This window comes from Musca vetustissima, unplaced genomic scaffold (genome assembly GCF_032173495.1).
Source record: "Musca vetustissima isolate MV318-11 ecotype Yass unplaced genomic scaffold, APGP_CSIRO_Mvet_v1 utg14495, whole genome shotgun sequence".
In the NCBI taxonomy this organism is placed as follows: Eukaryota; Metazoa; Arthropoda; class Insecta; order Diptera; family Muscidae; genus Musca; species Musca vetustissima.
Window position 1 is genome coordinate 158,267 of NW_026879362.1, and position 107,976 is coordinate 266,242.

Below are 107,976 nucleotides of genomic sequence, written 5' to 3' on the forward strand. Positions count from 1 at the left end.
CTGTTACGTGTTGGCAAAATATTCTTCAAAAAATGCAAGCTTGAACATACAAGAAAAAACATTTTTTTAATCAATGCTTGTCTTTAAAAATATCCTTTACAAAATTCAATCTCGACCTGCACTGCGTATACACATGGACCGTAGTCATACGCACCGTGGTACGTCAGGAATTTTATTCGGTAAATAATACACTCTTTTGTGAGGTGTTGAAAAAATTTATATTGATGGTTTGCAAATTGGAATACCTTTCGTCTATAAAAAATGGATTTTCAAAACCCAACATAAGGATTTGTTAAAGAAAAAAAATAAGAATGGGTGGATTTAATTTTTTTTTTTTAAATCCCAACAGAAGAGTGGATTTGTAAAATAATGATTTTTTGAAGGATATTTTTAAAGTGGCTAACATAAGGGTGTATTTCTTAAGCAATAATTTTATAGAGACTAAACCAAACATTGATTTTTTTAAAATATATGTTTAGGAAGTTGACAGAAGTGCGTTAATTTGTAAAGAACTTGTCCTCAATAGAAATATTGAAATTCTGTCTTAAATTCACTTCAACATCTGCTCTTAATGTCACTACCACCAGAGCGTATACATATTGTCGCTACGTATACGTCTACAGGATCTCATAATATTTTGAATGGTGTATTGTGCGCCAATATTTTATAATACCGAGTATGATTTTACCGCGTTATTTTTTTCACAATATCGATTAACAAGTCCATCCAAATTCAAGTGATTTTTCCCACCAAAATAATCTAATATTTACATTGCATCTCTCTGTTGTTTATACAGATCTCGATTTTTATGATCTTTGCAAAAATTTTTAATAGCCAAGTATAGAAATGCAATAAATCGCCGAACGTTTTCTTTTTCACACAATGGCCTTGCCGTAGTCTCGAGAAAACATAAATAAGCTGCCACTATAAAACATGGACTAGTAGTAGCGCTCACATAAAATATGTCCGATTGACTGAAGGCAAAGAAGAAAAGCCATAAAAAAATCCGCCAAGTGCTTTATTCCATTTGTGCTATTAATAAAATAGCACAACAATTTAAGAATAGAATAAAACACAAACAAGAAATAAATAAAACATAATAAAGACGAAATAGTCAAGAGTCAGAACGAAAAAAAAAACAATAATTAATGAGCCGCATATATTCAAAAGATTTCTTTATTCCGATTTTTTTGTTTTTTGCTAATTTTGTGGTGTCTGTCCTTTTTTTCTTTATGGTTTTATGTAGCAGCCGGTGTTGAGTGAAATTTGTGTGTTCTTTTGCGGCAATTAGCTATTTTTGGGGATTCAAAATCCTACTTCTATTTATCAACAAATGAACCCTGATAGAAAAACTACACAGCAGATTTTTAATTAGGGAAAACATTATGAATTGGTACAATGCTGCGTATAACTACTGTCGTCACGTATACGATACCATAACCCTTTAGAAAATAGAGAATAATTTACTACTGCTTTAACATTTTTAATTTTTGAATTCATAAAAATATTTATTTTAATTTTTATCAACAAATGTCCCCACGAGAAATTAAAAAAACAAAAATATTCTCATCCGATTTTCCACGCACTTATTTTCGATTTCAGCTGACTACGATTTTTGTTTGCATATGAGGTGAGAAGCTCATCATCATCTGTTTGTTTGGGGGGGAGGGTTTATATTATTTTTTATTTTAGTTTTTGCGTCTTTACTGTCCTCTTTGTTTCACGATCGTTGACAATAACAAAAATTTCAAAACCACGCATAAAGAAAAACATTCAAACGACAAATACGAATTTTCAACAACGAAATATGTATTTCCTTTTTTTCTCGATTTTGTTTTTGCTACTTAGTCAGTCATTAGCACAAAAACAAAAATAACAACAACCAAACGACACGACATCTTGGCGTTGTCATGATTTGGAACAGTGGTTTCGTTAATAAAGAAATTATTATTTTTAATTAGAATGCACAGAAAATGCGGATTTATTCGTTGGGACATTTGTGCGTATAACTGATGTCGTCAAGTATACGTCACCATAACCCTTGAGCTATTAACACTTCAAGGGACTAACAGAACGTAAGTTTTTTAATGAATATTTTTTTCTGGACTCATAGATAAAAAACATATTTTTTATGGACTAACACAAGGTGTAGATTTTTTACAGACAATTTTTTAGAAACTACAGTAGGCATGAATTAAAAATTAATTAGGCCGGAACTATCACACTTCGAACAATGGTTTCTATAAACACAAATACATTTCCTTTATTAGTAGGCTCAAGATAATGTGTTTTTTCTTATAGGTACATTGATGCGTATATACTTACTAAGGAAAACATTTCAAGGGGCAAGAAAATCGTGGTTATTTTTAAAGGACTATCAGAAGGTCGAATAATGTGAATAATATTTATGCTGAGACCATTTTTAATAATTTTTTTGCCTTTCGGATTTTGGTTTGTTAAAGACTGCCAAAAGGCATCGATATCTACAAAATATTTGTTAAGAAGACGTGGATTTTTAAACGATGTTTTTTCGAAACGATTTCTAGCCTGGACAGAAGACAAAATTCAGGAACAACAATTTTAGCGAATATTGTTCTCTGAGACCAGCACAGGCATATATATTTTTTAAAGAATACATTTTTCCATTCCTGCTCAACGGGAAGATTTTTAAAGATAAGCACAAGGTGTCGATTTTGAAAGAATATTTTTAGGGCTTTACAGAAAGCGCAGATTTTTTTATGAATATTTTGTAGAGACTAAGAGAAGGCGTAGGTTTTTATACCCTATGTTGTCAGGGTATTATAGCTTTGTGCAGCCCCAAGAGTTTGTAACGCCATGAAATATTGGTCCTAGACCCACTTTTAAGTATACCTATTGTCATATCTCGACTAGCTGTATCGATTTAGACATGTGTGTCCGTCCGTCTGTCCATTATTATTTGTAAACACGATACAGGCCACAGTTGTGGACCAATCTTCACGAAATTTTGCATGTAGGATGGGTTCTGGCACAATGAAGACCCCTATTGTTTGTTGTTAAAGATCGGTTAATATATAGGGCATGAAATGGACCAAATACTTAATTTTTGTCCGTTTTTCTGGTCGCTCTGGAGGCCACAATTATGGTCCGAACATCGTGAAAGAATGATTATGCCTTTTTTGATAAAGATCGGTCAATATTTAACAGGTCAAATGCACCCTGACTTTTGTGTGAAAATTTTTAAAATTTGTATTCTATATTTACCTCTGAAGGACAGTGGTTGGCCTTTAAATTGATACCAATGATATGATCTTATGTACTCAGATGTGGGCGTTAAACTTAAATATTTACAGGTGCTTACGTACTGAGATATTATTTAGTAACCCATTACCACACTAGATAGCGGAAATATAGCGCTGATCGCTGTCAAATTTTCCATGTGGTTCCAGTTATGGTCATGGGCAACGCCTATAATTTCGATAATGATCACATACAAAAATTGGGATGAAGTGGACCGAAAACCTATTTTTTGTTTTTTTTTCGATCGATCTAAAGGCCACAAGCCGAACATCACAACCCACGGTGAAGGGAATCTCGATAAGTAATTAGCAGGGCTGTAATGAATATTGGGAATATTCGGAAAATATGTCAGTGTAAGGAAGAGGTGCTGTTGATCTCTAATCGGTCAAGAGGGTACAAACATTACGAAATATTGCCCAGGCTCGAAATAAACATCCGCATAAAGTAAGAGTTCCGTGGTAGTTGTGTAGGGTATCGTATGGTCGGCCCCGTCCGACTATACGGCTCGGCTTACTGGGTTTTAAATACTTCTTGTTGTTACTGGAGAATCCACACATGATCTTCAAATGAAAAAAAAAAATTCTTTAAAAAATTGATATTCGCACATTGGTGGGTATACGTATTGTCGAAACGTATTCGTCATAGTTTCCACATATTACATCCATACCCCTGTAATGACCCCCAAATATTATATTTTAATATAAAAATCAAAAAAAAAATTATATTGTATCGTATTAGTCCCCGAAAAAATTTAATTTAAAAATTCAAGTCGGTCCAATCGTTTTCCAAAAAAAGTATATAAAAACACACGACTAGGGCAAATAAGCTTTAAAAAATCTACGTTTCGATAACCCTCAGAACCGTTTTCCTTGAAAATCCTCAAATCTGGAAATCACTGATAAAAAATTACTTCGGTAAATTAATGAAAAAATATATTTTTTAATGTATTGGACCCTGAAAATTGTTCATTAAAAATCCTCGCTTCTGTTAGATCCTCAATGCGTATACATATGGACCGTAGTCATACGCAGCGTGGTACATTAGGAATTTTATTCTGTAAACATAAATCCACACTTCTGTTAGGTGTTGAAAAATTATCCTTTAAAAAATTGACGTCTTTTGTTACACCCTTCAATATTCATTAAAAATAAATTCACCAACATGACGATATTGTCTTATTACACATTGGTGCATGTAATTGTTGTCGAAACGTTCACGCCACAATGGTCACAAAATATAAATCCAAACCTGCAATGACCCCTGAAAATATTTCTTAAAAATCAAGACTTTTGATAGCTGGAGAATAGTATGCTTCAAAAAAATCCCCCTCCAACATTGCTCGCCATGTTGGACCCATAAAAATATTTAAAAAAAATCACTACGCCCAAAATTGTCCCTGATAAATATTCTCTAAAATAGCCAGAATTATGAAAATTCCTAAAAAATATTCCTTAGAAAATCCACGTCCACGAATTGATACATTAATCGAATCCATAGTAGTCATACGCATCACGTGGTACCTGAGCCTTTAAATACTAAATCAAGCTTCTGTTAAGTGTTGGAAAAAAATTATGAAAAAAATCTACTCCTTGTTTTGGTCCTTTGAAAAATCTACATCCACGTATTGATAAATTTTCGAATACACTTGTGGCTTTCAAAAAATAGTTATTAAAAAATCCACCAGACATCGTTATATTGCCATGGTTGGCCCATAAAAATATATTTTTTAAAAAAGCATCACGCCTATAATTGTCTCTGTTACATATTTTTAAAATATTCGATATTGTTTATTTTACAAAATTTCATTTGTTTGTTTTGTTGATATATTTACTATAACAAAAAAAAATTTACGTATTGACGGTAATATCGAATGTTGACAACTTTAAATCTTTAAATACTAATTCACGCTTCTGTTAAGTGCTGCAAAAAGTATTTAGTAAAAAATCTACGCCTCGTTTTGGTCCTTTGAAAAATCCACGTCCACGTATTGATATATTAATTTAACCTAGACTTCCAAAGCGTATACGTATTGCCAGTAGTCATACGCACCGCGTGTTACCCGAGAACTTTAAGTCTTTAAATACTAATCTGTTAAATGTTGGAATAAGTGTGTAGTAAAAAATCGACGCCTTTTTTTGGTCCTTTGAAAAAATAGTTATTAAAAAAATCCACCAGACAGCGGTGTCATCTTTTGGCACATTGGTGCGTATACGTGTTGTCGACATGTATACGTCACAAGGGCCACAAAAATTTATTTTAAATAATAAATTGTCCACTTGTGTTGGTCCTTTTGAAAAGCGTTGTCATTAAAAAATCCAGCAGATATCGTGTCATATTTTTTGCACATTGGTGCGTATACGTATTGTCGACATGTATACGTCACAAGGGCCACAGAGATTAATTTTAATTCTAAATAATATATTGTCCACTTTTTCAACACATTAAAACACTGTGTTCTCTGATGCTTATTTTGCGGGCGACTGTTTTTCACATTTTTTTTATTTATAAAAAATCGTGTATTTTTCACATTTGTTAACACAAAATGTTTATTATGCAATAAATACAGAGGCACAAAACCACACACACACACACACAATATAAAATTTTTAAATCTGTTCACATTACAATATGATTAAAGATTTATTTATTTTTATATTGAATATTTTTTTCAAAAACTTTTTTTTTATTTTTTAATTTTTTTTTTTTTTGGGAATTTCGGGTTTATTACTATAGCAATCAGTCAGACAGCCAGATCACAAACATATGTTCACTTTCAAAAAAAAAAAAAAAAAATAATGCACTCAAATGTGTATTTCAAAAAATTTCACATAATGCAGACACAACAAAAAAAGATATTTCAATTTTCACTTATTATTTCAAAATTCAAAACTGAAAGGCCTTTTAGTAATGTGGTGCTATATATACATTCTATGTATATTTTTAAATATATATAATTTTTGGTTTGTTGTATAAACAAATTGCACTTTCATAAGAAAACATTATTTTCACTTTTCAATATTTTTTTTTTTTCGAATAATATTTTTTGGTAGATTGCAGATTTTTGGGATACCTTTCGCTGCTTTCTTTTTCAAAACCTCAATATTTCGTAATTTCTATTTATTTTTTTATTTAATAAATTTTCATTATTATTATATTATTAAATTCGCCCGTTAGATTTCGAAATATATTTTTCTTTGCTTTTTTTTCAAATATTTAAGAACAAAAATATTTTTTTCCGATTTTTCTTTTGTTGTTGCAAAATTTGTTTCTTTATAAATATTTTTCTTTTTTCAAATTATGCCGCAACGGACAACGGTTGTTAAATTTTATTTTCTTTTCTTCAGATTTTTCTTTCGTTCTTCTTAAGGCGATCGTCAAAGTTGGACTGGCTAATTCGCATTGCTGCGTGAATATCAAACAAGATTGGGGGTGCTCAAAAGAACTTTGCTGCTGAGGATCAGCGAGTTCAACTGCTCTACTACACTCTCATGGCGCAGCCAAATTTCATAACAAAAGTTCTGCGCGATTTTCAGACAGGTTTCTCAAAAAAAAAAAAAAATTCTCTGCATAATTTTTTGAGAATTTTATTTTCATGATTTAATAGAATGAGAATTTTGAATAAACTATGTGTATGTGTTAGTTGGCGAGACAAGTGTTATGTTTTGAAAATTTCCTAATATTTTTCTGTCCGTTAAGGGCTGCTACGCTAACCCTAAATTAGTTAATTAATTTATATTGTCAGCACATTGAATATTTTCAATTTTTCTAAAAAGAGATTTTTTTAAATAATTTTTTTGAGCAAAAAAATCCTTGACATAAGCTGTAGAAGATTTATGGCATAACATTTATCAATGTCGGAAATTTGTCGCATGGCCGAATTTTTTCGTTAGTTCTTTCGAAGTTTTTTTTTATGGAGAAGAAAAAAGATTTTTTTTATTTTTTTTTAAAATAATGAAGAACATCGGTGCGTATGATTATGGTCCATACGCGTATACGCATTGAAGGACTAGATTAATTATTTAAAGGAATTAAAATAAGATGAAAATTGTGAAGAACCTCGGTGCGTATGATTATGGCCCATATGTATACGCATTGAAGGACTAGATTCATTTTTTTAAAGGAATTAAAACAACACTAAAATTCTAAAGGACCTCGGTGTGTATGATTATGGTCCATACGTATACGCATTGAAGGGCTAGATTAATTTTCTAAAGGTAATTTCCTTTCAAGTGTAGATTTTTTAAAGCATATTTTTTTCTGAAACCATCTGAAACGTAAAAACAGTCGTGGATTTCCTAAAGAAACATTTTTGGCAACTAAATGAAGAAGAAGGTGTGAATTTTTTTCGGTGAGCATTTCAAGATTTTTTTAAGAATATTCTTTATTTGAAGTCTGACGAATTAAAATGCAACAGGACAACTATGCGTATTAATACCGTCAATACGTATACGCATTGAAGGCTAGATTCATTTTTTAAAGGAATTAAAATTGTGAAGAACCTCAGTGCGTATGATTACGATCCATACGTATACGCACTGAAGGGCTAGATTCATTTTTTAAAGGAATTAAAAAAAATATATATATTTTTCTGGAACCGTTCCAGTATGGAGTTCCTAAAGAATATTTTTTCTGAGACCATCTGAAACGTGAATTTATAGAGAATATATTTTTATTACTAACACCTCCGTCTAATTTTCTAAAGAAATGTTTTTGGCAACTAAAATTAGGTGGCGATTTTTTAAATTTTTTTTTTCGTTGAGTATTTTAAGCTTGGATTTCTAGTTTTAATAACAAAAATATATTTTTTAATATTAATTTCAAATATGACGAATTAAAAAGCTAAAGAACAACTATGCGTATGACTATCGTCAATATGTATACGCATTGAAGGCCAAGGTTGATTTCTTTTAATGAATGTTTAAACAACAATTTCAAGAGAAAATTTCAATCCTGGGTCTTTAGAACATATTTTTCTTCGTGGACTATTTGAAACGACTATCTTTAGGAAACATTATTTAACTCTAAGCCCGGAAAATTATTCTTTAAAAAACCCCACCTGGTGTTGATCTCCGCAAAAAATGACAATTAAAAATCGAAGCACTTGAACAAATAATTTAACAAAATTCACGCCTTGTGTTGGACCCTCGGAAAAATAAATAAATAAAAAATATAAGATAGTTCCTGAAAAATATTCCTTTTAAAATGCACAGGTCTGAAATTTAATGAAAACATTTTTTTCTGATTCGTTTTTCGTTTTGGCCCCTGAAAAGTACTCATTAAAAAATCCAAGCTACTATTAGGTATTCTTTAAAAATCCACTTTCGATCATCCCAGAAAAAAAAAACAATGTAATCCATGCTTGTAATGGTCCTTTAAAAATTACCTTCACAAAATCCAATCTAGATCTTCATTGCGTATACATAAGGACATTAGTCATACGCACCGTGGTACATTAGAAAATTAACGTGGTCCAATAAAAAACATTCTTCACAAAATCCAATCTTGGCTTTGAGTCCGTATATAGACATATAGACCGTGGTATCTTTAGAAAATATTATTTAATTCTAAGCCATGGGTTTTCATAACACTATTTTTTCAGCGATCATTACAGGTGTGAATTTCTAAAAGAATATTTTTTCAGAAAGCATTTTCAGTGTGGATAAAACCATATTTTTAATAGAACAGCTTAAGTGTGGATTTTTTAAAGAATATTTTTTTTTTTTTTTGTACGTAACTGAAATGTGAATGAATGTTTAAAGTATTAAAATGCTGAAGAACCACAGGGCGTATGATTGCCGTCAATACGTATACGCATTGAAGGGTCATTTAAAATTTGGATTTTTTTGAGGTTTTCGGCTTTTAATGAACATTTTGGGTTAATTAAAAAAATATACTTGGGTTAATTAATAAAGACTTTTTTGACTAGGCGTGGATTTTTTAAGAATATTGTTCAGATTTTTTTAAAGAATATTTTTCAGTGACTATTTCAAGGCGTGGATTTTTTAAAGAATACTTTTCAGTGACTATTTCAAGGCGTGGATTTTTTAAAGAATACTTTTCAGTGACTATTTCAAGGCGTGGATTTTTTAAAGAATACTTTTCAGTGACTATTTGAAGGCGTGGATTTTTTAAAGAATACTTTTCAGTGACTATTTCAAGGCGTGGATTTTTTAAAGAATACTTTTCAGTGACTATTTCAAGGCGTGGATTTTTTAAAGAATACTTTTCAGTGACTATTTCAAGGCGTGGATTTTTTAAAGAATACTTTTCAGCGACTATTTCAAGGCGTGGATTTTTTAAAGAATACTTTTCAGCGACTATTTCAAGGCGTGGATTTTTTAAAGAATACTTTTCAGTGACTATTTCAAGGCGTGGATTTTTTAAAGTATAATGAAATTTTTAACAAGAAATTATTTTCTAAGGACCTAAAAGGCCTGGATTTTGAAAGAATATTTTGTCGTCATTAAAATAAAACAGAAATATTCAAATACCACGGTGCGTATGACTATGGGCCATACGTATACGCATCGAAGGCCAAAATTTGATATTATAAAGAATATTTTATTAAGGGATCAACACAAAGCTTGGGTATGCTTTTTACAGAACATCTTTTCAAGTGATCAACAAAAGAATTGGATTTTTTAAAGGATATTTCTCAAGGATCAATAGAAGGGGTAGATTTTGTAAAGATTTTGTATAAGAAGGCGTAGATTTGTTAAAGAATATTTTCCTGAAACTATCAGAAGGCGTAGTTTTTTAAAGAATATTTTTCGGAAACTATCAAAAGGTGTAGATTTTTTAAAGGTCAATAGAAGGCGTACATTTGTTATGAAATGTTAAAATACCACGGTGCGTATGAATATTGACCATACTTATACGCATCGAAGGCCCAAATTTGATATTATATAGAATATATTATTAAGAGATCAATACAAAGCTTGGGTAGGTTTTTACAGGACATTTCTTTCAAGTGATCAACACAAGAATTGGATTTTTTAAATTATATTGTTCAGGGATCAATTTAGATGTGTATTTTCTAAAGACAATTTTTTTATGGCACCAGCACAGGACCCCGAACACATAATTCTTCAGAGTCAAATTAAAAGCCAGGGATAGTTTTTATACCCTACACAACTATGTTGGCAGGGTATTAAAGCTTTATGCAGCCCCAAGAGTTTGTAACGCCGAGAAATATTGGTCCTAGACCCACCTTAAAGTATACCGAACGTCATATCTCGACTAGCTGAGTCGATTAAGACATGTGTGTCCGTCCTTCCGTCTGCCCATTATAATTTGTAAACACGATAGAGGCCACAGTTATGGACGAATCTTCACGAAATTTTGCATGTAGGATGGGTTCTGGCCAATGAAGACCCCATTGTTGTTTTTGGTAAAGATCGGTTAATATTTAGGGTATGAAATGGACCAAAAAATTTATTTTTGTCTGATTTTCTGGTCGTTCCAGAGGCCGCAATTATGGTCCAAACATCGTGAATTTGTACATGGAGAAGGGGGTCGGGCCAAAGAATAAGCATGCCTGTTTTGATAAAGATCGGTCAATATTTAGCGGGTCAAATGGACCCTGACTTTTATGTGAAAAATTACAAAATTTGTATTCTATAGCGTATATATTTTCCCCTGATGGACGTAGACCCGAGAAGTTGATAGTATATCCAAGAGGAGTGGTTAACTTTTAAATTGATACCAATTATATTGTCGTACGTACTCGGATGTGGCAGTTACACTTAAATATTTACAGGTGCTTACGTATTCATATATTATTTAGTAACCTATTACCACACTAGAGACCGGAAATATAGCGCTGATAGCTTTGAAATTTTTCATGAGGATCGAGATATGCTCAAGGGCAATGCCTATAATTTTTGGTGATGATCAGATAATAATATTGGCATGAAGTGGACCGACAACTTATTTTTTGTGTATTTTTCGAGTCGATCTATAGGCCACAATTGAAAGCCGACCATCACAACACAACCCACGGTGAACAAGTAATTAGCCTGTACTGGATATTAGTAATATTTATTGACCTCTAGGTGTCAAGAGGGTGCAAATATCGCAAATTATTTTCCATGTTCAGAATATAGAACCATAGAAAGTTAGATTTTCGTGGGAGTTATGTAGGTTATCATATGGTCGGCCCCGTCTGACTATACTGCTCCGCTCATTGGTTATACCCTTCACCACACTGTGGTACAGGGTATTATGTCTTTGTGCATATGTTTGTAACAAGCAAAAATAATCGAGATAAACCCATGGTTCCTTTTAAGAATATTCATAGAATCACTTTCTGAGTCGATTTATGCATGTCCGTCCATCTGTCCATGTTAAATGGTAAACAAAGTACACGTCGCATTTATGATCGGAATTGGATGAAATTTGGCACAGCTCATTTGTTTGGCCCAAGGACGAACCCTATTGAAATTGGGAAAAATCGGTTCAGATTTTGATATAGCTCCCATATATATTTTCGTTCGATTTAAGGTAAATGGTGTACCAAAGTCCCTATATATCTTTCGATTTGCACGAAATTTGGCACAACGTACTGAATTATGTCTAGAATGATGTGTGCTAAGTTTCGTGAAAATCGGTTCAGATTTAGATATAGCTCCCATATATAGTTTTGTCCGATTTTTGGTAAATGGTGCACCAAAACCCTTATATATATTTCGATTTGCTCCAAATTTGGCATAACGTACTGAATTGAGGCTAGAATTATGTCTGCCAAGTTTCGTGAAAATCGGTCCTGATTTAGATATAGCCCCCATATATAGTTTCGTCCGATTTCATGTAAATGGTGCACCAAAGTCGCTATATATCTTTCGATTTGCACGAAATTTGGCACAGCCTAATGATTTAGGTCTAGAATGATGTGTGTTAAGTTTCCTAAAAATCGGTTCAGATTTAGATATAGCTCCCATATATATTTTCGTCCGATTTAATGTTAGTGGTTCACCAAAGTCCACATATATCTTTCGATTTGCACGAAATTTGGCATAACGTACTGAATTAAGTCCAGAATGATGTGAGCAAAGTTTCGTGAATATTGATTCAGACTTAGATATAGCTCCCATATATAGTTTCGCCCGATTTTGGGTAAATAGTCCATTAAAGTCCCTGGAAATCTTTTGATTTGCACACATTTTTGAATAGCGTACTAAATGAGGTCTAGAATGAAGTGTGCAATGTTTCGTGAAAATCGGTTCAGATTTAGATACAGCTCCCATATATAATTTCCTCCGATTTTATGTAAGTGCACCAAAGTCCCTATATATCTTTCGATTTGCACGAATTTTGGTATATAGTACTGAATTCTAGAAAAATGTTTCTAAGCTTCATAAAAAGATCCATAGCTAGGCCGATTGATACATCGTACTGAAGTAATATAAATTAGTCTCTGGCAAGTTTCTCTAAAATCGGTTCAGATATAGATATATAACAAAAACGCTGTTAGGATACATATGTAAAATATACCCAAAGTGGTGGTGGTCATAAGGTCGGCCCAGTCCGAATTTACTACTTTCCTTCCTTTGACAATTTCAAACTTGTAATTTTTTTTACTTATTTTTATCGAAGTCCATTCTCTTCAGGGGGTTAAAAGTTAAGTCATCGTCACACTCCTTGAAGGCAAATAGCTACATATGCATCATTATATTAAAACTTATGATGATTTTTGTTTTAATTTTTTTTTATTCAAATTTAACTGAGTCAATATTTTTTCCTTGGCATTTTTTCAAAACATAAATTCGAATAGGATATGTATTTTTGCATAAGTGTGTGTGTGTGTATTAACACACATCCGTTATGTATTTAAATATTTGTTGTTCATTTAGAAAATGCTTTGTTGTTGTTTTTCACAACAAAAGTTAATTTTGGGACTAACAACGACAAATGAAAAAAAATCAGCAACAACAACGAAAACATATTCATCTACTCAACAAAGAATTTCTTGTTAGGCGGGCGACTCCGTCATCAATCTTAAAATAATACCAACTATAAGGTCTTTTTCGAAAATGAAACAAAAAAAAACTAACAACAACAAAAACACTATTTTAAAAGTCATCAAAATTATTTAATAAAATATTTATGAAACCAAACAAAAAACATTCGGTGATCACAGCCATAAATAAACAAACAATAATACACTTCATCTATCCCATCAGAGGCCATCGCGAGATTGATTTGCACGCCAAAATTAATTATCGTAAAAAAGACATGTCAAATGTCATTCTGTTGACATTTTTATAAACATGTGGTCGTTAATATGTTCACGGGTATTAAATTGGTAGATTCAGTCCCCCACATTCTCTCTCACTCCCTCCCTCTTCACTTACCATTCGAATTGCAGCGGCAGTATGTCCACCTCATTTTCATCGGCATCGATTTTCACAAAAAATGTCGCTCTTTCGTTCGGCAAACATCGCACCAATGAACTGGAATTTTCACTGAACGATATATTCGGTGGATTCTTGCTGGAGCTGGAACTATGCGAATTTTCATCCAGATTCGGATCCTTGTTACTTGTTGGGGGAAAACTTCGGGATTCTGGAAGAAACGACAAGAAATCAAATAAATTAATTAGAATATTTTTTCATTAATGCCTGGTTTTTTAAAGAATATGTTTTTCGAGGCGTGGAATTTTTAAAGAATATTTTTTTCAAGGCGTGGATTTTTTAAAGATTATTTTTTTCAAGGTATAGATTTTTTAAAGAATATTTTTTTAAGGCATGGTTTTTTTTAAAGAATATGTTTTTCGAGACGTGGATTTTTTAAAGAAAATTTTTTTCAAGGCGTGAATTTTTTAAAGAATATTTTTTTGAAGGCGTGGATGTTTTAAAAAATATTTTTTTCAAGGCTTGGATTTTTTAAAAAATATTTTTTTCAAGGAGCATTAAGGCGTGGATTTTTTAAAAAATATTTTTTTCAAGGAGCATTAAGGCGAGGATTGTTTTTGTGCATATGTTTGTAACAGGCAAAAGGAATCGAGATAGACACATGGACACCTTTTGAGAATATGCATAGAATCACTTTTTGAGTCGATTTATGGATGTACGTTCGTCCGGCCGTCCGTCTGTCTGTCCATGTTAAATTGTAAACACAGTACAGGTCGAATTTTTGATTCCAATTGGATGAAATTTGGCACAGCTCATTCATTTGGCCCAAGGACGAACCCTATTGAAATTGGGAAAAATCGGTTCAGATTTAGATATAGCTCCCATATATATTTTCGTCCGATGTAAGGTAAATGGTGTACCGAAGTACCTATATATCATTCGATTTCCATGAAATTCAGCATAGCGTACTAAACTAAGCCCAGAACGATGTGTGCTAAGTTTCGTGAAAATCGGTCCAGATTTAGATATAGCTCTCATATATAGTTTCGTCCGATTTAAGGCAAATGGTGCACCAAAGTCCCTATATATCTTTCGATTGGCATGAAATTTGGCACAGCGTACTGAATTAAGTCTACAGCGATGTGTGTTAAATTTCATGAAAATCGGTTCGGATTCAGATATATAGGTACTTTGGTACACCATTTACCGATTTAAGGTAAATGGTGTACCAAAGTACCTATATATCTTTCGATTTGCACGAAATTTGGCATAGCATACCAAATTAAGTTTAAAGTGATGTGTGTTAAGTTTCGTAAAAATCGGTTCAGATTTAGATATAGCTCCCATATATATTTTCGTCCGATTTAAGGTAAATGGTGCACCAAAGTACCTATATATCTTTAGATTTGCACGAAATTTTGCATAGCGTAATGAATTGAGTCTAGAATGATGAGTGGTAAGTTTCGGGAAAATCGGTTCAGATATAGATATAGCTCCCATATATATTTTCGTCCGATTTAAGGTAAATGGTGCACCAATGTACCTATATATTCGAATTGCACGAAATTTGGCACATCATGGGACGCAGGCGACTCTAAATCTGCCCGAATGAAATTAAATTTATCATAGGTTACAAAAAGACATGAGTATGTTCCTTCGAGGGAACATTGACATGTAATCGTAAGGATACCTATGTACAATATACCCAAAGTGGTGAAGGGTATCATATAGTCGACCCAGTCCGACTTTACTACTTGCCTTACTGGTTTTTAAATACAATTACTATTTTTTATAAATTATTCAAAATTTAATAATCGGCCACACTTTTGTTGTTGCTCACACATGTCACTACGCATTAATGGATACACATGTCGTTTAAAAATATATTTATTTTTAGCACATTCAGCCTAATTTCAGTTCCCACAAAAAATATGTTTTAGTCTCATACATGTATACTAACATGACAATAATGATCATAAGGAAATATATTTTGTACAGTGCATTCTTGCTAAATTGCAATTTGTTTATGCTTAAAAATTGATGTCTTTTAAATTAGTTTCTTTTACGGATATTCCACGCCTGTGTTGAAAAAATATTTTAAAAAATATTCTTTTGGTAGGCCTTGAAAAAATATTCTTTAAAAAATCCACGCCTTTGGTAGGCCTTGAAAAACTTGCTACACGTTATGTTATAGTAACTTTACTACGTAGTGCAAAATTTTGTGCCTATTGGACCCACTTTGATGCAGCATTTATATCCAAATTCTAGGTTATACTAACTTCAGTACGTTGTGCAAAATTTGTGTCAATTTTGTGTAAAATCGGAAGAAATTGTATATGTAGAAGCTATATCAAAATCGGAACCGATATCAATGAGACTTGCCAAAATTGTGTGGCAATCGGACAAACCTTGGGTCTTTGGTGCACAATTTACATAAAATCAGAAATATATAGGAGTTATATCTAAATCCGAACAGATTTTCTCGAAACTTAACACACATCATTCTAGTCCTAATTCATTACGCTGTGCCAAATTTCATGCAAATCAACAGATATATATTGACTTTGGTGCACAATTTACATTAAATCGGACGAAAATATATATAGGAGCTATATATAAATCTTGACCGAATTTCGGGAAACTTAACACACATCATTCTAGACCTAATTCATTACGCTGTGCCAAATTTCGTGAAATTCGACAGATATATAGGGACTTTGGTGCACCATTTACATTAAATCGGACGAAAATATATATGGGAGCTTTATATAAAAATCTGTATCGATTTTCGGAAAACATAACACACATCATTCTAGATCTAGTTCATTGCGCTATGCCAAATTTCCTGCAAATCGAATGATATATAGGGACTTTGATGCCACATTTACATTAAATCGGACGAAAATATATCCGGAAGCTATATCTAAATCTGAACCGATTTTTCCCAATTTCAATAAGGTTCGTCCTTGGGCCAAATAAGTGAGCTGTGTCAAATTTCATGCAATTCGGATCATAAATGCGACCTGTACTTTGTTTACAATGGACAGACGGACGGACGGACATGTATAAATTGACATAAAAAGTGATGTCTATCTCGATTCCTTTTGCCTGTTACAAACATCTGCACAAAGACATAATACCCTGTACCACAGTGTGTTGAAGGGTATAAAAATCCACAGCTTTGGTAGGCCTTGAAAAAATATTCTTTATATTCTTTGAAAAAAAAATATTTAAAAAAATACGCCTTAATTTTTTTTTTTTTTTTTTTTGAAAAAATGTTTTTTTAATATTTTCAAAAAATATTTTTTTTAAATCCAGAACACGATGTTCTTTGAAAAAAATATTTATAATTTTTATAATGTGGATAATTATAATTTTCAAAACCAAATATTTTTTTTCGAATATTCATCCACATTCGAAATGCATTATTAATATTATGGAATGTGTCGTTTTGATGACACGAGCTGTTTAGTTCTATAATAACGACGACGACAACCACACACAATAAATTAATGCGGAATGAATATGGATGTGTATGTGTGTATACATATGTGTCCGTTTTGTTTAGAAAACAAATATATATGTATGTACATATACCTATATATGTTTTTGGAATTAAAAATACTATTAGTCCAAATCATCCATTATAGAATGCTATGACAACTTCGTGATAAATGGTTGCAGGGGCTTAGAGAAAACTCGTGACCCATAGCGTAACGATGAGGGAAAGATGGGATAAAAATAAAACCTTAGAACAACCGACTTAAATCGATTTCCTACTACCCCTCAACAATAATATTGAAAATCTCCTTAAAAATCCAATCCACTTCATTCAATTGCAGGTATGTTTTGTTTAATTATACATACATAATTACATATTGCTCTATATATAGGTACACCACAAAATGTAAAGTACTCGAAGCAAATACATAAATAGCTACTTATGTATGTATGTATTATAGTACATGTCTGTACGCACAACGAAAATATGCCCCTTTTCATTTATTACCAAAAACCAAAAAATATGCCATCTTCCATCCATCCATAAAACCGAATAGAATTTTTAGAAGACAACATCGTCGACGACATCGGTAATAAGAGGAACTTTTTTGTGGTGTGGTTGTTGTCTATTTCATTTATTTTTAAACTCTACAAAAAAGTTCATTACACTTTTGAACTAAAAAGACAAGAAAATTAATTTCCTAAAATGTATTTTTGGGGGAAAACTTTTTTGTTGTCTCCACTACACCAAACAACAACAACAGTGATGGCGGTGGCATAGGGAACGCAGTGTGTTTATGTTGCCAGATGATGAAAAACAAACAAACATGCATATATATGGAATGTACATATGTATGGAAAATTCAAATGGAATATTTTTTTGAAGGCGTGGATTTTTTTAAAGAATGTTTTTTCAAGGCGTGGATTTTTTTAAAGAAGATTTTTTCAAGGCGTGAATTTTTTTAAAGAAGATTTTTTCAAGGCGTGGATTTTTTTAAAGAAGATTTTTTCAAGGCGTGGATTTTTTAAAGAAGATTTTTTCAAGGCGTAGATTTTTTTAAAAAATATTTTTTCAAGGCTTGGAATTTTTTAAAGAAAATTTTTTCAAGGCGTGGAATTTTTTAAAGAAGATTTTTTACAAGGCGTGGATTTTTTTAAAGAAGATTTTTTCAAGGCCTATCAAGGGGTGGATTTTTTTAAAGAATATTTTTTCAAGGCCTATCAAGGCGTGGATTTTTTTAAAGAATATTTTTTCAAGGCCTATCAAGGCGTGGATTTTTTTAAAGAATATTTTTTCAAGGCCTATCAAGGCGTGGATTTTTTTAAAGAATATTTTTTCAAGGCCTATCAAAGCGTGGATTTTTTTAAAGAATATTTTTTCAAGGCCTATTCAAGGCGTGGATTTTTTTAAACAATATTTTTTCGAGGCCTATTCAAGGCGTGGATTTTTTTAAACAATATTTTTTCGAGGCCTATTCAAGGCGTGGATTTTTTTAAACAATATTTTTTCGAGGCCTATTCAAGGCGTGGATTTTTTTAAAAAATATTTTTTCGAGGCCTATGCTAGGCCTTTTTTTAAAGAATATTTTTTCAAGGCCTACCAAAGGCGTGGATTTTTTAAAGAATATTTTTTAAGGCCTACCAAAGGCGTGGATTTTTTAAAGAATATTTTTTCAGGGCCTACCAAAGGCGTGGATTTTTTAAAGAATATTTTTTCAAGGCCTACCAAAGGCGTGGAATTTTTAAAGAATATTTTTTCAAGGCCTACCAAAGGCGTGGATTTTTTAAAGAATATTTTTTCAAGGCCTACCAAAGGCGTGGATTTTTTCAAGGCCTATTCTTTTAAATAAAGGTGTAAATATTTCGACGTAGATTTGATGAATTTCCAAAAATAAAATTGCATTTCAAATTCAATTACATAACAATAAATACAAAACCAAAAACCTGGCAGGTAAACATTTTCAAAAACAAAACAAAAAATAATGACAACTTACCTGATGCTGCTGCTGCATTGCCATTGGAGGTGGTGGTGGATGTGAATGTGGATTCACCACCATCAACAGCCACAATCTTTGTTAGCGTTTCTTCCGAGTGACGGAGATGCTGCTGATATTGCTGCTCCTGATGCAGATGGTGATTATTGAATATCGTTGAGGTTGTTTCAATGCCATTGCTGGTCGTCGTAAAGGTTCTCGAGGTGGATGTGGTCGTTATTTGATGGTTGCTATTGAAGTTGGTATCCGTGATGATGGCGGTGGTTGTCGACGAAGTCGTCGACGTGTTGTTGTTGTTCGACGAGGGCGATATTAAAGGATTTAAATTTGAGTTCTCCATGGATATGGACGTTTAACATGAACGGGACTTCAGACAAGGTGCGTAACAGTAACAATAACAATAATACTTGAGACGGTTTCAATACACGAATGAACGAAACGCACACAGAGATAAATATTTTTTATTTTTACTTAATTTCGTTTTTTTTTTACTTTTAGTTTCGTTAGATTTTTCTTTCTTTTAATATTTTATTTTCAATTTTTTTTAATTAAAATTGTTTCGTTTTCTTCTGCTTCTTCTTGGCACAGCAAATTTCGAAATAAGGAATAGATTTTAATTAGAAACAGCCCAAATGCTTTCTAATCGTCATATTTTTTTATAATATGTAGTTTAGTATTTAAAACGAGTACAACAACATCATAATTTCAAAATTATTATTATTTTTTTTTTTTTGTTTATTTTGTTTTTGTGCCGAAAATAATTTTAAAATAAATATTAAAGAGTTGAGTGGAAACCTCAAACGAAATGTATAAATTGTACATAGGGCAACAGATATTTGGAAAAAAAATATTTTTTAAATAAACAAAATCCAAATATTATCACGGACTATTATAAGAGTGGATAAAAAAAAATATATTTTTCAAAAAGCAAATCTTGCTTGGATTCTTTAAAAAGTATTTTTTCAAAGATCTATATTAATATATATATATATATATATATATATATATACTAGCAAAGTGTCCGCTATTTCGTATGCGGAAAAGGAATACAAAAAACCAGTAAGGAAAGTAGTAAATTAGGACTGGGTCGAACTTTACCACTTTGAATATATTCTACATAGTCTCCTAACAGACTTCGCCTTTTCGAAAGAACATTAACATGAAATTGAGTTATATATGGGAGCTATATCCAAATCTGAACCGGTGCAAATCGAAATATATATAGGGACTTTGGTTCACTATTTATCATAAATCGGACGAAAATATATATGAGAGCTATATCTAAATCTGAACCGATTTTCACCTCAATCCTGTACTCCAATAGTAGTCCTAATTCCTCTTTTCAGGATTCCATCTCTATACACTCAACTAAATGCAAATAGTACCAAATTTATTACCATTTTGTACTTTTATACAATTAGAACTAAATTTAGTAAATTTTAAGACTTTTCGTACACTTGTAGGCCGATTTTCCAAAAACTCTTTTGCACATATTTCTAACATTCCATCAGTCACCCACATTCCAGAATTCTAGCTCTTTCCTTTCGCCTAATACATAGGGTACCATATTTCGTACATTTTAGTACTTTTCGTACCAGCCGTATCTCACGCCTACACATCACCCACAACAACCCACATTCAAAATTTCTCGGGGTCACATTCGGCAGCATGTTCAATTCGTCCGCGCAAACCACAGCTATCTGCGATAAGCTGAAAAGTAGGAACAAGGTCCTCAAGTCGCTTGCCAGTGGCACTTAGGGCGCAGATAAGGAAACCTTTTTGACCACTTACAAAGCGATAGGTCGGTCTGTGGCTAGCTATGCGGTTCCAGTGTGGTCTGTGAATTCCAGTGAAACGCAATGGAGAAGTATTCAGACCTGTCAGAATGCCGCCCTGAGGACGGCGACAGGGTGCCTCCTCATGACACCAGTGGACCATCTTCATGAGGAGACGAAAATCCTTCGCGTACGACAGCATAGCAAAATGCTTTCGTTGCAGTACCTGCTCGGGTGTTTCAGGGACGATCATCCCAACCATCATATGGTGGATAGGACTCCCCCTCCCAGGCGTGTCCGGAAGGATCTGCATGATCTCGAGAGAGAGAGGTCCAACGATACAAAAGGGAGCCTCTAGATCAAGTTGCCTATCGAGCAGGTCTGAGTGACATTCATACAGATACAGTAGCCGCAGCGCTGAACGGATACAAAGTGAATGCCGTACTCGGAGCTCACCCCCCACCCATAGCAGCTGAAGAACGTCAGCTGTCCAGACAAACCAGTGTAGTCTTGGTCCAGTTACGTTCTGAATGGTGCAGTCGGCTCAATTCGTATTGGGCACGGATTGATGACCAGGTGCAGGATGTCTGCCCAGCATGTGGTACAGGCCCTCATACCACACTGCAATTATTCAATTGCCCAGCAAAATCTACTCACCTCACTCCGGAAGATCTAGGGATACAGCCAGTGGAGGTAGCTGCATTTCTAAATCTGGAGACAGAACTGGAGGAAACTTAAACAGAATATATACAATTCATATAAACTGCTACAACAACAACACTCAAAATTTCAAGTTTCTAGCTTTAGCCGTTTCTTCTGGACGATGATCTGTCAGTCACTCACTTAACACTAAGCTCTTTTATATATAAAGATTTAATTTTTTTATACCTTCCATACTATGGTATATTAATTTTGTTTTTTCGTTTGTAACTCATCGAAATATTCATTTCCGACTCTATAAAGTATATATATTCTTGATCAGGATAAAATTTTAAGACGATCTAGCCATGTCCGTCTGTTTTAATCAATCTAGCCTCTAAATGAATTGAGATAGATCGCCAAAATTTTGCATAGACACGTCATTTGTCTGCAGGCAGGTTAAGTTCGAAGATGGGCTTTATCAGTCCACGTTTAGGCATAGCTCCCATATAAGAGTAACCCCCTACCCCCCCCCCCCCCAAATTTCGGTATTTTGAGGATCTTGAGCGCGTTTTTCAACCGAATTCGCTGAAATTTGGTACATTGGCTTCTTATTGGGTACCAAATATCTCCACTAAAAATTATAAATATAAGTCCATTTTTTCTGGCAGCTGTCATATAAGGGCACCCCCAAATTTCGGTATTTTGAGGTTCTTGAGCGCGTTTTCCAATCGAATTCGCTGAAATTTGGTATATTGGGTTCTTATTGGGTACCAAATATCTCCACTAAAAATTATAAATATAAGTCCTTTGTGCATATGTTTGTAACAGGCAAAAGGAAACGAGATAGACACATGGTTCCTTTTGAGAATATGCATAGAATCACTTTCTGAGTCGATTTACGCATGTCCGTCTGTCTGACGATGTTAAATTGTAAACAAAGTACAGACCGCATTTATGATCCGATTTGAATGAAATTTGGCATAGGTCACTTATTTGGCTCAAGGACGAACCCTATTGAAATTGGGAAAAATCGATTCAGATTTAGGTATAGCTCCCATATATATTTTCGTCCGATTTAATGTATATGATGCACCAAAGTCCCTATATATCTTTCGATTTGCACGAAATTTGGCACAGCGTAATGAATTACGCATAGAATAATGTGTGTTAAGTTTCCGGAAAATCGGTTCAGATTTAGATATAGCTCTCATATATATTTTCATCCGATTTTAGGTAAATAGTGCACTAAAGTCCCTATATGTCCTTCGATTTGCACGAAATTTGGCACAGCGTAATGAATTAGGCATAGAATGATGTGTGTTAAGTTTCCCGAAAATCGGTTCAGATTTAGATATAACTCCCATATATATTTTCGTCCGATTTAATGTAAATGGTCCACCAATGTCCCTATATATCTTTCGATTTGCACGAAATTTGGCACAGCGTAATGAATTAGGCATAGAATGATGTGTGTTAAGTTTCCTGAAATTCGGTTCAGATTTAGATATAGCTCCCATATATATCTTCGTCCGATTTTATGTACATGGTGCACCAAAGTACCCATACATGATTCGATTTGCACGAAATCATAGCGAACTAAGATAAATCTGGAGTGATGTGTGTTAAGTTTCCTGAAAATCGGTTCAGATTTAGATATAGCTCCCATATATATTTTCGTCCGATTTAATGTAAATGGTGTACCAAAGTCCCTATATATCTTTCGATTTGCACGAAATTTGGCACAGTGTAATGCATTAGGCCTAGAATGATGTGTGTTGAGTTTCCTGAAAATCGGTTCTGATTTAGATATAGCTTCTATATCTGACAAAATGAAAAATTTAGTATCGGTTGCAGAATGACATATTTATGGATCCAATTTCATTTTACTGGTCCTTTACGTCTGCTAGGATTCATCTGTTGAATATACCCAAAGTGGTGAAGGGTATCATATAATCGACCCCGTCCGACTTTACAACTTTCCTTACTGGTTTAGTATTTAAAATTTGTTTGTTGTTTTTTTTTTTTTTTTTTTGATTATTTGTTGCCCTGTGTACAATTGTTATGAGAAAAAGTCAAAATTCATTTTAATATAGTCAGACGAGTAGTACTACAGCAGAAGAATATATTGAGTATTTATATTTAGATTCATAGAACGTAGAACATCAAAACAGATATAAATGAGAGTGTTCTGATGATCATTACGAAGATGCTGACGTTGATGTACAAGAGGAGATTAGGATGACGACGACGACGATGGTGATCAACCTCATCATCCTAATAATGATGAAGATGTATTTGAAAATTTTAGAAGAAATCACTGCAAGACACTCCAATAAACACACGCGAACGCACACACACACACTCATATATGATACGAAGAATACACGGAGCGGGTTAATGCTTTTAATAATTATATTTTTTTTTTTGTAAAGGAAGACGTCGTCGCTGGGTCTCTGGCCCCCTTTTGCCGGCTATAGTACATACAATTGCCAGATAAAGAAGAAGAAGAATGGTCTGACTAATTTGTCTTAGCACAAAACACTGCAGCACACACACACACGCACATACACTAATGTAATTGAATTTTCAAAATTTTCTTTTTTTTTTTCGAACAAACATACATACGTATGAATGTATGTCCGTATTTATATTTTTCCGCTGCAGCCCAAAAAAAGCTGCTGCCGTTGCTGTCAAATTGGTACTGTATCTTCTTCTTCTCCTCCTGCTGCTGCTGGTTGGCTTTGCTGTTGTTGCCGTTGTTCTAATATTAATATTTCCAATTTGTTCCTGTATTTATTTATTTATCTATTTTTTTTTTTTGACGTTCGTTTTGTCTTGCAGTTGTTTCTAGTATTCTTTTGTTAAAATTTGTATTTTCAAAAAAAAAAAAAACTTAGAAATACTGCAGTTTTTATTGTTGTTGTATTCGACTTTTTGGCCAGTATTTATTTTTGTTATGAAATCGACTGACCAGGCAAAAAATTTCAAAAATATACCTCGTTTATTTTTTCAATATTTTTTTTTTTAATTTTTTGCCTAGTGTATTTTTCCATACACACTTTGACAATTTATTTTTTTATGAATATTGAAAATGAAATTTTTTTAAAAAACGCACACACTTTTTTGTGAATCACAGGAGACCCACTCACACCAAATAACAATAACAACAACAATTCATTCACTCACTAATGGTTATTAATTATTTGCTAATTATTCATTTTTATTTTATTTTTTCAATACATATATAATTTATTTTTATTTTCCATATATATAAAATATATACATATATTTATAAATTTTTATTTTTACCGTATTTAAATAATTCTTGTTTTCTATTATTTTTAGTTTAATTTTTATTATATTTGGCTTTGGCCTTTTCCTTTTCAAAAAGAATTTTCCTTTTTTTCAAAACTTATTTTTTATTCGTTTTCTAAGTCGTCAGTTTTTCGCACGCGCTCATCCAGCCCAAAACAGTACCTGGATCTCCGATAGTTTTCCTCAGACTGAGCAGCCAGCCGCTCGCTTATCATTTGGGGCCGGTGAAAAAAAACGCGAGCATATTTTAACGGCTGCTGGGGATGCTGCGGCGGCAGATCACCACCCTCCCTTGCGTAAACTTTCTTCTGGCCGGTGCTTCGGCCGCCGCTTTCTTCGTTCATTTCACTTTTCTTCTTGGGTTCCTGCTGTGTGTCTGCTTTTTTTGGTGGGGGCACAGTGATTGGAAAATAGAAGAAATTTTAATTTGGGCCTTAAAAATATTCTTTACAAAATTCAAGCCTTGAAAAAAAATTCTTTAAAAATCCAAGCCTCAAGAAAATATTCTTTAAAAATCCAAGCCTTAAAAAAAATATTCTTTTAAAAAATCCAGGCCTTGAAAAAATATTATTTTAAAAAATCAACGCCTTGAAAAAATATTCTTTTAAAAAATCCAGGCCTTAAAAAAATATTCTTTTAAAAAACAGGCCTTGAAAAATATTCTTTAAAAAACCCACGCCCTGAAAAAATATTCTTTAAAAAATCCACGCCTTGAAAAAATATTCTTTAAAAAATCCACGCCTTGAAAAAAGTATTCTTTAAAAAATCCAGGCCTTGGAAAAATATTCTTTAAAAAATCCAGGCCTTGTGAAGGTCTTTAAAAAATCCACGCCTTGAAAAAATATTCTTTAAAAAATCCAGGCCTTGAAAAAATATTCTTTAAAAAATCCAGGCCTTGGAAAAATATTCTTTAAAAAATCCAGGCCTTGTGAAGGTCTTTAAAAAATCCACGCCTTGAAAAAATATTCTTTAAAAAAAGTCACGCCTTGAAAAAATATTCTTTAAAAAATCCAGGCCTTGGAAAAATATTCTTTAAAAAATCCAGGCCTTGTGAAGGTCTTTAAAAAATCCACGCCTTGAAAAAATATTCTTTAAAAAATCCAGGCCTTGAAAAAATATTCTTTAAAAAAAGTCACGCCTTGAAAAAATATTCTTTAAAAAATCCAGGCCTTGTGAAGGTCTTTAAAAAATCCACGCCTTGAAAAAATATTCTTTAAAAAAAGTCACGCCTTGAAAAAATATTCTTTAAAAAATTAACGCATTGAATACTTATTTAGCTGGCTTGTGACAGAACTTTCTAAGCCGAGCTTTCAAGGCGCGTCGGTCTTTTGCGCAGTGTTTTCAATTTGAAAGACCATTTTCGACGATGTTGTTATCGACTTCAAGGCGCGTCGGTCATTTGCGCAGTGTTTCCAATTTGAAAGACCATTTTCGGCGATGTTGTCATCGACTTGATATTTCCATCGTATTTTTGGACTTCCGCTTCTGCGTGAACCATCAGCTGGTTCGCTTTTATATGCCTTCTGGGCTGGGACATCTTCATCCATTCTCACAACATGACCTAGCCAACGTAGTCGCTGCAGCACAATAGTCTAACAATGCCAATGTCCGAGAATAGCTGGTATAACTCATGGTTCATTCGACGGCGATATTCACCGTCAACGCAGATCGCAGGCCCATAGATCTTTCGTAGAAGTTTTCTATCAATCACCCTAATCACTCTGCTTGCGTAAGTACCCATGCTTCAGATCCATATAACAGCACGGATAGTATCAGCGTCTTGTAAAGTGTGAGTTTGGTCTGGCGGGAGATGGCCTTGCTTTTGGGTTGTATTGCTCAGAGCATACTAGCATCTGTTGGTCATCACTATCCATCTCCGAATTTCAAAACTGATGTCATTCGTTTTATTTATGGCGGTACCAAGGTAAATAAAATCTATCACAACCTCTAAGCTGTAGTTCTCAAGTTCCACAGTTGGTCCGAGTCTACTGGACGTCTTGCGCGTTGATAACATCAGCTTGGTTTTCTCGTCGTTTATTGCCAGACCCACTTTGGCAGACTCCTTTTCAATTTGTTCAAAGGTAGCTGTTACCGCTCGCAATGTTCGACCCATTATATCGATGTCATCGGCGTAGGCAAGTAACATGTGTTGTTTGATGTACAGAGTGCCATTTCTGTTCACTTGTGCCTCTCGTATGACCTTTTCCAGCGGGTTGTTAAAAAGGTCACACGACAAACCATCACCTTATCTGAATCCTCATTCGGCATTGAAGGGATCCGATAGGTCCTTTCCGATTTTAACTGCTGACCTTGTGCCACTTAAAGTTATCCTGCATAGCCGTATTAATTTTGCAGGAATGCCGAACGTAGACATGGTATTTAACACCTCTGAAGGGATAGGGCTGTCGAATGCGGCTTTATAGTCAACGAATAGGTGATATGTGTCGATGTGTTTTTCGTGGGTCTTTTCCAGGATTTGGTCGCAGAGTGAAAATCTGGTCAATGGTAGATTTGCCAGGTCTGAATCCGCATTGGTATGGTCCAATAATGTCATTTACCATTGGCTTCAGTCGTTCACACATCTTTTTCTTCTATCGGAGTATGGGCGCAAATAAGACTGATGTAGAAGAACTTCGCTTTTATACGGATTATAGCAATTCGCTCATCTAATGGAGTGAATCTAGAGACGAGGTCTTTGATTTTACTGTTAACCATAAATCCGCACCATACTCATGTCTAGTTTCATGGCAGCTTTGATACGGGGCGTAAGTAAATCAGATGATTACGCCCTGTATTAAAGCTGCCATGAAACGAGACTTGAGTTTGGTTTTCCATCGCCTTTCCTGTAAGGCAATGATATCGGCTTTGTATTTCTCGAGTACATCCACCAGAGCGAAAACTGCGCCTGTTCTGTACAACGTGCGCACATTCCAAGTGCAGATTCGCAGATCGTGGTCCTTTATACGTTTGCGGGGGTCGTCAACATTAGGGGGGCTTTCTTTTTCTTTGCCTTTTCATAGTAGGAGGGATTTTCCGAATGTGGGCAACTAACCCGACACCTCAATATTAGGCCTTAAAAATTATTTAAAAAATCCACGACTTTTTCAATCCTTGAAAAAATTAGGCCTTAAAATTATTTAAAAAATCCACGCCTTTTTTAAACCTTGAAAAAATTAGGCCTTAAAAAATTATCTTTAAAAAATCCACGCCTTTTTTAAACCTTGAAAAAAATTAGGCCTTACAAAATTATTTAAAAAATCCACGTCTTTGGTAGGCCTTAAAAAATCAGTCTTTGGCAGGCCTTAAAAAATATATTTTTATTTACTACTTAAAAAAATCTCTTTTTTAATCCATATTTATTTTTTAAAAATCCATTTTAGCTCTTGAAAAAATATATTTTTTTAATCCTTGCCTTTTATGGGTTTTGAAAAATCATTTTTTAATCCAATTTTTTTATTGTCTGTAACACTGTGCTGCCTGTCCATCTAAACAACAACAATGTTGTTGTTGTTGCCTTTGTTTTGGTTATAATTTTCTCTAGGAATCTAAAATAGAATTTGTATGTTAGGTTCACTTCTTGATCGACGATGGCGACGACGACACCGCCACCACCATCATCATCGTCACTCCTGATGTTTGGACCAGCAAGTGTGTGTGCGCGCCGAACGAATTGCGTCTCTTCTGGCTGTCTTAAAAATATTCGAAAAATTGTTATAAACAGCCGCATTTGTTTCTGTCGTCGGCTGACAGACGATGCATGCATATATACACACACGTACGTACGAATATATAATTATCTGCGCCCTCTTGCATTTATCTAGCCCATTTTTATTTTGTATTTTTTGGTGGGCCGAATGACAGACAGACACGCAGCAATGCGTGCATCTTGCTTGTATGCAGGCCGGCAGGCAGACAGACACATGTCTGTTTCATTTGCTTGCTCGGTGTTCTCTCTAGAGTGGGTATTTTGCTTATTTCCGGGATTTATGAACTGGTCGAACATTTTGTTGTGGCAAAACAAAAAAATACGAAAACGAAAATATATCGAATTTGCCGGCAATGAATATTTCTGAGAATGAAAAATTGCACACGCACACACTCACTCAGAAATTACATTCATTCAATTCAAAATTAGATGCAAAACAAAAAAATAAATATATCGAAAAGATAAATGTGTGACATGAAATCAAAAATTCTGTTCAGGAGGATCGGGCGTAAATTGCATGCAGGAGAAAACGAAATAAAAAAGGCGTGACGTTTGAAAAACATGTCTGAAATTCACATAATTTTGAAATCTGGGAGGTTATATTGGGTATAAATTTTAACATTTGGATCAATGTTGATAAATTTTGATCTGGAGAGGTCATATTCAAAATTTTTAATTAATTAGGTTTGGGCCGCATAGAAACCACTTAAGGGGTTCCCGCATTTTATGTTTCATTTTTCCACTGACCCCAAATAAACATTCAATTTGTTTTTTAAATTGCATTGATGATTGAAATACAGATGGGGAGAGAGATTTTCATTGTTTCGATTTTTTTTTATTTTGTAAACAATCTCTAGTTTGTTTTTTTTTTCATTATTTTTAAATTAACTTTAATTTAAGGAAATAAAGAAGAAGTTGAAATAACTAATAAAAATATACATACACACATATACACATTATTAATAAATATACTATTAAGTATAACCTCTTCAAAGTTCCGTGTTTCTTCTTAGGGTTTTTTTATTGATTAGCTATAGTCATTATCCATATCCTTTAATATTAAAAAATAAAAATTAAGCGTAACCTCGAGTGGAATTTAAATACAATATCCCTCATCTACCAAGTGTAACTTCTCGAATGTAATCAATACAAAATAAAAAATGTAACTAGTCTTTTTGAATTCCGGATATTTTTTTGTTTTTCTTTTAGTTTCATTTCATTTGTTCTTAATTACGAATGTTAGTTTTGACCGTGATGATGGTGTGGCTAGGCGGTCGGCTGTTTGTTCAAAAGGCACCGGATTGGCGGTTTCTCCTTAAACCGAATAAAAGTGTGAATTGAATCTTGGCCTTCCCGTAGGTTTTGTAAACGGCGAAAACCATGCCAACGAAAAACGACCAAAAACCGATTGTATACTTTTTAGTCGGGACTTTTTTGCCCAGCGGGCCTCCTCTTTTTTTAATTGTTCGATACCCTGCAAGAACAGAAAAGATATTAATTTTTCGTTTGTAGTTATTGGGGTTTATTAACTTACCGTCTGATCATTGAGTATGGCCGTCAGTTGTGTTGCCAACATTATAATGGTGAATATGGCAAACATTAATGCCTCAAACGTTAGGAATAGTAAAAGGAATATTGTAGCTGGCGGTGAGTACGGTGAACACTGGCGCCATTCATTGCGCACACATTCGGCAAAGGAGGTTAAGACCAGAAATATTGCATGTACCGATATTGAGGCGATGTAGAACTGGAAAGGAAAAATACTAATAGAGATTAGAAGTTGATAAAATTTATAGAAAATGGAAGTGTGGAAAAAATTGATAAAACTGGAAGTGGGTGGAATTGAAAGATATGGAAGATACATCTAAAAATTGTATACTAAGGATAGATTTATTATTTTATTCAAAAGAAAACATTTGCTCCTAAAAAATTCTAAGGAAATTGGGCACAGCTCATTTATTTGGTCCAAGGACGAACCCTTTGAAATTGAGAAAAATCGGTTCAGATTTAGCTCCCATATATATTTTCGTCGATTTAAGGTAAATGGTGCACCAAAGTGCCTATATATCTTTCGATTTGCACGAAATTTGGCACAGCGTACTGAATTAAGTCCAGAATGATGTGTGTTAAATTTCGTGCAAATCGGTTTAGATTTAGATATAGCTCCCACATATATTTTCGTCCGATTTGAGGTAAATAGTGTACTAAAGACCCTATATATCTTTCGATTTGTACAAAATTTGGCACAGTGTACTGAAATTAGGGTTGAATGGTGTTTGCCAAGTTTCGTGAAATTCGGTTCAAAGTTAGATATAGCTCCCATATATTTTCGTCCGATTTAAGGTAAATGGTGCACCAAAGTACCTATATATCACTCGATTTGCACGAAATTTGACACAGGGTACTGAAATGAGTCTTGAATGATGTGTGCTTAGTTTCGAATTGGATGTAATTAGGTATTTTAGGTCTCATTGGTTAACAAACCTTCCTACCAAAAATTGAAAATCGATTCAAGATGGATGTAATTAGGTACTTCTAACAAATTCTTGCCAAAAACTATCAGCTCCCATATATATTTCTGCCCGATTTTTGGCACGATTTACAATCGAATTGGCTGTAATTTTAAATTTTAGGATCTCATTGGTTAACAAACCTTCGAAGCTAAAATTATTAATATTGTTCCACCCTTTAGGATAGCCCCCATATAAGGGTACCTCCCAAATTTCGGGATTTTAGGAATTTCGGACATGATTTCCAATTGAATTGGCTGTAATTTGTTTATTTGGGGTCTCATTGGGTAACAAATCTCCTTGCCAAAAGCTATCAATATTGGTCCAAGTTTCGTGGTAACCTCCACATAACGCTAACCTAAAATTTCGGAATTTTTGGCACGTTTTACAACCGAATTGGCTGTAATTTCATCTCCATAATAAAAACTATGAATATCACTTGAAGTTTCAGGGTAGCTCCCTTCCCATACATTCCAAATTTCGGTATTTTGGGGAATTTGGTGACATATCCATATACCGCGATACCATCCAATTTTAAAGATTTTGGAAAAGTTTTTCAATCGAATAGCCTGTAATTTGATATTTTGGATTATCATTGGGTAACAAATCTCCTGACCAAAACTAAGGTATAGCACCCCACAGAAAGTAACCGTCATTTTTAGATATTTTTGACACATTTTCCAACCGAATCGGCTGTATATTTATATTTTGGGATTTTCATTGGATAGAAAAGAAAAACAATATCGGTCCATATTTTGTTATAGCCCTTCATATAATGTCAACTTCAATTATTCGGGATTTTAGGCAATTTTTCATTCAAATTGATTGTAATTTTATATTTATGGTTCTCATATGCTATTTTCTATAGTGTATAGACCTTAATCTGTCAATTTTTAGGTATAGTCCCAAATAAAGATGCAGCACCTATAGGTATTTTCATGGTCCTAGGTGCATATTCTAAACAAAGTCTCTGTAATTTGGTTTTCCGAACCTTCGTAGGGAAAAAAATTCTTCACAGAACTTTTTCAATATAAGTCCATGTCTCTGCAAAGCCCCCATGCTAAGCTTACGTGTCATTTTTTGTAGGCTACAGGTCCTAATTCAATTTTTTAACCTGAGTATCTGCTTTTTGATATTTTATTTTTTGGCCTGCACCAATTTTCCAGACTTCATATAAAAGTCTCAATTGATTTTTATATTTTGAATGTCTATAAATAAAAAAATTCAGTTAGGTTTCCTATAAGATTACCAGTTGATATTACATGAGAATATTTTTATATGAAGACAGCTTGGTTTAATATGAAGCCTGCTGATCTGGAATATGATTTTTTTTAATTTTATAAGAAGTTATCTTGATCCATTATGAAGAAGACCTGTAGCCTTCTATGATTTATATTTTTTTTCTTATCTGAAAATTCCGTTTGGAATTTAAATTTGAAGACGTATTGATCTTCGATGACAAGTCTATCTTTGTATCTTATATGCAGACTCATTGATGGCCTCGATAGCAACACCTTTGACTATCTCTATATAGGATTTCTGTAAAACAAATCAATTAAACCGTTAAATTCTGATATTTTTACAGTATTATTCCGTATTCGAAAATAACCTACATTAACTGTTTGTGCCTTGCTTCTTGATAGTGCGGTCAAAGTCTTGTCGTTTGGAATCGATTACAACAATAACAACAAATAGTTTCCTTATCTCTATCATTGACAACAGAACATGACTAACTACATTCGAATTATCAGAAGTGGTTTTGAAAACTAACTTTGTTTTTAGGAAGTAATTTCCCACAAAACAATATATTTATATTCCGCATTCCGCCTCAAGACAACTGTTGATACTAAGCAACATTTTCATTTTTTGTTTCCATTTCTTTTCGCACTTTAAGGGATGTTTACCCTAGTCATAATATGTGACTAAACGACGAATATGATGATGACGATGATGTCACATTCCCCTTCCCATTCCACCTCCTCACCTACTAAATATAGCAACAATGTATTCAGTGCCTTGCGATACTTACCGTAAATAATACAAAATATTTTTGATTATTTTCACCCACACAATTGTTCACCCATGGACAATGATGATCCATTTTTCGTATACACCGCTGGCAGACGGAACAGTGGTGGGCACGATCCGGTTTAATACTGCAACATTTTGGGCATTTGAATATCATTTGACCCTCACGATAGCCCATTTGTTCGATCATTTCTTTGGTGGCATTGCCGCGAGGAACGGCACCCTATAACAAAAAACATATAATTCAATTAGTCCATCCACAGCAAGGGGAATATATAAATTCTTACCGGATCCGATAACATGGTCCTGATATGTGAGGCAAATGCCAAAAATGCCAATGCCTGAAATATAATGGTATTCACGGTACTGAAGACTGGATGTGGACTGGGCAGGAGTATGACACGCATCACAACAAACTCGGCAAACAAGATGAGCAGCCATGTCAGGACGGCACAAAATATGCCACAAATATCTTTGACACACCAAAAACGTCCACCACAGGAGCGATTGTGGGGATCGTTGGCACCGCTGCCACCCAAAGGGGTATACATTATGCGCCGTGGAGATCCCAGAAATTGTTTTTTATGAAGCTATCGCCAAATTGTTGGTCGTTTGGTCGCACTTTCGAAGGTGAAAATCTGAAATCGTATGTAGTTCCAATGTTTTTCTGTTTTTATTCTCGTCTATTTTGATGTCTGGCTGGTTATAGCACAAAGCCAGGTGTTTTATTTCCCTGACGCCGTTATAAACAACAATATGGGGAACGAAAGAAAATCAACCCAAAAAAGATGAAGAATCAAAACAAAAGGTGGGTAGAGATTAATAAATCGAAATATGTCATTTTAAACAAACAGCTGATTTGTAGGGTTACCAAGGCAGAAGAAAAGTCATGGCACAAGTCGCGGAACAACTCTAGTTTAGTAAAAACGATCAGATTTTTCGGAGGTATGTAATTTTACTCTAATTATGGGGATATCCTTTTTTTCTTGGGCGACGTACCCGGTTACCCAGGTATTTTACCCGGAAGTTCGGTTACGGGTATCCGGTTATACCCGGTTCTACGGATCCGGTCAATAAAAATTGGGCATCATTTTAAAGGTTATAAAAATACCTTTCTATTGAGAGAGATATGGGCTTCCGAACGTATGTTGGGACCCTTGTATTTTGGCCTTGATTTTAAAATTAAAAAAATATGCTCCCGCATTTTAAGAATCTCCTAGTTTTAACTACGATAACAAATTCCCCTTTATGATATAAACAACATTTTAAAAAATAGTAGATTCTTGCAATTCGGGGACAGACCAATTATGGGTTCTATTACAATAATATAGGTTTAAAATAATATAGGTTTAAAATAAAAACCTAACTAACTAATTTCCAAAATATCAAATTAGAGCTAATTTGGGGGAAAACATACCTAATATTCCCAAAATTTCAAATTCGGGGAGGTACCTTTATTATGGGGGCTAACCTAAAAAATAAACCGATATAATTGATATTTGACAAATCTTGGCCAAAATCCTTGAAATTACGAATATATGGGGACAATACCAAAACGTGGACCGGTGTTGATAGTTTTTGTTAGGAAGATGTAAGACCCAATGAGAAACAAAATATATAACTAAAATGAAATCGGTTGAAAAACGTACCAAAAAGCCCTAATAATAGAGTTACTGTTATAAAGGGGGATAACCTGAAAAGTGGGCCAATATAGGTTATTTTTGGTATTTTCTATCCAATGAGAACATAAACTATGAAATTGCGGGCAATTCATTTGGACAACGTGTACGAAATTCTTAAAAAAAAAAAAAAAATCGGAAGGTTCCCTTGTATGAGGATTATACTTAAACGTGAACCAGACATAGATAAGATGAACCAGTTGGAAGATTTTCTACTCAATCAAAATCCATAATATAAAATTACAGTAAACCCATTTGGAAATCATGCGCAAAATCTTTTAAATAACCAAGTTCCAAAGGTACCCTAGTATGGGGACTATACCTAAATGTAAATCAATATATATTGGTAGCGAAATTACATTCAAATTCCTCTTTGTCTATCAAGAAGGACTCTTCGCCATCCTTAAGAAAGTATAAATAACCGAGTTCGGAAGGTAACCTAACATAGGGTCAATATCTAAATGTGAATCAATATATATTGGTAGCGAAAATACATTCACATTCGGTTGGAAAAGCCCCAGTTCGCCTTCTTTGAGAAGCCCTCTTTGTCTATCAAGAAGACCTAGTTCACCTTTCTTAAATACAACCTCTTCGTCTTCCTCAAAAAGTCCGCCTTCGCTTTTCTTAAAACGACCTCTTAGCCTCCTTTCCTACTTTTAGAAGGTCTCTTCGGCTTTCTAAAACAAGTCTTCATCTCTTTAAGAAGGCCTTGTCGGCTTCTTTTCGTCTTGAAGTATATTGATATTATTTGTTCCCTATATATAACTTCTAAACGGCCCCGTACAAACAAGATTAAAATTCACCCAATAATATTCTACAAGACCTCTTATTCTTCGCTAGGCGACCTTTAGACTATTATTTAATAATACTTTTCATTTTTTTAAAACAGTTTTAAATTTTTATTGATTTTTTTGGGAATGTTTTTTTCTTGTATTTTTGTAAAAAAATAATTTAAATTATGGTCCAATAAAACATAAATATTCAAACACATTTTCTCTTCTAAAATTAAAAACACTTTTTTACAATGTTTTCTCTACAACAACAACAGCATTTAAGCCGGTGTCAACTTAGCTGTCGGTTCAATCATTGCAATTAACCCAGCCAGCGATGATATCGCACCAAGCACACCAATTGTGCGAGGTGTCAACTTCGTATAACCCAATGCTGTCAGCGGTATAAAGAAATCACAGACATTCTTCACAGTGTCCACAAAGACATCTTTATGGCCCAAAACCAATGCGTACGACTGCAATGCTAAACGGCTTAGATCTTTCCTGGATCTAATTGTGCACGGAATACTGCGTGAAATGCCACTACGCACAGAGGCCTTATGCAAATCCAACAGACGTACGATTTCATAAAAATCTCTACATAAATTCATAATAATCGCCAACAGCCAATATTTATTGGCATATTTGCCCCATTTCTTGGCATCGATACTCTTAAAGAAACCGGTACGGCCCAGCCATAGGAAATGATCGGCAAACAAAAACAGGGCCTGTGATAGTTTACCGGCTGTCAAGGTAACACGTATGGCCAAATCGGGATAGTGGATGGTTCGCAAACTGGCATAGAAGACATCCAGGCATTTGCCAAAGCGTAGCACTGCAACAGGGACAACAACATCGGATTAAAATTAATTTCATTTCCAATTTGGTTTTCAATATATAAACTCACATTTCCGGAAAGTACTCAGTATGTATTCCAAAGATTTGAAATCTTCCACCATGGCTGGACTTTTATCGGCAGCCTCCAGAGAATCCCAAAGGGCACGCGATGCATATTGTATCAATCTAATCAACAAAAATAGAAATAGAATTAAGATTAACTATTTGTCTTATCATGAAGTTTCACCACACCGCTGACGAGGCGTACCGCACCATCAAAACACAATAATTACCGTGCTATTTTATCTCTGCCAGCGGCCTGATTATTCAGTTGCACCCATTTGTCCATGTTCATGATTGTTGGCCGTTCTGTAGTTCCAGATTGTGTTTAACAAAACCAATGATCAGCTACCAACTAATCGTCAGGTTGTACTACTGCTGCTACCGAAACTAATGCGTTTTCAAAAAAGGGTTTATCTCGACTGACTTTCTAATGACACCCCCGTCCGCCGCCACTAGTCATCACGGAGTACAAGGTTCAAATGATAAACAAACAAAATCTTTAGAATCGCCAGTGATGGAAAAATGGGAGCAGAAACGCAAAATAGTAACCGGATAAATGGTTTACTCTTTTTTATAGGTTTTGAACAAAATATAAATAGGGGAATTTTTATTAATGGGAAATTATTTAAAAAATAGTTGTATATATGTATATTATTTGTTATAATATGTAAAATTGTATTTCAAACAATTTTTGACCAAGTACTTAGTTCCATTGTAATTTGAAGTCCCAACACTGCCAATAAACATTTACAGCTGTTTCAAGGGTTGCCACTGCAAATCATTGTTATTAGAACTACTTTGGCAGGGCAATTAATGTTTTTATACAGAATAGAGGTTATATTAATTTTCTCATACCGATATATTAATTTCCGACCTATAAAAGTATTTATGTATAAATTCTGGGATGAGGGTTAAATTCTAAGACGTTCTATCCGTGTTTTAAATTCACATTCTTCATTGAAATAGGGTGATGAAATTTTGCATAAAATTACCTTTAGACATAAGACATTTTTAGCCAAATTTTTTGTAGTCTGAGGATTTCGGACACTTTTTAGCCGAATTTCCTGTAATTTAATCATTGGGGTTCAATACACTGCATACAACATTACCTCCCAAATGTTGCGGAATTTTTTCAATATCATTGGTTATATTTTCATATTTTGCTTTCAGAACAACCTTATTTTTTCAGTTTTAATATAACCCACATATAATAGTTCCTCCCGATTTCCGTACTTAGAGGATTTTGTGCACGTCTGGTAGAGAAATGTATATTCTCGCAAGATATATGTTGAATAAAATGGGAAATAGGTAATAGATTCCAATTTTCGATATCTGTATTTTTGTCCACGTAACAACTCAGAGAAGGCTCACCGAACATTCAGTACTCCAACCAGTGTTCAGAGAGTTCGCCGCTGAATAAAACCAAACGCAATTATAGACCTTAATTCTTGCAAAGCTTTCCAGTAACCTCTATGTTGGTGGGTAGCAAGACCGAAATCCTTGTTCAAGGACGGCAGCAACATCGATTCAGTGAAATTCCGCCCGAATCAAAGGAATTAAATGGCTAATAGTACGTTTACATTTAACCGGATTTCGTTAACCCAGTGGGTTTCAATTGTCAATTCCTTTGCGTATATGTCAAATAACTTATAAAATAGGTTAACCCGGTAAAAAGTTATGATGTATATGCCTTTTGAGCTTTGGAATATATATCTCTACTTCACTGGATGTGCATGATATGGAATTCGGGTATAATTTCAGTTTTTTGCAACTCTCGCAAGAGGCCCAGGAGAATAGTTCCGGCTCATTCGAAGAATTCTGGAAGAAGCGAAATGTTCTAAACCACAACTGAAACACAAGAAAAATATTCATTATCAAAAAAAAAAAATTGGGTCTGGTTTCTCTGAGTCTAAATTCTGGATGATGCTTTCAAGTGGTATACGGTGTAGTTGTGAATTTAGACGTCTTGATAAGGCTGTCGAACGTTACAATCCATACCTTGGGATAATTGTTGGTTAAAATTTGGTTTCCATCGACAATTATGTGAAGTGGGACGTCCAAGTGGTGTATATTTTTAAAAATCCGCGCCTATGGCTAGTCCTAAAAAGCATTTTAAAATTATCCACGACTTAGATGGACTCTAAAATATTTTTTTTTTCAAAAATTCAGACCTTACAATTTTTTTTCAAATGTTCAGGCCTTAAAAATATTTTTTTTTTTTTTCAAAAATTCAGGCCTATTCATCAATCTTAAAATCTTTTATATCTACGCCTAAAGGTTTGATTGATTTTTGGATTGGGGTTTTAAATTAAAAAAAAAAACATTTTTTAAAGGTCCCTTAAAAATATTTTTAAAAATTGGATTAAAAATATTTCTAAAAATCCACCCCAATAACTGGTCCCCCATGGACTAGACTTAAAACTTGTTTTAATTCACTCTCACCTATTGAAGGCCTTAAAAGAGTTTTTTTTTTTAATTTCACGTCCAGACATGAATTTGGATTTTTCAATTTTTATACAACCACACGCATTTGTGGTAGGTATACTAATGTTATTAAAACATAGTCAACACCATGGCAACCCTGATCCAACATGACAACCCCTGTCATTCCACTTCGTTTCGTTTTTTGACGCGTGTCAAAAACTCATTCGTAAACATTGCCAATCAAACCTTGGAAAAAATTTAAGTGGAAAGTTGTCAGGCCTCTGTGGTATTGAAGAATTTTCGATTTTGTTTATAACTTTTAATATAAGAATTACATAAAAAAATGGCGGTAAATATTAAATAATAACAAATTAAGAAATTTGTGTCACAGAAAATGTTTCCAATTTTAGCCCCAACCAAAGGGTAAACAAGGCACCAAAGGAGCCAAACAAATTGTCGAGGAGAACAAATCCACTTTGGTATTCTACAGGAATATGGCATTGGGCAGTGCTGCAGCCTCGATTTTGGTGAATTTCATATTCTTTGAAATTGGCAAGGTGACAGTGGTATGTTTGAACGTGATGGGGAGGTTAGGAAGATGCCATTTCATTGATGATTTTTCTGTACATTGTTGTAGATAATGAGCATTTTATCTTTGCTAACACTGGGAGCAGCATATCAATTTATGGCATTTATGTCAAAGGCCAAATATTCGGAAACTGGAGCTTTGCTGGATTCCGGTAATGATTTGAATATGGAGGGTGGCATTGCAGAGTAAGTGAAGGAATATTGAATGAATTTTTGGTATTCAATTTATTTGTTATTTCTGTTTTTTTAGAAATGTTAAGGATTTGATTATCCTCACCTCGGGCACAATGTTATTGTCAATGGTATCCAACTATTTCTGGTTCCTACTGCTGTTGGCCCCCCTTCGAGCCTTGTATATGTTGTGGGGCAGTGTTATCAAGCCATGGTTGGCCCAAAAGAACGAAGCCCAAGAACCCGAAATCAATGAAAAGAAACAACGCAAATTGGAACGTAGAATGCGTCGCCAAAGATGAAAACTCCTCTTTATCTAAAAATTTGGTGTTTTTTCGTCATGGCTTTAGATATAGTTATATGTTTTCCTATATACACATACACACATTGTTGTAATTAAGATTGAAGAGATTTTTTACCAGTTGCCATTTTTTAATGTCGATGCTATATGGTTGTACAAACATAAATCGGTCCTTGTTTTGTGCACTCACTCATCTTTTGGCAAGGAGTCCATTCTAATCTCGTAAGTCATTAGTGTAAAAAAAATATGAAAGGCATAAGGTTATTTTTATGTTAAACATAATTTTAGAATTTATTTCATGTTTAAATGATTTTTTGTTTTATTTTGTATTACCTTTTTCCATTTTTTTAAATACAATAAATACAAATATTTTGTATTTTTTATGAAAAAAACTTAATTCTTGTGCTTTTAATTTTTTTAGATTTTTCAAAAAAAAAATTGGGTTCTGACATAGGCGAGGATATTAAAAAAAATTCACGTAAAGACCATCCTTAGGCGGGGACATTTTAAAAATATTTTTTAACGACCACGGACATTTATTTTTTTTTTTTAAATATTTTTGAATGCGGATTTTTAATTTTTTTAACCTTCACCACACTGTGGTACAAGGTATCACATAGAATCACATTCTTAGTTGATTTATGAATGTCCGTCCGTCCGTCTGTTGGTGTTAAACAAAGTACAGGTCGCATTTATAATCCGATTTGGATGAAATTTGGTACAGTTCATTTGTTTGGCCCAAGAATAAACCCTATTGAAATTGGGGAAAATCGGTTCAGATTTAGATATAGCACCCATGTATATTTTCGTCCGATGTTATGTAAATGGTGAAACAAAGTCCCTATATATCTTTCGATTTGCATCAAATTTGGCATAGTGTACCGAATTAAGCCTAAAGTAATGTGTGCAAAGTTTTGTGAATATCGGTTCAGATTTAGATAATAACTCCCGTATATGGTTTCGTCCGATTTTATGTAAATGCTGTACAAAAGATATATAGGGATATCTTTCGATTTGCACGAAATTTAGCACAGGGTACTAAATATTTTTAAGGTCCAGTCATAGGCGTGGATTTTTGTCAAATATTTTTATTATGCGGAGATATAAAAAATATATTTTTTAGGTACATCCATAGAATTGGAATTTAGAAATATTTTTGTTAGGTCCACCCATAAGTTTTTTCTGAGGCCTAAATGTAGGCCTAGATTTTTTAGGCTTTGTCTTTTTTAAATAGCTTTTAAGGTCCGAGAATGGGCTTAGAATTAAAAAAAACATATTTTAATGTCCATCCATAGTCGTGCTTTTTTATTTTATCCTTTATAAATACAAATATTTTGTATTTTTTAATTTTAAAAAAAATTTTGCTTATTTTCATTGCATTTAAGCTTTGGGAGTCTCTTCCGGGTTGAGACCAGATTTTTTCATTTCCACTGCCAACTGGAACAAATAATCATAACATTCAGCCCTATAATTGAAAAGAAAATCGATAAGAGTAGGAATAAATATTGAAGTCATCTTTTACACTCACATTGTCTTTGCCTTCTCCCATGTCTGACCCCAAACATAGACACCATGACGACGCACAAGTACCGCCGAACAACCAGGATATTTCATCATTGCAGCATACATCGAATCTGCCAAATCCCTTTCAAAGGGTGTATTTTCAATGATGGGCACAACCAACTTCTCATCGTAACGTAAATAACGCTTCATATCATCATCATAAATGCCCTTGATCATTTCCAAATGGGTACAGGTGAAAACTTCACCGGGCCACAATAGTGTAGCCATTACGGCATGTTGTGAATGTGTGTGTATAACGGCGCCGGCATTACGATGACGATATGCCAACATAAAGAGGGGAGTACATTGACTTTTCGATAAACTACAAGGGGGTAAAGGAGAATATATAAAGGGAGAAATGATTTTATTAATATACGTAGAAAAGGGGAGAGGAGAATAAAAAGGTAATAATTCATTTAAAATAAATTCATAAAATCTAAGTTCTTTTTAACTATTTCAAAAAGCACCTAAGTTGGAAAAATGTATACTTCAAAATAATTTGTTCAAATAGGATTTAAGGTTCTCTTCTGCGTTATAGAGAGGTTCGATCGTTCATCGATATGGAATGTAATGATAAAGCTAATTTTCAGTGTACGTGTATGCTAGTAATATTTATTGGACTTACTGCTTATAATCAGGTGGCAGTTGCAGATCTTGGCCTTCAATATTTTGCACAAATAAATCTTCGGGTTGTATGCGCTCTTTCTGGACACCAGATGGGGCTATATAGATTTCATCGCTGTAGAAAATAGTTTAAATATTAGATTATTAATTCCATGTTAATACTTCTAATACTATTCATACTTTAGCTTCATGGAGATACCACCACCAGTTCCAGTTACCCATCCCAAATGGTAAAATTGCTGACACAAAGCCGGTATTAGTTTACGAGGATGTTCCTATGAAGACAACAAATCAAATATGTATGTTAAAATAATTTTGAAATCGAACAGGTTATATTTTAAAATTGTACCACGTTCTTAAACAAACTATTTATTTAATCTTGTAATTTATAATATTTTTAATCCGGTCGTAGTACTTATCACGCAAAAGGTCATCAAGTTCATCGACAAATTTTATAAATTCCAATTAGTTTTGAAAAAAAAATATTCTATGGGAAGACAATTTTTTCAAAAATCGACCGAATATATAATTTAGGTCATAGACCACCCGTCAAACATACCTCTGGTAGATCTTTATAAATGGAGTTGGACATTTTGCAATTACTAACTTAACAACAGATAGAAATGGGGCTATAAACTAATTACACTGCCTCCCGGATGATAAGATTGATAAGAATACTTTTTTTTGTAAAATGCTGATTCAAAACAAACAGAATCCAGAATCATATGTTAGATAAACAACAACAAATCATTCTAACCTCATATGGGCGAAAGCGTATAAAAAACGAAATGTCATACGCTTAACGTAGGCGTACGTTATAATGGCGCCTGTGCATTTTTTTGTCATAATGGTGATATGGCAATATGTCAAACTGATATTAAATGAAGTATTCCAGACATACAAAATACGGTTGCTGGATCAGCACAGTTAAGGGGGAAACACATAAAAGGACTTCAGTTTTCGCATGTTATGTTGGCTTTGTATGAAATCTCAATTTATAAAGGAATATCAGAGTCAAACTTAATTTTGGATGCCGTTCTCCTTTATTCTTTTACCATAAAATAAGTCAACTTCCTTTTCCTGGTGGTAAATTTCTAATGCTCTTCACTAGGAAACGTAAGATTCTTAATTTCTGCATGCCATCTTTGAGAGGAGTGACTTAACCGCAAATTAACGTGGAATAGAAATGTTGAGGAACGCTCTAAGTAAGGACTGATAGCAATATACTCATGCAAGAACTCCATAGATAAGAGCTGGAGACTAAGACGGAGATTATACACTGCCTGTATGTGACGGTTGGTTGTTATGTTCCCTTTTTGTTGTCTTCATACTTGTTTTGCCTGTGTATTTTTATTAACAAAATTGAAGTTAGCAGACTGGCAGACATTCTCATTGGTTTCCACTTATTGGTGCAGATGCAGAACATTCGGAGGAAACAAAGAAATATTCGAATATTTCCTATGTCACTATGATGACTTGCCTGAGTTTGTGTCCAACCTGCTAGGCATTTGGTGGCTTTTTAGCCATCAACCTGACCTTGCTTTTGTTCTGATATCGCGTAGCTAACGTACAATCTCAAACGTCAATTCCTTGGCGTATAAGTCACGTAAATCCAGTTCACAAATGGAATATGAAATTGACATTTGAGATCGAGTTGATTTCGTAAATCTAAACGTACCTTATCGATTTCTATCGATCCAAGTGTCCTTGTGACAATAGTAACTTGCTCTTGGTCTACTGTCGATCCTGGTAAGGCAATTTACAGCGTAGAAAAGTTGTCATCCATCTGTACAATACATAACAGTTGAGATTTAGTAACAGTTTCTCCGGAAGCATATCCCCACATTGCTCTTCCGGTACAATTCTGTCTAAATGACCGAAGATTTCCCTACTCTGCTCCTCTAAACTTTCGCGGATAGCGTTAAAGGGCTAAGCAGAATGCTCGCGTTGAGCCAAGCGTCGCGTTATATGTTAACAAAAAATACAACAACCACAAGGAAACGATAACACAAACGCATATCGTTTCCTTGTGGTTGTTGTACTTTCGATAACATATAACGCGACGGATGGCTCAACACGAGCATTCTGCTTAGTTCTCAACGCTTGAAGTTGATGTGCGCTGTGCTTCGGAGTTTTAACTTTTTGCGTGCGTTCAATCGCAATAACAAAAAACGCCCAACGCCAACATTGTGCTTAGCCCTTTAGCGACTTTTCAATACAAAAAGTCGATTGGTCGAAAGCCGATTTACTTATCCCTAAAATATTTGCAAAAATAAAAAAATATTTAGTTCGACAAATACACAAAAAAATTGACGGCTCTTTTTAATAAAAAGAATGTTAGTATACCAATTAGTTATAAATTAAAATATTAATAATTGTGCAGACTTATGAATTAAATTCGAGATTTGTGTGTAACTTTTATATGTTTTCCAATTAAAATTGTGCAAAAAGAAAACTCAATGGTGAAATTGATATCCAAAAGAAAATTGGATATATACTTTTCAAAAAAATGTAAAAACGAATAAAACGAGAAAAAATTAAATTGGAAGGAAGATATTTACAAAAGTTTATTTAGTTATACAAAAACAAAAGAATTTTTTGTTAATTTCCATAGAAAAAGTGCATGATTTAATTTCTTCTTTCATAATTGTTGGTAATCGTTAATATAATTGGATTTCTGAAAATCCATCCACTGTGTGTATGTGTGTGCCGTTGTTAAGTTCGGCTTATGCAAACGATGACTTTCACTTTTTTCACTACTCGGCCTGTCAAAAGAAATGTTGTAATATATCGAAAAAAAGTTAAATGATATTTTACACGTTTTAAACTGCGTGTTGTATCATTATTGTATATATGTACGATATGAGGGTATGTGTGAGTGCGACAGTCGGCATTTTTTTTTGTTGTTGTTAATTTTTGCTTATATTTTTTGCACTATGTTGTGCCATGACGTGTGTACACAATTTGTCTTCATGCCCACTCACAGTATTTCTCTTTTCTCCCCTCTTTCACTCGCTCTCTCTGTCGCTCCCCTTGTGTTTGTGCAAATAGTTCTCTCCCGCTGTGTCCATCATAGTTGTGTTGTTATTGTGTTATAATGAGTACTGCCTGCCTTATCAGCTGCTGCTGCTGCCGCCGTTGACATAGCGCACCCTATGTTTTTGATTGATTTTTGCAAAATAATGTTAAAAATCAATAGGTGATTTCTTTTTAAGACTTTTATGAGCTATTAATAGCTTATAAATTAAAAGGGGTACTGATATATTGATAAATATGTTTTTTTCTAATATTATTTAATGTAGAGTTTATGTTAAAAGTTTATAGTCAAGAAATCGAAACATAGACCCAATATTGATAATTTTTTGTAGAAAGGTCTTCTGTTCAATAACAAGAATCCAATTTTTAAGACAAAAGTCCTAAAAATATCGAAATTTGGGAGTAACATTTGTAATATTTGTATGGTTTGGTTGGTAGATTTGCTACCCAATGAGCACAATAATGGAGTCAATTCGTTTGAAAGACGTGCCCAAAATTTATCATGTATTTTTTTTGGCTTGGTGTTTTTTTATTACAGAATGGAATAAATTAATAATAATATACGAATATTGAAGACTTCCTTTATATGGGGACAATTCCTAAATTTGGACCAATATATGCGACTTCTATACCAAACACTATAGGAGTATCAGCATTGTATGTTCCATAATCCAAATCTCTATTTTAAATAGGAAAAATATATCGTGATATCGTATTAAATTCCGATCAAAAATTATATACTTTATGAATGACAAATTTAATATACACTACAGCTTATTGAAATCATTATCATATCTAATACTATTAAATTCAAGTGAGTAGAGTTCATCTCCGTGGGAGTCCACAATAAATATATTCAAATCTTCTTGAAGAAAAATTTTGTCTCGGACTCCCCAAAACTCTTGTTTTTATTATTTGTTTGCGTTTGTTTTGTTTGAATATTTCATCAGTCCCCTCGTCTCTCTAGAAGATCTACTTTTTCATTTAAGAGAGGGAAAGAGAAATGTTTATGCCAAACATAAATTTCATTTATTTAATTTTTCCTTACGCTTTTGGAAAACATTTCATAATTAGTCATGCCATGTTTGGATAGTAAAAAGTGTGGCAAAAATTAGTCATCCATTATAATTCAGAGTCAAATTTCACTTGAAATAATTAGTTCATTCGCACTTTTTTATTTATTAAATGTCATCTTCTAGAGACCATGACTACAAAATATCAAAATAGAGCATGCAACGAAACACGTAAATTCCACCTGTTAAACATTTTTTGTTTATATTTCACATTTACACCGGTTTCTTTTTTTGTTTTTGCTTTTGTTTGATCTTTCTCCGGTACATCACAACAAATATCATACGATTTGTTTGACAGCCTGTCAGCAGTAACATGAACATGGTTTGTTGTTGGTACGTTATGAGAGTTATTTCTCTGCTCTCATTATTTTAATGCAATTCTCCAACTTTTTTAGATTCTAATGAAAATTAAATACAAAAATGTAATAATTATTTTAATCATGGCAATTATATATCAAAAATTGACTACTTTTAGCCTTCCAGGAAGTTATTAAAGTTTAATAAAGATAGAGAGGGAGAGAGTGAGCAACAACTATCGAAAGACAAATATCGTACGACATGAAAACAACAATAATACTAATAACAATAACAACGGTAGTAAATTATTAAATAGGCAGAGGTATGCATGCATGAATAATGTGCGTTCGTTGTTTACTAATACATTTACACACACAAACATGATGATAATAATCAACTTGATGTAAACAACACCATTGGGGGGGCAAATTTTAATGTTGCCACTGAGACACTGGTGGTTGGACGGATTATCTTTGTGGGGGAAAATGCGTAGTTATTATAAACAAAATGTGTCATAATAATTGTAAAAAAGGTTTATAATAACAATGCGTTGTAGTCATCCAACTTATATGAGTTCATGCCCCAGACTTCGACGTGCAGATACCTATTTTCAAAGGATAATCAGAAATAAAAATTGAGTCTTCTATTCAGTTTTGAGAAAAAGGTTGTTAATTTAAAAATTCTATGTGGCCGATGCTTTATATTATAATTAAGAATATGGTTGCATTATACCCTCAAAGGCCAATGAAAAGTATTCATCCTACCATAGCGAACACACCTTTTTCACCAAAATAACTTATGAAGCAAAAAATCATACTTAAAATAATTGGATTAGACATAAATCGATTCTGCTATATGGCAATTAAATATTGCCTTTGCCTGATCTATTGATGAGTGATGAATATATAGAATATTCTGGCTCAACACAATAAGTAACGTAAAACTATGGGACCTAAAGAAACAGGTCACACCTTAAACCACTTCGACCCTCTGTCCGATTAAAAAAAAAAAATCCCTAAAAAATATCCATAGCATAACCAGAATGGCGCTTTATGTGGGGGCTATGAACATAACACCGTTTGCATGAAGTTTATGAAAAAACATGGACTTAGATTATTCAATTTCAAGTACAAAAACAACTGTGCATATAATAACACAAATTTTTTAAATTTGGTGAAAATTCAAAATATAAAATTAAATTATAATAAACGTAATTCTAATGTGCTGGAAAAAGTCTACAAAATTTAAAAAAAGTGTCATTATATGCACAGTTGCCTTTATACAGTCACTAAAAAATGATTGTATATTTGAAAAGTTACTTGGGTAGATACAAACTATAAATCAAATGCCTAGTCACTTATGTATAGAAAATTAGATGTATAACAGTTTGAAAAAAAATCCGAAAATATTTGTTATAAAAATATCATATAGCATAACCAGAATGGCGCTTTATGGTGGGAGCTATGAACATAACACTGTTTGCATGAAGTTTATGAAAAAACATGGGCTTAGATTGAAAGTGTTCTGTGAAGAAGTTGCCTTATAACAGCGAATTCGGAATACAAAAATATAGTCTCTTCGGTTGAAAATGTCTATATTGTGTTACAAAAAAATTACCTCCGTTTTATCATCTGTATTTCCAATATTGAAATTAATATATATTTTTCAGAAAACACATTTCTATTCGATTTTTGCTTTTAATATTGAAAATTCAAAATATAAAATCCAATACAGGTGAAAATCCTAAACTAATAAATGTAAGGGGGTACCATTATATATATATATATATATCCAAACGTTGACGGGATATTCAAAATGTTTTTAATGAAAAGATTTGCCGGACAATGGAACCCAAAAATTACCCCAAAATGTATGTTAAGTTACGTGCGAAAATAATATCGATATTTAAGAGTTATCGTTATAAGGAAATCGCTATCCTAAAAAGAGAACCGATATTGATTATTTTTGTAAAAAATAATTTTGTTACCCAATGATAAACAAAATAAATCAAATTACTGCCAAATCGGATGAAATAGGTTCCCAAAATAACCAAATTTGCGAGGCGCCTTAACATGAGGACAACCCTAAAACGATTAATTTTTTTATACCCAATGGTATAAAATATTTTGATACCAAAATATCAAACAGTCAATTCGGACGAAAAACTTGCCCAAATTTCCAAAATATTGAAATTTTTAAATTTTAAAATTGATCGTTTTTTTAAAGAAGAGTTGCTGCTAGCCAATTGGAATCAAAAATATAAATTTATAACAAACACAGATGAAAAACTTTCTTAAAATCCCAAAAAAGAGCACCAATATAGATAAATATTGCCACCCAATGAAAACCCCTTATATAAAATTACAACCGATTCGAATGAAATACGCGCCCATAATAAAAATAATATACCGAATATTAGGTGTAACGTTATATAGGCGCTGTATCAAAAGTTGTGCCGATATATTCAATTTTAAATATAAAACATCTTAAAAATAATGGGCTAATCGGTATAGCCCATGGTATAAAACGGTATAGAATTTTATTCCGATCACGAAAATATTCTTCATTATATCTCTGGTATATATATTTCAAAGAGCTACAAACGGAATAAACAATTTATAAACTCCACCATCTATAAAAAAAAACATTATTTGACAAGATCTGAACGCCCTTAATATTTCATTTTAAATTTGTTTTTATTACGATCTTCTGCCCATAAATAGGTACACACGATTATTGACTAGTTGTCTACTTGGCTACTAAGAAGACAGCAACAGGTATAGACACTTAATATCCCTTACTAAGCAAATAAATTTGCATTGTGTCCTACTTTTGGGATTAGCCAGCGAACAACATCTGGTAACCTTGCACTTGAATGACCGAATAATGACGTTACTACAACATGACAACAACAACAACGAGATTAATATAAAACCTGTCTCAGAGTACGTACCTGTTGTGTGTTGTCAGCAAATCAACAATAAATGAAATCTCAGCTGTTCTCTCACTCTCTGTCATAGCAACGTCAATAGCAACAACAAACTCGTTGTTAAACTCGCGCCACCATCATCGGCAACACCGGTGTCGTCGTTGCAATCAATTTTTCAGAGTTTTTGACCAAAGTCAGGCAAACAACACCATTCAGTTTTAATTTAACTCGTGAAAGGTGTGGATCATTGTGTGGTGTCACCTGCCGGGAGATCGTTTCAAGAAACGGAAAAAAGAAAAAATTAAACAACGGTTGGTGTTTTTTTTTGCTAAGTACGCTTTAAGCGAGGAGTGTTACAAAGATGTTGTTGTTTTGGTGTATGTTGCGTGTGAACTTTGTTTTAAAATAATGTGAAGACGACAACGAAAATGAAAACGAAGAATTAGGGAAATAAAAGAAAAATAAAACACAATTTTTTTAAACTTTGCCCAGTGACACGAAGAAATGTTTAACCAAAAAATATGCATGTTTATTCAGAAGGATGGAGAAAGAAGTACAATGGGTGAAAAAGAAGAAGAGGCGTGAGCCGAAGGGGTATTCATGTTAAAATGTTGTTATTTCTTGGAGTTTGCTTTGACAAGTTTTTGGTGTGTTTGTGTTTGTCTTTTTTTCGGGTGAAGTGAGTTGTGTTAATTTAAACAAAAACGGCAACAACAAACAAAAATGCGCTTGCTTGACAGTCCGTTCGTTTGTTCGTTTTGTGTGTCGTAAGCCGCCAAAAATTAAATGACTTGAAGATGAAGGAAAATAAAAAGAGAAATTTTTTACCGTTGCATTTGTGTAACGTCGGTGGTGTGATGTGATGTGGGACTGTGTGTGATGGGATGATATGAAATGATGAAAAAGAAGATGATCTTTGTGTGTGCGACGATAGTCTGCTGTTGTGTTGTTGATAACACAACTAAGTATTTGTTTGTGTTTTTTTTTTTTGCTGCCTGTCGTATTGCCTGATCGATCTTGCCACTATTGTCGTAACGATTGCATTCATTAACAATAATCTATAATTTTCTAAAACGTTTTTCTATTTATATTTTAAATATGAATTTAAAATCATTGACTGCCAAAGGTCATTGGAATAATTTAAAAATTGCACAGTGGAGAGAGTTTTAAAATGAAATACATTTAAATTATCTAATTAAAATATATTAATGGTATTTCTCCGTTTTTTTTCATTCCAGCACACTTTAAAATAATTATAACAGAAAAAAATCCCCTTCACCTCTAATCGCGCACTATCTTCAAACAATTTTGAATTAACAGACCACACACAAAATGTCAGCAAAGGCTATTTGTGAAGCCACCGGCAAGGATATTTTGAATCGCCATCTGAATGCCAATGGTGCCGGTTTCCAGACATGCCGCTTTGCCACAGTCAACATGAAAACCGATTGGTCTCAATTGGCTGTTGAACAGCCATGGTTATTGAATACGGTAAGTACGATTTTGGTTATATTTTTGGAATAGAATTAATAAAATAAGGCTTAAATAATCTTTAAGGTCATCTCTTCTATGGGAAGATGATGAGAAGGCTCCTACACGTAGCCTCAATTGATACTGATATATAATTTTTCGGGAATTTTATACCCCATATCTCGCGAGGAATGCATTTAAGGACACAAAGAGAGCTACCTATGGTTAAATTAGATAAGCTTTTAAATCATTCTGATGAAAGGTGACCAAAAAATCTAATTTTTTTAAAAAAAGTCCACATTTGAGGGTTTGGGAATTTGGAACCTAATATATCCAGAAGTATATAATTGCTCTCAAAAAGTTATGTTGCTTAAATCAAGCTACCTATGTAAACATTTTCAGATTTTTTCTGAGAGGTAGCCCTAAAGGAAAATTGTTCACAAAATTCATTGGTTGTCAAATGCGGCTAAAATCTTCAAAATACGAAATTTTGAATGTAGAATGGGTCCTGGTCAATGAAGATCCCTATTGTTTTTGTTAAGATCGGTTAATATTTAGTGGATGAGATAGACCAAAAACTTTATTTTTGTCTGATTTTCTGGTCGCTCAGAGGCGAAATGGACATAGACCCGAGAGGTTGATATTATATCCTAGAGGAGTGGTTGAATTTTAAATTGGTACCATTTATATTGTCGTATGTACTCGGATGTGGGAGTTACACTTAAATATTTACAGGTGCTTACGCATTCAGACATTATTTAGTAACCCATTACCACACTAGAGGGCGGAAATAAAAATGTTGGGATAAAGTGGACCGAAAACATAATTTGTCGTACTTTTTCGAGTCGATCTATAGGCCACAATTGAAAGCCGAACATCACAACAAAACCCATGGTGAAGGGAATCTGGACAAGTAATTATGGGGGATGTACTGAATATTGGAAATAGTCGGAAAATAGGTCTAAGGAAGAGGTGCTGTTTACCTCTAATCGGTAAAGAGGGTGCAAATATCACGAAATATTGCCCAGGCTCGAAAGTAAGAGTTCCGTGGTAGTTGTGTAGGGTATCGTATGGTCGGTCCCGTCCGACTATACTGCTCCGCTCACTGGTTTTTAAATATCGTTAATAATAATGCTATGGAAAATATAATGAAAAATGTATTGAATTTCTAATAAAATACTCCTGAAGAAACGTTGAGTAAAAAATGAAATACTTTTTAAAAGTATTGACCAAACACATTAAAATAAAAATTACCTCATTGGAAATTTTCATCAAGAAAATGGTTGAAAAACTTGGACCTTCAAAATACCCATGTTCATTAAGCCCTGCCAACCGTAAGATCATTATGATCTATGACCAGTAATAAATGTGGAATTCATTTATAGCCTCAATGTATCCATGTCCACTGATCAGACTTTGATGCAAACGCGATATAATTTGCCGATTATATTAGATCGAGGGAATTTCTAAATTCACTTTTCCTTCCAGATTCCTTTTTTAATTCCTTTTATTCCTTATTTCACACTAAAATGGGTCACTTCCAATGAAAATATTATAGCTGATGGGGACAAAAAACCCATAACGCTTTCTTAATAAATCACATAAACAATAGAAATATGCCATATATAAATATTAAATGACCTGGCATTCATTCAAATCCATTGATTAATAAATATTTATAATATGCTAAGCTATTCATGGATGGTGTTTATGTTAGAAATAAAAAATCAACAACAACAGCAATTATTTCATACGAAACTTGTTGAGGCATAACATTTGGTGTGCCACCACTATCTTGCATAATAACCAATCAATCGTATCGAAAAGGTAAAACTAAACTCATAAATTCGATATTATGAATGGTGGTCATAACAAAAGAAAGAGAAAAATAAACTATCATTAATCAAGTGAAAGTAATATTGTGTGTTTAGCCATGGTTGAACTTTATCCAAATTGCTAGAAAAATATTAATAGACCAAATTATCGTACCAAAACGAGGACTTGGATTTTTTAAACCAAAATTTCCTATAATTTGAATGTACACTTCATGGTGAGGGGTATAAATAGTTCGACCCAATCCACTTGTTTTACTTATTATATCATTTACAGGAATTGAAAAGTATGTTTCTCATAATAAAAAGTAAAATATCATTTCGAACTCTCCTCGATTTGATCAGTTCCCGCTCTAACTCTTTCATGACTCATTTTTGTGTCTTTCAAACATGATGATATTATTTTTCCAATAATTTTTTTCTTTTATTTCATTGCTATAGAGATAAGAATTTGCTATGCATTTCGTCGGTCTTCAACAATTGTTTAAAGAGGTTCTACTACCAGTAATCACAACCTATCATTGCTGTTATGGGGCCATAATAAATAAATATACATTTCATTGCAGATTTGTGATAAGTTTTTTCAGCATGAAAAATCTGAAAAATAGCGTTCACGTTGCAATACAATGATTATGTTTACTTGAGAGATTAAATATGAGGAATTACCATATGTATGGGCATTGGGGTCTTCAGGCTATCAGTCAGTCATTCAGTTCACACGTGCATAAGAAAAAAAAGAACAACTGGAGCTTTTGTTTTCGGATAGAAATTTAATAATACCTTAGGTGTTATTGTACTCTATCTCAAATGTTAATAGATGCGCGACCCCCCACCAAAGATTTAATCTAACATATTTTTTTCTTTAGTCTCTAAGTGGACTCAACATTCTCGCCTGATCTGAAGGTGCATTTTTTTGTTGTTTGATTACTTTGTCGTGATCGTAGGGTGTGTGAGGAGGCCGTATGCTTCATATTTCTCAGACCATTCTCCTCCGTACACATGCTGCAATCGCATGGCATGCTACTGAGGGGAATGCCTGTGCTGTTGTGCTGCTAGTGTGTGGTGGTGTGCCGGCTCTTTGCCATTTTAAGTTTTGTTTTGAATTTCAGAATATTGCTTTGCTTTATCTCGGCATAATTTTATGGTTTAATAATGTAATCAAAAGGTATACCACGCCATAGCCAGCCATCAACCACGAACACGACCTGAATTAAACAGATGTTCGTCTTCGTCGTCAACTATCACCAAGTAGCAGTCGAGTCTTAAATGGCACACGTTTTTTATTGCATAAAAAAATAATTATTATTTGTCTGAGTATCAGCTATGCTCAGATTTTTAGGTGGTCGCTTTATTCGGATACCAAACGACCACTGTGATTATCCTTAACAAAGCAAGAGACCTTAATAAGTACTCAAAATGAAGACCTTAATAAGTACTAATGATGGATATACTGGAGGATTCTACTGCAAGATGCCTTAATAAGTACTCAAGGATTAATCTTCCCACTTGATCGAAGATGAAGGATATCGGTCCACTCCTTCTGGTACCTCCTGAATAAAATTGTCAAAATTTTGGTGATATTTTTTTTTTATAATATTACGTAAACGGAATACTCGGTTTAAACTAAAATTTGCAAAACTTAATATTAGAACCATGAATGTGTACCGTTCGATGATGGGATTTATCGGCCCACTCCTACTGGTACCTCCCGTACAAAGTGTAAAATTCCAGGCTGGAAGATGTACACTGAGGCTCCAGATGGCTAAAAGTCACTGAACTTTGGACATGCTACTATCCTAAACACAAAGCCACTTTGTGACCTTCTAGAGAGGAGTGGACCGGCGACTGCATAAGTCTATAGTCTTGAGGCGTCAATTAAGTCGTGTACTATTAACTCAGAAGCGGTTCGTGACTCCAAGGAAGCTCTGCTTGATATTCGCCAGATATTTAACTTATGTTGGGTTTCAGGACGCAATGAGGAAATGAGATAGCCGATGACCTGCCCGAGGAGGTTCACTGTCGTCCAATCTACCTATTAAGGAATCTGTACAACCTCATATTGGCTACTTTATTGGCAAAATCCGTATGAGCTACTGTGAGGTAGTCTGCAAGAGATGGTCAACGGAACCTGGATGCCGGATTTCAAAAACCATTTGACCAGAATTCTCTCGCCGTAGAACTTCTTCGCTTCTGTTTAATAGTTACAGGGAGATAAAAATCATTGTGGGGATCATAACAGGTCACTGCAGGATTATATCATTCACTTCCACAATAAACGGAGTGGATTGTTGCCGTCTATGTGAGGATGAGGAAGACCTGGAAACAATTGAACATTTACTCTGTAGGTGTCCATCGCTAATTAGCAGAAGACACCGGCAGTTTGGTAAATATGAAATAATAGAATAGATTCCAAGCTGATCCCTAGCTTTGTTAAAACTCGAACATGTTAAAATTGTTTTTATACACATCGTCTATCTTACCCCCACACTTTTCTAACCGGGAAGAACACAATGGGCATATGTCAGTGAGTGAACGTCCCTTAACCTAACCTAGATTATGCCCGCAGATTGAACCTATTGGTCTACTCCTCTGGTACCTCTCACCCAGTGTCAACATTTTTTTTATTTAATTTGTTAATTCTCAATATCAAGCCAAAATTGATTGTCCGATTTGATTCAAATTTTGAACATAGTAATATTTTAGCAAACCTAGATCAATGTCGGAGATGGGAACCTCTCTTTGTTACCCTCCAATAAAAATAATAAAACCTAGGCTGAGGTAAAACAGACCGATACTCTCTTTAAATGTTTTTTTACAGCTTCTAGGGACTCACTGGGAAACCCTAACAAGTATTTAGTTTAAAATCTACTTTTTTCAATTAAAAACAATATTTTCATTAAACACAACACAAATTTGGCCACGTAATATAGCGTTTTAATTTTTGTATTCCAAATTATTATTCCATTTGTTCTTCCTATGTGAGTGTGATGAACGAACGCATCACATTTCATAAGCGTTATAATTTATGTCTACTTAATTGGTTGTCATTAAATAATGTGTTTTTTCGCAAAAAAATGTTCTTTTGTTGTTGTTGTCTTCTTTTTCCATTATCAGTATTTTGTGACTGCGAAAAAGCCTCTCCCATCTCAACATTTTTTAAATGATAAGAATTATTTTACTGATTAATTGCTGCTTATGTTTTATTGTGTGTTAATAGCATAGCTGCTGGTGGCACCCTATAGCCCCCCAGCAACGATTTTTTTGTGTGTCAACCTAGTTTTATTATTTTGACACTGAAAAATTTAGTTTTTTTTTTTAAAGATAACAATAGTTTGTTTTTTCTTTTCTTATGGGAAGTAATCGTATCACGCCATAATGACAATGTCAATGTTAATTGTTTGATAATCATCGTTTTAACATCAGATGCTGCTTTGGGTATTTAGAATCTGATGATGGGTGGGATAGGTTAGGTTAGATAGAATTTAGAGTGGAATATAGGGATGTGAGAAAAGGATGAGATAGCGAAAAAAATTATATTGACCAATTAGTCCGATGATGAAAACACCTTAAAATAAAATTACTAAATATAGGGTGAAAACCCCACATACGATTTTTGGCAATGCTATGGGTTTTAGTAGTGGGATCTATGCCGAGGCAGAAGCGCTAGAGTACCAATATTTTTGGAATTTTATTTTATTTTTATATCTTAAATGATTTTTTACCACAAAACGCATTAATTAACGCCTATGAACTTGCTTTAACGGGGATTAGATGTTTATCAACTTATAAACAGGTATATTACCTACTTTGTAGATTAAAATATATATGTATATATATATATATATATATTTGAAATCTCATATAATATATGATTCATAGATGGGGGATCAACGACATTCTAATAAAAATAAATTATTTCAACTCTTTATTTGTACTCTTTCTTTTTTTAATACCAGCACCAAAATTGCGCATTTTTTCCCCTCACATTCTTATTCTTCTTATAACAGTTCTTTAAATGGCAAGCACAAATATCTAATTTCGCATTTGTTTTTGCCTAATCTAAAATGCACAATGTTGAATTAAATGAATTGAATATAATTGCGATTTTTAAAATAAAATAAAAAAATTCAAATTAAAATAATTCTAAGGCTACAAGAACCTGTTTTGTTAACAATGGACAGAATTTAAAGAAGAAGCAGAAAAAAACAAATGTGAAATTAGAACATTTTCGAATTACCAGCAGTTTAAATTTAATAATATCTGTAGATCTATAAAATCTACTAGATGTATAATTGCTCTGCAAGATAAGGTATTTGATTTATTGTTTGGCTCAGAAACTAAATACACTCTAATACGCCCAAAATATTTCTTTGGACTAAAATCGAAAATCTGATTCTCCTACATACCCTTTATTTTATCCTTATAATTATTTCTCTTGAATACTATCGTACACAGGAACATCATAAAGGAATAACCGAAAATTTCAATGAAAGCAATAACAAATATTTTTTCACGTTCTCAAATCAGGAACCAGTTATTAAAATATAATTTGTTTTACCTATAGTCTCAATAGATTAAATATTTAACCAAATGAAAACAAAATATTGCCCCTGCAATCCAAAACAATGTAATCCAATCCCAGTTTTTTAATAAGACAATTGAGAAATTTATTTAATTATTCCGTTAAGTAAATATAACTTGGGGAGAGGTGGCTCCGACAACTAATAATAATATTTGTTTTGAATTGAAAAATAAAAAAAAAAACTATTGACTTAAATCAGGTGATGTGTATGCATGCAGTTTTTACAAAAGCACCTAGCTGTGTGATAGTGTGTGTGTATGCGTACGACGGGCATATGGGTCACACTTGTGTAGTGTCGTTGTTGTCGTCTTACCAGATTTCTGTTGTTGTTGTCACTTAGATTATTTAATGAAATGCATACGCGACCATAGAATATTTGACGCAAAACTTGAACTTATAAACGATTTATTTTAATTTCCTTTGCTTCTATTTGATTTTTCAGCCATTGGTTGTAAAACCCGATCAACTTATCAAAAGACGTGGTAAATTGGGTTTGATTGGTGTCAAAAAATCATTTGACGAAGTTAAACAATGGATTGGCGAACGCATGGACAAAGATCAACAGATTGGCAATGCCGTTGGCAAGCTGAGGAATTTCATTATCGAACCATTTGTGCCACACACAGATGTAAGTCTCACAAAAAATCCTAACTGTAACATTTTAATGAAATCTCTCCCTATTGCTTTTTAGGCCGAAGAAATGTATGTCTGCATCTACTCTCACCGTACGGCTGACACCATTCTATTCTATCACCAAGGTGGTGTTGATATTGGAGATGTTGATGCCAAGGCCTTGAAATTGGAAGTGCCCGTAAACACTGACCTCTCGTTGAATGACATCAACGAGAAACTCTTGACTCATGTGCCTGCTGCCAAAAAGGAGCGTGTTGCTAATTTTGTTAATGCCCTGTACAAGACCTATGTTGAGTTGTATTTTACATATTTGGAAATTAATCCCTTGGTGGTTACCGATACCGATTTGTATATATTGGATTTGGCGGCTAAGCTGGACTCAACCGCTGATTTCATTTGCCGTCCTAAATGGGGTGATATTGAATATCCCCCACCATTTGGTCGTGATGCCTTCCCCGAGGAAGCCTATATTGCTGATTTGGATGCCAAGAGTGGTGCTTCATTGAAGGTAATGCGAATTTGAAATGTTCATTTAAATTCCCACTTACTCATTTCTCTCTTCTCTCCTGTAGTTGACAATTTTAAACAGAAATGGCCGCATCTGGACCATGGTTGCCGGTGGCGGTGCCAGTGTTATTTATTCCGATACAATTTGTGATTTAGGTGGTGCCGCCGAATTGGCCAACTATGGCGAATACAGTGGCGCTCCCTCGGAACAACAAACCTATGAATATGCCAAAACCATTTTGAATCTAATGACCTCCTCACCCAAACATCCCGAGGGCAAGGTTTTGATCACCGGCGGTGGCATTGCCAATTTTACAAATGTTGCAGCCACTTTCCGTGGTATAATTACCGCCCTACGGGAATTCCAACCCAAATTGGTAGAACATAATGTTTCCATTTTCGTGCGTCGTGCTGGTCCCAACTACCAAGAGGGCTTACGCAAGATGCGCGAATTTGGCAGCACCTTGGGTATTCCATTGCATGTCTTTGGTCCCGAAACTCATATGACTGCCATTTGTGGTATGGCCTTGGGTAAGCGACCCATACCAACGGCAGCAAATGCTGAATTTTCAACAGCAAACTTTTTATTACCCGGCGGACAAAATGCCCAGCCCGAGCTGAGAACCCTAACCGGTGATTGCCCCAATGGTGGTAAGTGGTTTCTGCGAAATTTTCTTTTATTAAAAATTCAATTTTTTGGGTATTTAAATTTAGAATATTTTTGGTTGATATGAAGGTATATATGGAAAAGATTTCATAGTCATTGAGCTAGAATGAACAGGGAAAATGGGGTGACATTCACAGGCATCTCTTTATGAAATTGATGACTATGATAGATGGTTTTCTATAAATGGAATAGTAATTAAAAATTGAAAATGATTCTCGAAATCAATGAAAAGATCTCCGCTGGTCCTTGCCAAAAATCTTTAAAAATTGGAGATCAGCTTGATCTGGAAATCTGGTACCTCCCCCACAAAGTGTTAATATTTAGAAAATTTGCTTATTCAATATCAAACGAATGAAATGTCCGATATGACATTGAAAATTAGAGATCAGTTTGATCATAAAATTATTCTTTAGAATAACGACAAAAGTCTGCCTGAACTAAAGTAATATATGGTATTGAAAAAATTTATTTTTGAATTCCAAAGCTATGGTGGCTTGAGTATATAAAAAAGCTCTAAATATCTGATCTTAAAGAAACAATGAAAAATATTCTTTAAAAACTCCATTCTTAGAGCTCTCCAGAACCTTAAAAATAATTATTTTATACATTTACACTTAGATCTCTCCAAAATCCGCTCTTTGAGTTCTTCAGGTCCTTAAATAATTATTATTTTAAAAACTTTACACTACTTAGAGCTCTCCAGATCCCTAAAAATTATTTTTTAAAAAATTCACTCTTTGAGTTCTTCAGGTCCTTAAAAATTATTCTTTAAAAACTACATGCTTAGAGCTCTCCAGATTCTTAAAAAATACTATTTATATAATTTAGATTTAGAGATCTCCATACTCTTTAAAAAAGCCACGAATCAAACATCTGCGGAACTGCAAAATTATCCTTAAAACCCACATACGGACCCAGAAAAAATATTGTTTAAATAAAATAATGTCGAGTACAAAAATTAATTTTATTAACGATATTTTTTATAAAAATTCACTTTTCCGTATCTTTTTTTAAGACATTACTTTTAATCGGCTCCTTATTTTTATTGGCTTAGGTTTACTCTTTAAAAGTTCCGAAATACATATATGAAATCTTTTCATAAAAAATATCAACCCCACTTACAAAAATTATTTAATACGTATATATGTATATGCTCCTTTTATATAGTTATCATACAGAAAATATATCTTGTAACATTTCTTTACATCTTTTTCGTCTATTTCTCATTTGGTTCTTTTTCGAACGAATACGAAAAATAAAATTGATATATGTGTATCCTCCTTTTGTTTTATGTAATTGATTTATTTTTTTTATTTTTATGACCACTCTATGTAATCCGGCTTTTACTTACTTTATTGTGATAATGTTGAATTTAATATATTACACTAATCATTACAAATTATCATTCAAAAATCACAATTTCCCTAAACCCCTCCACATTCCCATTATTCCCCAAACATTCTTCACACACACTCTCACACAAATTCAAACTAATATCTCAACTAATCGTGTTTGTGTCTTATTGTCTATTCTGTTCTGTCTATTTTTATATTGTATTGTATCCCTATCTCCCCTTGATAATTTGTTTGATTGTTATTGTTATTATCATTTTGGTATCACCTTTTATATCCCCCATTCTTTGTTTGTGTATGTTTTCTCCTATTTCTCCCCACCACCGTTTGATGAATTGTCACCACCACCATCATCTCCTACGTCCGTCCTACGTAATGTGTGCGCGCGTATGTTGTATCTCTCGTATCCAAAAATCCTGTGCCGTTTCGTGATCGTCCACTGTGTGCCTGCGAAAAATAAAATGTGTTTACTGATCAAAATCCTTAAAAAAAATTAAAAAAAAAATTGCAACAAAAAATCATTCATTGTATGTGTCTGGTAATGTTGAAAAAAAAAATCATATCTCAAAATCAATCACAATCAAAAACACACCACCTACACCCAAAATCTCGAATAAAAATCGAACAAAAAAGGTTTAGGTTCACCCCAACAAACGATTAAACTCCCACCTATCTCGGCAGATGATACGAAAATCAACAATGACGTTGCTGATGGTGGCGTTAATCTAACCCGTAAATTCTTCACAAACAAGACCAAAGCCATCGTCTGGGGTATGCAGCAGAGAGCCGTACAATCTATGTTGGATTTCGATTTCATTTGCAGGTGAGTTAAAAAAATTGTTATAATAGATAGAATAGAAAAATATTCATTAAAAAAATCCTCAATTGGAGTTCTCCCGTACCTTAAAAATACTCTTTAAAAAATCCATGATTGTAGCTCTCCAGATCCTTAAAATAATATTCTTTTAAAAATCCACGATTAAAAAAAATTAAAATCTCCAGATCCTTGAAAAAATTATTCCTTAAAAATCCACAATTGGAGCTCTCCAGGTCCTTGAAAAAATAATTCTTTAAAAATCCACGATGGAGCGCTCCAGGTCCTTGAAAAAATAATTCTTTAAAAATCCACGATGGAGCTCTCCAGGTCCTTGAAAAAATAATTTTTTAAAAATCCACGATGGAGCTCTCCAGGTCCTTGAAAAAATAATTCTTTAAAAATCCACAATGGAGCTCTCCAGGTCCTTGAAAAAATAATTCTTTAAAAATCCACGATGGAGCTCTCCAGGTCCTTGAAAAAAGAATTCTTTAAAAATCCACGATGGAGCTCTCAAGATCCTTAAAAAATATATATTCTTTAAAAAATTAAAAAGATCCACACTTAGGAAACTCCAAGTCCTTGAAAAAATCCACGCTTAGAGAACTTCAGGTCCTTAAAAACTTATTCTTTAAAAAATCCACGCTTAGAGAACTTCAGGTCCTTGAAAATTTATTCTTTAAAAATCCACGCTTAGAGAACTTTAGGTCCTTGAAAAATCATTTTTTAAAAAATCCACGCTTAGAGAACTTCAGGTCCTCGAAAGAATATTCTTTAAAAAATCCACGCTTAGAGATCTTCAGGTCCTTAAAAAATTACTCTTTAAAAAATCCACGCATAGAGAACTTCAGGTCCTTGAAAAATTATTCTTTAAAAAATCCACCCTTAGAGAACTTCATGTCCTTGAAAAATTATTCTTTACAAAATCCACGATGGAGCGCTCCAGGTCCTTGAAAAAATAATTCTTTAAAAATCCACGATGGAGCTCTCCAGGTCCTTGAAAAAATAATTCTTTAAAAATCCAAGCAGAGCTCTCCAGGTCCTTGAAAAAATAATTCTTTAAAAATCCACGATGGAGCTCTCCAGGTCCTTGAAAAAATAATTCTTTAAAAATCCACGATGGAGCTCTCCAGGTCCTTGAAAAAATAATTCTTTAAAAATCCACGATGGAGCTCTCCAGGTCCTTGAACAAATAATTCTTTAAAAATCCACGATGGAGCTCTCCAGGTCCTTGAAAAAATAATTCTTTAAAAATCCACGATGGAGCTCTCCAGGTCCTTGAAAAAATAATTCTTTAAAAATTTACGATGGAGCTCTCCAGGTCCTTGAAAAAAATAATTCTTTAAAAATCCACGATGGAGCTCTCCAGGTCCTTGAAAAAATAATTCTTTAAAAATCCACGATGGAGCTCTCAAGTTCCTTAAAAATATATATTCTTTAAAAAATTAAAAAAATCCACACTTAGGAAACTCCAAGTCCTTGAAAAAATATTTTTTTAAAAAATTCACGCTTAGGAAACTCCAAGTCCTTGAAAAAAATATTTTTTTAAAAAATTCACGCTTAGAGAACTTCAGGTCCTTAAAAACTTATTCTTTAAAAAATCCACGCTTAGAGAACTTCAGGTCCTTGAAAAATTATTCTTTAAAAAATCCACGCTTAGTGAACTTTAGGTCCTTGAAAAATTATTTTTTAAAAAATCCACGCTTAGAGAACTTCAGGTCCTCGAAAGAATATTCTTTAAAAAATCCACGCTTAGAGAACTTCAGGTCCTTGAAAAATTATTCTTTAAAAAATCCACGCTTCGAGAACTTCAGGTCCTTGAAGAATTATTCTTTAAAAAATCCACGCTGAGAGATCTTCAGGTCCTTAAAAAATTCCTCTTTAAAAAATCCACGCTTAGAGAACTTCAGGTCCTTGAAAAATTATTCTTTAAAAAATCCACCCTTAGAGAACTTCATGTCCTTGAAAAATTATTCTTTACAAAATCCACGCTCGGAGATCTCCAGGTCCTTGAAAGAATATTCTTTAAAAATCCAAGCTCGAAGATCTCCAGGTCCTTGAAAGAATATTCTATAAAAAATCAACGCTTAGAGAACTTCAGGTCCTTTAAAAATTATTCTTTAAAAAATCCACGCTTAGAAAACTTCAGGTCCTTGAAAAAATTATTCTTTTTTTCTTAGTGAACTTCCAGATTATTTAAAAATCTTCTCTAAAAAATCCAAAAAATAACTCTTGCAAGTCTTAAAAAAATTCCGGCTTAGATCTGAGCTTGTCCTTAAAAAATCTCTAAGAAATCAATGCCTTTAGCTGATCCTTGAAAATATTTTCTTCTCTTCTTTTCCCTCTACAGACGCGATGAACCATCTGTTGTTGCCATGGTCTACCCGTTCACCGGTGATCACAAACAAAAATTCTACTGGGGTCATACGGAAATTCTGATTCCCGTCTACAAGAAAATGTCCGATGCCATTAATAAACACAAAGAAGTTGATGTTATGGTGAATTTTGCCTCCTTACGTTCGGCCTACGAATCGACATTGGAAGTTTTGGAATATCCACAAATACGCACCGTGGCCATTATCGCTGAAGGTATTCCCGAAAATATGACACGCAAAATGATATTGGCTGCAAATAAGAAAGGTGTGGCGATCATTGGACCCGCCACTGTTGGTGGTGTTAAGCCAGGTTGCTTTAAGATTGGCAACACTGGTGGTATGCTGGACAATATTTTGCATTCGAAACTCTACCGCCCCGGCAGTGTTGCATATGTCTCGCGATCTGGTGGTATGTCGAATGAATTGAATAACATCATTTCAAAGGCCACTGATGGTGTTTTGGAGGGCATTGCCATTGGCGGAGATCGTTACCCCGGCACCACATTTATGGATCACATTATGCGCTATCAAAATGATCCCGATGCCAAGTTAATTGTTCTACTTGGCGAGGTAGGTGGCACCGAGGAATATGAGGTGTGTGCTGCCCTTAAGGATGGCCGCATTACCAAACCCTTGGTTGCCTGGTGTATTGGTACCTGTGCCTCAATGTTCACATCCGAGGTACAATTTGGTCATGCTGGTTCATGTGCCAATTCGGATCGGGAAACTGCCACGGCAAAGAATAAGGCGCTGCGTGAAGCCGGTGCCTATGTACCCGATTCGTTTGATTCATTGGGTGATTTGGTGCAACAAGTCTATGCGGAATTGGTGAAATCGGGACGTATAGTGCCACGCGAAGAAGTTCCACCACCCACTGTGCCCATGGATTATGCCTGGGCTCGTGAATTGGGCTTGATTCGCAAACCGGCGAGTTTTATGACCTCCATTTGTGATGAAAGAGGACAGGAGTTGATTTATGCCGGTATGCCGATTAGTGAAGTTTTGAATAAGGATGTTGGTATTGGTGGTGTTATTTCGCTGTTGTGGTTCCAACGTTGTTTGCCACCCTACGTCTGTAAATTCTTTGAAATGTGTTTGATGGTCACGGCAGATCACGGGCCAGCTGTATCTGGTGCTCACAACACAATTGTGTGTGCTCGTGCCGGCAAGGATTTGGTGTCCTCGGTTGTCAGTGGCCTTTTGACAATTGTAAGTAAAATTTAAAAAAAGTTCAGATTCAGATCAGAAAATATATATTTTTTTTAAATCCTAAATAAAAATCTTCTTTAAACTTGTTATTAATATTCTTTATATTTTATTGTTTTTCAGGGTGATCGTTTTGGTGGTGCTCTTGATGGTGCTGCTCGCCAATTCTCCGAGGCCTATGACTCCAACTTACATCCCATGGATTTCGTAAATCAAATGCGCAAGAAGGGTCAATTGATTATGGGTATTGGACATCGTGTCAAATCCATTAACAATCCCGATGTGCGTGTCAAGATCATCAAAGAATTTGTTATGGATAACTTCCCCGCCTGCCCCTTATTGAAATATGCCTTGGAAGTCGAAAAGATTACCACCAGCAAAAAACCCAATTTGATTCTCAATGTTGATGGTGTCATTGCCACCTGTTTCGTTGATATGTTGCGGAACTGTGGATCATTTACCAGGTAATGGGGGGAATGTTTTTCGAATATTTCAGGTTTTAATAACGGAGTTTTTTTTTTTTTTTGAAATTCCAGTGAGGAAGCCCAAGAGTACATTAATATTGGCGCCATCAATTCCTTGTTTGTGCTCGGTCGCAGCATAGGTTTCATTGGCCATTACATGGATCAGAAACGTTTGAAACAAGGACTTTACCGCCATCCTTGGGATGATATCTCCTATGTGATGCCCGAACAATTTAATTAAGTTGTTTAAAAAAGATGAGTACGGATGGATGGATGGATCCTCCCCTCCTTCCCTCCAAGGCTAAAAGCATCATCAAGCATCACATTGTGCGTGAGAGCAAGAAAAAAATATGTGTTTCCTTACCCTGCTACTACTTCTTCATTCATTCTGGGAAATGTGTATATCCTCTGCATAAAACCACAACATCCAACAACCATGTCGTCGTTTTTCATTCCCTTAATTTTTGTAAACTTTCATTTTCCTTATTGTGGTCCACCACAATTTACATTATTTTTTTACATACCTACATGGCATTTATTATTACGAAAAAAAAAAAATTCACTCATAATTTTATTCGTCGTCGGTTTTTCTTTCCAATTATTTTTCTCTCTCTCTCAAATAGTTTTTAAAAAATGGTTTTCTAATATTTGCTGCTAATTGCTACTTAAATTGTTCTCAATTATGGTTATCAATTTATGTACACAATTGAATGTGTATTATATATACATGCATGTATTGATATTAAAGAGAATTTATTAATAATATATCTATTTTATTACAACTACACAAATAATATATTAATTTTTTTGTTGTGAAATGAAAGTGCATTCGAAATTTACCGAAACAATTAATTAAAAAACATTTAAATAACCATGTACTTGTTGTTGACTTGCAAAGAAAAAAAAATAATTAATAATGCACAATTGTTCAATAGATTAAAAATGAAACACACACACATGCGCGGTATATAAACAAATTATTAGGACTCTTATATATAATAATTATAACAACAAAATACTACTTACTATTATTATTATAACAACGCTAACCATCTATTTGGCTAGTAAGTTTAAGAAAATTTAATAAGAAAAATCTATAACGGAAAAGAGTATAAAATATAATTATAAACACAAAAAAACAAAAAAAAAGAATAAAATATTTATAAAAAAACAAATCGTCGTTATTATTTGATGGGGGAATAATAATAAAAATAATTTATTTATTTGTTAATAATCAGCCCAGTCACCAAAATGTGGGAGAAATTCTATTCCTACGGAAAGAATTACTCTCGAGTGAAAGATCCTCAAATCGTAGAAAATATAGGAGTAAAATTGTTGAAATATGGCATCTCTTTTTAATCAACGGTGGGTCTTTTTCTTTGTGCACCCTTATTATACTTAGAGCATATTTATAGGATGTTGCTACTTCCAGAGAGCAACAAAGAACTTCAACAAGATTGTCAATCATTGTAAGTGCATAAAAGTTAAAAATAATTGAAACATCTGATATGTATTTCCCAATAGATTCAAAAAATACTACCGGGTAAGCAAACCAGCTTTCCAATACTTGTTGGAAGTTTTGGCGCAATATGCTCCTACAAGGAAAAACAAGTCTGGAATTCCGCGTTACATTTTTTTGCTGAAGGTGGATATAAACTGGCGTTGGAAAGGATTCTAATGTTTGTATGGCACAATCAACATTTAGTTCTATCCTCTCCAAGGTGTTGACTGTTTTCGAAGCTCAACATTGTCCTAAGTCGATAAAAGTGCCAAAAAGTTCCTGTTCCTGTTTTGTATTTTAAATTCTGTGCAGCTTTTTGCCTTACATATTTTTTTGGTCAGCCCAAAACTATTTTAAGTAATTTTGAAGAATGAATAGATTATTTCATTCAAAGGAATGTGATAAATTTAGTACCAAACTTATTTCCATTCGGTGATGCCCTTATTTGGTGGTCCCGTCCGAATTGAGCTCATTTTCCGTTTTTTTTTTCCAAAACCGAGTAAGAGACTCTTTGCTCCCTTTATAGATTCCACGTGAAATGTCAGGATGTAATTCCAAAACTGACACTAAATGCTGCAATTGGGTTTTATTTGTCTTCAACCTACAAAGGATTTATTTATTTCTATTTCGATTTATATTTGAAAACCCATACTTACATTTTTTATCTCTCTTCGATTTTGTTTGTGAGATATTTTGAGAGGAAAGTGCAAATCGAACTTTCTTTTTTCTCCTTTCTCCCTTTAATTCCGCGCGGAATTTTCTTTACGATTGGGAAAAAGGAAGAATAAAGAAATTCCGCACGGAATTATTTTTGATGATTGGGCTGAATTAGTAATAATATTTAAAAAAAGAATAATAATAAGCATGCTTTTTTTAAACATTCAAAGTAAGCAAGGTAAAAATAGTCTCTAAATAATCTGCACTTCAAAAATATTCGGAACAAGTTGAGTTTAGGGGCTCATCTCCGATTTTTCTGAAATTTTTGTCATAGGTAGATCTCGTCTCCCTGATCACGAAAATATATGACTTTCATGGGGGAAGTCGATAATTCCCGAGATATGGACCTCTAAAGTTCCGAAATTCCTATGCTCATAACTTCGTTATTTATGAATCGGTGAAGGTAATATTGGTATGATTGTAAAGCGTACACATTATATTTCCACTTAAATTCGTCTTAATTAAAAATTATCCAAAATAGCCGGCCTTCGGCCGGGGTTTTAAGACTTTCTCCTATGGACAGGCGGAAAGTTCGGCTAACGCATCAACAATGTTTTTTAAACTATTTTTTTTTTTTCTAAATAGCCGACCTTCGTCCGGGGATTTAAGACTTTCTGCTATGGACAGGTGGAAAAATTGGCTACGCGATTAAAATTTCCTTTATATCAAAGTTTTTCTTATATAGCCGGCCTTCGGCCGTGGATTTAAGACTTTCTCCTATGGACAGGCGGAAAATTCGGCTAACGCATCAACAATGTTTTTAAACTAATTTTTTTCTAAATAGGCGGCCTTCGGCCGGGGATTTAAGACTTTTTGCTATGGACAGGTGGAAAAATTGGCTACGCGATTAAAATTTCCTTTATATCAAAGTTTTTCTTATATAGCCGGCCTTCGGCCGCGTAATTAAGACTTTCTCCTATGGACAGGCGGAAAATTCGGCTAACGCATCAACAATGTTTTTAAACTAATTTTTTTCTAAATAGCCGGCCTTCGGCCGTGGATTTAAGACTTTCTGCTATGGACAGGTGGAAAAATTGGCTACGCGATTAAAATTTCTTTTATATCAACGTTTTTCTTATATAGCCGGCCTTCGGCCGGGGATTTAAGACTTTCTCCTATGGACAGGCGGAAAATTCGGCTAACGCATCAACAATGTTTTTAAACTAATTTTTTTTTTCTAAATAACCGGCCTTCGGCCGGGGATTGAAGACTTTCTGCTATGGACAGGTGGAAAAATTGGCTACGCGATTAAAATTTCCTTTATATCAAAGTTTTTCTTATATAGCCGGCCTTCGGCCGCGTAATTAAGACTTTCTCCTATGGACAGGCGGAAAATTCGGCTAACGCATCAACAATGTTTTTAAACTATTTTTGTTTCTAAATAGCCGACCTTCGGCCGGGGATTTAAGACTTTCTGCTATGGACAGGTGGAAAAATTGGCTACGCGATTAAAATTTCCTTTATATCAAAGTTTTTCTTATATAGCCGGCCTTCGGCCGTGGATTTAAGACTTTCTCCTATGGACAGGCGGAAAATTCGGCTAACGCATCAACAATGTTTTTAAACTAATTTTTTTCTAAATAGGCGGCCTTCGGCCGGGGATTTAAGACTTTTTGCTATGGACAGGTGGAAAAATTGGCTACGCGATTAAAATTTCCTTTATATCAAAGTTTTTCTTATATAGCCGGCCTTCGGCCGCGTAATTAAGACTTTCTCCTATGGACAGGCGGAAAATTCGGCTAACGCATCAACAATGTTTTTAAACTAATTTTTTTCTAAATAGCCGGCCTTCGGCCGTGGATTTAAGACTTTCTGCTATGGACAGGTGGAAAAATTGGCTACGCGATTAAAATTTCTTTTATATCAACGTTTTTCTTATATAGCCGGCCTTCGGCCGGGGATTTAAGACTTTCTCCTATGGACAGGCGGAAAATTCGGCTAACGCATCAACAATGTTTTTAAACTAATTTTTTTTTTCTAAATAACCGGCCTTCGGCCGGGGATTGAAGACTTTCTGCTATGGACAGGTGGAAAAATTGGCTACGCGATTAAAATTTCCTTTATATCAAAGTTTTTCTTATATAGCCGGCCTTCGGCCGGGGATTTAAGACTTTCTCCTATGGACAGATAGAAAATGCGATCGAAATTTTCTTTTAAATAAACATGTTTCTCTAAATATCCGTCAATATTACCATTGTCGGCCTATAAATGTCCAAGTTATGAGCATATGAATTCCGGAACTTCAGAGGTCCATATCTCGGGAAATATGGGTTTCCCCCATGAATGTCATATATTTTCGTGATCAGGGAGACGAGATCTACCTGTGGTAAAAATTTCAGAAAAATCGGAGATGAGCCCCTAAACTCAACGTTCCTTTTTTAAACAAATAAATAAATAATCGTCAATTTTTTTGTACGTCCAATAGGGTTATGTAGATCGACGTTTTATTTGTCAAAAGGAAACGATAAACGAGAAATCGATTTGTTGTTCGATATTTGTATATGAACTATTGGTCTGTTCCCGTAATGCAGGAATCTACAATAGAATAGAAAATAGGTCCACACATAGATTGTAACAGTCTGATTTTTTTGAGTGTTCAATTTTTTTAAATTTTGTTTATGTTACCGGTCTGGGATGCTTGAATGGTATTAGGAAGGCTGAGCTCGTCGGATTGGGGGAGTTCTTTCCACACCAGTAACTATTAACTGTTCAAAGAGAAATATATTGTAACCATTTCAAGACTTACAGCCTGTTTTTGTAAAATTCCAAACGAACGAATTCGAGTGACTTACGACTAAACTCCTTGGTTTTGAAAAATATGTCATTTATTTTCGTTTTGATTCGGAAAACATTTACAAACATAAATAAAGGTTTGGTCGTAAGTCACTCGAATTCGTTCGTTTGGAATTTTACAAAAACAGGCTGTTAAATTTTATGCTTACTTAACACAATTTTAGAATCAGTCGTAACTGTACGAGTGGTGTTTTCTCGTAGGGACACCTCATATATTAAATTCTCCCACCCACTGCAAAGCATAAGTAACTAGTGTCCATGATTCTCATTTTTAGTTACTTCCCTAATAAAATACGAGACCCTACTATACCGTTAAGTTATCGCCATCAACAGTTCCAATAAGTAGTTAATTATTCCATGTTAACCAATTTATAATTCATTTATTAAAAAAAAAATTAAATTCCTTACGAAATATAGATATAAGCATATGGCTTAAATCGAATACACTTTTAAGAGTGTCATAATTTAACATTAATAATTTTAAATTTATGAACAATAGAAGTATTAATTATCATGAACAAAAATTAATATAATTTATATAATCTGCATGTTAATTGCTTACTTACTCAACTGATACGAAGTTGGATTAAATGCTGGAATAATCTTTACAGGTTATGTAACCTTTTTGTTGACAAAAAAACTGCCGCTGGATCGAGCTCAATACATGCGGGACGTGCTATTTCTGAAAATATAAACATAACCTAAAAGCATACCTAATTCAATCTCCTTTTTGTATATATATTTAATATGATGTAGGCAAAAATGTTCTTTGTGTTAAAAGAATATTTAATCACGGTGGAAGCCGTGCATAATAAAGAATTTACTACGATAAAATCAAACATGCAAGTTATAAAAAAAAATATTTTACAATTTCAGTATTTAATTACTTATTAGGTAAGAATTCAATCAAAATTATAAAGAAATTATTAAAATGGAACATTTTACAAGTTGAAATTTCGAAAGAAATTAAGCAATAATTTAATTATGACCAGAATGGTTATATCTTAAAATGTTTTGAACATATTTAAAAATTTAGTTGTCTTTTTATAAACAATTTTCTTGATTTAATATATCTGGCGGAGACAGCTTTTGGGTTATCAATCAGATTATCATCGTTAAGCTGTACCTTTCAACCACATTTTCTACCTCTTTTTTTAGCACCATACATTTGCCAGCAGATATCGAAAAATCAAGTGGATGTTTGTAAGTACGTTGAATACAGGAAAAGGCAGGAAAATTGTATGTCTCCAAACTGGAAAATTGTCTGATCCAACCGTTTTTTCCCCACTAGGAAAATTCTATTAGTTTTCCTACTCTCTCGGTTTTCCAATTCCGGGTTTCCGTGGTTTAATTTTACGGTAATTATCTTTTTCACTCCTCATTTGATTACTTTATTTCATTATCAATTTAAGATTTTTGTGTTTTTTTTTAAGTTTATCAGAGATATTTGAGTTTCTTAATTGTACGACAATGTAATTTTTTTTTTTTTTTGTGATAAAGTCAGATTTCTTTAGAGAACAGAATAACTGGTGTTGTCGACGGTCTGAATAGAAGAGAGCTATCGGTTTTTTTAACTTTCAGCATTACCCTTAGCAACAGACAGAAGCTAATTATTGTTTCAATTAATTTTGTAGTTTAGCTTTTTTTTGAAACAATATATATGAAGCGGTATTCTTGCATTTACCAAAAACTTTTCTCACTACATTGAGTAAATTGGAGACTGCACCATTTGAGGCTACCGCGGCATTATAACAGTTCGTTCTCTACTTGTTATAATAAGGGGATCACAAAAGAGGAGAACATGACATACGTTTATAGCAAAGAGCAATAAAAAATGTTGGCTCTCTAACTGCTCGCTTTGGAATTGTTATACTGACGGGGAATAACCGAAAGGGGAGAATACAGAGTTAAACCGTTCTTTGCAAAGTAATATTCCAGAGCTGTCCTACCCTTGGGTTAATTCTCAAAAATCTGCTACAAGATATAGCTCCCATATATAGTTTCGCCCGATTTTAGGTTAATGGTGCACCAAAGTCCATGAAAATTATTTGACTTGCACGAATTTTGGCACTTTGGTGCACCATTTACCTAAAATCGGGCGGAACTATATATGGGAGCTATATCTAAATCTGAACCGATTTTCACGAAACTTAGCACATATTATTCTAGACCTAATTCAGTAGGCTATACCAAATTTCGTGCAAATCGAAAGATATATAGAGACTTTGGTACACCATTTACCTTAAATCGGGCGAAACTATATATGGGAGCTATATCTATGTGTGGACCTATTTTCTCCAATTTCAATAGGGTTCGTCCTTGGGCCAAATAAATGACATATGCCAAATTTCATCCAAATCGGATCATAAATGCGAGCTGTACTTTGTTCACAAAAATACATGGACGGACGGACAGACGGACATGCATAAATCGACTCAGAAAGTGATTCTACGCATATTCTCAAAAGAAACCATGCGTCTATCTCTATTATTTTTGCCTGTTACAAACATATGCACAAAGACATAATTCCCTGTACCACAGTGTGGTGAAGGGTATAAAAATGTCATAACAATTCCAGAGAAACCATCAATAAATTGGTCTGTTCCCGTACTGCAAGAATCTACGAGTTTTTACTATTTTTTCCGATATCATAAAGGAAAAAAGTGTTATCGTAGTAAAAAATTGTAGATTCTTGCATTACGGGAACAGACCAATAGTTCATATACAAATATCGAACAACAAATCGATTTCTCGTTTATCGTTTCCTTTTGACAAATAAAACGTCGATCTACATAACCCTATTGGACGTACAAAAAAATTGACGATTATTTATTTATTTGTTTAAAAAAGGAACCATTATGCAAAAACATTTGCTAATTGTCGCCTACATATTGATATAACGCCAAGCAACAACACAATTTTACGTACAAAAGTACTAGACAACAAAAAGGAAACGACGGGTAAACAAGACTGCAGAATTCCTCATCCTCTAATGAATATCACAGCAAGAAGACCAACGCAACGAGGACGGAATCACAGCAGCAAGCAGAAGATAATAGAAGAAGAACAAATCGCAAAAAGGAAGAACAAAAACATAATTATCATCGGTATCATCATTAACAGCAGAATCGGCAGCAGCAGCAGCGGTGATTCTACGCTTGTCAACGTTAGAAGAGGAGTACAAATCGTAATCATCATTATCCCCGTCCGCATCATAATCATCCTGTTGGGCATTGCAGACGAAGTATGGTTGGATGTGTGTTGTGTTGTGAGTTTTTATTATTTTGAAATAAAAAGGAGCAGCCACAGCAGCAGACGACGAGAAGGAGAAAAACAACGCAAAAGGCATCATCATCGTCTACTTCAAAGGTGGAGTAGCCACAGCAGCAGGCATTTTGAAATAGAAATTTTGCCTTTTGGAATTTGGTGTTTATAAATAAATAAAAACACCATAGCAGCAGGAAAGGGCAAAAAAGAAGAACCCCACAATAATATCGTCGATCAACCAAAATATAATTCAAAATACAAACACACACAAAGACAAACGACATACGGCGACATGTTTTCTTATCAACGCTTGTGGTTATCAATGCTAGTTTTAGCTTTTCTTACAACTACATTGTGTGGTTTCGCCGACGTCGTCGCCGCCAGTGAAGTGGATATTTCAATTTCGGAAAATAGCAACACCGCTGCTAATTTAAAACATGATGATGGCCATCACTTGGAGACACAATCAGCAGCAGCAACAGCCACACTTCAAGATATAACAGATACCGGTGGTGGTGGTGGTAGTGGCAGTGTAATGGGCATTCCCGATAGCGGTGATCTAAATGCAGAATTATTAAATCGTTTACGTTTCATACCATCACAATTGGATTTTGGTGAATTGTCTGTGGGAACAGTACAATCGCATACCGTCACTCTCGTCAATCAAAATCGTAATCACAGTGTTTATCTTAGTTTGGTAACGGGCGGAACTCCGTCATTTTATAGTAGCTTATTTGAAGCTAAAACTGTGCCACCGAATGGTAATACAACATTTGATGTGGTCTTTTTACCCAGGGAAAATGGTGCTGTTCGATCAAATTTATTCCTGCACACATCGTTTGGAAAGCTCTTGCTAATGGTGAGCGGCGAGGTACGTGAATGTCCGTATCGGCTAAAACCATTGGTTGGCATACGGGCACCTTTAAATGCCACCTTAATGCCCATGATACACATGTATAATCCACATGAAAGAGCATTGCAAATATTGGAGGTAAGTTGAAATATTCGTATCGATGTTTTTTTGTTTTTTGTCTAAAATTGAATTTAATTAAAAAAAAAAAAAATCCGAGCACCGAAATATTTTCCGGACATCTTTCCGTTCATTTAAAATATTCAAAAATATGAGTGTTTTTTCCGTACATCTAAAAACAAATGAAAATGCGTGGGAAAACGTTTTCAAAATACCGAATAAGTGGAAATGGGGTACAATTGTATTGCAGCTTCCCTGAAGCTTTTGCAAATATTGATCATTTTTGGTAGGTAGATTTTTTACTCAATTAGAATTCAAAATATAAAATTATAGCAAAATGAACTGTGAAGACGCACAGAATTATATCGCCATTTTAAGTCATATTTTCAAAATTTAGATTTTATCATGACCACAAAATAGGAGGAGAATTTCCATTTAAATCGTATGATTGGAATACAATGGCCCCAGTTGATACCGACGTGACACAGTGGAGGTGAATAAAACCCAAATATTTGAAGTGAAAATTTCAAATCCTTCAGATAAACCGATACTGATCGATTATTCATTGGCCGATCCAAAATTGGCGCATCAAACACAATTCACCCTGCCACTGGAGGTGATTTAACCGATAAGGCAGTGTTTTCGTTGGTCAACCCAGGGCCCAGTAAACCGATTTTTATATCCGGTCTCACCTCCAGACGAGTGCCGATAACACTTAAAGCCTCCTCGGTGGGTAGCTATTGTACCATAATGCAATGCCTTGTCATCACTCCATCTATAGAATCCGTTGGTTTCACAAGTGATTTGAGCGTATAAAAGAGTTTTTTGTTTTAATCATTGCATTATTTATCCAAATATTGCATATTCATGTGTGTGTCCCCTTTTCATCTCCTATCCTCTCCTCTGTTTCGATTTCATTTACTTTTGAATTTACTTATCAACTTTGTTATCTATTTGATAACCAAACTACCTACTAAAATAAAATAAAAAAGTAAATAAATAAATACCTAATTGTTGAGATTTGTACATATATAAATTTGAATGTTTGTGATAATAAAAAAACCCGGGAACGTTGTCATCACTCTTCAGAAAATTAAGACACGTTTCCAGATCTTTTAAATGCAAATGCATGTACTAAAAGCGAGTGAACACAGGCAATAATTAACAATTATAGCTGTGGTGAAAATTTAAATAAACAAATGTTCGTTGTTTATTGAGATATTTATAGATGACGACTCCAATGGCCCACTCCTCCCTCTTTCCCATTGCAATGAATATCTAAATAAAAAAATAATATAAATAATTATACCAAACTTTTATTTCGAAGGGGACACAACAGCATTTCTTTGAGATGATCACATTATGAGTAATAATTTGATGTTTAATTTTTTTGTTTATTTATTGAAACAAATTGAACATAATATTTTTTGAATGCCTATAGATGAAATGGATGGTGCCAACATACAACGGCTCCCCTCAATATTTAGTATATTGGGCACTTTTTCCAACGAATTGGCTTTAGTTTACACATGGTCTACATTTTGGTATAGCCTTCATACAAAGGTACCCCGTTATTCGGTACCTTGGTCACGTTTTTTTGCCGTATTGGCTATAATTTATTATGTTTGATTCTCATTCGATATTAAATCTTCCTAACAAAAAATAACAATATCGGCCCATAAAGGGCCCTGGCTATATTTTTTACTTGTTCTATAAAATTTTTCTATTTAATAATTCCTTAATCATCTTTCCTCCTCGTTTTCAGATTTACAGCAGTGGTGGAAAATTTAAATTAGAATTACCAAGCGGAGACTCCGAAGGACCACACGGTCTATGGGAGATACCACCATATAGTACGAAACCCATTATAGGTATACGTTTTCAGGGTTATACTGCGGGCAAACATTCAGCCTATATACGTATAAAAATTGCCGAACCCACCTCCCAAAGTGACTGCAGCAGCAGTCAATCCACATCGTCCACAATCTCCCCCGCTTTAAAAGAACAAATCTTGGTTATACCAGTGGAATTTGTAATATTATCCGAATATGGTATATATGCTGTTAATCCGGTCATCGATTTTGGTTATATTGCCTTGGACGACAAACAACAGCAACCAATTAAACAAAAACTTTACCTACGGCATTCCAAACATCAATTGGATATACAAAATTTGGAATTTGAATCTCTTACGCTAACCAAGGGTATTATGATGGCCTCAAAAAATGGCCAAGATAACGACAGCAGCAGTGAAAAAAGAAATATTGATATTTCCACAATTGCCTTCGATCCAAATATTGCGATACAGGATGAACCAGTAACACATCTGAATGAAAAATTAAAATTAGTCTTGAAACAAAGAACAAAAACAGCAGCAGCGTCGTCTTCGGCGACGTCGGGGCATACATATCACAATGTGGAACTTATAGTACGGGCTAATGTCTACAAGGGTTCATTGTATTATGACAGAAAATCAACATTATTTTTGGATCGTGAACTAAGGTGGAATAGTAGTAGTTCGCAAAGATGCGATAATGCCACATCGGATGAGGCATTATCTCATTTAAAATGTACAAATTTGGGTGAGCCCCGACACATAGTGCTGCGTAATGATTATCAAATTCCTTTATTAATTTACAATATAACAACTGGGTTCAATGAAAGCTCCAAGCTAAATTTATACCTGCAGCAGAACCCCCTACTGCAAAAGGGAGAAAGTGAAAGTGATGCAGTGGTGGTATTGCAACCCGCAGATACCATGGAATTAACTGTGGCCTTTAGATTGGCCACAACAACACAACAAAACCCCGTAGAACAACCAGAGGAAGATCTCAAAGATCTACTGAGAAATTATAAGACTGCCATTTATGTTTATACGAATATATCGAATCCAATCCAAATACCCATTGTTGTAAGCTCTACAAGTTTGTTTGTAACCACACAGACGTCGTCATTATGGCGCTCAAAAAATTCCGTTTATACCAAAGAAATACAAATAATTTCCTCCGCACCCCTTCGTGATATTTCTCACAAAGGTTATATCGTTTTGCAAAATCGTAATTCAATACCCATTAATCTGAATAATTGGGATTTTCAAAAGACATCGGGTATTTATTATGCGGTTAAATTTGCCGGGTCTATTCGAGCCATGGATATTAATGAAAGCAATGATTATGCAATAGACTTGGAGAAACATAGTTATCGTTTGGATTCCGTATTGGAGGAAGGTGATGTGGCAGTGTTTGAGGTGGCTTTGATGCCATATTCCATATCGGGTACAGCCTATTTGAGTATAGCCACATCGTATGAGAATATTACGGTGACGTTAAATTTTGATGTGGTCTTTGGTAAACTAGAAGTGGATCAGGAGAAATTACATTTTGCCAATTGTTTTCCGGTGAGTCAAACATAGATAATTATTTAATTCATTCATTCATTATTTTATTGTTGTTACTCTCTTTTTAGGGTAAAATCTGTTCCTCCGAACTGAGTATACGATCCAGCTTCGATCAGGCCATACATATGAAACATATTAACTTCAGTGATCCCGGTCTAAGATTTGTGGATAGAAGTTCAAAGGGTTCGATCATTTCACCTAATTCTGTTACAACTGTGGGTCGCATATATTTTGAACCTTCAGCATTGTGTGGCAATCGGTGTTACATACCACAGCATACAGATGAATCCACTACCTTTCCCCACAGTCCCCAGGTGGATAAAATTCTCAATATGCCACATTTCGATGAAGTTGAACTGCGAAGGCGCACAGAATTATATCGCCATTTTAAGTCATATTTTCAAAATTTAGATTTTATCATGACCACTAAGCAGGAGGAAAATTTTCATCTAAATCTTATGATTGAAATACAATGGCCCCAGTTGATACCAACGCGACAAGTTATACCCACAGTGGAGGTGAATAAAACCCAGGTATTTGAAGTGAAAATTTCAAATCCTTCAGATAAACCGATACTGATTGATTATTCATTGGCCGATCCAAAATTGGCACATCAAACTCAATTCACCCTGCCACTGGAGGTGATCATAATAACGCCGACTTGTTATTTAACCGATAAGGCAGTGTTTTCCCTGGTCAATCCGGCGCCCAGTAAACCGATTTTGATACCCGGTCTCACCTCCATACGAGTGCCGATAACATTTAAAGCCTCCTCGATGGGTAGCTATTGTACCCTGTTGCATATACGCAATAATTTAACGCTCTACGAAGGTACATGGATCAGTGCCAAGGCTGTGCAATCACATTTTCGTTTGGGGAATCGTAAACCGGGATCACCCACACCATTGCTGTTTGAGATCACTGAGCAGCAGTTAACGGCGGCATGTCCAAGTAAAGAGGATAAACCTTCGGCCGGGATGACACATCCTCAGGTATTAGAATTATTTTAGTAGATTTTTTGTTATCGCCACAACCTCAAAAACTTTCTCTTTTTCAGATTATTTCAAGACGAGTTTTTACCGCTCGCAATTCTGGCGAACTACCAATATGGATTGATAGCATTTGGATTGGTGATCAACCCTGTCGTGGCTATGGTTTTCAAATAATGGACTGTAAAAGTTTTGAACTCAAGGCGAATTCAACGAAAACAATTGAAATTCAATTTCAAACAGATTTCACAGCGACCCGCATTACAAAACCCCTTACACTGAGGACAAATCTTACGTATGCAGTAAATTATGTGTTAGTCGCCCAACTGCCTTCCAAAGGCCTGGAACAGTGTACATCCTTATTGCCGCGACCACCATGGGAAGAGAAAATACGCAATGCCACCATAATTATGTTAATAATAACTTTCGTTCTGGTCCTCATTGCCGTCCACATAGACTATGGCAATATAATGTATACCCAGGCAACGTTATATGGAGCCCGGGAAAAGGGGACAATACATCCAACATTTAATTTAAGAAACATAGCCATGCGACAGAACAATAATGAAAGTTCCCCGACCGGCGATGTGGAGATGACATTGAAAAATAAAAGTGGTTTGAAGAAGAGGAATAACGTGGGTGGCGGCAAGAATCAAAGAATGGCAAATGGCGAGGCGATTGTGTCATCATCCTCCTCGTCGTCTAGTTCTTTTTCTGCCTTACCCAACATGACGCTGGCCGAAATGGTTAGCTGGACTTTTGGAAGCAAAACCTCTAGAAAAGCAAATAAATTGAATAAAAACAAGGAAGCTACGGTGGCCACACCGACGCCCTCAGCGTCCTCCAACGTGACAACAACAACAAATTCCTCCCCAGCTTCGAATGATGTAAAAAATTGTAAAAATAAATTAACCGAAAAATCATTGGTGGAAAAAATGGATGAGGATTTGAAAAAGGCACAGCCGACAGTCTCCGTCAAGAAACCCACAAAGGTAACAGAAAAAATTGCTAGCAAGCCCCGCGACGAAGAAGTCAAACAGTCCAAAGAAGATGTACCCCCCACGAACAAGGAGGTGAAAAAAGAAAATAAAGCCTTAACAAAAAATACCACAAATAAAAACACATCTAGTCCCGAACCTATGCCTTCAAAAGAACAAAGAAGATCTTTGGATTCTACCAGTTCCAATACAACACACAGTGATCCATCGACAATGCGTCAAGTTAAAACACCTCCTCCCGTTAGTATACCATCCTCAGGGCCTACAGTGAATACGAACAAAGTGAGCCCCACGACCACCACCAGCCATGTGATGCCAATGACCGAAATAACCAATCATCAAACACCAATTTCCAAGGAAACCACAAATGGTCGCAAGCTGGGCAAGACACCAGGACGTGAACGGCGAAAGCAAACCACACAAAATACCTCACCCACAACATCGTCTTGTTCGTCGGCCTCTACGTCGTCTACATCCTCCAGTTCCATACCACAACACCAACAGCCGCAGCAGCAACACAATACAGCTAAACGTTTCGAACGTAAACCCAAAAGCAGGGTCTCGAATTCTCTTAAATTTCCCACACAAAACTTTAGTCATGCGAATTCTGTCTACTCACAAATGGCAGCAGCGGCCAACGATCACAATGATCAAACATTTCATCAGGATGTGTTATCGCCTTGGGACTATAGCAGCCACATAACATTTAGCGATGTTCTGCAACAGACCCAACAATTTGCCAATGCCCAATCCAATGCTAATGCCAACTCGACAGGAACCACATTGCTCAATAGTGATTTAAAGATGTTCGATAACCCCACTTCAACTGCATCCCCCACACCGTCAACAGCATCATCCGGGCCAATTAATTTGCCATTTGCCGCCTCCCCACTTGAGTTTAACGATGGACCTTCTAAGACGGATTTGGGCCCCATTGGTTCCAGGAAATCACCCTCCTCAACTCCCGCCTGGGAGACATTGAACAGTGCCATAACTTTACAATTACCGCGGCCATTGAATACAACCCTGACAACTACTTCACAACCACCACCACCACCCAGCCTACCCTATGATTTGCACAGTTGCCCCAATTATGGTTTGAATGATTTGTTGACAGCTCGCCAAACGATACAACAAATTGCTGCAGCCAATGCTGCCGCAAAGCATCAGCAACAACAACAACAGCAGCAGCAACAACATGATTTTGATATAGCTGCCAAATTGAGAGCTATCAAGGCACATGAAATCATGAGACTACAACAATTGGAACAGCAATTCCTATTGCAACAACAACAACAGCAGCTGCAGCAACAACAACACTATTTGAATTTCAATCAATCGGCATTGAACAACAACTGGTCGTCGGCCAACACCGCAACATCGTCTTCAGGTTGGACCCCGTTTTTGGGTAATGGTGTTGCAGATTTATCACCAACCCTACCCAGCCATTCGAATGCTGATATTTTTGGCGGCGCCGTTACATCCACCTCTACATGGAGTACAACACCAGCATCCAGCAGCATTGAACAACATTTTGTCAATAGTCAACAATTTCCCATGAATACCGATGTTCCGATTACCAACACACACAATGGCGGCGTGTCAACTTCGATTTCGGCCCCAACATCCACTTCAACAGCAACAACAATTTTTGATAATACCGTCAACAACAACAACAGTAATGGAATTGGCTTAAATGTCAATAATTCCGATACAATGCCAATGTTCAATTTATTCGGTGGTTTAAGTTCTATCTGGAATGATAATTGGAAACAACAGCAACAACAAGAACAGAAGCCAAAACCTTCTGAATAAAATGAAATAATGGCACAACGGCATATAGTCATTATTCAGCTAAGGTAAGTAATGTTCAAATATTGATGATACGACGGAGGTCACATGACTAATCTGAATATATAGAAAAGAGCTTAGAGATAAGTGAGTGACCGGTAAATCATCGCCCAGACGAAATGGTTAAAGCTAGAAGATAGACATTTTGGAGGGTTTTTTTATTGGTTTTTGGGTTTGAGGGTTTTTATTGGTGTGTAGGCGTGAGATAAGGTTGGGTTTTTAGAAAGTCGAACTAGAAGGGTACAAAAAGTACTAAATGTGCTACCCCCTTGTATTAGGCATTCTGAAATTTGGAATTTGGGTCACTGATGGAATGTTAGAAAGATGTACAAAAGGGTTTTTGGAAATTCCACCTATAATTGGGAATTAAAATTGCTTATGAGTACGAAAAGTACTAAATTTAGTACAATTTGAAATCTGGGTGAACGGATGGAGCTGAAAACCTGAAATTTGGAATTAAGATTATTTTTCTAGAGTAGGATTGATTCGTACCTTTGGGCACGAAAAGTGCTAAACGGTACAAAATATGGTACAATTTGGATTTGTGTGAACGGATAGGGCTGAGATTCTGAAATTTACAATTTTATAATTACTGTTGTAGTGCAGGACTGATATATGGAGGTAGTTTTGAAAATTCGTAATTATGTTACTAAATGGTACATAATTTGGTACAATTTAGATTTGAGCTAACGCGGATAGAGATCGAAAACTTATATTTTTGGAATTCATATTATTGTTAGATTACATGATTGAGGTACTGTTGGAAATTCGAAATTGAAAGTACGAAAAGTACTAAATTTAGTACAATTTGGATCTATGTGAAATAGTTTTTGGAAATTCGATCTATAATTGGGAATTAAAATGACTGTTGTAGTGTAGTTTAGGGAATTCGTACTTATGAGTATGAAAAGTACTAAATGGTACTAAATTTAGTACAATTTGGATTTGGGGTTGAACGGATAGAGTCGAAAACCTAAAATTTGGTATTAAGATTATTTTTGAAGAGTGGGATTGATTCGTTCTTTTGGGCAGGAAAAGTGCCAAAATTGTACAAAATATGGTACAATTTGGATTTGTGTGAACGGATAGGGCTGAAATTCTGAAATTTAGAAAAAAAAATTTGAAAAATTTTAATTATGTTACTAAATTTAGTACGATTTAGATTTGAGAGAACGGGTAGAAATGGAATCCTGAAAGTTGCATCTAAGATTACCGTCGGAGTGTCGGATTGAGATAGTATTGCAATATGGGTACGAAAAGTACAGAATAAAACCAAATCTGGTACAATTTAGATTTTTGTGAACCGATAGAGTTGGAATTCTTAAATTTGACTTACGATTAATATTTGAAAGCAGGATTGAAGTAGTAAAAATAGGAAATTCGTACTTATGAGCACACGAAAATTAGTAAATGGTACTAAATGTGGTACAATTTTGAAGAGTTAAAAGGAATCAAATGGGGTTTAGGTACTAATTGGTACTAAATTTAATGAAATTAAAACTACGATTGATATATGGTGGTAGTCAATAACAAGTCCCAAAGAAGTTAGGAAATATATATTTAAAATGTAATCCCATTCGCTCTTCAAGTTAATTTTTATTAATAACAAAAGAAATTCTAGACAAACCTTGTTAATAATTTCCTAAGAGAGCATAATGTGTAAACCCAGACTTGATAATTTCCGCATAATTTGTTCATAGAAAGTTCGAATTTATTAATTCCATTATTTTCATAATTTGTTTTATTTATTTTTTCTATTTACAGCTATGTCCGCTAGCTAACCGCCATATTTGCCACCACGCACACGCACACATAACTTTGAAATCCCCCGAAAAAAATTTCTGTCTTCTACAACTAAACAAACCAGGAAATGTTGTTGCTTTTCTATTTCTAACAACAAAATCATGTATGTATGCAAGCAAGTTGTTGCCAACAAAATTCAACCAAGGATAATGGTACAGCAGCTGCAGCAGCCCTCCCATGTTTTAAAATCTTAACCTTCTCTCATTAATACAGAGAAAACTAACTTGACATTTTCCAAAAAGAATTGTTTTTTTATTCTTTCATTTGCCAAATTTTTTTTGTTAATTAATTTTAAAATTGTTTAGTTGTTTCTTTTCTCTATTTTTTTTTTAGATTTTTTACATTATAACAATCCTTGGGATTTTCTAAAAAGAATAAGGATTTAAAAATTAAATTTGTTTTCAAAAAAAGAAATTGTTTTTCGCCTACCCTACTCCCTAATATAAATGAAGATGAAATACCAAAAAATAAAAGCCAATAAAAATAACAATTTATATAAACGAGATATATAATTTTTAAGTAATTTAACAACAAATGTTTAATAACTTCCCAAAACACATTTAATCCAACTCCCAAACTTAACTAATCTCTGAATGATTTAATTTTTGTTTTTTTATTAAAAGAAATAGTTTTTTTATTTACAGATTTTTTTTCTTGTTTCTCTTTCTTTTTTTTTTGTTTCATTACAAAAAAATGCCACCATAATGGTGTGGTGCATACACACAGAACAAATGATAATAAAATAATATATGAAGAACAAAAATGAAAAAAATACTCAAATGGATAATTTAAATAATAACACATGGAAGAAAATAAAAAAAAATATTTTAAATGGATTTTTTTCAATTTAATGAAAAAATATTATATAAAATGTTTGAAAGGCAAGTAAACAAATATCAGTCGGTGTTCCCTGCCTATGTTTGCGAAGATCAACGAAATTACACACAGTCTTTATTATTCGCCTTATATATGTTTTTTTTATCAAAAAGTTGACGGACATTTTTAAATCGACTACAAATTGTCTGACCCAAAGAAACATGGCGTCTAAAACCAATGTCAATCAATCCTTTAATAGTCTTCTATTAGCACTTAAACCAAATTCTTTAATAGTCCTCCATAAAATGCAGTTATTCTGGCATTTTTAGTTATGTAAAAAAATCCAACCCTCAAATAATTGTTTCTTGTATTTTATTGAAACACACGAAAACTACATCTCTCCTCCTATCCAACGGTGAAAGTTTCATTCAAATATCTCAATTATTCGCCGAGTTATGGCCATTTAAAGATGACCCTGTGTCAAAATATAGCTGCTACACGATTCTGTCTGCCTATTACCGCAAATGACAAAAGTGATGTATTTGAAACTCCACAAAAACCAAAAAGAAATTTTAACGCCTAAAAGTATGCTCATAATTTCGCCAACTAGCATGATAACACAAAGCGAACAATCTGGTAACACCTGCAGCATATTTCTGTTTTATGCAGTTGCAATAACTTCAATTTTCGCATTTGCGGTAATAGGCAAACAGAATCGTGTAGCAGCTATATTTTGACCCATGGTCAACTTTAAATGGCCATAACTCGACAATGAATGGAGATATTTGAATGAAACTTTCACCATTGGATAGGGGGAAAAGTTTAGTTTTTATGTGTATCGGGAAAAAATACAAAAATAAATATTTTAGTGCTTATTTTTTTTTAATTTTAACGAAAAATGCCAGAATAACTGCATTTTACGGCAGAGTTTTAAAGGATTTTTTTAACGACTGATAGAGGACTATTAAAGCATTGATTTTTTATCAATCCTACTCTTCTAAAGATGCTCAACTCTTTGAAAAATATAAACATATACAGAGAATAATAAAACTTGTTTTTTGTCGTTTCAATAACTTTTTTTGAATTTTTCAAAATGTTGCAAAACAAATGAAACAATTTCAAATTTATTTTTTTCAAAATTTTGTTCTTTATTGTTTAGTTATGTGTTTTCATTGTTTTTATTTTTGTTTTATTCTTCTAACATTTTTCCAGCTGAAATATTTACAAAAATGAAATATAATTTTTTATTTTTCAACCGGAGAATTATAACTATTTAAATATGAATAAAAAAGAAGAAGCAAACATGCGTACAAAAAAAAAAACCTATAAAAGGTTAACAAATATCTGTGGAGTTTTTTTTTTGCTTCCGTATCCGTTTTTTTGTGGGGGCTTTTAAAAAATATCAACAATAATTGCTCGAACGCTGGGAACGTTTTGTGCAGCTTATTTATCTTTGTAGGTTATAATACCTTTTTCTATTAAATCGGGAACTTCAACAGCCAACCAGGGAGCCAACTGGAAAAGAAATAGAAAAAAAATACAAGTTTAGAATTTAATTTTAATATTTAGTATTTTTTATTAGTATTTAATTTATTATCATTTTATTATATATATATAAATTAAAATATGGACCATTTTTTGTGAAACGTCTGACACCCGATTTGCTTACATATTACAAAATCTGAAGATCTTTTAGTACAGAGTTTTTACTGAGGTCATAATAAAATAATATCTATAATACCTCAGGAAAAATATTGAACAAGTAAGGAAAATATCAAAGACGGTTGGAGCCGATTTCTTGTTTCCCAATTAGCTTGAAATCGGACGAAAGCATTTATGAAGCTATATTTTAAATCTGAACCAATTTGGTCCAAATTTAAAACATGATATTTAGGCTGTGGAAAATTTCAGCTCAATTGAATAAACGTTGGGTATATATTTGGTGCAAATTTTGCATATCGGGCAAAAATATATATGGGAGCTATATCTAAATCTGAACCGACTTGGATAGACTGACGGACGAAAGAGAGGACAAAATTGAGGCCTTCAGGGTACACTTCGACCTTTTGAGAAATCTTAAATTTAAGTGTAACAAGTGAAAAAGTGTTAAGAAGCTCGGCCGGGCCGTACTTTGGATACCCTCCACCATAGGTATACTACCTGAAATGAAAATATAGGGAAAATACCAAAAAGTGAACCTATACCGATAATTCTACAAAACAATTTCAGCAATGGGGATTTTTCCTAAAATCTGAAAACCCCAAAGCGTGGACTGATACTAATAACGTATGGTAGAGTAAAAATCCTCAAACTACTGCAATTTCGATTGCATATGAGGCTGTGTCTAAAGGGGGACCATATTGATTACGTAGTGTAGGAATTAGCGAATATTAGGGGTTATCATTATATGAGGGCTATGCCTAATTAATGACTGATATATGTCAATTTCGAACCCAATATTTTAGTTATGTATCTCAATTCTTCCCTTCAGGAATTTTCAATATATTGAGTAGTGCCTGCCGATATACATGAAATACAAATTTCAAAAATTTATGTGGATGTTTTTCCTAAAAAGCCCAAAAAGTGGACTGATATTGACGACGCATGGCAGGATGGAACATCCCCAAAATACTGCAATTTAGAGGTTCCAGTATTATAAGGCCATCACCAGAGGTTTTATATAGTTCATTCTCAAACCTTATGTTCTACTATTTTACAAGTCTTTTAAGATGGAGGTTTGTTACCATATACGACTACAAAAACCAAATTACAAAGAATTTGGTTGAAAAACGTGCTCAAGAACCTAAAAGTACCGAAACTTTGGGGGGTACCCTTATATGGGAGCTATGCCAAAACGTGGACCGATATAGCCCATCTTCGAACTTGACCTGCCTGCGGACAAAAGACGACTATGCAAAATTTTGGCGATTTATCCCAATTCGTTTAGACGCTAGAGTGATTACAACAGACGAACATGCTTAAATCGTCATAGAATTTTACAATGATCAAGAATATATATACTTTATAGGGTCGGAAATGATTAATTCGATGCGTTACAAACGGAAAAACAAAACTAATATACCCTCTATACTATGGTGGGGGGTGTAAAAATCCTTGTTATAATCATAACTTTTTATATCTAAAAAATCTTTCTTGAATAATCAAGATTAGCGCCGTTATGCATTCTACATTACAAGGAATTTTGAAATAACATACACTTTTCTAAATTTTTGTTTTAGGAAGTTAATCGAAGTTTGCACCAATTGACCCAGAAATTGATTCTAAGTATATTCTATCCTTTCCTTTTGTATGTTATACACATACTAATTTTTTGTAATGGTACAAATGACTTCCTATTGTAGCAATTTCAGACTTTTCTAAAAAGTTGCCTTAAAGAAAATATAAGTATTCGTTAGTAGCAACATGTTCTATTTTGTAGATTTGGTCTCAACATTTTTTTGCAGCCACACTTTTCATTGAACTTACCCCCAATGCCATTGCATGTGCAATACCAAATTTCGGTACATTACGTGCCCACAGAGGTTTAAAATGATCCGTTAAGCAGATTTTGCCACCACGATACATTTTCGCCGTTTTACCATCCAATTCGGGTAGGGCTATTTCGGGAGCGGTGACAGGATACGTTACCGGAATCTAAAGGGGACAACATTTATTAAGATTATTAAACAAAAACCAAATAACACATAAATCCATTACTCACATCGAATTCCACATCAAATTCATATTTCAAGAGATTATGCATGTACCAACATTTGCCAAACCATTTGGTACCCTCTTTGTTCGATTCCAAGTGGAACCAATCGGAGCCGTTTTCTTTGTTATTTTGGACATACTAAAATAAATATAAAGAGAAAAAGTGTTTTTTGTTAATAGTAATGTTGGAAACATTTGGATTGATATAATTTTTGTATATTTTTGAACCTTAATTAAAGCCAAATATTCTTCCTTCAGACGTTGTACCCATATGTCTTTGTCACGGGGTCCGGCACGGGTTTGTAGCAGCGGTATACTGCTCAAAGTCTTTTTGGTGCATTCATCTACCATTTTGTCTTAATTTTTTATTGATTTAAATAAAATTGTATTTATTTTATTTGTTAATTGTTTATTTATTTAAGAAATTACAAGGCTCCTGTTCAAATGGCTGAGAAGACTACAGGTGACACGTAAATATTAGGGTTGCATAGATCGATTTTCAACTAATCGATTTATCGACATTCAACTGCAGTTAGTGGAAGACGTAACGTAGACGATAATTGGCTGCTACAAGCGAATGCAGAAAAAAGAGTGAAAAAATATATTTTATATAAAATAAATTATATACACCTTTAATACAGTAAATATAATAAATAAAATTAAAAATACAAAAGAAAATAATAATATTAAAATAAAAATATGTTTTATTTACAAATATATATACTTGGTAAATAGTGTGCAAGTATGGAGGTAACTTTGGGTTGTGACGTCACTCACGTGCATGCTGAATAAAAACTTTTTTTTTTAATATCAGGCGCCCAGAAATAACTAGCAATTGGCCAGACGGAAAAAAATAAAATTTTCTTGGCGCCTGAAAGTTTTTTTGTGAAAATGTAAATATGGTAACACTCTACACGAATGAGCAAAAATCTTGGCACCTGAAAGTATGCTTTAATTTTGGAAATTACGTAGGAAGTTGCCAGATGCAAAAAATAATTTTTTGGGGGCCTGGTTACTTGCTAACAAATTCTGGGCGGCTGGAATTTTTGAAAAATGTGAAGATTTTTATATTTTTGACGTCATGAACATGCCAGCCATATAAGTAAAATACGAGGCCCCTAGTTTTTTAGATCTCGGTATACGAGTTGTTCCAATTTAAAGTAAACAAAATATGATATAAGAAATTGTTTCCAAAAAACGGGAAATCAAAGTTTCTCCTAGGAGATATGCAATTGACGGATGGATTTTTTAAGGGATATTCTGGGTCTAGGAATATTCCTCATATCAGCAATAATCCCTTGTAAACATCGTCGACATCCTGAAAACAGAAAAAAAATGTCTTCCGAGAACATAAAAAATAGTCCTCGATCAGAAGCATTTTCGGAGGGATCGGAGGGATTTCTAGAGGAATATAAATGTGGATTTTTTAAAGAATATTTTTGGAGGGCTCGGAAGTATTTTTGGAGTGGGATAGAAGCGTGGTTTTTTATGGAATATTTTTGTAGGGATCGGAACCCAAGAAGCATGGATTTTTTTAAAGAATATTTTTGTAGGGATCGGAACCCAAAAAGCGTGGATTTTTTAAAGAATATTTTTGTAGGGATCAGAACCCAAAAAGCGTGGATTTTTTAAAGAATATTTTTGTAGAGATCGGAACCTAAAAAGCGTGGATTTTTTAAAGAATATTTTTGTAGGGATCGGAACCCAAGAAGTGTGGATATTTTAAAGAATATTTTTTTAGGGATCGGAACCCAAGAATATTGGATTTTTTAAAGAATATTTTTGAAGGCATCAGAATAAAAATGCCATAAAGAAGCGTGGATTTTTTTTAAATTACATTATTGTAGGGTTCATCCGATTACTGCGAGGAAGCTCTTCTAAAATAGCACTTTTATGCTGAAAATCTTTTTCTACACTAAATGTCACTTTGAATCTCCACTTACCAGGAAACCTCGACATGTAGGTCAGGCAACAACAAATAGCATCGAATATATGAAGGAAAAATAAGCCATCTCCAGCTGATATTTGGTCACAATATTTAAACAACTCCAACTGGTAATTGACAAAAAAAAAGAGGGAGTAAAACAACCTGAACTCCACAGGTACCATATGGCGGAGCAACGAGTAGTCAAATTCGGTTTGATATGGTTGGTATTTATTCTGGCTTCTTTCAGCTTTCCACCGAGCCCCTGGCAATGGAGATATCAATGTTTTGTCAACGTTTTAGCTATGCCCAGTCCCGGCGAAGCGTTACAAATTATTCGTGGTAAATATTTGTCCTGAGACGTACAGACAGACATTCCTAACCGCAAAGGTACTACCAGCTCGTCTGAGTAGGCAGGGATAAAAGGAACAAAATATTGATATCCAAAAGGATGTAAACAAAAGGCTGACGAAGAGCAAAACGAAGAGCATTACAAATTGTGTGACAAACAACCAACCAACCAACCAACCAACCAAAAAGAAATGAATATCATTTTGATATGCCCAGTGAGATCCAACCGAAGAGAAGCACACAAGGAAAACACAAAATGTCCTTGTCGTCGCTGTTGATATCTTCCTGGCGGCGATGGTGGTACAACAATTTGCAACTGCACTCGGCTGGAAATCCACAAAAATTGGTAGCAGTAGCGTCACCACACCACAACGCGCAGCAGCATCGTGGCCAATTTCTTCTTCATTCTTGTCAAGATTGAATGTTCTTCTCTTCGCCCCCTCTCACTCACTCTTCCTAGGCTTGCTAGGAATTGCATTTTTACGCCAAGAGGGTTCCGACCACAAAAAAATCGTAGAACTCTGCAGGTCTTCGAGGTTAAGGTTGGCAGGGAACAGCAGGAGTTTTCATAATATTTTGGTTTATTACTCCTGTTTTCGGCAAGCAGAACAAATTCGTGTCCAAAAATGCAAAGCGCACCGCTCTCGCTCTTTCTGGGCTTCGTTTTGCTAGAGCAACAAAACCCCAGGACGTCCGCAGCTAAATGCCATCTTTAGACAAATTGAGTCGTTACGGTTGGTGTTGCAGTGCTGTGTGTGTTGCAGTTGTTGTTGTTGGTGGTTGGTGGTGGTCGGCACATTTAAGGAGTTTCCTTTCTTGCCTTTTTTGTGCCAAATAAACAACCATCCTGCGTGTCTGTCTGTCCGTCTGTCTCTTGTCTTGTTATAAGTGGTGTGGCATGTATGTACATGTGTGGTTGTTTTTTTTTTCGTTCCATGGCTCAATTCAAAAATCACTAAAGAACTACTTCGAGACGACTCCGCACTGCTGCCATTCTTGTTGTTGCTTTTGTTTTAATTTTTGTTTTTAGTACTTCCTTAGTTGTTTGTTTTCAAATAATGTTTTATTTTGTTGTTGTTGTAGGGGTGTTGTATTTGTTTGTCAACAACAATATGACGACTATCTCTCCATCCAATCCATTGTTGTTATTGTTGTCCTCCCTCGCTATTTTGTTCCATATCCGTCTCGGTTTGATTTGAATTTTAAAAATTTGTTGTCAAATTATCAACTTTTTTTGTTGTTTTTTGGAAGAAAAAAATGCGTCTTGGTGACACATGGGTGGTCAAAATATGGTTTAGTGGCCAAAAAATTGACCTGACCTCTTGGCTTTTTGCTTGTTTTTGTTGGGTTGACACATTAGTATGTGTTAATTTTGTGCAAATGCCTTTTCCAGAGGATTGGGTGTTAATGTTGCGATATTATAGATACTGATGAGAAAAATTATTAGATCCTGGGGAGGGAGAACATTTCGGAAATTTAGGTTATGGATCATAATTTTTAGATTAGGATTTTTTTTTATAGAAAGAGTCTGAGGATTTTCATTTCTATTGGAGGGATAGAATCATGAGTTTTTTAAAGAATATTTTTGAATGGATCGGAACAAAAGAATCGTGGATATTTAAAGAATATTTTTGGAGGGATCTGAACAAAAGAAGCGTGGATTTTTAAAGAAAATTTTTGGAGGGTTCTGATCAAAATAAGCGTGGATTTTTAAAGAATATTTTTGGAGGGATCCCAGCGAAAGAAGCGTGGATTTTTAAAGAATATTTTTGGAGGGATCTGAACAAAAGAAGCGTGGAGTTTTAAAGAATATTTTTGGAGGGATCCGAACAAAAGAATCTTTAATTTGTTAATGAATATTTTTTGAGGGATCTGAACAAAAGAAGCGTGGATTTTCAAAGAATATTTTTGGAAAAATCCAGCGAAGAAGCGTGGATTTTTAAAGATCCGAACAAAAGAAGCGTGGATTTTTAAAGAATATTTTTGGAGGGATCCGAACAAAAGAATCTTTAATTTTTTAATGAATATTTTTTGAGGGATCTGAACAAAAGAAGTGTGGATTTTTAAAGAATATTTTTGGAGGGATCCGAACAAAAGATGCGTGGATTTTTAAAGAATATTTTTGGAGGGATCCGAACAAAAGATGCGTGGATTTTTAAAGAATATTTTTGGAGGGATCCGAACAAAAGATGCGTGGATTTTTAAAGAATATTTTTGGAGGGATCTAAACAAAAGAAGCGTGGAGTTTTAAAGAATATTTTTGGAGGGATCTAAACAAAAGAAGCGTGGATTTTTAAAGAATATTTTTGGAAAAGATTGGAACCAAAAAACCAGTTTTTTTAAGAGTATTTTTGGAGAAGATGGTATTTATGTTGGTATCCAAACAAAATATGCACGATTTTTAAAGATTATTTTTGTTGGCATCGGACCAAATGAAGTGTGGATTTTTAAAGAATATTTTTTGAGAGATCTGAACAAAAGAAGCGTGGATTTTTAAAGAATATTTTTGGAGGGATCCCAGCGAAAGAAGCGTGGATTTTTAAAGAATATTTTTGGAGGCATCCGAACAAAAGAAGCGTGGATTTTTTAAAGAATATTTTTGGAGGGATCCGAACAAAAGAATCTTTAATTTTTTAATGAATATTTTTTGAGGGATCTGAAAAAAGAAGTGTGGATTTTTAAAGAATATTTTTTGAGAGATCTGAACAAAAGAAGCGTGGATTTTTAAAGAATATTTTTGGAGGGATCCCAGCGAAAGAAGCGTGGATTTTTAAAGAATTTTTTGGATGGATGCAATCAAAAGAAGTGTGGATATTTCTATATATTTTTGTAGGAATTGGACTCAAAGAAGCGAGAACTTTTAAAGAATATTTTTGGAGGGATCCGAACAAAAGAATCTTTAATTTTTTAATGAATATTTTTTGAGGGATCTGAACAAAGGAAGCCTAGATTTATATGAATATGTTTGCAATGATGGGATTTTAAAGACTTCTTTTGGTAGAGATTGCAGCAAAAGAAGCGAGGATTTTTTAAAGAATATTTTTGTAGGCATCGGACCAAATGAAGACGTGGATTTGTGAAGATTTTTTTTTTTTGGGTTCTGAACAAAAGACACAAAGATCTTTTCCGGGAATATTTTTTTAGGCATCTGAACAAAAGAACAAAAGATTTATAAAAACTATTTTTGAAGGGAAAGAAAGAAGCGTGGATTTTTATACCCTACGCAACTATGTTGTCAGGGTATTATTGTGTGGCCCCAGAAGTTTGTAACACCGCGATATATTGGTCCTAGCTCCACTTTTTAGTACACCGATTGGCATATCTCGATTAGCTGAGTCGATATAGACATGTGTCCGTCGGTCTCTCTGTCCATTATAATTTGTAAACACAGTTATGGACCAATCGTCACGACATTTTGCATGTAGGCTGAGTTCTGGCCAAATAAGACCCCTATTATTTTTGGTATTAAATTTTATTTCTGTCTGTTTTTCTGACCCTCTTCATATTGACCGATTATCATGGAAAGGTTCTTTTTTATTCCTTAGTCAGATCCCTATCTCAATTTCATTGTGTTCATTGTGGACACAATGAAATTGAGATAGGGATCTGACTAAGGAATAAAAAAAGAACCTTTCCATGATAATCGGTCAATATGAAGAGGGTCAAATGGATCCAGGAGAGTACAAATATCGCTCACAGGTTTACAAATATTTTTGGTTTAGAATTGGAAGAATCATATATGGAATATTTTTTTCATACGGGAAAAATCATCCTTAAATTTAGAGATCAAATCGCTTCAATATACTTCTGTTAAATGAAGTGAAAACATCGTTAAATTCGGCATGGCCGAACGTTTTACACCCTTTACCATGAGCAGGATTTTCTGTAGAGCTAATATCGATCGGGAACCTATGTATTGGGAAATTATATCCAAAAATAAATATATACTAAAACATGGATCGATATTGATCATGTTTTGTAGAAAAATTTGGCGCCCAATGAGAACTCGAAGTGTCAAATTAGAGCCAATTTGGTAGAAACCCGTGTCAAATAATGATGGTACTCGTATGTGAGAACTATTTGGCTCCCAATGATAACTCAAAATATCAAATTGCAGTCAATTTGCTTGAAACCCATGCCAAAATACCAAATAATATGGTAATATAATATCCTTAAAATTGAATATTTTTCAATAACGAGAATTGAAAATATAAAATTACTGGCAATTCGATTGAAAAATGTGATGAATCTCTCCAAAATACCGAAATTCGGTAGATGCGGTTTATATGGGAGGTACAACCGGAGTCAATCCGGTCAATGGTCAAAAACTCCTCTTGGATATTCTATTAACTTCTAGGAACTATGTCTTTCAGGAGTAAATATATACGCTCAGGAATACAAATTTTGTCATTTTTCACACAAAAGTCTGGGTCCATTTGACCCGCTTAATAATGACCGATTATTATGAAAAGGCGAATTATGATTTGGCGAACCGGTGCAGACAGAACTCTGACATTTGGATTGAGGGTCATGGATGGAGTATAGAATAGATGTAGCAAAGGGTTTTTTTTCGGACATTCGAAATATAAGTATCCGAAAAGTACTACAATGTAAATTTGAAATTTGGAATGCGAATAAAGGTTGAGTTGTAGAATCGATATAAGGAGATGGTTTGTATACGAAAAGTACTACATGGTACTATAATTGGTACAATTTTTAATTGGAGGTACAAATGGAGCTTGAATCCTAAAATTAAATATTAACAGTACCGCTGTACGTACTGTAAGGGGAGGATAAGTATCAACCGATAGATCTGTAATATTGATATTTGGAGTTAGGATCACTATTGAGGTGTAGAATTGAGCTATGTATAAAGTTTTGGAAATCTGTACTAATGTGTACTAAATTCGGTACAGAAAATTTTGATTTGGGTGAACCGATAGAGAGCAGGAATTTTAAAAATTGGAATTATGATTACTATTGGAGTGTAGGGATATGTAGAAAGTTATGGATATTTGTACTAATGTTTACAAAATGGTACCAAATGTGGATTTGGGTGAACCGATAGAGTTGGCATACTGAAATTTAGAAATAAGTTTACTGTTGGAGTGTACTAAATATGGTACAATTTGAATTTAGGACTAACTTATAGAGATGGGATCCTGGTATTTGGAGTTATGATAAATGTTGGGAAGTAGGAAGTTTTAGAAATTGGTACTAAATGGTATCAAATTTGGATTTGGCTTAACCGATGGAGCTAGAATTTTGAAATTTTAAATTATTATCACTGATGGGGGTGTAAGATGTGTCTACTAAAGTGTACTAAATGGTTCTAAATTTGGTACAATTTGAATATAGAGTGAACCGATAGAGCTGGAATCCTGCAATTGAGTAATAAGATTTCCCTTGGATTGCATGATGTAGGTAATAGTGGAAATTTATACTTATGCGTACTAAATGGTACGAAATTTGATAAAATTCGGATGTAGGTGAACAGATACAGCTGGAATTCTGAAATTTGGAATTATGATAGATATGGTGTTTGAAATTTGGAAATAAGTATTATTAAAAAAAGGATAATAAATGAAGCCGAATTAAGTGTAAAGCTAGATTTATGTTGCGGTCAGATGGACGTAGGATTGCAAATACGTACTATAAGATAACATAGGTTGTAAATGGTACTATAACATTTTAATAACGATCGGTATTGGTTTTTAAACAATTCCCACATTCGCTAACGAAGTAGCGGGCATATGCTAGTATCCAATAAAAAGATACGCCCTCTATGTCTTTTAAAAATGCATGACTTCGAAGTAATATATTCGAATTTAATAAACAATTTGATTTTATTTTAATTCTTGAAAATATCTAGAATACCGTTTTTATTCAAAGAGTGTGCGGGCGAACACACATGTCTGGATCGTATCTTAGCTTGTCGAGCTATGTCAAAAGGTATACTAAAAAAGTGGGACCTAAGACTAATGACGACCCTATAAACTCTTGGGGCCTCAAAAACATTTAATAGCCTTACACTATGGTTGCGTGGGATATAAATATTATAATTTTTTTATTGGGGAAAATATTTTTCATGCCATTTCATCAAAAAAATATTTTTTTATATTTGTATTTTTAGAAATAAAAAAAAAAATCGTATATCTAGATTCCATAATATAATTTTTTTGTATATCAAAATTTGGATACATTTAGCTTTATCCGCTAAGGGCTGAGTCATTTGACGATTGTAAAAATCACGCCCAATTTTCTAAAACCTTAATTTATTACACATAAAATCTAACCTTGCATAAGGTATCCTTTAAAATTCAAGGACCTACACGCATACATATATATTTTTTTGTATCAGTCATGGCGTCTATGGTCATATTTACATATTTTTATTAGGGCATGAAACCAATATACGGAGGCTATAAAATTACTTCGACATAAGTTTATTGATTTCACAGAAACTCAAACCCCTTTCTGTTGTTTCCATAACATCCGAACAAGAAAAATTGTCACATAATGTTAGACACAAGGACATGTCATCCCAAAAACGGCAATGACCGATCGATCGACGAGTTAAAGACGAAAACCGAAATACCACGAATTTAGCAACTTCCAGGCGAAGGCAATGACGCCTGGAAACCAGAAAAGGGGTTTAACACTTTCTCAAAAAGTTAAATTAACGTTAAACGGAGTGTCGTATCGATCGGCATGATGGTCGGTCCTTGGCGACAAATATGGAAATTAACGGAAAAAGTAATTAAGTCAGTTTTCGTCGACGGCCGACTTTCCATGGAAATCGCACATTTCCCTATACGGGCACGACAATAATTGAATTCAAAAAAGCAACAAGGGCGCGAGTATTGAACGGCAATTGCCCCTTATAGCACGAAGCGATGGCCCAATAAAAATAAATTGTAGCAAAAAACACAAAGGCCCAGCGATTTTATGATTTTAAGGGCTTATTGTTTTTTTTTTGTTTTGTTGTTTATATCTGGTGGGACAGGTATGACCGCCGACCCAGTGTCGCTCAATGTCATTATGAGCCGCCGTGAAATTTTTGAGAAAAAATTCAATATGCATGTAAAAAAATTAGAGCAGAACACAATAAACAGAGCGGAGCGTTATGGCCATTTAGCGGATTCCCGGTAAAAATGCCTGCCGTAAAACAAAAACACAAATTCGAAACTAAAACAAATTTCGCTAAACAATGGCCGGAAAACAAAAAACTTGATCTACTTTCCTGTTACAGTTTTGGTCCTCAAAACGACAGGACAAATTCCGCGAACCAGGGCCATTGTCCAATAAAAAGGCACACAAAAAGGAAAAATTAGTTCAGAAAAAATCAAGAAAATTCAATTCGGTCAAGCGTAAACATTAGAATAATAAATAGCGCGAGGTCACCTCATCAGCGGAATGGATGGGCCTGGCCAGCCATAAAAAGGAAACAGAGCAGAGCACACACACACACGGGGAGAAAAAGGAAACTAGACCGGCCATAAAACGCGACACAAAAAAATTGATCTACTTTCCTAATACAAGGAGAGCATCTTTTTTGTAGGAAACGAAAAACTAAGGCACAAAAAAGGCACGGATGCACACACACACACACACACCGACACATGCGCGGATCATATCCGCAAATTATAATTTTTATGACCGCCTTTTGACAAAAATGTGAACCAATAAAAATTCCACGACACTTAAAAATTGCTCTGCTCTGCATACATAATTCGCTCAATGTTTTTCCTGGGTTCTATAAAAATTCTACCTAGATGCACGGACATGCGGACAGACACACACACACACACACACTAAAATATGTAAAACAATGCAAAAAATGTTCTAATTTTTAGAAACAATTTTAAAAATTTTCGAAAACTAAAACAAGGCCATTTGCACGAAGTAGAAGAAGAAGAAGTCATTGTTTAGCAGCAGCAGCAACAACAACGGTGGAACGGTACTAAAAATTGACCTGCATTTCGACGATAATTAGTGCGCGATAATCACTGGGATTGGTGGCTAGGCTGTTTTTATATTTTTAACATGAATTTTAGTTTAAAAGTAGGAAAAAAATTATGAGTCTCTGTGTGTTTTGTTGGACGATCATAAAAAAGGACTGCCGCAGGACAAAAAAATCGGTTCACCAAACACAAAAAATATTTACTAAACAATGGCCAATAATAATTAGGTGATATAGTTTTTTTCCTTTCTCTTTGCCGTGGCATGTTTTTGTGGCAGCTACTTCTCGTAAGCGGTGTGGCGGCGCATGCGTGCGTACGTTTTTTCTAAGATTTTTTTGAATTGTTTTGGTTGGTTTTTTGTTGCTTCGCTGATCCTCTTGGTCGGCCATATTTTTGTGCACCAATAAAAAGTAAGAAACGAGAGCAGCGGATCAAGAGCAGAAAAGGTGGTCGTCGTCGTGTGTCTGTTGTTTTTCAGTGTAACGGGAGTGTATAAAAAAGGGTTTAAAAAATGGTAGGCGGATTATTTTTTATGACAGAGGGAGAGAAGAGAAGAGGAGTACAACAAAAAAAATCAGGTGTATGATAATATAAGTATACATATATTTGAAATATATAGAAGTTCATAAGTCGCTATTCAGCTTTGTTAACCAAATATTGTCGTATGAAGTGGCCTACGTTAAGCTATTTTCAAATGTTCGGAACACATAGAAAGCTTATATCCTATTTTCACTAATCATAAGAAATACTAAGTTTAAAAAATAATGAAGTTTCTCATCGATTGACTTTATCCTATTTCATATGATAGCTTTACACTCCCAGAGAAACGTGTCAAAATTTGGAACCGCTTGGATTGGAGAAAATGCGTTAAAACTTCGAGAATCCCTCTTGTCGTCACTCGCATTAGATTATGTCAAATTGAAAGCATTTTGAGAGGTCGGGTGAAATCATTTGACCTTATCGGACGACCTTATTATTGTGTCATGTTTTTTAATTAACGAAAAGTTCTTCCTTCTTATGGCGGATATGATTCCCTATTACTGAAGTGACCGATTATGAAATTTAATTTTTGATAAAATTAACAATTTTCGACCACAACAAACCCAGTGAGAAAAAAATAAGATCGTCACCGATTTCATTGAATTCCTACGATAGCTATATAATTCCTTTACTGTTGCCCAATATTTCATAGTACAAGTTCAGTTTCGCGAAATTCATGTGACGAAGACGAAGATGTTGGCGAAACTCATCAGCGGTGATTATAAATACCGGAAAAATTGGGAAAAGTCATTTGACGCAATTAACCCTTTCAGTGTCAACAAACATTTTTGTCGGAATAAAAATCTAAAATTTTGTATTTAAAAACATATAAAGGAATATAGTTTAGAAAAAGAGGCAATTTTCTTTTTAACCCTCGTACAGTTTGGCCTGTCTTTCAGCAAAAACAAAAACATCAACAGTAACGATACAAAGGTTAACCGGAAAATCGCAAAAAAAGAGAGTACTTTTTAATGTCGAATATATTCGACAAAAACACTGAAAGGGTTAAGTGGAATTTGTCAAGGATTATTTGGGATTAGCAGCAATTGTAATTAAGTCTTTCTTGATGATCAATTAATCAATTCAGAACTGTTAGAGAAGATATGTCCCATTTTTAATCGGGAGGATCATTTAATCCAAAGTAGAAAACATTTCTTTCAACGAATTCTTATATTTATAAAAAATCATTAAAAAAGTCCTCCTCTGTCTATAGAAGACCCTTGCACTATCCTGTAACCATAATCAAGCCATTGAAGGTAATAAATCTATAGGAGATCCTTTGTAGAATTTGTTCATATTTATAAACAACCTATGGGGGTGTTTTGATCAACTGGACACATATCGGAAGTACACCATAAATAATTGTAAACTTTTTTTTGGAGAACTATGAGAGACGATTTGTCCTATTTGTTTTAAGCGGGAGGATCATTTAATCCATGATTGAAACAAATTCTTTGGGGTCATATAAAGGTATAGTATTGGGAGGGATAATAAAAATCTCCATTTTCGAAAACAAATACAGGAACCCTTTTTATGACATAGACGTTCTATTCCCAGTTTGTATCAAACCTAACATTCCATTCGCTTGATATTAGACTGAAGACATACAAAAAATACACTTTGTGGCGAAGTTTCAGAAGGAGGGGACAGGTGGTTTCTATTTTCCGCTATGATCTTGTTCATATATATTCGATATTCTTCATCGAGGTAGCGTTTTCTATAAATAGGAAAAAATCTCGGAGAGTTTTTTAATAACGGGAGATACATGGATGTAGAACACCTCTAACACCTGTAGAAGTACTGATATGTATAGAACATCACTGGAAAAATCTTCTACTTTTAGAAGGATCTATTAACGTATACGAATATTTTTTCACACACCAACATCTGAACGTAGAATACTTTAAATTCGATTAATGGTATTGGTCGATTTTTTTAATATTAAACTCCCTTGCAAAAGTCTGGCTTTTTTAAGGACCACTCTGAAAATCATCTGGAGTAGAAAGAAGTCCTAAAAGTGTAAATTATGGATAGAGGGGAGGGGTTCAATGGGAGAACACTATCCAAAGGATTTCCGGTACAAGTGGTTTTGTGAGATTTCCAATATGTATTCAGTTGATCTGAACTCTCTCAAAGAGTTGTTTATGAATAGACTCTATTCTAAGGGTATTGTATAGATTTAATAACTCCATCGTCATTTTTATGATTACAAGATAGTCCCAAGGTGTCAACCTATGGCTAAAATACTTTCTCAATAGATTTCTTATAAATACGGAATATATTTCAAAAATTCCTTTTTGAGTAGAATAACCCGCAAATAGTAATGTCGAGAAAAGGCATATAAAGCCTACTATGGTCGCTTTATATACCTTTAAGGGCTTTTATGGGTCTATAAGTCTGGATTTATACATGCAACATTTTTAAGCAACACTGCTGATGTTCTCTTGGATTCTATTTTGAATTTCTTCCCCCTTGTCACTTTTATATCTCTCACTTTTAAGAACCTAGAAGAGTTGCTTACAAAAGTTGCATGTATAAACCCAGACTAATGGCTTCTGTCGTCGATAAAAGGCTTTTAAAGACTTCTATCGTTATTAGGATCTATACAGGCTTCTATCTCCGATAAAAGACCCATAAAAGCTTATATGCGTAGAAATAATTTCGATGGGGTATTTTATTAAGAGTTGAAATATAGAAGGGCCTTCCAAAGGTCCCTTTGGCGAATGACTATCCTCGAAAGGGTCTTTGGCGGATTAATGCGATAAGTTATTATTCTACAATAAGATTGAATAGGATGCCATTCAATATTATGGTAGATCATATGGACGTTGAAGGCCTTGAAAACCATACCTAATGTATTAGAAGGCCCTGGCCCCAGGAGGCCCTGTGAATACCGGGGAATATATCAATATAGAAAAGCTCTAATACGGTTAATCATAACGAGAATGTCACCATATACGCTGAGAGTATATCTACATATTGAAAATAAACATACAAGATATCCGGAAGGTTTATTCACGCAAAAAATCACTATTTACCTTTAAGTGAATATTATAAAATACCTTATTTCCTGAAACTCATTCAAGTAGGCTCCTATATTTTTTTTCAATAGCGATGATTTTTAATATCCTTCCAAAAGTTATTCTTCAGATTAGAGTTGCCTCAAGGCCCTTAGACGACCCCAAAGAATTTGTTTTTATCTTGGATTAAATGATACGACGCATTAAAAAAGGACAAATCTTTTCCCTCAGGGTTCTGAATGACGAATCGCCAAAGAGAGACGCGTTATATACAATTTGTGAGGATTCCGATATGTCTTCAGTTTATCGACTCAACAAAGGTTATCACAACGATTTATTAGCTTTAAAAGTCTTAATTATGGTTACAAGATATTCCAAGGATCTTCCATGGAGGACTTTCTCAATGGCTTTCTTATAAATATAAAATTTCATTCAAATAATGTTTTTCTTATGTTGGATTAAATGATCCTTGCAATTAAAAATATGACAAATCTCCTCTCAAAATTCGGAATGACTTCATCATCGTGATAAATGCTTTAATTACAATTACTGCAAATCCCAATTATAATCCTTGACAAATTCCACTTAATTACGTCAAATGACTTTTTCCCAATAATCCCCAAAAGGTGTTTCTCGGCTAAATCATTTTTTCCGGTATTTATAATCATCGCTGATGAGTTTCGTCAACATCTGAAACTGAACTTGGACTACGAAATATTGGACAACAGCAAGGGAATTAAACGAAAGATTAAGTTTCCAAATCTCTACAGATTAAGTTGGAAAATCTCCTCCTCCTTCTATGTGGGATCTATGTAAATCTTGTTATGTTAAATCCTCGCTAAGTCTCTGTGCGGATTGGCACAAGATTTCACAAAATTTCATAACCAGAAAAAATAACATGATGACATGAGCAAATGTTACGACGATTGTTCATGTAGGTTCGTTAAATGTCGTCACAAAACACACCCACAGCAGAATATTGACTTAACTTTTTGGTGGGTGGGTGTGACCAATGCAAGATCAACAGTCAGTGAGGCCGTCAAGTCAGTCAGGCCAGGCATGCATGTGTGTAAGCAGCCTCGGCGAAATCCTTTAAGCTACGGATTACAACAATTACAATCCGTTTGCTGAGTTAATCTAAGGGGATTAACGAAAAATTAGAGCAATGTCAATAATGGCCAGGACGACAACACCAACACAAACAACAACATCATAAAGGGATGTTTGGTTGTTTGACATTGAACGACAAACCATTGACCGAATAATGACTTGATCCGGGTTGTAAAATCAAATAAATCCACGAAACTATAATAGAGAACCGATTACGCTAAGTAAAGCCAGCCAGCCAGTCAGTCACTCAGTCAGGCCATGGTAAAAGAGGTTGAACGACAAATGTGGTTAGCAAAAATGCCCAAAAGAAGAGAATAGAAAAGAAAATAAAAGAAAAGGGAACGATGAACCAATTTAGTTTGTCATATTTTGCCCTTTCTGTGCGTGTCCGTCCGACCATCTATCCGTTTCCTTTAACCATTTCAACCAATTTCCATAATGGCAAACAATAAAATTCCTTATAACTCAATAAAGAGATCGATGGATGGATGGATGGGTGAGAGTATGCAACAACAATTACCGGAAAGTGATCTACATTTATCTCAGAATGTATTGTGACCGGACTTGGTTGTCCTTCAGCCCACCATTGTCTTCCATTTTTGTTGTTTGTGTAATCGATTGTTCAAGATGCTGCAATAAAATCTAACTCGGAAAAATATTGAAAATTAACTAATAATAACACTGCTTATGGGAAAGGGATTAACGAAAAAAGAGAGAAAGAGAAACTCGTAGTCCTGTCGTTAAGCATTGGACATTGCAGGAGGTGGTAACCGGGCAGCTAACACTTTTAATCCCCTTTCGTTTTCACTTTCTTTTCATCTAATCATGCCATGGCATGGTGGAATTTTCTGTGTGTTGTCTGTCTTCCTTTTACATTCGGATTCTTCCTGTGCGCAATGAACGAGGTGAGGAAGATAGCGAGACAGAGAGAGAGAGGGGGTGATTTGGTGTTTGGGCGAGTAGTTAACGAGGTGCGAGTAGGCAGTTTGGGAAATGCTGAAACAAAGAAATCGAAAGGTAAGAAAATTAGGGATCAAAAAATAGATAAGATATTTTGTTAACCAGGAAGTAGGGGGAGGGAAAAGTTAAAAAAATTAATAATAAAAATAAATTATGGAGTGATTTAAAAGGCGTGGATTTTTAAAACTTTATTTTTTAAGGGCCTAGACAAGGCGTGGATTTTTAAAACTCTATTTTTTAAGGACCTAGACGAGGCGTGGTTTTTTAAAACTTTATTTTTTAAGGACCTATACAAGTCGTGGATATTTGAAATGATATTTTGTGGGACCACCAATATGGTGTGGATATTGTAAAGGGTTTTTTTGGGACCACCAATAAGACGTAGATGTTTTAAAGAATATTTTTTAGGATCACCAATCAGGCGTGGATTGAAGGAACATTTTTGGGATAGTAAACAGAGCTTCTAGATGTTATACGTGAGTTTCAAATGCCCTTTTTCGTAGAAGACTGTTAATACCTGTAAAACGCAATCTACACCTAGAATATCTATAGAAGGTTTTCCAAACATAAAATATGTATAGAATGATGTATAAGGTCTTATAAAAGTAAAATACTTCTAGAATATTTCACAAACATAGGGTGGATCTAGAAGAACTTATATACACAAAAATCCGCAAAAAATGCAAGGAGTTGGTGCTGTCGAAGACCTTATATATGTTATATACAGCTTGCAGGTTTTATTCACAACGAAGATTGCGTCTTGAAGACTTTCTATAACAGTAAAAGGCCACATGAGGTCTTATACACGTAATGTACAGCTTGCAGATTGAATACACAATTAAGACATATATATGGTCTTATACATATATTATACACCCTGAAGGTCTTATACACATAGAATACTTTTCGAATTATTTATAGATTCAGAATATATAAAGAAATCTTATGAAACGGTAGGGGTTTCTAACGGTTCTTATACACAAAAAACAAAAACAGAAAGTTCTTACATACACGGGTAAAGTCTTAGAAGAGGTTTATAAACACATCAAAGCCAATTTGTAGACCCTGAGGGTCTAATGCACGTATGGCTTTATAAACAGTGAGGCTGTCTAGAAAATCTTAAGCATCACAGAAAAACTGGAAGGTCTTATACGCACAGAAAAAGTCTTTGAAAATCTTATACATCACAGATGAACTGGAAAGTCTTATACGCACAGAAAATGTCTTAGAAGATATCAAAAAGGGTCTTAAAAAGCTAGAAGTCATACTACATCCACAAGGTCTTATACACGTAGAATAAGTTTAGAATTTCTTATGTACTCAGTATACATTAGGAAGGCTTTATCAGCAACGAGAGTCTCGGGATTTTCTTATAAACAACAACAACACAAAAAATACGCCCGGAAAAAGTCTTAGAAGATCTCCGTAGACAAATACCCATATAATTCACCTGAAGGTTTTACGTACTTAGAATACATCCACAATTTCTTATACAAAAAGAATATATCAAGAAGATTTCTAAATGACTTATACACTCAGAAAATCATACAGTTCTTATACACACTGAATAAATCCTAGAAGATCTCCAGGGGGTCAAAAAAATTCCCAGAAGGTATTAGAATACGTCTGGAATATATTATATACTCAACATATATTAATGGCGGCATTATATACCACAGAGAGAGGAACTTCAGAAGATCTTATACACGTAGATGTCAATTAACAGAATCCTTATACATATAGAAGGCCTCTTGTTGTCTTATACCATTATAAGTCCTTTCTGAAGGTCCAATAGGTCTAGAAAACCTCTAAAAGATTATATAAGGGCTTATACAATTATTAGAAACATAAAAAATGACAGAAGACCTTGTGTAACTCGTATAAGACGTTTAGAAGATTTTTATTAAGTTCTTATGTACGAGAACAAGTAAGGCCTTCATTAGGACTTACATTAGAAGAAATCGTATAAACTCACACGAAAATCTTATACACATAGAAAAAGACTTATAAAAGTACACTTTTATGAAGATCGTATAAGACTTTTAGAAGATATTCTATGCTTAGATGGGTTTTATACACGTATTCCAGATGGACTTAACATATAATTTTATGAGACCTTCGAAGCGTACCACACAGAAAATCTCGCATAAGTCTTATACATAATGCATATAGTAAATCTTCTATACAAGAAATACATTGAAAAGGACTTACACGCCTTTATAAGGACATCTTATACACTTAGAAGAAGTCCTTAGCAGTTCTATATTTATTCAAGACTTCAGACTCTAGAAAATCTCAAGAAGGTCTAATAGAGCACATCGAGCATTTTCAGAAAGTCTTATACACTATTATATTATTGTTAAAGTACTTGAAGAGAGGTTCTATAAATCCAGATATTTTCTATGGACAGAATTATCCAAGGTTTATAAAAGGTCCTAAGGGTCTCCTAGAGATAGCAGGTATATTTGAGTTGTCAACATGAAATCTTTATTTTATTTTTAAAGTTCTGCTAGAGGATTTCTATATTGAAGAGGTCTTTTATATGTCGATTATTCTGCCAAAGAGAAAGGGAAGAGAACTCTCTGCTCTATCGATTCAAGACCTTTGCAAGGCTAGAAATTCTCGTATAAGTTTATTTTATCGATAACCGACTCCCAAAAGTGTCGCCTATAGAGAAAAAAACTTCGGAATTGCCTTCAAAAGATCATGCTAAAGGGTATTTCGTAGATTGAGGATCCATCAAAGAGAAGAAAATCCTCTCTATAGATTCAAGACCTTTACAAGGCTAGAAGGTTCTCTGAAGTTTATGTTATCGATTGACATCCACTCAAAAGTGTTTCCTATAGAGAAAAAACTTCGGAATTGCCTGCAAAATGTCATGTGAAGGGTATTTTGTAGATTGAGGATCAATCAAAGGTCCTCCTATATAGGGTCTGACATAGATTGAAGGCCCTCTGAAGAGTTAATTATGTTTAGAAGTAGTTCAATGGATCCAAGGGGTCTTCTATAGATTAAAGGTATTTTTTGTAGATTGAAAATCTCTCCAAAAAAGCGTCCACTACAGTCTATCCAAACGGCCTTTAAGCAATGAAGACTAGGGTATACTGCAGGTTGAAGCAGTTTCAATGGTTATATTTAGATTGATGGATAGAAGAAAGATATTTCCTTCTGCAGGTACTGTAAAGGGTATTTTATAAATGTTTTACACCAAAGGCTTGGTTATGATTAGAAGACAGACCAAAGATCTCTATCTCTCTATAAAGAAAAAAAACATCGGAATTGCATCCAAAAGATCCATCTAAAAGGGATTTTTTTAGATTGAGGATCCATCAAAGGTCCTCCTATATATAATGAAAAGCCTTCACAAGTTTATTTATGGTTCGAATACTTTCCGAAGGGTCTGACATAGATTGAAGGCCCTCTAAAGGGTTCATTATGTTCAGAAGGTAGTTCAAAGGATCTAAGGGGTCTTCTATATATTAAACACCTCCAAAAGACGTCCACTAAAGTCTCTCCAAACGGCTGTCTAAGCAAAGAAGAATAGGGTGGTATCCTGCAGGTTGAAGTAGTTTCAGTGGTCATATTTAGATTGGTGGATAAAAGAAAGATTATTTCAAGAGGCCTTTGCATGTACTGAAAATTTGCCTTCAAAAGGACATGCGTAGATCTTATGCATTGAAGGATTATTTGTGACAAGAAGATAATCTGAAGAGCTCTTTATAAATAGAATAGAATCTTCATGGGTTAGAAGTCTTTTCAAATCGAGGTTTTCAATAAGATAAACCCTTGAACTAGTTTTCAAGTTGGAGGTCCTTTCATATTGTCTTCTATAGAAGGAAAGTCATCTAAAGAATATTATTTAGCTTGAAAAGATTTAGGCTCTGCAAAGTGTCTCCTATAGATGTTTTACTTCAACGGGTTGGATATGATTA

General features: G+C 34.3%; 7 protein-coding genes across 7 annotated transcripts; 3 read left to right on the top strand and 4 right to left on the bottom strand.

The window, feature by feature from the left end:
- Positions 1-29,879: 29,879 nt before the first annotated feature.
- Positions 29,880-33,653, bottom strand: LOC133324257 (palmitoyltransferase ZDHHC3). The gene is made up of 4 exons (XM_061533104.1): positions 33,390-33,653; positions 33,104-33,325; positions 30,099-30,311; positions 29,880-30,038 (listed from the first exon to the last, which is right to left on the bottom strand). Exons 1-4 carry the CDS (start codon positions 33,651-33,653, stop codon positions 29,880-29,882), a joined length of 858 nt encoding a protein of 285 aa, XP_061389088.1.
- Positions 33,654-35,832: 2,179 nt separating this feature from the next.
- LOC133324245 (peroxisomal membrane protein 11B) lies at positions 35,833-36,745 on the bottom strand. The gene is made up of 3 exons (XM_061533093.1): positions 36,682-36,745; positions 36,459-36,574; positions 35,833-36,386 (listed from the first exon to the last, which is right to left on the bottom strand). The coding sequence occupies exons 1-3, from the start codon at positions 36,741-36,743 to the stop codon at positions 35,833-35,835; spliced, it is 732 nt and encodes a 243-aa protein (XP_061389077.1). The 5' UTR covers positions 36,744-36,745.
- A 2,473-nt stretch (positions 36,746-39,218) lies between these two features.
- Positions 39,219-39,936, top strand: LOC133324247 (transmembrane protein 208). The gene is made up of 4 exons (XM_061533095.1): positions 39,219-39,224; positions 39,286-39,441; positions 39,513-39,649; positions 39,714-39,936. The coding sequence occupies exons 1-4, from the start codon at positions 39,219-39,221 to the stop codon at positions 39,934-39,936; spliced, it is 522 nt and encodes a 173-aa protein (XP_061389079.1).
- Positions 39,937-41,458: 1,522 nt separating this feature from the next.
- Positions 41,459-42,714, bottom strand: LOC133324258 (probable methylthioribulose-1-phosphate dehydratase). The gene is made up of 4 exons (XM_061533105.1): positions 42,682-42,714; positions 42,303-42,397; positions 42,124-42,237; positions 41,459-41,820 (listed from the first exon to the last, which is right to left on the bottom strand). The coding sequence occupies exons 1-4, from the start codon at positions 42,712-42,714 to the stop codon at positions 41,460-41,462; spliced, it is 603 nt and encodes a 200-aa protein (XP_061389089.1). The 3' UTR covers position 41,459.
- Positions 42,715-50,786: 8,072 nt separating this feature from the next.
- Positions 50,787-65,601, top strand: LOC133324246 (ATP-citrate synthase). The gene is made up of 8 exons (XM_061533094.1): positions 50,787-50,948; positions 57,784-57,969; positions 58,033-58,482; positions 58,547-59,132; positions 61,134-61,323; positions 63,665-64,898; positions 65,019-65,359; positions 65,432-65,601. The coding sequence occupies exons 1-8, from the start codon at positions 50,790-50,792 to the stop codon at positions 65,598-65,600; spliced, it is 3,315 nt and encodes a 1,104-aa protein (XP_061389078.1). The 5' UTR covers positions 50,787-50,789; the 3' UTR covers position 65,601.
- An 8,358-nt stretch (positions 65,602-73,959) lies between these two features.
- Positions 73,960-83,619, top strand: LOC133324259 (transmembrane protein 131 homolog). The gene is made up of 8 exons (XM_061533106.1): positions 73,960-74,628; positions 76,373-76,556; positions 76,611-76,811; positions 76,980-78,004; positions 78,073-78,975; positions 79,062-81,149; positions 81,264-81,592; positions 83,607-83,619. Exons 1-8 carry the CDS (start codon positions 73,960-73,962, stop codon positions 83,617-83,619), a joined length of 5,412 nt encoding a protein of 1,803 aa, XP_061389090.1.
- Positions 83,620-85,904: 2,285 nt separating this feature from the next.
- On the bottom strand, positions 85,905-88,539 carry LOC133324248 (ubiquitin-fold modifier-conjugating enzyme 1). Its single transcript, XM_061533096.1, has 4 exons — positions 88,404-88,539; positions 88,183-88,314; positions 87,948-88,115; positions 85,905-85,976 (listed from the first exon to the last, which is right to left on the bottom strand). The coding sequence occupies exons 1-4, from the start codon at positions 88,524-88,526 to the stop codon at positions 85,905-85,907; spliced, it is 495 nt and encodes a 164-aa protein (XP_061389080.1). The 5' UTR covers positions 88,527-88,539.
- Positions 88,540-107,976: the final 19,437 nt, after the last annotated feature.

What these genes read in the sequence shown, in the direction of transcription:
- LOC133324257 (XM_061533104.1), bottom strand. Translation starts at nt 33,653, where the DNA reads ATGTATACCCCTTTGGGTGGCAGCGGTGCCAACGATCCCCACAATCGC. An exon ending in GGACCATGTTATCGGATCCG is followed by an intron (nt 33,326 to 33,389) that starts GTAAGAATTTAT and finishes TTTTTGTTATAG; the next exon opens with GGTGCCGTTCCTCGCGGCAA. An exon ending in CCATACTCAATGATCAGACG is followed by an intron (nt 30,039 to 30,098) that starts GTAAGTTAATAA and finishes CTGTTCTTGCAG; the next exon opens with GGTATCGAACAATTAAAAAA.
- LOC133324245 (XM_061533093.1), bottom strand. Translation starts at nt 36,743, where the DNA reads ATGAACATGGACAAATGGGTGCAACTGAATAATCAGGCCGCTGGCAGA. An exon ending in GGCAGAGATAAAATAGCACG is followed by an intron (nt 36,575 to 36,681) that starts GTAATTATTGTG and finishes TTTGTTGATTAG; the next exon opens with ATTGATACAATATGCATCGC. An exon ending in ACTGAGTACTTTCCGGAAAT is followed by an intron (nt 36,387 to 36,458) that starts GTGAGTTTATAT and finishes TCCCTGTTGCAG; the next exon opens with TGCTACGCTTTGGCAAATGC.
- LOC133324247 (XM_061533095.1), top strand. An exon ending in AAATTGGCAAGGTGACAGTG is followed by an intron (nt 39,442 to 39,512) that starts GTATGTTTGAAC and finishes ACATTGTTGTAG; the next exon opens with ATAATGAGCATTTTATCTTT. An exon ending in ATGGAGGGTGGCATTGCAGA is followed by an intron (nt 39,650 to 39,713) that starts GTAAGTGAAGGA and finishes CTGTTTTTTTAG; the next exon opens with AAATGTTAAGGATTTGATTA.
- LOC133324258 (XM_061533105.1), bottom strand. Translation starts at nt 42,714, where the DNA reads ATGTCCAACTCCATTTATAAAGATCTACCAGAG. An exon ending in TTTATAAAGATCTACCAGAG is followed by an intron (nt 42,398 to 42,681) that starts GTATGTTTGACG and finishes TTGTCTTCATAG; the next exon opens with GAACATCCTCGTAAACTAAT. An exon ending in CTGCCACCTGATTATAAGCA is followed by an intron (nt 41,821 to 42,123) that starts GTAAGTCCAATA and finishes ACCCCCTTGTAG; the next exon opens with TTTATCGAAAAGTCAATGTA.
- LOC133324246 (XM_061533094.1), top strand. Translation starts at nt 50,790, where the DNA reads ATGTCAGCAAAGGCTATTTGTGAAGCCACCGGCAAGGATATTTTGAAT. An exon ending in AGCCATGGTTATTGAATACG is followed by an intron (nt 50,949 to 57,783) that starts GTAAGTACGATT and finishes TTGATTTTTCAG; the next exon opens with CCATTGGTTGTAAAACCCGA. An exon ending in TCAGTGGCCTTTTGACAATT is followed by an intron (nt 64,899 to 65,018) that starts GTAAGTAAAATT and finishes ATTGTTTTTCAG; the next exon opens with GGTGATCGTTTTGGTGGTGC.
- LOC133324259 (XM_061533106.1), top strand. Translation starts at nt 73,960, where the DNA reads ATGCTAGTTTTAGCTTTTCTTACAACTACATTGTGTGGTTTCGCCGAC. An exon ending in ATTTTGCCAATTGTTTTCCG is followed by an intron (nt 78,005 to 78,072) that starts GTGAGTCAAACA and finishes CTCTCTTTTTAG; the next exon opens with GGTAAAATCTGTTCCTCCGA. An exon ending in TTGCTGCAGCCAATGCTGCC is followed by an intron (nt 81,150 to 81,263) that starts GCAAAGCATCAG and finishes CAATTGGAACAG; the next exon opens with CAATTCCTATTGCAACAACA.
- LOC133324248 (XM_061533096.1), bottom strand. Translation starts at nt 88,526, where the DNA reads ATGGTAGATGAATGCACCAAAAAGACTTTGAGCAGTATACCGCTGCTA. An exon ending in AATATTTGGCTTTAATTAAG is followed by an intron (nt 88,315 to 88,403) that starts GTTCAAAAATAT and finishes TATTTATTTTAG; the next exon opens with TATGTCCAAAATAACAAAGA. An exon ending in AATTTGATGTGGAATTCGAT is followed by an intron (nt 88,116 to 88,182) that starts GTGAGTAATGGA and finishes TGTCCCCTTTAG; the next exon opens with ATTCCGGTAACGTATCCTGT.